Source organism: Aegilops tauschii, chromosome 5 (genome assembly GCF_002575655.3).
Source record: "Aegilops tauschii subsp. strangulata cultivar AL8/78 chromosome 5, Aet v6.0, whole genome shotgun sequence".
NCBI classification, from domain to species: domain Eukaryota; kingdom Viridiplantae; phylum Streptophyta; class Magnoliopsida; order Poales; family Poaceae; genus Aegilops; species Aegilops tauschii.
The window spans coordinates 275,997,812-276,141,990 of record NC_053039.3 but is presented as its reverse complement, the minus strand read 5'-3'; the positions used below and the strand labels follow the sequence as shown (position 1 = coordinate 276,141,990).

The 144,179-nt window shown below is 48.5% G+C and overlaps 1 protein-coding gene across 1 annotated transcript in view; it reads right to left on the bottom strand.

Annotated features, from left to right (window-relative positions):
* The window catches only part of LOC120964736 (uncharacterized), an 11,297-nt gene extending 10,714 nt beyond the window's left edge, over window positions 1-583 (bottom strand). The window contains exon 1 of the mRNA XM_073499020.1: window positions 305-583. Coding sequence (XP_073355121.1) covers window positions 305-583 — 279 coding nt within the window. The remainder of the gene's footprint in view (window positions 1-304) is intronic.
* Between the last annotated feature and the right edge of the window lie 143,596 nt (window positions 584-144,179).

Genomic DNA, 144,179 nt, shown 5'->3' with positions numbered 1-144,179 from the left:
GTAGTGGTACACGAAGGTAGTCGAACTTGACAGCGGTAGTGGTACACGTGAATCCCGAAACGGTCTTGGCGTCTTCGCGCGTAAGGGTACTTGGTGTTTCCGTAGATGGCGGTAGAGGTACTTGACGCGTTGTTGTGGTACTTGGCAAAATTCACAGAGAAGATGCTTGGCGGTCCGGGTACGGTCCTTGGCGATCTTGTCAATCTTGACGGTCCAAACAAAGCAACACAAGGGCCTCGGGTGACAGCGACGACGAACAAAACCCATGGAGAAGCAGGGGGTGCAGAGGCGTTTGAAAACGGACTTGGCGTTCCTGGAAGAAGATGGTGGCGGCTGGAACTTGCGGCTGGGTCGACGGAGCAAGCAGCAGCCACGGCGGCGCTGAGGATCTCGAGGCCGAGCCCAGGCCATGGCGCTTGGGGCTCCTGTGGTGGCAACGAAGACGGGAAGCAGCGCTCGTGGTCGCAGCGGCCTTGGCGCGACGGAGGTGGAGCACAGGAGGGGGCGGAGCAGAGCAGGCGCAAGGACTCGCCGGATCCAAGCAGAGCAGGCGGTGGAACAAGAGCTTCGGGCGGTGATCCATGGCGGTCTCCCGCCTCGTGGTCGCCGGCGGCGGCGCCGGTCCTCGAAGGACAAGGCGAGGAGAAGGAGCACGGGTAGGCGGCTCCATGGACTTGGCGAGGCGGCGGGAAACCGAGTCGATCCGGCCGGAGTTGAGGCAGAGGAGCAGCGGGGCGAAGGAGAGGCCGCTGGAGTTGGCCGCTCCGGTGGGGTCGGAGGTGGAGTGGCAGGAGGCGCGGCGGCGCTGAGGGAGGACGAGAGGGAGAGGGGAAATGGATCGGGAGAGAATGAGAGGAGGGATGGGCTCGGTCTCTGGCGTCTAGGGTTAGGCTTAGGTGGGCCGCGGAGGTGGGCCGGCTGCTGTTGGGAGGCCCAGCTGGGCCGGCTGGGGTCTCTCTCTTCTCTCTCTTATTTCTTTTAGCAGAAAAGAACTAGAGAGAAGAAAAAGAAAGATAGGGTTAGGGAAAGAATTTGGAAGATGTAAGAATATCCTCATGCTTCTGGGAACATGCAAGATTTAATAAAATAGGATTGGCAACTTTTAGAGACAGAAAATTTAAACAAGTTTGAATTTGATTCAAACTTGAGTAAATTCTTAGCCCAACCAAAACAACTTTAAAAGCGATGAAATTTGGTAAAGAGGTAGTTGGCATGGTTTAAGATTTACATAAAGTAAGTGAACATTTTACTGGGACAGAAAAAAATACCACTTGCAATAAATGGGTGAGAATTGAAAGGAAGACGCTTGTGATGGGGTGTTGCACTAGATGATGTTTTAGATGGAAAGGGCAAGATGAAACAGAAAAGAAGATGAGAAGAAGGAGTAGGATTACAAAGTGTCCAACATGTTGAACATTTAGGAAGGGCCTCGAAAAGAGGGAAAAGAATTGGCAAGGTTAGAGAGATCGACTCAAAGCAGAAAAGGCATAGGATTAATTCTGCACGTGTGTTAAGGTGAACTCCAAATAATCGAATATTTTTAAAATAGCTCCCTAATAATATTGGGAGGATATATGTTATAAAGAGAAATCACCATGTGCATTCCCTCAATTTAAATGGATCGAAGATCCATGCAATTTATTTAGTTGAGTTTTGATGCAAGGATTAATGACATGATGGCATGATGACATGATGCAATGCAAAAATAAAAGAGCAAGCACCAAAAGAAACACGCGGCGATCACGAAAATAAGGAAGTCTTCTGAAGCGTCGGTCTCGGGTCGTTACACCGGGCTGCTGGACAATGTGACTTAAGTCATCGGCGTCCGGTGGCCGGACATATGTCCCTTGGAATTTGTCGCGAAAGGCGTCTTCCAAATCTTCCCAGCTGCCAATAGAATTTTCCGGCAGACTGTTTAACCAGTACCGAGCTGGTCCTTTGAGTTTTAGTGGCAGGTATTTGATGGCATGAAGGTCATCTCCGCGGGCCATGTGTATATGGAGGAAGTCCTCGATCCATAATACGGGATCCGTTGTTCCGTCGTATGATTTGATATTCATCGGTTTGAACCCGTCTGGGAATTCATGCTCCATTACTTCGTCTGTGAAGCAAAGAGGGTGTGCGGTGCCTCTATGTTGGGCCACACTGCGACGTACCTCCGATGGAGTCCATTTGCGGTTTTCAGCCTGGGCGTGGCTAGGTTTGTCGCGTCCGAATAGCTAGCTGTCGTCGCATGTCGAGGCAAGTCCTCGCGATCCGTAGATCGATCTTGCATGTCCTGCTCTACTGTCCAAGTCCTGTCGAGGGTCATATGTACAACCCCGAGCTGTTTTATTCTTGCCTTTACGGCGAGGCGGGGCGATCTGGTGTTCGGCTTGAGTTGCCGCTTTATCCGGCCCAAGTTGTGATCGGCCTGCCGCATCGTGCGATGATAGTACGGGCTCCAGCGCCTCATCATCAAACTGAGGTAGCAATCTACGCTTCAGGTAGCTTTTGTCTGGGCCGCTAAGGTCGTATTCTTCGGCGGCCAGGACTTTGGTCCATCTATCATTGAGCAGATCTTGGTACGCTTGGAGCTGCAACTGCTTCCTTTTTAGGCTTCTTGCAGTGGCTATTAGTCGGCGTTTGAAGCGCTCCTGCTCGATAGGTTCTTCAGGCATAATGAACTCCTCGGTTCCAAGGCTCTCCTCTTCCTCGGAGAGCGGAAGATAGTTACTGTCCTCCGAGTCTTCGTGTATGGTCTGTTCATCCTGTTCGGGGGTTGCCCCGACAGGGTCTTCATTGTCTTCGGCATCGTCCGGAGTATTGTTTTCTCCAGTGCCCGTGTTGTTATCTTTTGTACGTCGTGACTTAGAGCGGCGCCACTGACGCCGGCGACTGGGCTTTGTCTCAGGAGGTTTGTCTTCAACTGGATCCTCTTTGTCGTCGTTATTAGTTTCTTTAGGCTTATCCACCATGTATACATCATAGGAAGAAGTGGCCGTCCGTCGCCCACTGAATGGCGGGTTTTGGCCCTGCTCCTCGTCGGCATCATCGTCCGTACTGACGATGTCTTCGGAGCCGTAATCAAGCATGTCGGTTAAGTCTTTGACAGTGGCTATGGAGTGGGTGGCGGGTGGGAAGCAAAATTCCCCATCATCAGCCCCTAGTTCGAGCCGTACATAGTTCGGCTGTGAGTCCCCCGCCAAGGACAAGTTCTTTAATGAGTTTAGCACATCGCCCAAGGGCGAGTGCTGGAAGATGTCTGCGGCGCTGAACTCAAAGATCGATAAGCCATCAAGTTCGGTATCCGCGGACTCACATGGTTCGAAACTTATACCTGGAGTTCCGGTGACGCGAGTATTGCGTGAGGTTAAGTCCATGTGCGGCTCCAACGCTGGAGAATCCGTGGCCTCCGGGGTGGGGTTGAACCTCCAATCCTTGGATGCCATAGTGTGCTCTGATTCTAGAGCCGGAGTGGTCACAGGACCTATCTCCTGGATGCGGTCTGACGACAGATTTACGTCATGTTCGTCAAGGTGACCAGGAGCAGTCGCCGCGGTCTCGAATCCGGTGAAGATCAAATCTCCGCGGATGTCCGCAACGTAGATCAAACTTCCAAATCTGACCTGATGCCAGGGGCGTAGCTATCGATCAGCTCCAGGTGGCCAAACGAGTTGGCCCGCAGCGTGAAGCCACCAAACACGAAGATCTGTCCGAGGAGGAAGGTTTCCCCTTTGACAGCATTTTTGTTGACGATTGAAGGGGCCATCAAACCTTTTGGGGACGGTGTCGGAGTAAATGGCCACGGGTAGCCTAACCGACTGCCCCTGGCTCTTCCAAAAAATTATCAGGCCTGTGGGCCTTCAAGCATTTCAAGCATTGGGTCGCCTTCCCCGGCCGGCTACTTCTGAAGCCGACTCTCAGAAGGCGACCCAGCCTCAGCAACCTCACCCCAAGATAACCACGGGATGGCCGACTCTAGGAACCCGGCCATAGAGGATGCCGACTCCCCAGAGCCGGCCATGAAGAACGCCAACTCCCCAGAATCGGCCACGAAGAGCGCCGACTCCAAGAAGCCGGCCAAGACCGCACCCACCAAAACTACATCCACATAACGGTGACAAGACGGGGTGTGGCCACAGTGCGGCCCACTACCCCCGAAGCCCGAGGCAGGCATGGCCACAGGACGCCGTACGGGACGGCCATCTCTCGTCCGGCTCGCCACTGTAGCCATGCTGGCCTCAACGTCACCCACGACAGACGCCAGTACGGCCCACGGGCGGCGGGCCCCTTTAGCCAGAGAGAGGCGCAAAGGCGGCCCGGCCTCCCCCAGTCGGCCAAGGGCGTAGCCGGCCCCCAGAAGCCGGCTACCCCCTTCCTCGAAGCATGTGCCACATTAAGGAGACAAGACGAGGTAAGGCTACAGTGAGAGCCCTCGAGGCGGCACACTATAGCCACGCTTACCTCGACAAAGCCCTGGTCATCAGGGATGAGGCTACAGTAAGCAGCCGCCGACAAGACCCCTAGGCGGTGGGGCCGGCCTGTCGACCAAGAGGCCGGCAGCCGGCGGGACCCACCAGTCGGCGGGCCCCAACAGCCGGCGGAGAAGCCGGCAAGCGCAGACACTGACGACTGGGACCAGCGCCCAGCCGGATTACAATTGTACCCCCGGGGGTAGGCCTATATATACCCCCGGGACACCCATGCAAAGGGTTGGCTTCTTATAGTTACACGCACACCATAGATAGAGGGAAGCAAGAGCTAGCCTTGTTCTTCTTCTCCCTTGAACCCAACAGCTCTAGGAGCATTTGTAGCTACTCTTTCTGATCTAGTGATCATGCGGAGACCCCGCAGAGCAGGACTAGGGGTGTTATCTCCACGGAGAGCCCCGAACCTGGGTAAGATTCGCCGGCGTGCATGTCTTCGCCTCGTCCCGTTTCCAGGCACCGGCGACATCTTACTGGCACCCACCATGATAAGCCACCCGTTGGCATATGTCGCACCTACCACCCGACAGACGGCATAGTGGAACTCTCAATGAAAGCAGCAATGTCGGTGTCAAAACCGGCCTATCTCGGGTAGGGTGTCCCGAACTGTGCGTCTAAGGTCGATGGTAACAGGAGACAGGGGACACGATGTTTACCCAGGTTCGGGCCGTCTCTATGGAGGTAATACCCTACTTCCTGCTTGATTGATCTTGATGAATATGAGTATTACAAGAGTTGATCTACCACGAGATCGTAATGGCTAAACCCTAGAAGTCTAGCCTGTATGACTATGGTAATGAGTATATCTTTTCCGGACTAAGTCCTCCGGTTTATATAGACACCGGGAGGATCTAGGGTTACACAAGGTCAGTTACAATGAAAGGAATCTACATATCCCATTTCTAAGCTTGCCTTCCATGCCAAGGAGAGTCCCATCCGGACACGGGTGCAGTCTTCGGTCCTCGTATCTTCACAGCCCATCAGTCCGGCCCATGGCTAACAGGCCGGACGCCCGAGGACCCCTTAGTCCAGGACTCCCTCAGTCTTCTGCCTTGTATCTTCACGGCCCATCAGTCCAGCCCATATCACATAGCCCGAACACCCGAGGACCCCCTAATCCAGGACTCCCTCAGTAGCCCCTGAACCAGTCTTTAATGAGGATATGTTCGGCATGCTAGTTATCTTCGGCATTGCAAGGCGGTTTCCTCCTCCCAAATACTTCAAAGTAATCTTCTGAACAAAAGGACTGTATCCGGCTCTGCATAATAGTGACAACCTTCAGCCACGAAGGGAAATACTTAATCAAAATAACGTTTTTCAACTGACAACTTTTCGGTGAAACGTCACGTCGGGCCCCTTTATTATTTCGAACCGTTTTTGCACCTCCCGCTTCGCGTTTCGAGGCACGGCCTCTATTAACATGTCCTGTCAAAATAGTGTTCGTGTCCGCTTATCGCGGGATCCTCATCAATACGGTTTTTGGTAATCCAATCGTGCCATGCTCACGACCCCTTGGGAACAGGTGTGTTTTAAGGCTTGAGGGGGGGCATTTGATATTCATTGCCCATATAAGTGGATAAAGATCCTTCTTTTCTCCCCATGCCTTCTTCCTTCTCCTACTTTCCCATCCTCAAGCTCCAGCGCCCAAGCTTCAATCTTTTCCACCGCCACTGACCTCTCCAGTCATGTCCGGATCTGGTTCGAAGGGCAAGTGGGAGGCCTCCTCCATCACGGAGAAGGATGTCAAGGAGCTCCGGGAGGCAGGATATCTGTCTGTGGACATCACACACAGGCTCCTTGCCAAGGAGCAAGTCATCCCCACCCCGGAGCCTGGCGAAAGGGTTGTGTTCATCCCTCAGTTCCTCCGCGGGCTAGGGTTTCCCCTCCACCCCTTTGTCTGCGACCTCATGTTCTACTATGGGCTAGATTTCCATGATCTAGCCCCAAACTCTTTCCTACACATCTCGGCGTTTATCGTCGTGTGTGAGGCACTACCCCGCATCCCCCCACACTTTGGGCTATGGCTAAAAGTCTTTAATGTGATGCCGAAGGTGGTCGACGAGCAGCATGCGGACTGCAGCGACGCCTTGGTGAGCAAGCTCCCCAACACCACTTGGCCTAAAGGGGCCTTTGTGGAGACCCTCAAGGTGTGGCAACAGGAGTGGTTCTACATCACCGAACCCCACGACGCCAAATGGGCGGCCACTCCTGAGTTCAGATCCGGACCCCCTATGCAGCTCGCGTCATGTACCAAGAAGGGTCTGGACTGGGGATCCACGGCGGAAGTGTTGATGCTACAAAAGCGCATCACAAACATGATAGGCAAGAACACCAGTCTCACTAACCTGATTCAGGTGATGCTCTTCCGCCGGATCCTTCCCTGCCAACTCCGGCCCTCCCACATGTGGGAGTTCAATACGGAAGATCCGCGGACCCTGAAGCACTTCTTCGGCACAACTGTAACACCCCGCATGTAACTTGCCATATTTGTAACTCCGACTCTTGCCATTTCCGGCTATGTGTTATGATATTCCCTCCGTTGTCGGGTTTTGTCTTTCGTGTGGTATTTTGTCATGTCATGCATTTTCATATCATGTCATTATGTGCATTGAATTCGCATATGTGTTCGTCTCATGCATCCGAGCATTTTCCCCGTTGTCCGTTTTCCAATCCGGCGCTCCTATCTCCTCCGGTGCACCCCTCTTGTTTTCTTTCGTGTGCGTGTGTCAAACTTTCTCGGAATTGACCGAGGCTTGTCAAGTGGCCTTAATATACCACCCGGAGACTACCGGTCAAGTTTCGTTCCATTCGGAGGTCGTTTGGTACTCCATCGGTTAACCGGGCATCCGCAAAGTCCATTTGAGTGTCCAGCAAAAACCCCCTCCAAAACCAGCCCAAATCCCACCAAACTCTCTTCCATGCTCTAGGTCGTTCGATCACGATCGTGTGGGCGAAAACCGCACCTCATTTGGAGTCTCCTAGCTCCCTCTACCTATAAAACTCCATCTCCCCCGAAAAACGGAATCGCAGACGAACCCTAGCTTCTCCACCGCGCGCCGCCGGACGAAATCGCCTGCCGACGGACACGTCCGACCGCCCCGCCGCCGCCACGTGGCACGCCTCCGGCCACTCACCGCGCCGGCCCGCCCGGCCCGCCGCGGGCCCGCCGGCCCGCACCGCCTCCCCGCGCGCGCGCCTCCTCGGCCGCCTCCTCGCCGCCGCCGGCCCGCCGCCGCCACGCCGCCGCGCGCCGGCGTTGCCTCGCCGCCACCCGCCGGGCTCCTCCGCCACCGCCGCCGCGCGCCCGCGCCTCGCCGGTGCCGCCCTCCTCCGCCACCGCCGCCGGTCCCCTCCTCCGGCCGCGTCCCGCCGGCGCCGGGCCCCGCCGTCCCCGCCTCGCCGCCGCATCCCTCGCCGGCGGCCCGGCCCGAGCTTCCCGAGGATCCCCGATCCAGATCCAACTCTCAGTACGCGCGTTGACTTCTCGCCCCCCCCCCCTAATTTTCTCTAAGTGTTGGATTTTTCTTCAGCAAGTGCTCCTGTTCGTATAGCTATAACTCCGTGCATGTAGCTCCGATTCGCGCGTGTAATATGTCAAATTGTTCGTTTCATGATGCTCTTCATTTTGTTCAATTGCACCATGTTCATTAGAGGTCATCTTGATGCTCAAATCTCTGTTGGAAGAGGGCTAGTTGCTGTTATTCTCTGGTTCTTAGCAGAACTTGGAGATTTGTCATTTTTGTATCATTTAATCTGTGCATCTTTTGAGCATGAGCTCTACATGTGTTTTGAAGTATGCCATGCCATCTTTCCAGTGGCATAGTCCATGTATTTTTGTGATCTCTGTGGTGACTAGCACAAGAATGCAAAGTAGGCCCCGTAATATTTCTGATTTCAGGGACTTGGTGATTTCTCTAAGTCTTTGTCTGCTGTAATTTTGTTAGTGATTTCTCTAAGTCTTTGTCTGCTGTAATTTTGTTGCGATGTAAACTTGATGTTACAGAGATATCCATGCATATTTTGGAATGTTCAGTAAGGATGTTTTTTAGCTATAGTTGTAATTGATCCACTCCTGCAATTTTTTGCAATTATAGAGTGCCATAGCATGACTTGATCTTGCTCTACTTTTGCTATAAAATATTTCTGGCAGATTCTTAACATGATATGCATTTTTGCCAAGCTTATTGTAGTTGATCCATACATGCTATGCATTTGTTCTTGCCATGGTTAGCTTCATAAACATGTCATCTTGCTGTAGGTGTGCTTGGTTTGTCATGCATTGCTTTGTAGTGAGTGCATCAAGCTCACAAAGAGGCCTACATATTAATATTTCTGCCATGCTCTGTTTTCTGCCAAGTCTGAAACCTGATAATGAAAGTTGCTATGTTTACATGCTTGCCATCATATTTTCTGGCCCTTTTTGGCTTATGGTCAGTAAGGGACTTTTGTCATGTGCATTCAGTAGATAACTGCCATGCCTTGGTTTGCTATGTTAAGTTCCTGTAGCATGTCGATTTCGTGCTCTGAACATAGCTACCTGATGCTGTTTACTGCCATGTCCAGTTTTTCACCGTCTGTGATCCTGTAATCTTTTGCACTTTTGCCATGCTTGTTTGATCTTGATATGTTGTGAACTAGCCGTAGCTCAGTGTTCATCTTTTGTCAAGCATCTCCTGTAGATTACTGCCATGTGCTTTGTTGCTATGTTGGGGTGCTGTAGCTTTGTTACTTGTTGCATTTTAAGTGCTATCTTGCTGTTTATCGCAGATTAGTGTCATTCTTGTTTTGCTTGCCATTTGCAAACCGTGCATCCGATTCCGGTGACCTTTATATCGATTTCGACCGAAATCATCTCATCTTTCCAGTGGAATGCTTGGTTTGCCAAGTTACTGCCATGTTCATCATTTCCCCTCCGGAGCACGCATACGTATCGCATATCATATCTTGCATATCATACATGTTTTGCATCATGTTGCTTGTGCATTTCTCGTTGTTGATTGTGGTTCCGTTTGCTTGTGTCTTGTCTTGGGTAGATCCGGGAAACGAGTTCGTGAACGAGGACCCTGTCGAGTACGCTTACGAGGATCAAGCTTTCGACAACTCTGAGAACCTTGCAGGCAAGATGACCACCCCTCGAAATCACTTCTATCTTTGCTATGCTAGTTGTTCGCTCTATTGCCATGCTCGCTACCTATCACTTGCTATATCATGTCTCCCATTTTAGCCATGTCAGCCCTAATCATCCTTTCCTAGCAAACCATTGTTTGGCTAAGTTATCGCTTTTGCTCAGCCCCTCTTATAGCGTTGCTAGTTGCAGGTGAAGTTGAAGTGGTTCCATGTAGGAACATGGATATGTTGGGATATCACTATATCTCTTATTTAATTAATGCATCTATATATTTGGTAAAGGGTGGAAGGCTCGGCCTTATGCCTGGTGTTTTGTTCCACTCTTGCCGCCCTAGTTACTGTTATACCGGGATTATGTTCCTTGAGTTTGCGTTCCTTACACGGCCGGGTGATTTATGGGACCCCCTTGACAGTTCGCCTTGAATAAAACTCCTCCAGCAAGGCCCAACTTTGGTTTTACCATTTGCCGCCTAAGCCTTTTCCCCCGGGTTTCGCGAGCCCAAGGGTCATCTTATTTTAACCCCCGGGCCAGTGTTCCTCTGAGTGCTGGTCCAAACTAGAGCACCGTGCGGGACCATCCCTTGGCAACTTGGGTTATGTTGGTACCTATACGCTTCGCTTATCCGGTGTGACCTGAGAACGAGATATGTGCAGCTCCTATCGCGATTTGTCGGCACATTCGGGCGGCTTTGCTGGTCTTGTTTTACCATTGTCGAGATGTTTTATAAACCGGGATTCCGAGACTGATCGGGTCTTTCCGGGAGAAGGTTTATCCTTCTTTGACCGTGAGAGCTTATGATGGGCTAAGTTGGTACACCCCTGCAGGGTATTATCTTTCGAAAGCCGTGCCCGCGGTTATGAGGCAGATGGGAATTTGTTAATGTCCGGTTGTAGATAACTTGTCACTTGACCCAATTAAAATACATCAACTGCGTGTGTAGCCGTGATGGTCTCTTCTCGGCGGAGTCCGGGAAGTGAACACGGTCTGAGTTATGCATGACGTAAATAGGTGTTCAGGACCTCTTCTTGGTCATTGCTAGATGACGTCCGTTCCGTTGCTTCTCTTCTCGCTCTCATTTGCGCAAGTTAGCCACCATATATGCTTTTGCCGTTGTAGCTCCACCTCATTACACCATCCTTTCCTATAAGCTTAAATAGTCTTGATCTCGCGGGTGTGAGATTGCTGAGTCCTCGTGACTCACAGATTCTCCCAAAACAGTTGCAGGTGCCGACGATGCCAGTGCAGATGATGGCATCGATCTCAAGTGGGAGTTCGACGAGGAACGTGGTCGTTACTATGTGTCTTCTCCTGATGATCAGTAGTGGAGCCGAGTTGGGACGATCGGGGATCTAGCATTTGGGGTTGTCTTATTTTCATCTGGATTTTGACCGTAGTCGGTCTATATGATTGTATTTTGGATGATGTATGATGATATTTATGTATTGTGTGAAGTGGCGATTGTAAGCCAACTCTTTATCCCATTCTTGTTGATTACATGGGATTGTGTGAAGATGACCCTTCTTGCGACAAAACCACTATGCGGTTATGCCTCTAAGTCGTGCCTCGACATGTGGGAGATATTGCCGCGTCGTGGGCATTACAAGTTGGTAATCAGAGCCATCCCCGACTTAGGAGCCCCCTGCTTGATCGAATCGCTGGCGTTGTTGAGTCTAGAACAAAAATGTTTTGAGTCTTAGGATTATATATATCGGAGAGTAGGATTATTTTTACTCCTCAGTCCCTTCGTCGCTCTGGTGAGGTCTCCTGACATAGAAGTTTTGACTATTCTCTCCTCAAATTTCACTAAAAAAAAATTTAGGATCACGCGGGTATCTTGGAATCGTTCTGATGGTTTTGTGACGAGAACATTGTTCTTGGTGCCTCCTGACATTTAGGGGTTGTGGCAGTGTCCCGGGGAGTTGAGCTCCGAGGTGTTGTCGTCACAATTTTATCGTTGCAGTTCTGGTATACCTGAGTTTCGCCGACATCGAAATCTCTTTTATGCAGTTGTTGGTGAGATCACCTCGACGCCACCCAGTACTGGGACGGGAGTTCGGGAGTATTGCCATAACTTGTATAACGGATGTTTTTCGAAGGTTGAGGTAAACGATTTCCGAAGGTTTCTTGGTTATGTGTTGACGGATGGATACAGCTGGATCTAGGGATTGCTAGTTTGGGTGATATATATTTTGTGTCCCCTGTATCCCCTACACCAGATTGCATAACCAGAAAGTTTCAGGAGTTTATAAGTGGGAATTCAAGTAGCCTTAGGATATCTTTCCGACAGACGCATGATAAGAGATTGGGGTTCGACGTCTAGTGGTCCGCCTGTATACGGTTGATTTTACAGTGGTCTCGTTGTGTCTTAAAGAGTCCATGGCTTTGCCGACTCGGGGACGCTTCGTATGTCATGTGCACAGCCTTGTACATGATGGTGCTGTACGATTGAGCCCGTGTGGGCCCCACCACGAAAACTTCGGACGAAATATCTATCATATGTTTGTTCCGGCTTATTCTGCAACCCAATACTTTGTTTTTTTATATTGTGGTTTTCGAGTTGCTTCGAATTCATATGTTCATTCCATATCTTTTCAAGTGGCTTCTCAACTTATGGAAGTGTGATGTTTTACTACGGAATTCATTCGTTCATCTTCGTTCGAATGTTTATTGTGAAGACTATATGTTGCAATTTCTGTCCGTTGATTCTACTTATCTATTTGTCTAACAAGATGCTAACGGATGTCACCCTCTTCAGGATGGCTCCGCCAACGCGTCAGAATCCGGATCGCAATGAAGGGAGTCAAGCGAACCCTCCGCCACCACCTCCACCTCCGGAGGCATGGCAAGCAATCATGGCAGCCACCAACGCCAATGCTCAGATGATTCTTCAACTCTTGCAAGAACGTACTCAAGGGCAAGGCAATCAAGGCAATCAAGGTCAAGGCAACAATCAGTTTCAATTTGCCACTCTCAACCAGTTTCTCGCAAATCAGCCCAAGTCTTTCAGCTACTGTGCAGAGGCCACGGATGCCGATGATTGGCTCGTGGACATCAACAAGCATTTTGAATGTAGCAATGTCAGGCCTGAGGACTATGTCAAGTTCGCTTCTTTCCAGCTCAAGGACCAAGCTGCTGATTGGTTTCAGCAATACAAAGATTCCAGAGGAGGTCGTGTGATCACTTGGACTGACTTCTGTCGGGACTTCAAAGCGCACCACATTCCACAAAGTGTTGTTGAGAGCAAGCGTGAGGAGTTCCGCAATCTCAAGCAAGGCAACATGTCTGTGTATCAATACAACATTCAGTTTCAGAAACTTGCTCGCTTCGCTAAACAAGACGTTCCTGATGAAAAGAGCATGATCTATCACTTCAGAGGTGGCCTTAAAGAGGATCTGCAGTTAGCTCTCGTTCTTGTCGAGCCTACTCAGTTTGATCAATTCTACAATATGGCACTGAAGCAAGAGGCTGCTCAGCTCAAGTGTGAGGCTTCTAAGAAGAGAGTCAGGGACGCAGTTCAGTCTTCTTCTTCCTCACTTGTGACAGCTAAGCAACAGAAGTTCTGGTTGCCTTCTCCTCCTCCGTTTCGCCAGCCTTATCAGCAGAAGAACAAAGGTGGCCATGGTTCTTCCAACTCTTCCAACTCTGGCTATCAGAACAAGTCTCAGAATGAAGTTCCTAAGTCCAATGCTCCTTATCACCGTCCACTCTCAGAGGTGACTTGCAACAAATGTCAGCAGAAAGGTCACTATGCTAACAAGTGCTTCAACCAGAGGCGTCTTCCTCCTCCTCCTGTCAGATCTTCCAGCAATGCAGTGGTCAAGCATAATCCAAAGTCTGCAAAGGTGAACATGATGAATGCAGCTCAAGCAGAGGAATCTACTGATGTGATAATGGGTAATCTTCCTGTTAATGATATTCCTGCAAAAGTTCTTTTTGATACTGGTGCATCGCTTTGTTTCATGTCAAGACCGTTTTTTGCCAAGCATGAGTTTTCCTGGTCTTATCTGGATAAACCATTGGGTGTTATTTCTCCGGGGAAGTCAATGAGAGCCAACTCGATGGTTCCGAATGTTTCCATCAAGATAGGCGACTATAAATTCCAGTCTTCTCCAATTGTTCTTGGTGACTCGGATATTGATCTTATTCTCGGGATGGACTGGCTTTCTAAGCACAAGGCTCAACTTGATTGTGCTGCCAGGGAAATTCAATTGACACACTCGTCTGAGGATGTGATTATCTATGCCGCTTGTGATGAAACCATTCGGTTCCTCTCTCTCAATGAGAAGGGCGAATTGAATGCCATCTCTCAAATTCCAGTCGTTTGCGAGTATCAAGATGTCTTTCCAGAAGAGCTTCCGGGTATGCCTCCTCATCGGCCAGTTGAGTTCGTTATTGAACTGGAGCCAGGCACTGAACCCGTTTGCAAGCGTCCATACAAGCTTGGGCCCAACGAGCTGAAGGAATTGAAGAAGCAGCTCGATGAACAAGAACGTCTGGGTTTGATCAGACCGAGTTCTTCTCCATGGGGTTGTGGTGTTCTTTTTGTCAAGAAGAAGGATGGCACGGACCGACTTTGTGTCGACTACCGTCCATTGAACAGGAAGACAATCAAGAACAAGTACCCACTTCCCAACATCAATGAGCTATTTGAGCAACTCAAGGGCGCTAAAGTATTCTCGAAGCTTGACCTTCGTATGGGTTATCATCAGATTCGCATTCGTGAAGAAGATATTCCCAAGACAGCATTCAGAACAAGCTTTGGTTCTTATGGATATACTGTCGTGTCTTTCGGCCTTATCAATGCTCCTCCGGTGTTCTCTCGGATGATGAATTTCATCTTCAACCCCTATACCAATGAATTCGTTCTGGTGTATCTCGATGATATCTTGGTCTTCTCCAAGAATAAGCAGGTTCATGCCAAACATTTGCGATTGGTGCTCGACAAGCTCAGAGAGTATCAATTCTATGCGAAGTTCTCCAAATGTGAGTTTTGGCTCAATGAAGTTCTTTTCCTTGGTCACATCATCTCTGCCAAGGGCATCGCTGTTAACCCCGAGAAGGTGTCCGCAGTTGTGGATTGGGAACCTCCTCAAAATGTCAAGCAGCTTCGAAGTTTTCTTGGTCTTGCAAGCTATTGCAGAAGATTCGTTGAGAATTTCTCCAAGATTGCAAAACCTCTTTCCAACCTCCTACAGAAGCATGTGAAGTATGTCTGGTCTCCTGAGTGTGACGTTGCTTTCAACACTCTCAAAGAGAAACTAGTCACAGCTCCTGTCTTGACTCCTCCTGATGAATCCAAGCCGTATGAAGTTTTCTGTGATGCTTCTCTCCAAGGTCTCGGTGTTGTGTTAATGCAAGAGAAGAAAGTTGTGGCCTATACCTCTCGGCAGTTGAAGCCCAACGAGAAGAACTACCCCACTCACGATCTTGAGTTGGCGGCAGTTGTCCATGCGTTGATTACGTGGAGACATCTCTTGTTGGGAAGACAAGTGGACATTTTCACTGATCACAAGAGTCTCAAGTATATCTTCACTCAGCCCAACCTCAACCTCAGGCAGACTCGATGGGTCGAAATGATTTAATAGTACAATCTGAGTATTGAATATACTCCAGGCAAAGCAAATGTCATTGCAGATGCTTTAAGCAGGAAGGCTTATTGCAACAGCTTAATTCTGAAGCCTTTCCAACCGGATCTTTGTGAAGCTTTCCGCAAGCTGAATCTCCAAGTTGTTCCTCAAGGCGTTCTTGCCAACCTCATAGTATCTCCTACTTTGGAAGATCAAATTCGTGAGGCACAACTCCTTGATGCCATGGTGAAGAAGGTGAAACGTGGTATCGACAAGGGTCTTTCCAAATACAAGTGCTATCGCATTGATGACAGAGACACTTTATTATTCGAGGACCGGATTGTGGTTCCTAAAGGTGATCTAAGGAAAGTCATAATGAACGAGGCGCACAATTCTCTCCTTTCCATTCATCCTGGAAGTACGAAGATGTATCATGACCTCAAGCAGTCGTATTGGTGGACTCGAATGAAGCGAGAAATTGCTCAATTCGTGAATGAATGTGATGTCTACCAAAGAGTGAAAGCAGAACACCAACGACCAGCTGGTCTCCTCCAACCTCTTGGTATCCCAGAATGGAAGTTTGATCATATCGAAATGGACTTCGTGACTGGTTTTCCCAAGTCCAAGCGCGGAAATGATGCTATCTTCGTTGTCATTGACAAGCTTTCTAAAGTGGCTCATTTCCTTCCTATCAAAGAATCCATCACAGCAGCTCAGCTGGCAGAGCTTTACACCTCCAGAATTGTCTCCTTACACGGCATTCCACAATTGATTTCTTCTGATCGTGGAAGCATCTTCACCTCTATGTTCTGGGACTCCTTCCAGAAGGCCATGTGCACAAACATTCGCTTCAGCACAGCTTTCCATCCTCAAACTAGTGGCCAAGTCGAGCGAGTCAATCAAATTCTTGAAGATATGCTCAGGGCTTGTGTCATTTCTTTTGGCATGAAATGGGAAGATTGTCTTCCTTATGCTGAATTCTCCTACAACAACAGCTTCCAAGCAAGTTCGGGCAAGGCCCCATTCGAGATTCTCTATGGCAGATAGTGCCGTACTCCTCTCAATTGGTCAGAGACTAGTGAACGCCAACTTCTTGGCAATGACTTAATCACTGAAGCTGAAGAAATGTGTAAAGTCATCCGTGATAATCTCAAAGCCGCGCAATCGCGTCAGAAGAGTTACTATGATAGTAAGCATCGTGATTTGGCTTTCGAGATCGGAGACCATGTCTACCTCCGCGTCTCTCCAATGAAAGGCACTCGTCGCTTCGGTATCAAAGGGAAGCTTGCCCCTAGATACGTGGGTCCTTTCAAGATCATTGGTAAAAGAGGCGACCTCGCCTATCAACTTGAGCTTCCTTCCAACTTCACGAATGTGCACGATGTGTTCCACGTGTCACAGCTCCGCAAGTGCTTCAAGACGCCTGAGCGCACTATCAACTTCGAAGAGATTTACCTCCAAGAAGATTTGTCTTATCATGAGCACCCCGTTGCTATTCTTGAAGAAACTGAGCGCAAGACTCGCAACAAGTCTATCAAATTCCTGAAAGTGAAGTGGTTGCACCATTCCGACCGGGAAGCCACCTGGGAACGCGAGGACCATCTCCGTTCCGAATATCCGGAGTTCTTTCAGTCCTAGATCTCGGGACGAGAGCCTCTCGTAGTGGTGGAGTGTTGTAACACCCCGCATGTAACTTGCCATATTTGTAACTCCGACTCTTGCCATTTCCGGCTATGTGTTATGATATTCCCTCCATTGTCGGGTTTTGTCTTCCGTGTGGTATTTTGTCATTTCATGCATTTTCATATCATGTCATCATGTGCATTGCATTCGCATACGTGTTCGTCTCATGCATCCGAGCATTTTCCCCGTTGTCCGTTTTCCAATCCGGCGCTCCTATCTCCTCCGGTGCACCCCTCTTGTTTTCTTTCGTGTGCGTGTGTCAAACTTTCTCGGAATGGACCGAGGCTTGTCAAGTGGCCTTAATATACCACCCGGAGACTACCGGTCAAGTTTCGTTCCATTCGGAGGTCGTTTGGTACTCCATCGGTTAACCGCGCATCCGCAAAGTCCATTTGGGTGTCCAGCAAAAAACCCCTCCAAAACCTGCCCAAAGCCCACCAAACTCTCTTCCATGCTCTAGGTCGTTCGATCACGATCGTGTGGGCGAAAACCGCACCTCATTTGGAGTCTCCTAGCTCCCTCTACCTATAAAACTCCGTCTCCCCCGAAAAACGGAATCGCAGACGAACCCTAGCTTCTCCACCGCGCGCCGCCGGACGAAATCGCCTGCCGACGGACACGTCCGACCGCCCCGCCGCCGCCACGTGGCACGCCTCCGGCCACTCACCGCGCCGGCCCGCCCGGCCCGCACCGCATCCCCGCGCACGCGCCTCCTCGGCCGCCTCCTCGCCGGCGCCGGCCCGCCGCCGCCACGCCGCCGCGCGCCGGCGTTGCCTCGCCGCCACCCGCCGGGCTCCTCCGCCACCGCCGCCGCGCGCCCGCGCCTCGCCGGTGCCGCCCTCCTCCGCCACCGCCGCCGGTCCCCTCCTCCGGCCGCGTCTCGCCGGCGCCGGGCCCCGCCGTCCCCGCCTCGCCGCCGCGTCCCTCGCCGGCGGCCCGGCCCGAGCTTCCCGAGGATCCCCGATCCAGATCCAACTCTCAGTACGCGCGTTGACTTCTCGCCCCCCCCCTAATTTTCTCTAAGTGTTGGATTTTTCTTCAGCAAGTGCTCCTGTTCGTATAGCTATAACTCCGTGCATGTAGCTCCGATTCGCGCGTGTAATATGTCAAATTGTTCGCTTCATGATGCTCTTCATTTTGTTAAATTGCACCATGTTCATTAGAGGTCATCTTGATGCTCAAATCTCTGTTGGAAGAGGGCTAGTTGCTGTTATTTTCTGGTTCTTAGCAGAACTTGGAGATTTGTCATTTTTGTATCATTTAATCTGTGCATCTTTTGAGCATGAGCTCTACATGTGTTTTGAAGTATGACATGCCATCTTTCCAGTGGAATATTCCATGTATTTTTGTGATCTCTGTTGTGACTAGCACAAGCATGCAAAGTAGGCCCCGTAATATTTCTGATTTCAGGGACTTGGTGATTTCTCAAAGTCTTTGTCTGCTGTAATTTTGTTGCCATGTAAACTTGATGTTACATAGAGATCCATGCATATTTTGGAATGTTCAGTAAGGATGTTTTGTAGCTATAGTTGTAATTGATCCACTCCTGCAATTTATTGCAATTATAGAGTGCCATAGCATGACTTGATCTAGCTCTACGTTTGCTATAAAATATTTCTGGCAGATTCTTAACATGATATGCATTTTTGCCAAGCTTATTGTAGTTGATCCATACATGCTATGCATTTGTTATTGCCATGGTTGGCTTCATAAACATGTCATCTTGCTGTAGGTGTGCTTAGTTTGTCATGCATTGCTCTGTAGTGAGTGCATCAAGCTCACAAAGAGGCCTACATATTAATATTTCTGCCATGCTCTGTTTACATGCTTGCCATCATATTTTCTGGCCCTTTTTGGCTTATGGTCAGTAAGGGACTTTTGTCATGTGCATTTAGTAGATCACTGCCATGCCTTGTTTTGCTATGTTAAGTTCCTGTAGCATGTTGATTTCGTGCTCTGAACATAGCTACCTGATGCTGTTTACTGCCATGTCCAGTTTTTCACCAAGTCTGTGATCCTGTAATCTTTTGCACTTTTGCCATGCTTGTTTGAGCTTGATATGTTGTGAACTAGCCGTAGCTCAGTGTTCATCTTTTGTCAAGCATCTCCTGTAGATTACTGCCATGTGCTTTGTTGCTATGTTGGGGTGCTGTAGCTTTGTTACTTGTTGCATTTTAAGTGCTATCTTACTGTTTATCGCAGATTAGTGTCATTCTTGTTTTGCTTGCCATTTGCAAACCGTGCATCCGATTCCGGTGATCTTTATATCGATTTCGACCGAAATCATCTCATCTTTCCAGTGGCATGCTTGGTTTGCCAAGTTACTTCCATGTTCATCATTTCCCCTCCGGAGCACGCATACGCATCGCATATCATATCTTGCATATCATACATGTTTTGCATCATGTTGCTTGTGCATTTCTCGTTGTTGATTGTGGTTTCGTTTGCTTGTGTCTTGTCTTGGGTAGAGCCGGGAGACGAGTTCGTGAACGAGGAACCTGTCGAGTACGCTTACGAGGATCAAGCTTTCGACAACTCTAAGAACCTTGCAGGCAAGATGACCACCCCTCGAAATCACTTATATCTTTGCTATGCTAGTTGTTCGCTCTATTGCCATGCTCGCTACCTATCACTTGCTATATCATGTCTCCCATTTTAGCCATGTCAGCCCTAACCATCCTTTCCTAGCAAACCATTGTTTGGCTAAGTTACCGCTTTTGCTCAGCCCCTCTTATAGCGTTGCTAGTTGCAGGTGAAGTTGAAGTGGTTCCATGTCGGAACATGGATATGTTGGGATATCACTATATCTCTTATTTAATTAATGCATCTATATATTTGGTAAAGGGTGGAAGGCTCGGCCTTATGCCTGGTGTTTTGTTCCACTCTTGCCACCCTAGTTACTGTTATACCGGGATTATGTTCCTTGAGTTTGCGTTCCTTACACGGTCGGGTGATTTATGGGACCCCCTTGACAGTTCGCCTTGAATAAAACTCCTCCAGCAAGGCCCCACTTTGGTTTTACCATTTGCCGCCTAAGCCTTATCCCCCGGGTTTTCGCGAGCCCGAGGGTCATCTTATTTTAACCCCCGGGCCAGTGTTCCTCTGAGTGCTGGTCCAAACTAGAGCACCGTGCGGGACCGTCCCTTGGCAACTCGGGTTATGTTGGTACCTGTACGCTTCGCTTATCCGGTGTGCCCTGAGAACGAGATATGTGCAGCTCCTATCGGGATTTGTCGGCACACTCGGGCGGCTTTGCTGGTCTTGTTTTACCATTGTCGAGATGTTTTGTAAACCGGGATTCCGAGACTGAACGGGTCTTTCCGGGAGAAGGTTTATCCTTCGTTGACCGTGAGAGCTTATGATGGGCTAAGTTGGGACACCCCTGCAGGGTATTATCTTTCGAAAGCCGTGCCCGCGGTTATGAGGCAGATGGGAATTTGTTAATGTCCGGTTGTAGATAACTTGTCACTTGACCCAATTAAAATACATCAACTGCGTGTGTAGCCGTGATGGTCTCTTCTCGGCGGAGTCCGGGAAGTGAACACGGTCTGAGTTATGCATGACGTAAATAGGTGTTCAGGACCTCTTCTTGGTCATTGCTAGATGACGTCCGTTCCGTTGCTTCTCTTCTCGCTCTCATTTGCGCAAGTTAGCCACCATATATGCTTTTGCCGCTGCAGCTCCACCTCATTACACCATCCTTTCCTATAAGCTTAAATAGTCTTGATCTCGCGGGTGTGAGATTGCTGAGTCCTCGTGACTCACAGATTCTCCCAAAACAGTTGCAGGTGCCGACGATGCTAGTGCAGATGATGGCGTCGATCTCAAGTGGGAGTTCGACGAGGAACGTGCCCGTTACTATGTGTCTTTTCCTGATGATCAGTAGTGGAGCTCAGTTGGGACGATCGGGGATCTAGCATTTGGGGTTGTCTTATTTTTATCTGGATTTTGACCGTAGTCGATCTATATGATTGTATTTTGGATGACGTATGATGATATTTATGTATTGTGTGAAGTGGCGATTGTAAGCCAACTCTTTATCCTATTCTTGTTCATTACATGGGATTGTGTGAAGATGACCCTTCTTGCGACAAAACCACTATGCGGTTATGCCTCTAAGTCGTGCCTCGACACGTGGGAGATATAACCGCATCGTGGGCGTTACAACAACGCTCTTCAAGGCCCAGTAATCGTGGTCGAAGAAGACCGAAGACATCAGCCTCAACGGTGAGAATCCGGCCACACCTGTAAGTGTGTTATTCCCGAACATACATTCGGTCCATAAATTACTAGGCATAATGAGTTTTCCGTCCCTTGTACAGGGCTGGATAGCGAAAGCAGAGCGGATCAAGTGTCTGGCATCGCTGCCTGAAGATCCGGCCACACCCCAGCTGATGAAGATGCTGGTCCCGGTGCCCTATCAGGCGCCGGAGAAGAAGGCCAAGAAGAAGAGCAAGGAGGCCAAGGGCGGCCTCCGCCGTAAGGGTATTTCAGACGCAGTGTCCGGAGAGACCGAAATCCCCTCCTCCCACGACGGAGATGAAGACGAAGAGGAGGAGGAGGAGGAGGAAACTGACTCCCCTCTCAAGGGGAGGAAGAAGAAGAGAGCAGCCTCCACAAACCCGGAGGAGGGGGCGTCCAAGAGGGGGAAGGTGACCCTCTCGGATGGTTCGGATTCAGACGCCGAACCCATCCCCAAGAGGCTTCCCAGGGCGAAGCCTCTGGACGAATCGTAAGTACCAAAGGATTCATTACAAGTATTCGGTCCTCTATGTTTTTAATATAACATATCGTGTGTATTTCAACCCTGCTCGCGACCACCCCAACCCATCGCTATCTGAGGGGAGTTCTCTGGCACCAGCGATGGGGGAGAGCAAGACGCCTCCGCAAGCCTCTCCGCCAACCATCATGGATGACACCGAGGTGTTGTCCCGAAGGGCCTCTCCAGGCCGCGGAGGTGTGAATAAGGCTGCCGAGATGGCGCCCGAGGGTGGTGCCTCGGCTGCCGAAAACATGGGGGGTGCAACCCCCATGGCAACCGACGGCGGGGGCCCTGACCAATCCGGCCCCCAGCCGAACATTATTCCGGAGACCCATATGGCTCCGGAATCAAGCGAGCAGCCCCCTTTGAAGGAGGGGGGAGCGTCGGCTCCAACGGCGACCTCCACTAATCCTGAGGCGCTGAATGCTCTGGTGGAAGCACTACTACAGCATGCTGCCGTCGTGGAGGAGCACCGCACCCTAATGGGTGTTGTGGTTGAGAAGGTTCAGTCTGCCAAGAGTGGGCTGAATGAAGCCTTCACCAGCCTGCTAACAGGCTTCGAGGTATGCGATGTAATATTCTTAGACGATTTTCATATAAAGGAAATATACCTGTATATAGATAGTAGCCCTTGAGACTCTGTTTGGTTTTGAAAAAGGCCAAACATAGGATAACGTAGGATTCGGAAGAGGTGACGTACTTTTCTATTGGATAATAGGCTTCCCTGTTGGCGGCAACCGCCCAGGCCGCTGAAGTTTCTGAACTCAATCGGAAGCTGAAGCTGGCTGATGATGAGATCGGCCGCATTAACAAGCGGTTCGATGAGGCGCAAGGTATGTGTGTACTTTTAAAAAAGTTTTATCATATATCTGAGGTGATATGCAAACTCAGAGTGTGACTTATGTACCGATGTGTTTATGAATGCAGGTAGCGCGGCCGAGGTCGAGACCCTCAAGAGTTCCCTTGCGCAGGCCACGGAGGAGGCAAGGGCAAATAAAGCAGCCGCTGATAAAGCAGCTGCGGAACTAAACACCGAACAGGTCGCCCGCCGCCAACACAAGGAGAGGGTGGCCGAGGTGGAGCGAGAGCTGAAGGACACCATCAGCAACTGCGAGACTTTGGAGGAGAAGAGTACGGCACAAGCGGCCGATCTCGCCAAAGCCCTCCAAGAGGCCAAAGAGGCCCGGACCGAGTCCCGGAGTGCTCGGGAGGAGATGCGGCAGGCCGAACAGATAGCGGCTGGTAAGCCCTTTCTCTTGCATAGTATATTTGGGTGTCAGAGATATGCCTTGCTTAGTCGACTGTGGAGTTCTCCAGATGCCTTTGTGGATCTTTCGAGGAGTGCCGCCGACGCTGCGCAGTTCTTCCAAGCCCAGGAGGAGAGCTCAATAGAGAAGCTCTTCTGGTCACAGTTCCTGGCACCAGAACACCCGGTGTTGTTGAACAACCAGATGAAGCAACTGGCGGAGTTGCATAGGATGCCCGGCTTGGCCATGAAGGACATCATAGCCCGGCTTTGGCAAGTCGAACCCATTCCGAGCAGCTACTTCGGCTTGGTGAGGTGACTCGTCGATGCGCTGCCCCAAGTTGAAGTTGTGAAGCGCTCGGCGTGCATAGAGGGTGTGTGGATGGCCTTTGCTCGTGTCAAGATGCACTGGGCGAAGATTAAGGCTACCGTCGTGGCAACCGAAGGCCTGCCCGAAGGCAAGGACCACCGCAAGCCAGAGTGGTATTTTGACGATGTCCTGGTGGGTGCCCGAATAGTAGAGGGCCAATGCTCAGAGGATATCATGTTTGAGTAAATGTATGATGGTTATCCAGACTTTGTTCTATGAACCAAGGCTTGTAATATATTTATGCCTTTATCTGAAATTATATTCCTCATGTGCAGCCATTTTAACTCTGAAAGTTTGCCACTCGTCAGCTTCAGCCCCCACGTAGATGCTACGGGGGTGTTTGGGATAGCGCGCGATCATAGTTGACCCAACGTCTTGGTCCATAAAGGAGGTGTCTGCGCAGCGAACCAGGAAATCAGATTATGCGGCTTTATTACTTTCTCTTAGCCATAGAAGTTTGACGGTGGGGCTAAGTACTAGCCCTTGGTGCGTATGCGGCCATCCGAACTAGGATGCCTTAGGCACATGACTGGGAGAAGGCCAGTCCTTCGTATAATACGGAGTAAATCACAAAAGATTTGTAGCAAGTCGCCGAATCGCCGACCAGCTCTCGCCATGTCATGACAGTCAGTTTTCGGCTTTCTCTACTGAGGTGTTTGACTGGACGAACCAGAAACACAATCGCAGTAGTTCTCCCTTTACTACCTTAGCCGAACGAGCGGAACGTAAGGTGGTAATCACAGGAGCCGGGCAACCCAACTATTGACCAAAGACATGATTCAGAGCTGATGCATATAATGCAATATTCGGGACGCCGAAGTATACTCTAGAAGTGTTCAGACTTTTGAAAATATACGTGGCCAAATAGATCCCCCGGCATTTAATCCGTACCAAAGTATATATGGCAATCTGAAGCAAAGAGGAAATACAGATTATGAAATAAACCAACACCGAACAGGGGTTGGCTGGAAAAAAAAGAGTTTCCATTATAATCTGTTTGATACGTCAAAACGTGTTATTATAGATAATGTCATAAACATCAAGGCTATTTTACATGCCGAGAATTTGTAAACAAGGGGAAGCTGTATACAGGGCCTAAAAAGAAAATGTAGTCTTGAAGATCCCATTAACACCCTGCCACACGTCTGCGCTGCTTTCGCCTTGGTGCAAGATCCTTGGAGAGGAGAAATCGATGATCGTTTATGTAAAAGGGGCATGCGAAAGAGCCCTTGTACGGCCGTAAGGTGATTAGGTTTTAACGAACATGTAATGAGGGGGAAAAGGAAGGAAAAAAGGGTTGAGGTCCAAATAGGGTCGAGCAGCACTATAGACCTTGTCCACAGTGTGCCTCCATCGTTGCCCAAGGTATTTTAAGTGTGTAGTTATGCACATGCGATACATATGCCGCGGTTAGATGGGGCGATCGACGGAGGCGGAACTGCTAGTCCAGCTCTGGATCCACCGAACTGTCGTTCTGCAGAGTAGGTCGGACTCGTTTAACAGTGTACTGGGGCTTGACGACCGATGAAGTGTTCGGCTTGATGAGGCTGCTCTGTAGCTCGGCTGCAAGGGTCACGGTATGCTCCTCAGTATGGATGGAGCGCTCCATGTTTCCATTGACTGTGATAATGCCACGCGGTCCGGAATGCATTGAAGCGGGCGAAGGCAGTGCATCCGAGCAGTGCGTGATAACAACTGCGAAAGGGGACAATTTCGAAGATCAAGTCTTTTCTTTGGAAGTTATCTGGTGAACCGAAGACTACTTCCAATGTTGATGAACCCGTGCAGTGGGCCTCCACGCCGGGTATCACCCCCTTAAAGGTGGTGTTACTAGGCTTGATTCTTGACGGGTCAATACCCATTTTACGAATAGTGTCTTGATAGATCAGGTTAAGACTGTTGCCGCCGTCCATAAGGACTCGGGTGAGATGGTATCCACCAATGATTGGATCGAGGACCAGGGCTGCCGAACCTCCATGGCGGATACTGGTCGGGTGATCCCTGCGACCGAAAGTGATCGGACAAGCCGACCATGGGTTAAATTTTGGGGCGACAGGCTCTACGGCGTAGACGTCCCTTAGTGCGCACTTGCGCTCCCTCTTGGGGATATGCGTGACATATATCATATTCACTATTTTCACCTCAGGGGGAAATTTCTTCTGTCCCCCTGTGTTCGGTGGGCGAGGCTCATCATCGTCCTCGCTTGGAGGCCCTTTTCCCTTATGTTTGGTAATTGACTTACCGGCCTGTTTAAAGACCCAACAGTTTCTGTTGGAATGATTTGCAGGCTTGTTTGGGGTGCCATGAATCTGGAAAGGTCGGTCGAGTATTTTTTCCAAATTGGATGGACCGTCCCTATTTCCTTTGAGTGATTTCTTCCGCTGACCGGGTTTAGAGCCACTGAATCCTGCGTTGACTGCCATATCCTCCGTTTCTTCATTGTTGTTCCGACGCTTATGTTTGTTACATCGTGTCCTTCCGTTGCCATCCTTGGCTTCGGAGGTGCCAGGGTCACTGGTGCTGTTGCTTCTACGAGCTAACCAGCTATCTTCTCCCGCGTAGACTTCGGCTTTTCTTGACCGAGGTGTCGGGCGAGCCGTTCGTCGCGGACGCTATGTTTAAAGGCCGCTATGGCTTCGGCGTCCGGACAGTCAACGATTTGGTTCTTTTTAATTAAGAACCGAGTCCAGTGTTTGCGGGCCAACTCTCCAGGATGCTGGACTATGTGACTAAGGTCATCGGTGTCCGGTAGCCGGACATAAGTACCTTGGAAGTTGTCTCAAAAGGCATCCTCCAAATCTTCCCAGCTACCAATAGAGTTCTCTGGGAGGTTGTTTAACCAGTGTCATGCTGGTCCTTTTAGCTTTAGGGGAAGGTATTTGATGGCGTGTAGATCATCACCGCGAGCCATGTGAATGTGGATAAGAAAGTCTTCAATCCATATGAAAGTGCGTTATATCGACTAGAGGGGGGTGAATAGGCGATTTTTATGAATTCTTCACTGAGGAATTTGCGGGTGAGGAAATTCCTTAGCGAAGAACTACTTGCAGCGCAATAAGTACTCAAGAGTAAGCATAGCAGAACATAGGCATGGTCATCATGATGAAATGAAGACAAACACATAGTACAGAAAGCGTAAACAAAGGATAGCACAGGATGAAGACAAACAGACTGAAGAAATTGAGAAAGTCTTCTGTCGAAGTCTTCAAACACAGATATGACAAGCACACAACATAGTAATGAGGAAATGAAAGAGTTGAGGAAATAGAACCAGTAAGCTTGGTGAAGACAATGATTTGGTAGACCAGTACCAACTGCTGTCTCAGTTGTACATCTGGTTGGAGCGGCTAGGTATTTAAACCTGAGGACACACAGTCCCGGACCCACAGTCCTCACCGTATTCTCCTTGAACTAAGGTCACACAGACCTCGTGCAATCACTTGTGGTAAGTCTTCAGGTGACTTCCGAACCTTCACAAACTCGGTCACTCGGCGATCCACAATTCCTGTTGGATGCTCTAGACCATGACGCCTAACCGTCTGGAAGAAGCACAGACTTCAAAGGTAACAAGCGTCAGATCCACGCAGGATCAATCTCTTCAGTGATGCTCAATCACTTTGGGTTTGTAGGTGTTTGGGTTTGGGTTTTCCTCACTCGATGATTATTGCTCAAAGTCCTCGGAGGATGGGATGCTCTCAAATGACAAGTGTCAGTTTCTCTCAGAGTAGCCAACCAGCTAGTGGTTGTGGGGGCGGATATTTATAGCCTAGGGAGCAGCCCGGCATGATAAGACATAAATGCCCTTCAATGATATGACCGTTAGGTGGGTAGATATTTTGGGATAGCTGGCGCATAGCACAGCAACGGTCGGAAATTTGAGTATCAAATTCCTCAGGGCTATCATGTTCCTCACTGTGTAGGCAATCCGCACTGGCGAATTCCTAACTCCTCAGTCAGAACAAATTCCTCAAAGACCAGAAGAACTTCATCTCTGTCACTGCAGAATATGACTGAACTGTATGAGATTTCCAATGGCTTCACTTGAAGGGATTGGTAGGTGTAGGATTTTGAGTTGAGCATCACATGGAAATTTTTCCTTAGTATTTCCTCGACCCCCTTTAACAGTACGGTGTTTCCTATGACTCAAGAAAGAGAAAATGAAACTACGAAAACAAAAGTCTTCACGCTTCATGTTCCTCAAATGAATACCAAGTCTTCAAGGTCACACCAATTTCTTCATTTTCAAAGTCTTCAGAAATCCAAAGTCTTCAGTCGAAGAACTTCATTTTTAGGGGTCGACTTTCTCTGTAAATATCAAACTCCTCATAGACTTATAGACCTGTGTACACTCATAAACACATTAGTCCCTTAACCTATAAGTCTTCAATACACCAAAATCACTAAGGGGCACTAGATGCACTTACACCATACTGCGGGATCCGTCGTCCCATTGTATGCTTCGATGTTTATGGGTTTAAACCCTTCTGGAAACTGGTGCTGCATTACCTCATCGGTGAAGCGCAAGGGGTGTGCGGCGCCTCTGTAGCGGGCAACGTCAGGACGGAGTTCGGATGACATCTGTGTTCAGTTTTCAGCCCGAGTTTGGTTGTGCTTATCGCGCCAAGCCTTATGGCCATCGTCTCTTGTTGGAGCGCGTGCCCTTGATCTGTAGATTGATCTAGTCTGACCGGCTCTATTGTCCAGGTCTTGACGGAGGTCATAGGTGTAGCCCGGAGCCGCTACCTCTTTCCCTCGACGACGAGGTGGCGTGGGCAGGTGTTCGGCATAAGCAGCCGCTTTATCCCGTCCACATGGTGGTTGGTCCGGTTCCCAGCGTGATTATATCTTGATGGTATTGGCTCAAGGGCCTCGTCGTCAAATTGTGGTAGTAGCCATTGTTTTGGATAACTCTTTGTTGGGCGCTCGAGGCCATATTCTTCGGCAGCCAGGACCTTGGTCCATTTGTTGTTGAGCGTATCCTATTCGGCTTGAAGCTGTTACTGTTTCTTTTTTCATGCTCCTCGCAGTGGCAATTAGCTATCGCTTGAAGCGCTCTTGTTCGAGGGGTTCCTCTGGCACGATGAAATCTTCATTTCCGAGGCTAACATCCTCCTCGGAGACCGATAGATAGTTACTATCCTCCGAATCCTCGTTCCCGACAGGTTCGTCAGGGTTGATTTGTCCCTCCTCCCATTCATCTTGCTCGGATGCAGGCTCGACGAGGTCTTCGGGGTCTTCGGCGTCGTCCGGAGTGTTGTTATCTCCGGTGCCGGTATTGCTTTCTTTTTCGTGACGCGATTTTGAGCGACGCCGCTGATGTCGGTGTTTTGATGGTGCCTCGACAGGCTTGTCCTCGATCGGGTTTTTAGCACTGTTGCCATCCTTCTTTTCAAGGGTATACACCATGTATACGTCGTAAGTGGAGGTGGCCGTCTAGCACCCTATAAATGGCAGGTTTTGGCCTGGTTTGTCTCCGGCATCGTCGTCCATATCGTCGATGTCTTCAGAGGCGTAATCTAGCATGTCGGTTAAGTCCTCGACAGTGGCTATTAAGTGGGTGGTGGGTGGGCCGCAAAATTCCCCGCTCTTAGCCCCTATTCCGGGTTGGGCGTAATTCGGAGGTGATACCTCCGTAATGGTGAGAGATCGTATTAAGTCCAGGGTCTCGTTTAGGAGTGAAGGTTGGACGGGGAACCGAGGACCTGCGGAGCTAGGCATGGTGAATGCCACCTGGCCGTGCTCAATGGACGCAGACCTCGAGGGATCGGAGTTAGCATCCAAAGGTGAGTTCGGCTCCTTGATGATACGAAGAGTCCTGCTTGATTCCAGGCGTGCCGATATAATAGTTGCCTCTAGATCTCCGGCAGGGAGCTCCATAGTAGGAGAGAGTCCGATGGGTTTCAAACTCCCATCTTCGGATGAGGTGGTCTGTGATACGTCTCCAACGTATCTATAATTTTTTATTGTTCCATGCTATTATATTATCTGTTTTGGATGTTTAATGGGCTTTATTATACACTTTTATATTATTTTTGGGACTAACCTACTAACGCAAGGCCCAGTGCAAATTGCTGTTTTTTGCCTATTTCAGTGTTTCGCAGAAAAGGAATAGCAAACGGAGTCCAAACGGAATGAAACCTTCGGGAGAGTTATTTTCGGAACGAACATGATCCACGGGACTTGGAGTGGATGTAAAGAAATCAACGAGGAGGCCACGAGGCAGGGAGGCGCGCCTGCCCCCCTGGGCGCGCCCCCCACCCTCGTGGGCCCCTCGCAGCTCCGCCGACCTACTTCTTCCTCCTATATATACCCTTATACCCCGAAACCAACCAGGAGCACCACGAAACCCTATTCCACTGCCGCAACGTTCTGTACCCGTGAGATCCCATCTTGGGGCCTTTTCCGGTGCTCCGCCGGAGGGGGAATCGATCACAGAGGGCTTCTACATCAACACCATAGCGTCTCTGATGATGTGTGAGTAGTTTACCATGGACCTTCGGGTCCATAGTTATTAGCTAGATGGCTTCTTCTCTCTCTTTGGATCTCAATACAAAGTTCTCCTCGATCTTCTTGGAGATCTATTCGATGTAACTCTTTTTGCGGTGTGTTTGTCGAGATCCGATGAATTGTGGGTTTATGATCAAGATTATCTATGAACAATATTTGAATCTTCTCTGAATTCTTTTATGTATGATTGATTATCTTTGCAAGTCTCTTCGAATTATCAGTTTGGTTTGGCCTACTATATTGATCTTTCTTGCAATGGGAGAAGTGCTTAGCTTTGGGTTCAATCTTGTGTTGCTCGATCCCAGTGACAGAAGGGGAAACGACACATATTGTATTGTTTCCATCGAGGATAACAAGATGGGGTTTATATCATATTGCTTGAGTTTATCCTTCTACATCATGTCATCTTGCCTAATGCGTTACTCTGTTCTTATGAACTTAATACTCTAGATGCATGCTGGATAGCGGTCGATGTGTGGAGTAATAGTAGTAGATGCGGGCAGGAGTCGGTCTACTTGTCGCGGACGTGATGCCTATATACATGATCATGCCTAGATATTCTCATAATTATGCACTTTTCTATCAATTGCTCGACAGTAATTTGTTCACCCACCGTAATACTTATGCTATCTTGAGAGAAGCCACTAGTGAAACCTATGGCCCCCGGGTCTATTTTCCATCATATTAGTCTCTCGTCAACTAGCTATTTCCGTCGCCGTTTATTTTGCAATCTTTACTTTTAATCTTTATCATAAAAATACCAAAAATATTATCTTATCATCTCTATCAGATCTCACTTTTGCAAGTGGCCGTGAAGGGATTGACAACCCCTTTATCGCGTTGGTTGCAAGGTTCTTATTTGTTTGTGTAGGTACGAGGGACTTGCGTGTGGCCTCCTACTGGATTGATACCTTGGTTCTCAACAACTAAGGGAAATACTTACGCTACTTTGTTGCATCACCCTTTCCTCTTCAAGGGAAAACCAACGCATGCTCAAGAGGTAGCAAGAAGGATTTCTGGCGCCGTTGCCGGGGAGGCTAACGCCAAGTCAAGACATACCAAGTACCCACCACAACTCTTATCCCTCGCATTACAATATTTGCCATTTGCCTCTCGTTTTCCTCTCCCCCACTTCACCTTTGCCGTTTTATTCGCCCTCCTTCCGTTCGATCTTGTGTTACCATGTGCCTTCTTTTTGCTTGCATCTTATCTTGCTAAAAGTTTATGGACCCTCATCCCCTTGCTAATCTTTTTAAGAGATCCAATTATGACGAACCAATTTCTAGTGATTTGAGTTCACTAGATTATCTTTATGAGGTTTTGCTTGAAATTCGTGAATCTAAAAATTGTGATGAAGAGATTCACGATAGCTCCTAGAATAAAAAGCATGATTGCAATGATTTTACTATAAATTCTCTTGATGTCAATTGTGCTAATAATATGCAAAACCCTAATCGTGGGGATGCTAGTTTTTCTATGTCTACTACTTGTTGCAATGATCATGATTGGGGTGATTCTTCTTATGATCTTGAAAATTTATTTAAGCCCCATGATGAATATGAGATTGATAATAGTGTTTGCAATAATATTGAAAGTGGTTTTGGAAGAGTGTCAACTTTAGATCCCACATATTTGGAGGATTTTCAATCTTATGAAAAAACTGATAAAAGTGGGATTGAAGAGGTCAAAACTTTACATAGCAATGAACCCACTATTTTGGATTTCAAGGAATTTAATTATGATAATTGTTCTTTAATAGATTGTATTTCCTTGTTGCAATCTGTGCTAAATTCTCCGCAGGCTTATAGTCAAAATAAGGCTTTTACTAAACATATCGTTGATGCTTTAATGCAATCCTATGAAGAAAAGCTTGAATTGGAAGCTTCTATCCCTAGAAAACTTTACGATTAGTGGGAACCTACTATTAAAATTAAAATTAAAGATCATGAATGCTATGCTTTGTGTGATTTGGGTGCTAGTGTTTCCATGATTCCAAAAACTTTGTGTGATATGTTAGGTTTTCGTGAATTTGATGATTGTTCTTTAAACTTGCACCTTGCGGATTCCACCATTAAGAAACCTATGGGAAGAATTAATGATGTTCTTATTGTTGCAAATAGGTACTGTGTGCCCGTAGATTTCATTGTTCTTGATATAGATTGCAATCCTTCATGTCCTATTATTCTTGCTAGACCTTTCCTTAGAACGATTGGTGCAATTATTGATATGAAAGAAGGAAATATTAGATTCCAATTTCCGTTAAGGAAAGGCATGGAACACTTTCCTAGAAAGAAAATAAAATTACCTTATTAATCAAAAAATTGCAGTGGGGTTTTGCCCTACTGTGTACAGTCAAAAAAATCTATTATGAGAGCCACTTATGGATTGCATGCCAAAGATGGCAATACCTAGATCTATCCTTGCCTTTATGCCTAGCTAGGGGCGTTAAACGATAGCGCTTGTTGGGAGGCAACCCAGTTTTATTTTTGTTTCTTGCCTTTTGGTTATGTTTAGTAATAAATATTTCATCTAGCCTCTGTTTATATGTGCTTTCATTTAGTGTTTGTGCCAAGTAGAACCTTTGGGAAGACTTGGGTGAAGTGTTTTTGATCTTGCTGTAAAAAACAGAAACTTTAGCGCTCACGAGATTAGCTACAAATTTATACTGGGGAGTGCTATTTAGTTGATTCTTTTTTCAGATGATTAATATATAAATTCCTCACGTCAAGAAATTTATTTTAGAATTTTTGGAGTTCCAGAAGTATGCGTTTGATACAGATTACTACAGACTGTTCTGTTTTTGACAGATTCTGTTTTTCGTGTGTTGTTTGCTTATTTTGATGAATCTATGGCTAGTATCGGAGGTTATGAACCATAGAGAGGTTGGAATACAGTAGGTTTAACACCAATATAAATAAATAATGAGTTCATTACAGTACCTTTAAGTGGTGTTTTGTTTTCTTTCGCTAACGGAGCTCATGAGATTTTCTGTTAAGTTTTCAAGTTTTGGGTAAAGATTTGATGGATTATGGAACAAGGAGTGGAAAGAGCCTAATCTTGGGGATGCCCAAGGCACCCCAAGGTAAAATCTAAGGACAACCAAAAAGCCTAAGCCTGGGGATGCCCCGGAAGGCATCCCCTCTTTTGTCTTCGTCCATCGGTAACTTTACTTGGAGCTATATTTTTATTCACCACATGATATGTGTTTTTCTTGGAGCGTCTTGTATGATTTGAGTCTTTGCTTTTTAGTTAACCACAATCATCCTTGTTGTACACACCTTTTGGGAGAGACACACATTAATCGGAGTTTATTAGAATACTCTATGTGCTTCACTTATATCTTCTGAGCTAAACAAGTTTGCTCTAGCGCTTCAGTTATATCTTTTAGAGCATGGTGGTGGTTTTATTTTATAGAAATTATTGATCTCTCATGCTTCACTTATATTATTTTGAGAGTCTTTTAGAACAGCATGGTAGTTTTCTTTGGCTATAAATTTAGTCCTAATACGATAGGCATCCAAGATGGATATAGTAAAAACTTTCATATAAGTGCATTGAATACTAAGAGAAGTTTGATACTTGATGATTGTTTTGAGATATGAAGATGGTGATATTAGATTAATGCTAGTTGAGTAGTTGTGAATTTGAGAAATAATTGTTCTAAAGTTTGTGATTCCCGTAGCATGCACGTATGGTTAACCGTTATGTGACGAAGTTGGAGCATGATTTATTTATTGATTGTCTTCCTTATGAGTGGCGGTCGGGGACGAGCGATGGTATTTTCCTACCAATCTATCCCCCTAGGAGCATGCGTGTAGTACTTCGTTTCGATAACTAATAGATTTTTGCAATAAGTATGTGAATTCTTTATGACTAATGTTGAGTCCATGGATTATACGCACTCTCACCCTTACACCATTGCTAGCCTCTCTAATACCGCGCACCTTTCGCCGGTATCATACACCCACCATATACCTTCCTCAAAACAGCCACCATACCTACCTATTATGGCATTTCCATAGCCATTCCAAGATATATTGCCATCCAACTTACCACCGTTCCATTTATTATGACACACTTCATCATTGTCATATTGCTTTGTATGATCATATAGTTGACATCGTATTTGTGGCAAAGCCACCTTTATAATTCTTTCATACATGTCACTCTTGATTCATTGCATATCCTCGTACACCGCCGGAGGCATTCACATAGAGTCATATTTTGTTCTAAGTATTGAGTTGTAATCTTTGAGTTGTAAGTAAATAAAAGTGTGATGATCATCATTATTAGATCATTGTCCCAAGTGAGGAAAGGATGATGGAGACTATGATTCCCCCACAAGTCGGGATGAGACTCCAAACGAAAATTGAAAAAAAAAAAGAAAAGAGGCCAAAAAGAAAGAAAAAAGAGAAAAATGTCCAAATAAAAAAATGAGAGAAAAAGAGAGAAGGGACAATGTTACTATCCTTTTACCACACTTGTGCTTCAAAGTAGCACCATGATCTTCATGATAGAGAGTCTCCTATGTTGTCACTTTCATATACTAGTGGGAATTTTACATTATAGAACTTGGCTTGTATATTCCAATGATGGGCTTCCTCAAAATGCCCTAGGTCTTCGTGAGCAAGCGAGTTGGATGCACACCCACTTAGTTTCTTTTGTTGAGCTTTCATACACTTATAGCTCTAGTGCATCTGTTGCATGGAAATCCCTACTCACTCACATTGATATCTATTGATGGGCATCTCCATAGCCCATTGATATGCCTAGTTGATGTGAGTCTATCTTCTCCTTTTTTGTCTTCTCCACAACCACCATTCTATATCACATATAGTGCTATATCCATGGCTCACGCTCATATATTGCGTGAAGATTGAAAAAGTTTGAGAACATCAAAAGTATGAAACAATTTCTTGGCTTGTCATCGGGGTTGTGCATGATTAAATACTTTGTGTGATGAAGATAGAGCATAGCCAGACTATATGATTTTGTAGGGATAACTTTCTTTGGCCATGTTATTTTGAGAAGACATGATTGCTTTGTTAGTATGCTTGAAGTATTATTATTTTTATGTCAATATTAAACTTTTGTCCTGAATCTTTCGGATCTGAACATTCATGCTACAATAAATAAAATTACATTGAGAAATATGCTAGGTAGCATTCCACATCAAAAATTCTGTTTTTATCATTTACCTACTCGAGGACGAGCAGGAATTAAGCTTGGGGATGCTTGATACGTCTCCAACGTATCTATAATTTTTTATTGTTCCATGCTATTATATTATCTGTTTTGGATGTTTAATGGGCTTTATTATACACTTTTATATTATTTTTGGGACTAACCTACTAACCCAAGTGAAAGAACATGCGGTGCCCCCATGTTTGGTTTTGGTAATTGATGACAATCTCTATGGACTAATGGTTGCCTTGAGTTATATTTGAAGGATTTGTCCATAGGCATTTCTTGAAGTCCATGTGTTGGTTTCAAGGAGTTTATGTGGTGACCAAGGTGTTATTAAGGAATTATCCAAAGATTGGTCATGTGAGAGTAGAACTTATTGCAAGCATGTCTTGAAGAAGAAGATTGTGTGATCATTCATGTTTACCTTCAAGACATCATCCAAATGAAGAGAGTTGGAAAGAGTCAAGGTTGATCAAGACTAAATCAAGAGTGAATCAAGTTGATCAACACACAAAGCGCACAAGATGTATCGAGAGGGATCAAGCGATCCCATGGTGTGGTAAGCATTGTCAATTACACTTTGTGTACTAACCCATGATCTTCGTGAGAGTTCTTTGTGGGGTTAGGTTGCGGTGTGCAAGTTCAAGTAAAGCATCATGAAGAGATCAAATGCTTGAAGCTTGCCGTCCATTGTGGCGACAATGGACTTGTGAAGATGTTGCGGTGTGCAAGTTCAAGTGAAGCATCATGATGAGATCAAATGCTTGAAGCTTGCCGTCCATTGTGGTGACAATGGACTGGTGAAGATGTGCGGAAGAGTGGCTCACCCATAGTGGAGTATGGGGGAGCAATCAACTAGACTTCATCGAGCCAACACAACCAAGAAAGGTGGTCCATCTTGAGGGAGTCAAGATCGTCATCATCTAGCTCAAGTGGACCATGTGCAAGGCAAAGGTTTGCTCTTGATAGGTTTTCTATTTTACCGGACTCATGATGGTAGTTGGGAGACCGGGTTATAGGATCGATTGCCGTACTATCAAGGGGGGCTCTCGATGAGTAGCTTGATCGTATCGTTCATAGAGAGCTCAAACCATTGCATCCTTGCATCATCTTTGTTGGTTCTTGTTTGGTTCTTCTCTTTGTGAGTTTTGGAGCTTATGGTCATCTTGATGACAAGCTCGAGTTCATCGAAAACGGAGTTCACTCGCATCTTCTATGATGTTTTCGATGTTGGAGGTTATGCCGATTCTTCTCGGTTGGAGGTTTCACTCCTCTATTTTTTGGCATACCTCCCCTGCCTCTTCTCGGTCGTTGTTTTGATGCTACTCGTCTTTCTCAATCCAACAAGCTTGAGTTTGCTCAATTCGGAGCTCATATGCAGAAGTTATGGCAGTTTTGGTTTCCTAGCGGTAGTACCGCGGCCAGAGCGGCAGTACCGCTTATCACCCCAAGCGGTAGTACTGCTGTCCAAAGCGGTAGTACCGCCTATGGCCATAAGCGGTAGTACGGCTACGGTTCCGCGCTGGTACCGCCTCGATTTTGGGTCTTGCATTTTTCGTGTCGAGTTTTGCAGTAGTTGCACGACAGTAAATCACGGCAGTTCCACCTATAAGCGGTAGTACCGCCCTGATGGGCGGTAGTACCGCCTATAAGCGGTAGTACCGCTCCGGTCGGGCGGTAGTACCGCTACTGTTTTTTTGGTCCCGTGTTCTGCTCCTCCAGCGGTAGTACCGCTGGGGTGCGCGGTAGTACCGCTTATAAGCGGTACTACCGCCCCAAGGTTCATGTTTGGTTGCTCCTTTGCCCTGCTTCTTCCGCCAGAGCGGTAGTACCGCTCGTGTGCGGGCTGAGCACATAACAGTTGGATTTTTCCCCTTCTATAAAAGGGGGTCTTCTTCCCCATTGAACCTTATCTCTTGAGCTCGTGTTCTTCCCCCATTGTTGACCTTCTTCGAGCTTGCTAACTCTCAATCCCTCCATGGATTCTTGCTAGTTTTTGAGGGAAAAGAGAGAGGAGATCTAGATCCACATTTCCACCAATCACTTTCTCCTCTTTGTGAGGGGAACCCCTTGGATCTAGATCTTGGAGTTCTTGGTGTTCTCCTTCTTGTTCTTCCTCTCATTTTCCTCCCTAGCATTAGTTGCTTCGGTGGGATTTGAGAGAGAAGGACTTGGGCACTCCGTGTGCCCTTGCCATTGCATTTGGTGCATCGGTTTGAGTTCTCCACGGTGATACGTGGAAGTTACAAGTTGAGAAGCTTATTACTCTTGGGTGCTTGGTGCCCTTGAGCTTGTTCCTCTTGGGTGCTTGGGCGCCCTAGACGGTTGGTGGTGTTCGGAGCTCAATCATTGTGGTGTAAAGCTCCGGGCAAGCGTCGGGGTCTCCAATTAGGTTGTGGAGATCGCCCCGAGCAATTTGACGGGTACCGGTGACCGCCCCCAAGGGTTGCCAAAGTGTACGGGTTCGGTGACTGCCCCCAAGGGTTGCCATTTGTACGGGTTCGGTGACCGCCCTCAAGGGTCCCTTAGTGGAATCACGGCATCTTGCATTGTGCGAGGGCGTGAGGAGATTACGGTGGCCCTAGTGGCTTCTTGGGGAGCATTGTGCCTCCACACCGCTCCAAACGGAGATTAGCATCCGCAAGGGTGTGAACTTCGGGATACATCGTCGTCTCCGCGTGTCTCGGTTATCTCTTACCCGAACCCTGTACTTATGCACTTTACTTTGTGATAGCCATATTGTTTCTTGTCATATATCTTGCTATCACTTAGTTGTTTATCTTGCTTAGCATAAGTCGTTGGTGCACATAGGTGAGCCTAGTTGTTGTAGGTTTTGTGCTTGTCAAATTAACCGCTAGGTTTATTCCGCATTTGTTCAAGCCTAAACTGTAATTATTTTAAAACGCCTATTCACCCCCCCCCCTCTAGGCGACATCCACGATCTTTCACCAAGGCCCAGTGCAAATTGTTGTTTTTTTGCATATTTCAGTGTTTCGCAGAAAAGGAATATCAAACGGAGTCCAAACGGAATGAAACCTTCGGGGGAGTTATTTTTGGAACAAACATGATCCAGAGGACTTGGAGTGGACGTCAAGAAATCAACAAGGAGGCCACGAGGCAGGGAGGCGCGCCTGCCCCCCTGGGCGCGCCCCCCACCCTCGTGGGCCCCTCGCAGCTCCACTGACCTACTTCTTCCTCCTATATATACCCATATACCCCGAAACCAACCAGGAGCACCACGAAACCCTATTTCCACCGCCGCAACCTTCTGTACCCATGAGATCCCATCTTGGGGCCTTTTCCGGCACTCCGCCGGAGGGGGAATCGATCACGGAGGGCTTCTACATCAACACCATAGCCTCTCCGATGATGTGTGAGTAGTTTACCACGAACCTTCGGGTCCATAGTTATTAGTTAGATGGCTTCTTCTCTCTCTTTGGATCTCAATACAAAGTTCTTGTCGGCGTTCTGGGAATGGGGGTCCCCAGACTTGCCTGCCTGCGGCCCACGGCGTGGTTGAGCTAGCAGGCCCGTACGGCCCATCTTCATCGACAAGGCATCCAAGACCCTCGCGAGGGGCCAAGCCTCACGAGGCGGATGACGCAAGACCTCCTCAGGAGCGGCCTCGCCAGGCATGCTCATGAGGGGCGGAGAGATCAAGGCAAGGCAAACCTCGCGAGGTCCTCTTGACGTGAGCCATGACGATCGAGACCAGGCGGGCGCCAGCGCGCGCAGCGTCCTTGTTTCCTCTTTGGTGCCAAGGGGGCAAGCGCAGGCGCGGAGTACCGAGGCATCAAGCAAAGGTTTCCATATCGGAGCAACGAGACCAAGACCGGCAGGACGGCAAGACGGGGGTCACCATGGAGCCCAAGATGGCGTCACCACCAGAGCCTTTCGCAGGCGAAGACTGCTTTTGTCAGGATAAGCTGTACTAGCTGTCCCCTTTCAAATTGGCCGTTGTTGGCTCCCTTCCCGCTCAATATTTGGGAAGAGGACCAGGGCCTATAAAAGCAGGACTAGCCACCACAGTAGAGGGAAGAGAGGAGTCAAGAACTCATTTAGAGGCATCTCACCCACACAAGTTCGTCAAGCACAAGAACACCTCAACCTCAGGAGGCTATTCTTCCCCTTGTACTGTTCATCGTCAGCCCAAGAGGAAATCCACGACGGTGGCCCGAACCAGTATAAATCTTGTGTCTTTGTCTTGTAAGTTCGTCGAGTTCGTCCACGAGATCTTAGAGAGCTAGGGCGTGGATCGGTAGGGAGGAGATCTTCGCGCGCACCCCAGTGTTTGAACCTTGAAGGTTTGCTGGAACCCGTGATCCGACATTTGGCGCGCCAGGTAGGGATGCGCTGAAGCTTCCTTCCGTCGCTCCGCGCCCCGTTGCTCTATCGTCTCCATGGCGGACGCTCGCCGCGCTCGTGCTGAGCGCCGGGCTGCCCTCGCCGCCCGCGTCGCTCAGACGGCTCCCGTCGGCGGGCCACCTCGTCGTTCCCCATTGCCTGCCGCCAATGCCGCCATCGGCTCGGCGGGGAATGAGCAGCAAGCATCCTCGCTGCACCCCTCGGTGCGGCGGGACGGCCGCACCGCCACTCCATCGCTGACCCCGGCCGGTTCTTCTTCCCATGCACATCGCCCTCCCATGGACGCACGGGCCGCGCTCCTCATGGCGCACGAGCTCCTGCGCTACCGACCGGTCGATGACCTCTACAAGGACTGGCTCGACTGCATCGCCGAGCTTGTTCGCGCCGCAGGGGGCTCCCCTGCGCCGTCCCTCTCTCCGCCTCGCCCTCCGCCAGCTACGGGCGACGTAGCTCACGGAGCACCTCCACCACCTCTGCCCGAAGACAGCGCCCTGGCGCCCAGGCGCGCGGCTCCACGACACGACCCGCCGCGTCCCGCGCCCGCGCGTGAAGAAAGAAGCTGTCAAGAAGTCCCTCAACCGCAAGAAAACGCTCCGCCGCTCCTTGCACCACCGCGCCAGGACCGGCTGCTGCGGCAAGACCGCGCGCCACCTGTAGCGGCAGGGTGCAAAACCCATCAAGACCAAGCTCCACCCCAAGGCAGGCCCCGGTGACCACAGCGGCTGCCGCGCTTTCACCCCCGAGCTGCGTAGCGTCGCCTGGTCGGGCAAGTTCAAGCCGGATCTGCCTCCTCGCTATGATAGCACCCCCGACCCCGCGGAGTTCTTGCAGCTCTACGAGCTGAGCATCGAAGCGGCCAACGGCGACGAGAAAGTCATGGCGAACTGGTTTCCCATGGCGCTCAAGGATGGCGCCCGCTCCTGGCTCCTGAACCTGCCATCGGGTGTTACACCCACGATGCAGCTATATCTCCCACGTGTCGAGGCACGACTTAGAGGCATAACCGCATAGTGGTTTTGTCGCAAGAAGGGTCATCTTCACACAATCCCATGTAATGAACAAGAATGGGATAAAGAGTTGGCTTACAATCGCCACTTCACACAATACATAAATATCATTCATACATCATCCAAAAATACAATCATATAGACCGACTACGGTCAAAATCCAGATGAAAATAAGACAACCCCAAATGCTAGATCCCCGATCGTCCCAACTGGGCTCCACTACTGATCATCAGGAAAAGACACATAGTAACGACCACGTTCCTCGTCGAACTCCCACTTGAGATCGACGCCATTGTCTGCACTGGCATCGTCGGCACCTGCAACTGTTTTGGAAGTATCTGTGAGTCACGGGGACTCAGCAATCTCACACCCGCGAGATCAAGACTATTTAAGCTTGTAGGACAAGGAGGAGTAGTGAGGTGGAGCTGCGGCGGCAACAGCATATATGGTGGCTAACTTGCGCATATGAGAGCGAGAAGAGAAGCAACGGAACGGACGTCATCTAGCAATGACCAAGAAGTGATCCTGAACACCTACTTACGTCATACATAACACAGACCGTGTTCACTTCCCGGACTCCGCCGAGAAGAGACCATCACGGTTACACACGCACTTGGTGTATTTTAATTGGGTCAGGTGACAAGTTATCTACAACCGGACATTAAAAAATTCCCATCTGCCTCATAACCGCGGGCACGGCTTTCGAAAGATAATACCCTGCAGGGGTGTCCCAACTTAGCCCATCATAAGCTCTCACGGTCAACGAAGGATAAACCTTCTCCCGGAAAGACCCGATCAGTCTCGGAATCCCGGTTTACAAGACATCTCGACAATGGTAAAACAAGACTAGCAAAGCCGCCCGAATGTGCCGACAAATCCCAATAGGAGCTGCACATATCTCGTTCTCAGGGCACACCGGATTGTCCAAGCTTCCGATAGGCCAGTCCAGAGTTGCCCCTGGTGGCCACCGGCGACTGACAGTTTGGACCAATACTCAGAGGAGCACTGGCCCGGGGGTTTAAAATAAAGATGACCCTCGGGCTCTAGAAAACCCGGGGGAAAAAGGTATAGGTCGCAAATGGTAAAACCAAGGTTGGGCCTTGCTGGAGGAGTTTTATTCAAGGCAAACTGTCAAGGGGGTCCCATAAATCACCCGACCGCGTAAGGAACGCAAACTCAAGGAACATAATCCCGGTATAACAGTAACTAGGGCGGCAAGAGTGGAACAAAACACCAGGCATAAGGCCGAGCCTTCCGCCCTTTACCAAAATATATAGATGCCTTAATTAAATAAGAGATTTTGTGATATCCCAACATATCCATGTTCCGACATGGAACAAACTTCAACTTCACCTGCAACTAGCAACGCTATAAGAGGGGCTGAGCAAAAGCGGTAACATAGCCAAACAATGGTTTGCTAGGAGAGGATGGTTAGAGGCTGACATGGCTAAAAATAGGAGACATGATATAGCAAGTGATAGGTAGCGAGCATGGCAATAGAGCGAACAACTAGCATAGCAAAGATAGAAGTGATTTCGAGGGGTGGTCATCTTGCCTGCAAGATTCTCAGAGTTGTCGAAAGCTTGATCCTCATAAGCGTACTCGACAGGTTCCTCGTTCACGAACTCGTCTCCCGGCTCTACCCAAGACAAGAGCACAAACAAACGGAACCACAATCAACAACGAGAAATGTGCAAGCAACATGATGCAAAACATGTATGATATGCAAGATATGATATGAGATGCATATGCGTGCTCCGGAAGGAAAAAGATGAACATGGCAGTAACTTGGCAAACCAAGCATGCCACTGGAAAGATGAGATGATTTTGGTCGAAATCGATATAAAGATCACCGGAATCGGATGCACGGTTTGCAAATGGCAAGCAAAACAAGAATGACACTAATCTGCGATAAACAGCAAGATAGCACTTAAACTGCAATAAGTAACAATGCTACAACACCCCAACATAGCAACAAAGCACATGTCAGTAATCTACAGGAGATGCTTGACAAAAGATGAACACTGAGCTATGGCTAGTTCACAACATATCAAGCTCAAACAAGCATGGCAAAAGTGAAAAAAATTACAGGTTCACAGACTTGGTGAAAAACTGGACATGGCAGAAATCATCATCAGGTAGCAATGTTGAGACCACGGAATCAACATGCTACAGGAACTTAACATAGCAAAACAAGGCATGGCAGTGTTCTACTAAATGCACATGACAAAAGTCCCTTACTTACCATAAGCCAAAAAGGACCAGAATATATGATGGCAAGCATGTAAACGTAGCAAGTTTTGTTATCAGGTTTCAGACTTAGCAGAAAACAGAGCATGGCAGAAATATTAATATGTAGGCCTCTTTGTGAGCTTGATGCACTCACTACAGAGCAATGCATGACAAACTAAGCATACCTATAGCAAGACGGCATGTTTATGAAGCTATCCATGGCAAGAACAATTGCATAGCATGTATGGGTCAACTACAATAAGCTTGGCAAAAATGCATATCATGTTAAGAATCTGCCAGAAATATTTTATAGCAAACGTAGAGCAAGATTGAGTCATGCTATGTTACTCTAAAATTGCAAAAAATTGCAGGAATGGATCAATTACAACTATAGCTACTAAACGTACTTACTGAATATCTCCAAAATATGCATGGATCTCTCTGTAGCATCAAGTTTACATGGCAAGAAAATTACAGCAGACAAAGACTTGGAGAAATCTCTAAGTCCCTGAAATCAGAAATATTACGGGGCCTACTTTGCATGCTTGTGCTAGTCACCACAGAGATCACAAAAATACATGGACTACACCACTGGAAAGATGGCATGGCATAGTTCAAAACACATGTAGAGCTCATGCTCAAAAGATGCACAGAATAAATGATACAAAAATGACAAATCTCCAAGTTCTGTTAAGAACCAGAGAATAACAGCAACTAGCCCTCTTCCAAAGAAGATTTGGGCATCAATATGACCTCTAATGAACATTGTGCAATTGAACAAAATGAAGAGCATCACGAGACGAACAATTTGACATATTACACGCGCGAATCGGAGCTACATGCAAGAAGTTACGGCATCGGGAACAAGTGCATATACTGATAAGATTCCAGGACTTCAAGAAACAAGGGGGGGACGAAGTCAACGCGTACTGTAGCTCGGGCGATCGGATCTGGGGGAGGTCGAGGGAGCTCGAGCTCGGCTCGGCCGATGGTGGCGAGGCAGGGGCCGGCGGGGGCCCGGCCGGAGGAGGGCGCCGGCGGCGGAGGAGGGGCGCCGGAGGTGGGGGTCGCCGGCGGAGGCGCGGCGGCGGGGGCCGGCCGGCGGCGGGCGGCGCGGGGCCGGTGGCGGCGGCGGGCGAGCCGTGGGAGGCGACGGACGGTGGCGGCGGGGCAGGCGCGGGCCGCGGGGGCCGGCGATGGGCCTGCGGGCCGGCGGCGGCGGGAGGACCCGGCGGCGATGTGGCGCGCCGCGATTCGTCGGTTGCGGCGGCGGACGTGTCCGGCGGCGCGGAGGGAAAAATTTAGGGTTTCGACTGCGGTTTCGTTTTTCGGGATGCCCACATATAAATAGGCAGAGGGAGCTAGGAGACTCCAAATGAGGTGCGGTTTTCGCCCACACGATCGTGATCGAACGACCTAGAGCATGGAAGAGAGTTTGCTGGGTTTTTGGCTGGTTTTAGAGGGGGGTTTTGCAGGATACTCAAATGGACTTTGCGGATGCCCGGTTAACCATTGGAGTACCAAACGACCTCCGAATGGAACGAAACTTGACCGGTAGTCTCCGGGTGGTATATTAAGGCCACTTGACAAGCCTCGGTCCATTCCGAGAAAGTTTGACACACGCACACGAAAGAAAACAAGAGGGGTGCACCGGAGGAGATAGGAGTGCCGGATTGGAAAACGGACAACGGGGAAAATGCTCGGATGCATGAGACGAACACGTATGCGAATGCAATGCACATCATGACATGATATGAAAATGCATGACATGACAAAATACAAAACGAAAAACAAAACCCGACAACGGAGGGAAAATCATAACACATTGCCGGAAATGGCAAGAGTCGGAGTTACAAATATGGCAAGTTACATGCGGGGTGTTACACCGGGCTCGATCTCCTCCTGGGACGAGATGTGCCACCGCTTCGTCGCCAACTTCCAGGGCACTCGCGACCGCCCGCCGGCTACGGGTGACCTGCACCACGTCAGGAAGCAACCGGGAGAGACCCTCTAGAAGTACATCCAGCGCTTCAACAACGTCCGCCTCAAGATCCCCAAGGTAACGGACGAGGCCATCATCTCTGCATTCTCTGATGGCGTCCGCGACGTCAAGATGAAGGAAGAGCTCGCTATCCACGAGGAGCTGTGCACGTCCCTGGAGTTGTTAAACCTGGCGACCAAGTGCGCAAGAGCTGAGGAGGGGCGCCTCTCCCTCCTCGAGCTCCCAGCCGCAGACCCGGAGGAGAAGAAAGTCAAGGCTAAGGACGTGAAGCGCAAGGGAGCAACCGTGCTCGCAGCGGAACCAGACACCAAGCATGGCAGAGACCAACCAGAGTCATCCAAGAGCAGCCGTCCATTCTGCGCCTTGCACAACCTGAATACCCACAACACAAGCGACTGGCAAGAGCTCAGAGCCATTCGCGAAGGCCGCTTCGGTCGACGCTCCAAGCGCGGCGACCGGGGCTGCGGCCGAGGAGGAGGACGTGGTGGCGGACGCTGGGATGACCGTGGCCCGTGCCAGGAAGTGGCGCGACCGGCCTCGTGAGGGCCACTGGCAGGATCAGCCTCGCGAGGCCGCCTGGAGGGATCAGCCTCGTGAGGATCGTCCTCAAGGCAACACCGGACTCCCTCCGCTGCCGCCACCGCCAAGAAGGAATGACGAACACTATGAAGACGAGGGGGCTGGGGGCTTCCAGGAACCGCCTGCTATCGCCTGCATCTTGGGCGGAGCCCAGGCCCCAGCCTCGCAGCGTATCTTCAAGCAGTTTGCTCATGAAGTAAATGCAGTCCTCCCCAAGCTCGAAGCCACACGTCCGCTCAGATGGTCCCAGTGCCCCATCACGTTCAACTCGGCAGATCAGCTCAAGTGCGCAGCTACCGCTGGCGCCCTCCCGATGCTTTGCTCCCCGGTCATCAGCAACGTGCAAGTTACCAAGACCCTCATCGACGGCGGCGCAGGGCTCAACGTCCTGTCCGTCGACACATTCGAGAATCTCCAAGTGCCATATGACCAGCTTCAGCCTACCAAGCCTTTCTCAGGAGTGACCGATGGTTCTACCACACCGATAGGGCAGGTCCGCCTCCCTGTCACCTTCGGGGAACGCAAGAACTACCGCACCGAGCTCATCGACTTTGACGTCACACACACCCGTCTGCCTTACAATGCCATCCTCGGGTATCCAGCCCTGGCCAAGTTCTTGGCGGTGACCCATCATGGCTATAATGTCCTCAAGATGCCGGGAAGAGGCTGGATCATCACGGTCCCATGTGAAGAAAGAGATGCGGTGTGCTCCCTCGAGCGTGCCTTCCAAGCTACAGCAATCGATGACCCCGACAGCAAGGGCGAGGGCCCTCCTAAGGTCATCCCCAAGAAGAAGAAGAAGCAGCGCCATGCAGGACCTCAGGAGGGTGGCGTCGCAGCCAGAGCCTCGTCAGGATCAGCGCCCGCTCCAGGGGCGCCTCCCTCCATCGCATAGGAAGGCGCGCACAGCGCCCTTCTCGAGCAGGGCTCGGGGGCTTTCTTCTGGAAGGCCTCAGACCTTGCCCACATCACGAGGGAGGCGCTTGGGCACCACTTGGAGGCATGCTTCACGGCACGTTTCCCTCAGGAGGGCACAAGGCAAGGATCGCCCACCGTTCAGGAGTTCATCACCAAGACCACCCAGGAATTGCAAGATGCAAGGGCCATGCGCGGCGACCGCCGCTCACGAGGCGCAGCTTCCCATCTAGGCGAGGATGCCAGACTGCACGTCTGCATCGACGTTCCAGGGCTCAACAGGGCCGCTTCTCAGGAGCTTTTCTGGCCTTCATGCGTGGGACGCTGCGAGGGCCCACCGCACAGCTACATTCGCATGCCCTTCGGCCTACCGAGCGTGTCGTCCGCCTACCAGCGCAACTTGCGGCGCATCCTAGCGGCTCAGGAGGCCAGGCACCACGCCGTCCTGACAGAGATGGGGACGGTCCTCAAGGAACCACCTGAGCCCCCAGAGCCTCCTGAGGCTCAGGGCCCTGGTGGCTCGTGAGGAGCAACCCCTTCACTGCGCACCTTCAGCTGTCCCAACTCTCCTTCGTCAACAGAACCAGGTGACATTTTCCAAGTTCATTTAGCTCGGAGCGCCCCTCGGGCTGCATCATTCCCAGGCCGCGTGGGTCCATCCCTGTGGCATGTATCCCTTTTTATGTTATTAGCTTACCGTGTTGGGAGCGCCCCTCGGGCTGCATCATCCCCAAGCCGCTCGGGCTTGACCCAGTGGAATGTATCTCCCATGCATTTACTTAAGCCTGCTGCTTTCATGTTTAACCTACCTATGATTACTACTTGCTCGATCACCACCCATCATGGGGACCGCGCACCGGCCGTCTTTCTTCAGGACCCTTCGCGTGAGTAAGTTGAGCACGGCGTCTGTGCTCGGGCCCGTCCCTGCAGCGTCGATAAATTCAACGGCTGAGCTCTGTCTGGCAGGCCGGCCCCGTTTACGTCACCTCCTGGGGCCGTTGGTGCTTGGCTTTCTCACGCGATAACCTCAGGAGATTCGTTCGGCGCAGGTTGTCTGACCACCTCGCAGGACCAGCATAGCGAACAAGAACCAAGACCAGGCGCACCCCGCCTTGAGGTAGGGCCTCATGAGTCCTGTGCTGGCTCACGAGTGCCCAGATACACCTCATCTAGCCCTGCCGTGCAAGCCACGTGTCAAGGCGGGGCTGTACATGCCCCGGGGGCTCTCTTGTAACGCCCACGATGCGGCTATATCTCCCATGTGTCGAGGCACGACTTAGAGGCATAACCGCATAGTGGTTTTGTCGCAAGAAGGGTCATCTTCACACAATCCCATGTAATGAACAAGACTGTGGCGGGGCAGACGCGTGCGGGGGCGCGGCGACGGGCCGGGAGGGCCGCGAGCTGGCCCCGGCGGGCCGGCGCGGTACGGGCGGCGGCAGGCCACGTGGCACAGCGGGATTCACTGCGGCCGGCGGCGCGGTTCCGTCCGGCGCGGGCGGACACGTCCGGCACGCGGAGGGACGAAGGCTAGGGTTTCGACTGCATTCGTTTATCGGGAGGGTCACATATTTATAGGTAGAGGGAGCTAGGAGAGTCCAAATAAGGTGCGGTTTTCGCCCACACGATCATGATCGAACGACCTACAGCATGGAAGAGAGTTTGGTGGGTTTTGGGCTGGTTTTGAGGGGGGGTTTTGCTGCACACTCAAATGGCCTTTGCGGATGCCCGGTTAACCGTTGGAGTACCAAACGACCTCCAAATGGAACGAAACTTGATCGGTGGTCTCCGGGTGGTATACCAAGGCCACTTGACAAGCCTCGGTCCATTCCGAGAAAGTTTGACACCGGCTCATGAAAGAAAACAAGAGGGGTGCGCCGGAGGAGATAGGAGCGCCGGATTGCAAAACGGACAACGGGGAAAATGTTCTGATGCATGAGACGAACACGTATGCAAATGCAATGCACATGATGACATGATATGCAATGCATGACATGAACAAAATGCAAAAACGAAAAACAAAACCTGTTGAGGATATAAACCTTAGAGTCACGCGCCAGGAGGGGCTGGGTTACTCATAATGGTCATCGCCAGAAGCCCGCCACCAAGCTTGAAGACGGTGGGCCAAAGATGGGCTGAGGACCCGGATGTGGCTTAAGGCCCGTAGTTACAATCATCATTATGGTAGAACTTGTAGTGTAAGGCAAGAATAGTTGAGAGTCCGAGCCGGACACTCTTATGAGCCGGCCGGGACTCTGAGAGCTGCCGGGCGTCAGCCTCCCTATATAAAGGGACGACCCGGCAGCGGTTTAGGGGCAAGAAATATCTCGTCGAGAGCCAGGCATAGCAATTAAGCTCCCTGGTCATCGAAACCCTAATCAATACCACCTCAACTGGACGTAGGCTTTTACCTTCACCGTAAGGGGCCGAACCAGTATAAACCCTCGTGTTCCTTGTCCCGTTTAACCCCTTCAAGCTTCCTAGCGGCGATGGCTCCACGACTAAGTCCTAGCTTGAGGACATCTGCCGTGACAGTTCCACGACAGTTGGCGCCCACCGTGGGGCCAGCGCACGGTGGATTTGAGTTCTTGAAGGGCAGCTTCGAAGGGCTCAAGGGATACGCTGTGGGCCGGATGACCAAGAGTCATCGCGGCAAGCTCTACATCGACGATGCAAGCTGGGGCCCCAACGCCGGCTCAATTGAGTATGGATACTGGGTCCCCTTCGGCGGAATTCATGTTTTCATTGGCAAGATTGGTGAGCCGGGCCCTGAGCCGGATCTCTGCGCCGATCTCATTGAGATGGCTCAGCGCGCACGACCCGCCCGGGCCCTGCCTGCCTTGAAGCATGCTTTTGTGGGATGTGTCCATGGAGGGCTCTCTGGTGGATCTGGATCTGGTGATGAGACAGCCGCCGGCTCTGATGGCAAATCATCCACAGATGAGTCGAACTCATTGTATCAGCTTCAAGATGGCAGGCTAATGGGTTGTTCCGATGGTGACAGTATTCCGGACCCGTTTGAGCCGCCGAGCCGGGTTGGAATCTTCATGGCCGGTGCGCAGCCTGTTCAGAACCCTGCTGCTGGGGCGGGAAACCCGGTGCCCTCGCCGGCTCAGGTGCTGATGGATCTCACGGACAAGATGATGGTCCTGTTGACCGCCGCGGTTGACCCGGCGGATCAAGCTCAGCATGACGCGGAGGTGGCACAGCTAAAGTTAGATCTCGTGAAAGCCAAAGAGGATCTGGCAGCGGAAGGGATCAGGATGGCTGCGGAGAGGGCGGCTCTCGACGCCCAAACTCAGTTGATTCAGGCGTAGTCCTTCCGGCTCACGATGGATCAGAACGCGTCCAATGAGGTCATGAGAAGGAGGCATCAAAAAGCCCAATCTCGACTCCCTCCGGTTTACGATCCTCGAAACCTCTTCAACACGCCAGGTGCAGGGTCTAGTAACCCGCGAGGGATCATAGTGCCCAGGTCTGGGACCCCTGTTCAGCCACAAGTGATGGGGCCTCCCCGGGTGAACCCTGCCCCGCCTCAGTATGTGCCAATACCACCGGGTCATTATGCTAACCCGCTGGAGAACATGGTTGCCGCAGCAGCACGACTGGCGGCCCTCCCAATTGACGGCGGCTCTCCGACGGCTATTGAAACCCGCCGGGTCAGGGAACTCCTTCAGACAGCACTGGCGCAGCAAGAGGCGTACTCTTACAGCCGGGACAGGATCCACTCGACCCCTCGTCCAGGCCGGAGCCCGAGTTATAGCAGACACATGGTCTCAGCGACCGGCTCAAGTAATGTCCGACGCCATGACCCGCCCCCTGGCCATGGCCTGGCTCATAACGGAGCCTTTCATGCAGCAGACCAAGACAGAGCGCGGCAAGAGGCGGAGCAGGTGCCTCAGTTGACGGCTTACCAGACTCCCCCGGCTTATCCGACGACTTCCGTCGACGTGGGTATCCCTACCAGGACTGGAGGTGTCCCTTGCTTAGTGCCAGCTCTCCGCAATGAGCGTCTACCCAAGGACTTCAAAGGCCCTAGGAAGGTGCCTAATTACACGGCTGACTTACAAACCGCAGCCTGGATCGAGAGTTACGAGATGGCCATGGAACTGCTGGAAGTCAGTGAAGCAGCAATGGCCAAGTACTTCACCATGATGTTAGATGGGACTGCCCGCACTTGGTTGAAAGGGCTACCACCGAATTCCATCAGGTCTTGGGCTGAGCTGAAAGCCCGGTTCATCCAAAATTTCAAGGATACCTGTAGGCAGTCTATGTCAATTGTGGATTTGACTAACTGTAAGCAGCAGGAGGGTGAGTCTACGACACATTGGGTTCGCCGGGTTAAGGAGATAATACATTCATCTGATAAGATGGATCCGGCTCTGCAGTCTTAATGTTGGAACAGAATTGTCGTTTCGTGCCCCTGAAGATGAAACTCGGGCGGCTTAAGCACGACTGCAATGATATGGGTACACTGATGGCGGCTCTCGTCAAGTACGCCGATTCTGATAGTACTAAGGACCCCGCTTCAGATGATGAAAGGACAGGGAAGGGAAGGAAGAACGGCAATGGCAAGGGTCCTCAGCATAACCCGGGGAACCAAGGAGGTGGCAAGCGCAAGGCCGACGGCAGCCTAGAGTTCGTAGCCAACGCCAGCTCACAGGGTACTAACCAGCGACGCAAGGGGAGGCCCCCTCCCCGAGCCGGCGGGTCAGGCCCGACGCTGGAGCAACTGTTGAATGAGCCTTGTCCAAGGCATGGCTCTAGAGAGAAGCCAGCTACTCATCTATGGAAGGATTGTGCAATCATGAAGGCCTTTAAGAATTCCAACGCCTTTAAAGGCAACAATGGCCCGGGCGGTGGCTCAGGCGCCGGCGGTTTTCATGGCCCGGGCGGCGGCTCAAATTCTAATCCTCAGAACGGTCAAGGGGGCTTTAATCAGCAGTCTGGCCAGGGTCATCAACAGCAGCAGGGGGGTTATCAGACCAATCCAAAGCAGCTTAGCGGTGGACAGTATCATGTGTTTACCACCAGTCTGTGTAAGCGAGATCAGAAGCTTCATAAGAGGGCTGTGAATGCTGTTGAGCCGGCGGTTCCACGATATTTACGGTGGTCTGAGCAGCCTATAGTATGGAGTAGGGAGGATCACCCTCCCCGGGTGGATAATCCGGGTCACTTGGCCTTGGTGGTGGCTCCTCAGGTGGGAGGATATAAGTTCGCTAAGGTGCTCATGGATGGAGGCAGCAGCATCAACATCCTCTATTATGAGACTTTCCGTCGTATGGGATTGATTGACAAGAACCTCAGCCAGTCAAACACTATTTTCCATGGTGTGGTACCTGGTAAGTCGGCTTATCCAGTCGGTAAGATCGAGTTGGAAGTGGCCTTTGGAGACGAGCACAACTACAGGGTGGAAAAATTGACCTTTGAGGTGGTCAAGATAAGAAGCCCGTATCATGCCATATTTGGGCGGCCGGCTTACGCCAAGTTCATGGCACGGCCATGTTACGTGTATCTGCAGCTCAAGATGCCGGGTCTCAATGGGACCATTACGGTTCATGGCAGTCGGAAGGTGGCCTTAGAATGTGAGGAAGGCGATGCAGCTAATGCAGAATCTGTTTGTGCAACAGAGGAGTTCAAATTCTACAAGGACAATGTTGACCCAACAGATATGACCTCTCTGAAAAAGCTGACTACAGAGCATGAGCCGGCAATGAAATTTAAGTCGGCTGATGAGACTAAACTTGTTGATTTCGTTCCAGGTGATTCATCTTAGCAGTTTAGCATCAGTGCCAATCTGGATCCAAAATAGGAAAGCGTGCTCATCGAGTTCATCCGTGAGAATAGGGACATTTTTGCATGGAAACCTTCTGACATGCCAGGTGTACCTAGAGAACTCGCTGAGCACCCTCTCAATGTTGATCCAAAGTTTAAGCCGGTCAGGCAATTCCTTCGGCGGTTTAATGAAGAAAGGCGGAAAGCTATTGGTGAAGAGGTGGCCCGGCTCTTGGCGGCCGGGTTTATTGTTGAAGTTTTTCACCCAGAGTGGTTAGCTAACCCGGTGCTCGTACTCAAGAAGAACGGCACTTGGCGGATGTGTGTGGACTACACGGACTTAAACAAGCCGTGTCCGGCTGATCCTTTTGCCCTTCCCCGTATCGATCAAATCATTGATGCTACGGCGGGCTATGAGCGCTTAAGTTTCTTGGATGCTTATTCTGGATATCATCAGATTAAAATGGCAGTTAAGGACCAGGAGAAGACGGCGTTCATCACTCCCTTTGGAGCCTTCTGCTATGTGTCTATGCCCTTTGGACTCAAGAGTGCACAGGCGACCTATCAGCGTTGCGTGCAGAACTGTCTTCATAACCAGATTGGGCGCAATGTTCATGCTTATGTGGATGATATTGTGGTTAAATCCAGGAAGGAGGAAACCCTGATAGATGATCTGAGGGAAACCTTTGATAATCTCCGGGTCTACAAGATGATGCTTAACCCGGCCAAGTGTGTTTTTGGTGTTCCTGCAGGCAAGCTCTTAGGTTTCTTGGTTTCTAACAGAGGCATTGAAGCTAACCCGGAGAAGATCAAGGCCATCACCTCCCTGGCTAAGCCGGCGTGTATAAACGACGTCCAGCGCCTGGCGGGTCGTATTGCTGCTTTAAGCCGTTTTATAAGCCGTTTGGGGGAGAAGGCTATGCCATTATATCAGCTGATGAAGAAAACTGATGACTTTGTCTGGAATGATGCAGCTAATACTGCTTTTGAGGATTTGAAGAGACAGCTGGCCGAGCCCCCAGTCCTTGCTGCTCCGGTTGACAAGGAGCCTTTATTGCTGTATGTGGCTGCTAACACACGAGCCGTCAGTGTGGCCGTGGTGGTGGAGCGCAAGGAAGAGGGTAAGGAGCATCCGGTTCAGCGGCCGGTTTATTATGTCAGCGAAGTACTCATTGAGTCCAAGCAGCGGTATCCGCATTGGCAGAAGCTTGTTTATGGTGTGTTCATGGCAAGCCGGAAGCTTAAGCATTATTTCCAGGGTCACCCCATCACGGTGGTCAGTTCTTCCCCCCTTGGAGATATCATTCAAAACAGAGAGGCCACAGGGAGAGTGGCTAAGTGGGCTATAGAGCTCGAACCTCATGGTCTGAAATACGTGCCACGCACTGCTATTAAATCTCAGGCCCTGGTGGATTTCATCAATGATTGGACAGAGCTACAAGTGCCCGAACAAAAGCCGGATAACACATATTGGACTATTCACTTCGATGGGTCCAGGCAATTGGAGGGCTCGGGGGCTGGAGTCGTATTGGCTTCCCCTAAAGGTGACAAGTTTCATTATGTGCTACAATTGATGTTTCCTTACACCAACAATGCAACTGAGTACGAGGCCTTGCTCCACGGTCTTCGGATGGCTAAGGAGATGAGCTTGAGCCGGGTAAGGTGCTTCGGCGACTCAGACTTGGTGGCTCAACAAGTATCAGGAAAGTGGGACTCCAAGGACCCTCTCATGGCGGCTTATCGCCGCGAAGTTGATGCCATTGCTGGGCACTTTCAGGGTTACCAAGTAGATCACATCGATCGCAGGAAGAACGAGGCGGCTGATGCTTTAAGCCGGCTGGGCTCTCAGCGAAAACCGGTGCCGCCTAATACTTTCCTGGACGTCTTGTATAACCCTTCTGTTAAGTTGCCTACAGAGGAAGACTTGGCTGTCCCTGACACGGAGGCATGACTGGTGGCGGCTCTCCACATCATACCGGACTGGACAGTGCCCTATTTGGCTTACATGGCCCGGGGAGATTTGCCTGAGGATGAAACTTTGGCCAGACAAATAACCCGGCGGTCTAAGTCAATGGTTGTCATCAATGGTGAGTTGCATCGCCGCAGTGTTACGGGAGCGTTCCAGCGTTGTGTCTCCCCTGAGGAAGGCCAAGAGATCTTGCGCGAGATTCATGAAGGGGATTGTGGCCATCACGCCGGCTCAAAGTCTCTTGTGGCCAAGGCTTTTCGTCATGGTTTTTATTGGCTGACGGCTCATGCTGATGCGGAGGACTTGGTCAGTAAATGTGATGGTTGCCAAAGGTTCTCGCGACGGGCTCATGTGCCGGCTCAGGAGCTGAGGATGACCCCAATTACTTGGCCCTTTGCGGTCTGCGGGCTTGATATGGTTGGGCCTTTTAAAAGGTCCACGGATAAGAAGACCCACCTCTTGGTGGCAGTTGACAAATTTACCAAGTGGGTTGAAGCGGAACCAGTTAGCAAGTGTGATGCAGCCACAGCGGTTCAATTTATGAAAAAGGTGATTTTTCGCTTTGGCTTTCCGCACAGCATTATAACTGACAATGGTACCAATCTATCCAAAGGCGCCATGGAAGAGTTTTGTCAACGAGAGCATATCCGACTTGATGTTTCATCAGTGGCTCATCCTCAATCCAATGGTCAAGCTGAGAGGGCTAATCAGGAGATTCTGAAGGGCATCAAGCCCCGGCTTTTGGTCCCTTTGCAATGGACGCCGGGTTGTTGGGTGGAGGATTTTCCCTCCGTGTTATGGAGCATCAACACTACTCCTAACAGGTCTACAGGTTTCACGCCTTTCTTCATGGTTCATGGGGCAGAAGCAGTCCTCCCCAGTGACATCCGTCATGACTCGCCTCGAGTGGCGGCTTATGTTGAGGCGGATAATGAACAGGCGCGCCAAGACGCTCTTGACTTGTTGGACGAACAGCGTGATGTGGCAGCAGCTCGCTCAGCGATTTACCAACAAGACCTGCGCCGTTATCATAGTCGCCGGGTTAAATCCCGGGTCTTCCAGGAAGGCGATCTGGTGCTCCGGCTCATCCAAGATCAAACAGATGCGCACAAGTTATCCCCGTCTTGGGAAGGGTCCTTTGTGGTCAGCAAGAATTTGCACAACGGGTCATATTACCTCATTGACATTCGGGAGCACAAAGATTCATGTAAGTCGGAGGAAGAGACTCGTCGGCCGTGGAACGTAGCCCAGCTTCGGCCTTATTACACTTGAGCCACCGGCTCTCATAATGTACATATTTCTCTAAGCCATGTATATATTATGATAAGCAATAAAGCAGGACCTCTGTCCTTTTTTCTCCTCCAAAGATAAGTGTGTTGCTTTCATTACAAGATCATGTGATAACTTGAAGGAGGATCCGGCTTTTGATCGTATTCGAATCTAGCCATACACAATATAGTCACTTGGGGGCTTCCTGTTCAAACATAGGTCGTATTCGAACCAAAGAGAACATAGCTGTCGATACCCATTTGATTGGCAAAGTGCCGAGCTCATTGGGGAGTTTTCTTTGATCATATTTGAATCATAGTTTAACCCCTTTGGGAACCGACGTGGATCGTATTCGAATCAGCGTCGTTAAACAATTCTTAAAGTCATTTGGGGGCTTCCTGTTCAAACATGGGTCATATTCGAACCAAAGAGAACATAGCTGTCGGTACCCTCTTGATTGGGATCGCCACACCCACTGGGGGCTATATGATTGCATTCGAATCCTAGCATAACCCCTTTGGGACGGGTCTCTGGTCGTATTCGAACCGGAAGCCCCTAAGTTTTTCTGATTTATAGCGAGTTCTTCTGATTATTTCAAGTATGCACGGCGGGTCTCACTTTGCCGGCTTAACTTTGATTTACAGTGCTAGTCGAACACAATCGGCGTTATTAAGACTGGTAAACCGGAATTGAGGTACCAACCTTATTGCCCGGGTTATCTAAGCCGGAAGTGTGCTTGCAGGCTGGTAAGTGTGTTGTTACGGTTATATCAAGGACATAATTGAGGACCAGTCTTTTGTGATTCATATTCCGGGTTATATGCATAAGACTGTGATTCTCCGTGCGGTAAGCTGCCTAGAGACTTGTGATTTTTCTTTCTATGCAGGATAGTTAAAGACAATTATTTAAGCTCAAGGAAACATGAATGATCAACTATGACTCGGAGAAATATAAAGTGACAACTTCAATGGAATTCAGCATTCAACGCATGCACGATGGCACGGCAAAGTTAAAGTGTTGATCCTATTCTATTACAAGACTCATCGAGTCCAAAAGGGTGAAGCATTGTTTAAATAAGCCGCCTGCAGAGTTACGATGCTTGCTGGGTCGAAGTTTCCGGCTCATCCCTCTCCACACCTCCGGCTGTTCCCAAGACCTGGAAAGTTGATGACTTCCAGTCAATGCCGCTCAGCGCTTCAAATTGAGCTTCCTCGTCAATTAACCCAGCCGGGTCAATTTCCGGGGAAAAAGTGTGCTTACGAGTCGGCGGGACTAAGCTGATGGCTTCATAACGTGGGGTGGGGATCCTCTAATTCTCTGCATCGTAACCCGGCTGATACTTGGTCAGATCCGTGTCGTTTCCTATCAGAGTGGCCACCGGGCGTATGATCTTCACGCAGGCTGCAAAGTCCCTTTGGTCGAAGGAGGTGCCGTCTTCCTTCAAGCTGGGGTAGCCAAGGGCAATGTCCGCCGGGTCTAGTTCTGGAAGGAACGCCTTGGCCCGGCTCAGAGCAGCTATGGCGCCGGCTCTTGCGGAGGCCCGTCGCAGCTCTTGGACACGTTGAGGAAGAACGGCAAGCCGGCAAAGAACTTCCGCCAGGTGAGTCGGCACCTCATTGGATAGGGCCACCACGGCCAAGGCACGCTGTGACCCGGTGTAGAGTTGCTCCACCAGGGTGTACACGGCTTTCAGCTTGGTCACCACACTTTGGTTGAGGTTGGCACTTCTGGGACCTGTTTAACAGAGTAAGATAAGCCGCTGGCAATGGTGGGTTATGAGATATAAAAATTATAAACTGGACGAGAGCCGGTGGCATGACTTACCGAAGATCGCGGCAACCATCTAGGACACGTGGCGCTTTAAGCCGGAGAGCTCGATGTTTTTCTCTGTCTGAGCCTTCTCCGCCTGTTCGGCCCGGCTCACTAGAGTAGCCTTCTCTTCGGCCCAAGCTTTCCGTTCAGCTTCAAAGTCCTTTTTCAGCTTCTCTTGCGCAGCAATACTGGACACAAATTTGGCGTTGGCCTTCCGGGTCTCAGTTTCTTGCGTCTTCAGGCGGGTCTTTAAATCGGAGATGTCAGCCTCAAACTTCTTGCACGCAGCCTGCATAATTTCCGGGTTATAGCATGAACAGTTACTATGCAAATTTAAAGTCCCAAGCATTTTCCAAGCAAAGACACTTGGCACTTGGGGGCTAATGCATATCGAACGTTCCTATCTACAAATTACCGGTTCATGGAAGTAAGCCGGAACTTAAGTCTACAACATATTCAATCATAAGTCGTCGACTTGGGGGCTAGTATGGTAAAGATAACTATGCAGTAAGCAAGAAGAGTGGTACCTCAGACTTCTGCTGAATCTGATTCACCATGTCGATCTCTAAGTCCTGGCTCTTGTGCACCTGACTGACATAGCCGGAGACGATCTCTCCGATGTTCAGATTGGTGTAGTCGGTGAGGTCCAGATTAGCCCGGCGGCGCCCTAGCAATTCCTCCTTGGCGGAGCACTTGGCCAGCGCAGTAGGTCTCCCTGGCTCAACAAACTCCGTCCGGGTGATTACCACGTCCGGGTCATTGACCGGGTGAGCCAAGCTGGAGGTCTCTGGGTTAGCAGAAGTTTCTTGAGGTTCTTGAGCTGAAGGGGCAGAGGCAACTGGCGGTTCTTGAGCTGCAACCTCCGGTTCAGGCAAGTCCGGCTCTTTGACCGGCTTGTTCTTCTTCGCCCGCTTGCTGAGCTTTGCCTGGGCACTGAAAGGACAAAAAGGTTAGTACAAAAGTATGAGTAGAGATAAGCACAACAAGAGATGATTATCATTACCCGGGTACGGTCTTGAAGGCCGGCAGGTTTGATTGCATCGAGTCACCAGAGGAGGGTGAGGTTTCCTGATAGTTTGAATCGGAGGAATTGAGCGGTTGACGTATAACACCCGCCAAAGGATGAAAAGGGTACAAGTGGGAGATAACCTCGGTCCGGCGTTTCCTCGACGCGTCAGGTAAACCGGAGGAGAGGTCCGTGTCCTTGTTGGTCCGGGTGTGCCGCCGGCTCTCATGAGTCTGTCGCTTCAAAAGAAATTGAGGATCTTGATAAGCTAAAGGATGTGAAAATCTTACTTTCCGGGTTACCCTTCGGACTTTCAGCCTTGGCAAGGGCTCCGAGTCGGAGGAAAGTGACATTACCTCTTCAACCACCGGGTTACTTGCTCCGGTGTCATATTGTTGATGAACAGTATTGATAAGGTGGACAGAAATAAATAACAAATACAACAAGAGCTTACAGATTCAGGGGTTACCTCTGACTCGGAGCTGTCGCTTAGTTGCAGCAGCTCTGAAGCAGTAGGCCTATTTCCCTTCTTGCGGGGAGCGGCTCTCTTGGCGGCTTTCTTCGCCTTCCTGGCCTTCTTGGCCGCCTCATGGTCGTATTTGACCTTCCAGAATTTGTCATCAGCCTGAAACATATAATGACGATGTCTTAAAGGTTCAGATGAAAGCTATATACCGAAGAAAATAAGATGTTCAGATCAGCGGCTTACCGCTGGGGCCGGGTTGGTCTTGTAGAAGGGGCTTAAGCCGGTCCTCCCGCAGTCTGCCAGGCTCTCGTTCAAGAGAGCCTTGGTCATGTCCTCAGCAACGTCTTCAGGAAGATCGTTGCGGCTGTGTCTCAGGGGGTCATCCTTTCGGCCCGTGTACTCACACATTATGCCGGGGCGGCGGCTCAATGGGATCACCCGCCAGGAGATCCAGACTCGGACCAGGTCAATTCCATTGAGACCATTGCCCAGGAGAGCCTTGATCTTGTTAATGGTGGGGAGCAGAGGTTGGCGCTCCGCTTGAGTTAGCTTGTCTGACAAAGGGTGTGTTGGTTCCAGACGCGAGGGGCGAAAGCCGGGCAGCGGGCTCTCGTCAGCCGGCGACGTGTCTTGGCAGTAGAACCACGTCTGGTTCCAGTCCTTTGGGTGGCTTGGCGGCTCGGCGTAAGGGAAGAGGCAGTCTCTCCGTCGCTGAATGGAGATTCCGCCGAGTTCCAAACTTGGCCCGTTGGCGCACTCGTTCTGGCGGTTCAGGTAGAAGAGCTCTCTGAAGAGCAGCAGGCTGGGCTCTTCTCCAAGGTAGACTTCGCAGAACACTTGGAAGTTGCATATATTGGACACAGAATTGGGTCCTATGTCTTGTGGCCGCAGATCAAAGAAGTTCAGCACATCTCTAAAAAACTTTGAGCTGGGCGGTGCGAAGCCCCGGCTCATGTGATCCGCAAAAATCACCACCTCCCCGTCCTTTGGTTGTGGTCTCTCCTCTGACGGGTCAGGGGCACGGTAGGACATGACGTCCTTCTTAGGCAGGTAACCCGACTTTACAAAATCCGCTAAGGTCTCGTCGGTGACATTGGACCTCATCCAATTGCAAGTGATGGATGCTTTAGGAGCTTTGGGAGGCATGGTGAAAGTCGGAAGCCTATGATAAAAGGAAACATGCCCGGTTTAATTATAAGCCGGAGGAAATTTACAGTTCAATGTTAAAGTGGCGGCTTATGGAGGGGACTAATGACATATATCTAGGTGCATCGGGTTATCTAAGCCGCCCGAGGTATTGAGAGCAATTCAATTATCTATAGCCTTGCTGCAAATGAGCCGAAATTTTTTTACAGTACGTGGCTTCTTTAAGCCGGAAACGTAAACCGCCATGACTCGACAGGTGTAGTTTTTTACTAAGTGTGGTGAAAACAGGTTTCACACATCGCAGTAAATAATTTGGATCAAAACGGTCGGTTGAAAAGGAAAATTCCTAGACCTAAAAATAGACGCAGAAGAAGTCTGCGGGTTCGAACGGAGCATCTATGCAGTAAAAAGGGGATCTACTTGCATTAGGAATGGAAGTGAAACAGCTACCGCAGTGGTTCTATACAAGTCTAAGATCAAAAGGGGTGGTAAAAATCAAATCTACCGAGGGCCTGCGAAGAACGGTGAAGAACACGGGAAGAACAAGAAGAAACCGTACTGCAGATCTGTTCTACGGGGCAGCAAGGACTTACAGGTGCTGGTGAGTCGCGGAGGTCGCTGCCGTTCTCTGGACACAACAGGCTGATGCAGCGGCCGGAGTCGGTGAGGACGAGAAGACCCGCGGCGGCGACGGCAACAGAGCTCGAGTGGAAGAGCAGTGGTGCGAGGAGGAAGACGGGTGGCTGAAGGCTCATCGGGCCGGACTATTTATAAGGCCAGACTCATAAGTGGGCGCGAGAAACGAGGAGACCACGGCGTGGTTATCTCCCTATAAAACGCCTCGATTTTCGGGATGGCAGTAAAGATAAGATCCGTTGCGGATATGGTGGAGTAAAAAATGGATTTAATGGAAGATGACGTCACGGCGGATTACCCGGAATCTAGAGGATGACGTCACGTCGGGTTATGGCCTTCACACAATTGTAAGCCGGAGATTTTCTGTCGAAAGAATTGAAGATTGACATGAGCCGGCCCAAATAAATCTGGGGCCTAATGTTGAGGATATAAACCTTAGAGTCACCCGCCAGGAGGGGCCGGGTTACTCATAATGGTCATCGCCAGAAGCCCGGCGCCAAGCTTGAAGATGGTGGGCCAAAGATGGGCTTAGGACCCGGATGTGGCTTAAGGCCCGTAGTTACAATCATCATTATGGTAGAACTTGTAGTGTAAGGCAAGAATAGTTGAGAGTCCGAGCCGGACACTCTTATGAGCCGGCCGGGACTCTGAGAGCTGCTGGGCGTCAGCCTCCCTATATAAAGGGACGACCCGGCAGCGGTTTAGGGGCAAGAAAGATCTCGTCGAGAGCCAGGCATAGCAATTAAGCTCCCTGGTCATCGAAACCCTAATCAATACCACCTCAACTGGACGTAGGCTTTTACCTTCACCGTAAGGGGCCGAACTAGTATAAACCCTCGTGTTCCTTGTCCCGTTTAACCCCTTCAAGCTTCCTAGCGGCGATGGCTCCACGACTAAGTCATAGCTTGAGGACATCTGTCGTGACAGTTCCACGACAAAACCCGACCACGAAGGGAATATCATATCACATAGCCGAAAATGGCAAGAGTTGGAGTTACAAATATGGAAAGTTACATCCGGGGTGTTACAACACTCCACCACTACGAGAGGATCTCGTCCCGGGATCTAGGACTGAAAGAACTCCGGATATTCGGAACAGAGATGGTCCTCGCGTTCCCAGGTGGCTTCCCAGTCGGAATGGTGCGACCACTTCACTTTCAGGAATTTGATTGACTTGTTGCGAGTCTTGCTCTCAGTTTCTTCAAGAATAGCAACGGGGTGCTCATGATAAGACAGATCTTCCTAGAAGTCAATCTCTTCGAAGTTGATAGTGCGCTCAGGAGTCTTGAAGCACTTGCGGAGCTGTGACACGTGGAACACATCGTGCACATTCGCAAAGTTGGAAGGAAGCTCAAGTTGATAGGCGAGGTCGCCTCTTTTGCCAATGATCTTGAAAGGACCCACGTATCTAGGGGCAAGCTTCCCTTTGATACCGAAGCGACGAGTGCCTTTCATTGGAGAGACGCGGAGGTAGACATGGTCTCCGATCTCAAAAGCCAAATCACGGTGCTTACTATCATAGTAACTCTTCTGGCGCGATTGCGCAGCTTTGATATTATCACGGATGACTTTACACATTTCTTCAGCTTCAGTGATTAAGTCATTGCCAAGAAGTTGGCGTTCACCAGTCTCTGACCAATTAAGAGGAGTACGGCACTTTCTGCCATAGAGAATCTCGAATGGGGCCTTGCCCGAACTTGCTTGGAAGCTGTTGTTGTAGGAGAATTCGGCATATGGAAGACAATCTTCCCATTTCATGCCAAAGGAAATGACACAAGCCCTGAGCATATCTTCAAGAATTTGATTGACTCGCTCGACTTGGCCACTAGTTTGAGGATGGAAAGCTGTGCTGAAGCGAATATTTGTGCCCATGGCCTTCTGGAAGGAGTCCCAGAACTTAGAGGTGAAGATGCTTCCACGATCAGAAGAAATCAATTGTGGAATGCCGTGCAAGGAGACAATTCTGGAGGTGTAAAGCTCTGCCAACTGAGCTGTTGTGATGGATTCTTTGATTGGAAGGAAATGAGCCACTTTAGAAAGCTTGTCTATGACAACGAAGATAGCATCATTTCCACGCTTGGACTTTGGAAATCCAGTCATGAAGTCCATTTCGATATGATCAAACTTCCATTCTGGTATAGCAAGAGGTTGGAGGAGACCAGTTGGTCGTTGGTGTTCTGCTTTCACTCTTCGACAGACATCACATTCATTCACGAATTGTGCAATTTCTCGCTTCATTCGAGTCCACCAATACGACTGCTTGAGGTCTTGGTACATCTTCGTACTTCCAGGATGAATGGAAAGAAGAGAATTGTGCACCTCGTTCATTATGACTTTCCTTAGATCACCTTTAGGAACCACAATCCGGTCCTCGAAGAATAAAGTGTCTCTGTCATCAATGCGATAGCACTTGTATTTGGAAAGACCCTTGTCGATACCACGTTTCACCTTCTTCACCATGGTATCCAGGAGTTGTGCCTCACGAATTTGATCTTCCAAAGTAGGAGAGACTATGAGGTTGGCAAGAAAGCCTTGAGGAACAACTTGGAGATTCAGCTTGCGGAAAGCTTCACAAAGGTCCGGTTGGAAAGGCTTGAGAATTAGGCTGTTGCAATAAGCCTTCCTGCTCAAAGCATCTGCAATGACATTGGCCTTGCCCGGAGTATATTCAATACTCGGATTGTACTCTTGAATCATTTCGACCCATCGAGTCTGCCTGAGGTTGAGATTGGGCTGAGTGAAGATGTACTTGAGACTCTTGTGATCGGTGAAAATGTCCACTTGTCTTCCCAACAAGAGATGTCTCCATGTTATCAATGCATGGACAACTGCCGCCAACTCAAGATCGTGAGTGGGGTAGTTCTTCTCGTTGGGCTTCAACTGACGAGAGGTATAGGCCACAACTTTCTTCTCTTGCATTAACACAGCACCGAGACCTTGGAGAGAAGCATCACAGAACACTTCAAATGGCTTGGATTCATCAGGAGGAGTTAAGACAGGAGCTGTCACGAGTTTCTCTTTGAGAGTGTTGAAAGCAACGTCACACTCAGGAGACCAGACATACTTCACATGCTTCTGGAGGAGGTTGGAAAGAGGCTTTGCAATCTTAGAGAAATTCTCAACGAATCTTCGGCAATAGCTTGCAAGACCAAGAAAACTACGGAGCTGCTTGACATTCTGAGGAGGTTCCCAATTAACAATTGCGGACACCTTCTCGGGGTTAACAGCGATGCCCTTGGCAGAGATGATGTGACCAAGGAAAAGAACTTCATCAAGCCAAAACTCACATTTTGAGAACTTCGCATAGAATTGATACTCTCTAAGCTTGTCGAGCACCAATCGCAAATGTTTGGCATGATCCTTCTTATTCTTGGAGAAGACCAATATATCATCGAGATACACCAGGACGAATTCATTGGTATAGGGGTTGAAGATGAAATTCATCATCCGAGAGAAAACTGGAGGAGCATTGACAAGGCCGAAAGACACGACAGTATATTCATAAGAACCAAAACTTGTTCTGAATGCTGTCTTGGGAATATCTTCTTCACGAATGCGAATCTGATGATAACCCATACGAAGGTCAAGCTTGGAGAATACTTTAGCACCTTTGAGTTGCTCGAATAGCTCATTGATGTTGGGAAGTGGATACTTGTTCTTGATTGTTTTCTTGTTCAATGGACGGTAGTCGACACAAAGTCGGTCCGTGCCATCCTTCTTCTTGACAAAAAGAACACCACAACCCCATGGAGATGAACTCGGTCTGATCAAACCCAGACGCTCTTGTTCATCGAGTTGTTTCTTCAATTCCTTCAGCTCGTTGGGTCCAAGCTTGTATGGACGCTTGCAAACGGGTTCAGTGCCAGGCTCTAGTTCGATAACGAACTCAACTGGCCGATGAGGAGGCATACCCGGAAGCTCTTCTGGAAAGATATCTTGATACTCACAAACGACTGGAATCTGAGAGATGGCATTCAATTCGCCCTTCTTATTGAGAGAAAATAACCGAATGGTTTCATCACAAGCGGCATAAATGATAACATCCTCAGAAGAGTGTGTCAATAGAATTTCCCTGGCAGCACAATCAAGTTGAGCTTTGTGCTTAGAAAGCCAGTCCATCCCGAGAATTAAATCAATATCCGAGTCACCAAGAACCATTGGAGAAGACGGAAATTTATAATTGCCCATCTTGATAGAAACATCGGGAGCCATCATTTTGGTATTCATGAATAATCCCGGAGAGGAAACCGCTATCGGCTTAGGCAGATCAACAGTATGCAAATTGTTCATGGATGCAAAAGGTCTTGATATGAAAGAAATAGATGCACCAGTATCAAACAAGACTTTTGCAGGAATATCATTAACAGGAAGATTACCCATTATCACATCAGTAGATTCCTCCGCTTGAGCTGCATTCATCATGTTCACCTTTGGATTATGCTTGACCACTGCATTGCTGGAAGATCTGACAGGAGGAGGAGGAGGCACTTGTTAGCATAGTGACCTTTCTGCTGACACTTGTTGCAAGTCACCTCTGAGAGTGGATGGTGATAAGGAGCATTGGACTTTGGAGCTTGATTCTGAGACTTGTTCTGATAGCCAGAGTTGGGAGAGTTGGAAGAACCATGGCCACCTTTGTTCTTCTGCTGGTAAGGCTGACGAAACGGAGGAGGAGGAGGCAACCAGAACTTCTGTTGCTTAGCTGCCACAAGTGAGGAAGAAGAAGACTGAACTGCGTCCCTGACTCTTTTCTTAGAAGCCTCACACTTGAGCTGAGCAGCCTCTTGCTTTAGTGCCATGTTATAGAATTGATCAAACTGAGTAGGCTCAACCAGAACGAGAGCTAACTGCAGATCCTCTTTAAGGCCACCTCTGAAGTGATAGATCATGCTCTTTTCATCAGGAATGTCTTGTTTAGCGAAGCGAGCAAGTTTCTGAAACTGGATGTTGTATTGATACACAAACATGTTGCCTTGCTTGAGATTGCGGAACTCCTCACGCTTGCTCTCAACAACACTTTGTGGAATGTGGTGCGCTTTGAAATCCCGACAGAAGTTAGTCCAAGTGATCACACGACCTCCTCTGGAATCTTTGTATTGCTGAAACCAATCAGCAGCTTGGTCCTTGAGCTGAAAAGAAGTGAACTTGACATAGTCCTCAGGCCTGACATTGCTACATTCAAAATGCTTGTTGATGTCCACAAGCCAATCATCGGCATCCGTGGCCTCGGCACAGTAGCTGAAAGACTTGGGCTGATTTGCGAGAAACTGGTTGAGGGTAGCGAAGTGAGGCTGATTATTGCCTTGACCTTGATTGCCTTGCCCTTGGGTGCGTTCTTGCAAGAGTTGCAGAATCATCTAAGCATTGGCGTTGGTGGCTGCCATGATAGCTTGCGATGCCTCCGGAGGCGGAGGTGGTGGCAGAGGGTTCGCTTGACTCCCTTCATTGCGATCCGGATTCTGACGTGTTGGCGGAGCCATCCTGAAGAGGGTGACATCCGTTAGCATCTTGATAGACAAATAGATAAGTAGAATCAACGGATAGAAATTGCAACATATAGTCTTCACAATAAACATTTGAACGAAGATGAACGAATGAATTCCCTAGTAAATCATCACACTTCCATTAAGTTGAGAAGCCACTTGAAAAATATATGGAATCAACATTTGACTTCGAAACAACTCGAATACCACAATACAAAACAAAACAAAGTATTGGCTTGCAGAATAAGCCGGAACAAACATATGATAGAGATTTCGTCCGAAGTTTTCGTGGTGGGGCCCACACGGGCTCGATCGTACAGCACCATCATGTACAAGGCTGTGCACATGACATACGAAGCGTCCCCGAGTCGGCATAGCCAAGGACTCTTTAAGACACTATGAGACCACTGTAAAACAAACCGTGTACAGGCGGACCACTAGACGTCGAACCCCAATCTCATATCATGTGTCTGTCGGAAAGATGTCCTAAGGCTACTAGAATTCCCACTTATAAACTCCTGAAACTTTCTGGTTATGCAATCTGGTATTGGGGATACAGGGGACACAAAATATATCACCCAAACTAGCAATCCCTAGATCCAGCTGTATCCATCCGTCAACACATAACCAAGAAACCTTCGGAAATCGTTTACCTCAACCTTCGAAAAGCATCCGTTATACAAGTTATGGCAATACTCCCGAACTCCCGCCCCAGTACTGGGTGGCGTCGAGGTGATCTCACCAACAACTGCATAAAAGAGATTTCGATGTCGGCGAAACTCGGGTATTCCAGAACTGCAACGATAAAATTGTGACGACAACACCTCGGAGCTCAACTCCCCGGGACACTGCCACAACCCCTAAATGTCAGGAGGCACCAAGAACAGTGTTCTCATCACAAAACCATCGGAAGAATTCCAAGATACCCGCGTGATCCAAAAAAAAATTTAGTGAAATTTGAGGAGAGAATAGTCAACACTTCTACGTCTGGAGACCTCACTAGAGCGATGAAGGGACTGAGGAGTAAAAAGAATCCTACTCTCCGATATATATAATCCTAAGACTCAAAACATTTTTTCTCTAGACTCAACAACGCCAGCGATTCGATCAAGCAGGGGGCTCCTAAGTCGGGGATGGCTCTGATTACCAACTTGTAACGCCCACGATGCGGCTCTATCGCCCACGTGTCGAGGCACGACTTAGAGGCATAACCGCATAGTGGTTTTGTCGCAAGAAGGGTCATCTTCACACAATCCCATGTAATGAACAAGAATGGGATAAAGAGTTGTCTTACAATCGCCACTTCACACAATACATAAATATAATTCATACATCATCCAAAATACAAACATATAGACCGACTACGGTCAAGATCCAGATGAAAATAAGACAACCCCAAATGCTAGATCCCCGATCGTCCCAACTGGGCTCCACTACTGATCATCAGGAAAAGACACATAGTAACGACCACGTTCCTCGTCGAACTCCCACTTGAGATCGACCCCATCATCTGTACTGGCATCGTCGGCACCTGTAACTGTATTGGTAGAATCTGTGAGTCACGGGGACTCAGCAATCTCACACCCGCGAGATCAAGACTATTTAAGCTTATAGGAAAGGATGGTGTAATGAGGTGGAGCTGCAGCAGGCAATAAGCATATATGGTGGCTAACTTGCACAAATGAGAGCGAGAAGAGAAGCAACGGAACGGTCGTCATCTAGTAATGACCAAGAAGTGATCCTGAACTCCTACTTACGTCATTCATAACTCAAACCGTGTTCACTTCCCGGACTCCGCCGAGAAGAGACCATCACGGCTACACACACGGTTGATGTATTTTAATTGGGTCAAGTGACAAGTTCTCTACAACCGGACATTAACAAATTCCCATCTGCCTCATAACCGCGGGCACGGCTTTCGAAAGATAATACCCTGCAGGGGTGTCCCAACTTAGCCCATCATAAGCTCTCATGGTCAACGAAGGATAAACCTTCTCCCGGAAAGACCCGATCAGTCTCGGAATCCCGGTGTACAAGACATTTCGACAATGGTAAAACAAGACCAGCAAAGCCACCCGAATGTGCCGACAAATCCCGATAGGAGCTGCACATATCTCGTTCTCAGGGCACACCGGATGGGCAAGACGTCGGGTTGGCATAGACCCTGGTTGCCCAGGGGGCGCCGGACATCGCCCAGTTTGGGCCAGCACTCAAAGGAGCACTGGTCCGGGGGTTTAAAATAAAGATGACCGTCGGGCTCGCGAAAACCCGGGGGAAAAGGCTTAGGTGGCAAATGGTAAAACCAAGGTTGGGCCTTGCTGGAGGAGTTTTATTCAAGGCGAACTATCAAGGGGGTCCCATAAATCACCCGACCGCGTAAGGAACGCAAACTCAAGGAACATAATACCGGTATGACAGAAACTAGGGCGGCAAGAGTGGAACAAAACACCAGGCATAAGGCCGAGCCTTCCACCCTTTACCAAATATATATAGATGCATTTAATTAAATAAGAGATATTATGATATCCCAACATATCCATGTTCCAACATGGAACAAACTTCAACTTCACCTGCAACTAGCAACCGTATAAGAGGGGCTGAGCAAAAGCGGTAACATAGCCAAACAACGGTTTGCTAGGAAAGGATGGTTAGGGGCTGACATGGCAATATGGGAGACATGATATAGCGAGTGATAGTAACGCGACATGGCAATAGAGCGAACAACTAGCAAAGCAAAGATAGAAGTGATTTCGAGGGGTGGTCATCTTGCCTGCAAGGTTCTCAGAGTTGTCGAAAGCTTGATCCTCGTAAGCGTACTCAACAGGTTCCTCGTTCACGAACTCGTCTCCCGGCTCTACCCAAGACAAGAACACAAGCAACGGAACCACAATCAATCACGAGAAATGCACAAGCAACATGATGCAAAACATGTATGATATGCAAGATATGATATGCGATGCATATGCATGCTCCGGAGGGAAAATGATGAACAAGGCAGTAACTTGACAAACCAAGCATGCCACTGGAAAGATGAGATGATTTCGGTCGAAATCGATATAAAGATCACCGGAAACGGATGTACGGTTTGCAAATGGCAAGCAAAACAAGAATGACACGAATCTGTGATTTACAGCATGATAGCACTTAGAATGCAACAAGTAACAATGCTACAGCACTCCAACATAGCAAAAAAGCATGTGGAAGTAATCTACAGGAGACGCTTGACAAAAGATGAACACTGAGCTACAGCTAGTTCACAACATAACAAGCTCAAACAAGCATGGCAAAAGTGCAAAAGATAACAGGTTCACAGACTTGGTGAAATTACTGGACATGGCAGCAAACAGCATGAGGTAGCAATGTTCAGAGCACGAAATCAACATGCTACAGGAACTTAACATGGCAAAAGAAGGCATGAACGTACTCTACTAAATGCATATGACAAAAGTCCCTTACTGACCATAAGCCAAAAAGGACCAGAAGATATGATGGAAAGCAGGTAAACATAGCATGTTTCGTTATCAGGTTTCAAACTTAGCAGAAAACAGAGCATGGCAGAAACAATAATATGAAGGCATCATGGTGAGCTTGATGCACTCACCACAAAGCAATGCATGACAAAACAAGCATACCTACAGCAAGATGGCATGTTTATGAAGATATCAATGGCAAGAGCAAATACATAGCATGCATGGATCAACTACAATAAGCTTGGCAAAAATGGATATCATGTTAAGAATCTGCCAGAAATATTTTATAGCAAACGTAGAGCACTATTGAGTCATGCTATGGCACTCCATAATTGCAAACAAGGGCAGGAATGGATCAAATACAACAATATCTACAAAACATCCTTACTGAACATCTCCAAAATATTCATGGATCTCTCTGTAGCATCAAGTTTACATGGCAACAAAATAACAGCAGACAAGGACTTAGAGAAATCACTCTCTGAAATCAGAAACATTACGGAGCCTAGTTTGTATGCTTGTGCTAGTCACCACAGAGATCACAAAAATACATGGCATACACCACTGGAAAGATGGCATGGCATACAACAAAACACATGTAGAGCTCATGCCCATAAGATGCACAGATTAAATGATACAAAAATGACAAATCTCCAAGTTCTGTTAAGAACCAGCAGATAACAGCAACTAGCCCTCTTGCAACAGAGATTTGGGCATCAAGATGACCTCTAATGAACATGGTGCAATTGAACAAAATGAAGAGCATCATGAGTTGAACAATTTTACATATTACACGCACGAAACGGAACTATATGCAGAGAGTTATTCCCTGATGAACATGGGCACATGCTGTAACATATTGAACACATAGAGAAAAAATGGGGTCTCGGGAAAGTCAACGCCGGAGCTACCTCGATGCAGATCTGGCCGGGCTCCTCAACGGCGGCGGCGCTGGAGCTCGGGGAAGAGGCGCCCGGCGACGGGAGGAGGAGAAGACGCCAGAGGGGAGGACGCCGGGCGCGCGGGCGGCGTCCGCGGCGGCGAGTGCGGCGGCGCCGGCGAGGTGCGGTGGCGGCTCGAGGCGTTGGCGGTGGCGCGACGGCCGGCGGCGAGCAGGGCGGCGGGGAAGGCGAGGCGGCGCGGACGTGGAGGCGATGCGGCGCGGCGGCGGGGCAGACGCGTGCGATGGCGCGGCGACGGGCCGGGAGGGCCGCGGGCGGGCCCCGGCGGGCCGGCGCGGTACGGGCGGTGGCGGGCCACGTGGCGCAGCGGGATTCGCTGCGGCCGGCGGCACGGTTCCGTCCGGCGCGCGGAGGGACGAAGGCTAGGGTTTCGACTGCATTCGTTTATCGGGAGGGTCACATATTTATAGGTAGAGGGAGCTAGGAGAGTCCAAATGAGGTGCGGTTTTCGCCCACACGATCGTGATCGAACGACCTACAGCATGGAAGAGAGTTTGGTGGGTTTTGGGCTGGTTTCGAGGGGGGGTTTTGCTGCACACTCAAATGGCCTTTGTGGATGCCCGGTTAACCGTTGGAGTACCAAACGACCTCCAAATGGAACGAAACTTGACCGGTGGTCTCCGGGTGGTATACCAAGGCCACTTGACAAGCCTCGGTCCATTCCGAGAATGTTTGACACCCGCTCACGAAAGAAAACAAGAGGGGTGCGCCGGAGGAGATAGGAGCGCCGGATTGCAAAACGGACAACGGGGAAAATGTTCGGATGCATGAGACGAACACGTATGCAAATGCAATGCACATAATGACATGATATGCAATGCATGACATGAACAAAATGCAAAAACGAAAAACAAAACCCGACCACGAAGGGAATATCATATCACATAGCCGAAAATGGCAAGAGTTGGAGTTACAAATATGGAAAGTTACATCCGGGGTGTTACATCTCTGCAGAGGGAGCCCCCCTCCCACGCACAAGTGGAAGCACCATGCTCCGCGCTGGCCTTCGACACTGCTGAGGAGCGGCTATGCCCGTGCACAAGCGAAAGCACTATGCTCCGCGCTGGTTGTAAACAACTGAGGGCGGCTTCACGGTCGTACCAACCTCAGGGAGTCCCAGAGCTCAGCGTTCGGCCTCACCGCAACGCCTCCCTCGGGAGAGCCGCGCGAGGGGGCTGGGCACGGGGGCTGCGCTCGGGTCACGCCCAAGCGTACACCACCCAACCAGGTCTCCCAGGCCTGGGGGCTGCCCTCGGGTCACGCCCAAGCGCACGCCACCAACCAGGTCTCCCGGACCTGGTCGTCGCATGCCCCTCCTGAGCCGAGCCTCGGCGAGGGCAAAGGTATAGAGATTGTTTGCATGTCAAGGGGGACTCCTGAGCATCGCGACTCAGGAGCCTAACTGGTCACGTAGCCCCTCACTCCTTGGTCCGTCCTGGTCTCCGCTCGGCCCAACGGCGGTTGAGGTATGGGAGGGGCCGGGCTCTGCCGACGTAGAACATTAACCTATCCTCGCGTACTCTCCCTATACGCTGTTTGCGCGTCAAGGGGGACTCCTGAGCATCGTGGCTCAGGAGCCTAACTGGTCACATAGCCCCTCACTCCTTGGTCCGTCCTGGTCACCGGTCGGCCCAACGGTGGTTGAGGTATGCGCGGGGCCGGGCTCTGCCGACGCATAACACAAAGCAAATAGGAAGAAAATCGCAAAATCCCGAAGCAAATATTACAAGACATATTGTCCTCACGATATCAAATGGAAGTTTTAACGCCTCCACGAGGCCTGATGCGTATTGCAGGAATGAAACAGGAAAGCAGCCGCAGGTCACCCCTGGACACTGCCATCGCCTGCAGAAGGTGCTCCTCCCTTGGTAGTGTCGACTTCACCTGCACCGCCAGCTGCAGGATCGGTGGCATCGCCGGTCGAGGGCGCGAGGACGAAGCCGCGGAACTTCTTCAGCAGGGCCTCCACCTGACCTTTCACGGCTGCGGCGGTGGCCGCACAATGTTCATCAGCTACAGGCTCCAGCAGCTCGTCGAGACGAGCATTTGGGTCGCGAAGGGACTTGTCAAGTCGGGCAGTTGCCGAGGCAGCGTGGGGAAGCGGAGACGCCCACGTCCAATCAACCGCCACGCGTCAACCGAGGCCGCGGGCTTTTGGGGCCCGCGGCGCTACGCGCTTGACCTTTGGCTTCGCCTCGAAGCCAAGCCCGAGCGCGCCTTGGGCCCCGGGGCTACTGTCGGCGTTCTGGGAATGGGGGTCCCCAGACTTGCCTGCCTGCGGCCCACGGCGTGGCTGAGCTAGCAGGCCCGTACGGCCCATCTTCATCGACAAGGCATCCAAGACCCTCGCGAGGGGCCAAGCCTCGTGAGGCGGACGACGAAAGACCTCCTCAGGAGCGGCCTCGCCAGGCAGGCTCATGAGGGGCGGAGAGATCATTGCAAGGCAAACCTCGCGAGGTCCTCGTGACGTGAGCCATGCCGATCGAGACCAGGTGGGCGCCGCGCGGGCGCCAGCGCGTGCAGCGTCCTTGTTTCCTCTTTGGTGCCAAGGGAGCAAGCGCAGGCACGGAGTACCGAGGCATCAAGCAAAGGTTTCCATATCGGAGCAACGAGACCAAGACCAGCAGGACGGCAAGACGGAGGTCACCATGGAGCCCAAGACGGCGTCACCACCAGAGCCTTTCGCAGGCGAAGACTGCTTTTGTCAGGATAAGCTGTACTAGTTGTCCTCTTTCAAATTAGCTGTTGTTGGCTCCCTTCCCGCTCAATATTTGGGAAGAGGACCAGGGCCTATATAAGCAGGACTAGCCACCACAGTAGAGGGAAGAGAGGAGTCAAGAACTCATTCAGAGGCATCTCACCCACACAAGTTCGTCAAGCACAAGAACACCTCAACCTCTGGAGGTTGTTCTTCCCCTTGTACTGTTCATCATCAGCCCAAGAGGCAATCCACCACCACCACACTAGAGTAGGGTATTACACCACAACGGTGGCCCGAACCAGTATAAATCTTGTGTCTTTGTCTTGTTAGTTCGTCGAGTTCGTCCGCGAGATCTTAGAGAGCTAGGGCATGGATCGGTAGGGAGGAGATCTTCGCGCTCACCCCAGTGTTCAAACCTCGAGGGTTTTGCCGGAACCCGTGATCCGACAGTTCTCCTCGATCTTCTTGGAGATCTATTCGATTTAACTCTTTTTGCGGTGTGTTTGTCGAGATTCGATGAATTGTGGGTTTATGATCAAGATTATCTATGAACAATATTTGAATCTTCTCTAAATTCTTTTATGTATGATAGGTTATCTTTGCAAGACTCTTCGAATTATCAGTTTGGTTTGGCCTACTAGATTGATCTTTCTTGCAATGGGAGAAGTGCCTAGCTTTGGGTTCAATCTTGCGTTTCTCGATCCCAGTGACAGAAGGGGAAACGACACGTATTGTATTGTTGCCATCGAGGATAACAAGATGGGGTTTATATCATATTGCTTGAGTTTATCCTTCTACATCATGTCATCTTGCCTAATGTGTTACTCTTTTCTTATGAACTTAATACTCTAGATGCATGCTGGATAGCGGTCGATGTGTGGAATAATAGTAGTAGATGCAGGCGGGAGTCGGTCTACTTGTCGCGGACGTGATGCCTATATACATCATCATGCCTAGATATTCTCATAATTATGCACTTTTCTATCAATTGCTCGACAGTAATTTGTTCACCCACTGTAATACTTATGCTATCTTGAGAGAAGCCACTAGTGAAACCTATGGCCCCCGGGTCTATTTTCCATCATATTAATCTCTCGTCAACTACCTATTTCCGTCGCCGTTTATTTTGCAATCTTTACTTTTAATCTTTATCATAAAAATACCAAAAATATTATCTTATCATCTCTATCAGATCTCACTTTTGCAAGTGGCCTTGAAGGGATTGACAACCCCTTTATCGCGTTGGTTGCAAGGTTCTTATTTGTTTGTGTAGGTACGAGGGACTTGCGTGTGGCCTCCTACTGGATTGATACCTTGGTTCTCAATAGCTGAGGGAAATACTTATGCTAGTTTGCTCCATCACCCTTTCCTCTTCAAGGGAAAACCAACGCATGCTCAAGAGGTAGCAGTCTGCTCTGTATCTAAGGCCAGGGCAGGGATGATTGTTGAATCTTGAACGGGGCCAGATGGTGGATACGACAGGTTTCCTTCTTATGGATGAGGAGCGGTCAAGGTTGAGAACCCTTCATAGATCAAGTTTCCTCGGATATCCACGACGTAATTCAGATTTCCAAACCTGATCTGATGACCAGGGGTGTAGCTATCGATCTGTTCAAGGTGGCCAATTGAATTGGCACGCAGAGCAAAGCCGCCAAACACAAAAAGTTGACCAGGGAGAAAAGTTTCCCCGGAAACAGCATCGTTGTTGATGATCAAACGAGCCATCTTCTGCCAGCGACATAGTGGAACTCTCAATGAAAGCACCAATGTCGGTGTCAAAACCGGCCGATCTCGGGTAGGCGGTCCCGAACTGTGCATCTGAGATCGAAGGTAATAGGAGACAAAGGGAACACGATGTTTACCCAGGTTCGGGCCCTCTTGATGGAGGTAAAACCCTACTTCCTTCTTGATTACCTTTGATGAGTATAAGGGTTACAAGAGTAGATCTACCTCGAGATCGTAATGGCTAAACCCTAGCTGTCTAGCCTATATGAATTCTGATGGTCTCTACGGACTAAACCCTCCGGTTTATATACACATCGGAGGGGCCTAGGGTTGTACAGAGTCGGTTTGCAGAGGAAGGAAATCACATATCTGGACTCCAACCTTGCCATCCACGTATAAGAGAGTCCTACACGGACACGGGAGAAGGTCTTCTGCCTTGTATCTTCACGGCCCATCGGTCCGGCCCATATCACACAGCCCGGACACCCGAGGACCCCCTAATCCAAGACTCCCTCACCCGCCGGGAGTGAGTAATTCCTTCGTAGGCTCGCTCGTCAGTGAGGAGTTGGATGAGATTCATCTTGTAATCGAGTTAGTTTTGTTAGGGCTTGATCCCTAGTATCCACTATGTTTTGAGATTGATGTTTTTATGACTTTTCCATGCTTAATGCTTGTCACTAGGGCCCGAGTGCCATGATTTCAGATTTGAATCGTCTATGTTTTCATCATTATACCTATGTTCTAGATCCGATCTTTCAAGTCACATTCACCTATTACGCGTTATGATCCGTAAACCCCAGTGTGACAGTTGTTGGGATACTTTCCGGTGATAAACGTAGTTTGAGGAGTTCATGTATTCACTATGTGTTAATGCTTTGTTTCGTTTCTCTAATTAAAAGGAGGCCTTAATATCCCTTAGTTTCCTTATGGACCATGCTGCCACTAGGAGGGTAGGACAAAAGATGTCATACAAGTTCTTTTCCATAAGCACGTATGACTATTACAGAATACATGCCTACATTATATTTATGAACTGGAGCTAGTTTTGTATTGCCCTAGGTTATGACTGTTATATGTCTTGGGGAACGCAGTATTTCAAAAAAATTACCTACGATCACGCAAGATCTATCTAGGTGATGCGTAGCAACGAGATGGGAGAGTGTGTCTACGTACACTCGTAGACCGAAAGCGGAAGCGTTTAGTAACGCGGTTGATGTAGTCGAACGTCTTCACGATCCAACCAATCCAAGTACCGAACATACCGCACCTCCGTGTTCAGCACATGTTTAGCATGATGACATCCCTCGAGCTCTTGATCCAGTTGAGGACGAGGGAGAGTTCCGTCAGCACGATGGCGTGGTGACGGTGATGATGATGTTACCGGCGCAGGGCTTCGCCTAAGCACTACGATGATATGAGCGAGGTGTGTAACTGTGGAGGGGGCACCGCACACGGCTAAGACCAATCTTGGAGTGCCCCCTGCCCACGTATATAAAGGAGGGAGGGAGAGAGGCTGGCCCTCCTAGGGGCGTGCCAAGTGTAGGGAGTCCTACTAGGACTCCCAAGTCCTAGTAGGATTCCCTTTCCTTTATGGAGTAGGAAAGAAGGAAAGGAGGGAGAGGGAGAAGGAAAGGGGGGGCCGCGCCCCCACCCCTTGTCCAATTCGGTTTGGGCAGGGGGGAGATGTGCGCCACCTCGTGGCCCTTCTTCCCTCTCTGCACTAAAGCCCAATAAGGCCCATTAACTTCCCCCCACGAATTCACGTAACTCTCCGGTACTACGAAAAATACCCGAATCACTCGGAACCATTCCGATATCTAAATATAGCCTTCCAATATATCGATCTTTACCTCTCGACCATTTTGAGACTCCTCGTCATGTCCTTGATCTCATCCGGGACTCCGAACAAAATTCGGTCATCAAATCACATAACTCATAATACAAATCGTCATCGAACGTTAAGTGTGCGGACCCTACGGGTTCGAGAACTATGCAGACATGACCGAGACACATCTCCGGTCAATAACTAATAGCGGAATCTGGATGCTCATATTGGCTCCTACATATTCTACGAAGATCTTTATCGGTCAAACCGCATAACAACATACGTCATTCCCTTTGTCATTGGTATGACTTGCCCGAGATTCGATCGTCGGTATCTTCATACCTAGTTCAATGTTGTTACCAGCAAGTCTCTTTCCTCATTCCGTAATACATCATCCCGTAACTAACTCATTAGTCACATTGCTTGCAAGGCTTATAGTGATGTGCATTACCGAGATAGCCCAGAGATACCTCTCCGATACTCGAAGTAACAAATCCTAATATTGATCTATGCCAACCCAACAAACACCTTCGGAGACACCTGTAGAGCATCTTTATAATCACCCAGTTATGTTGTGACGTTTGATAGCTGATACGTCTCCAATGTATCTATAATTTTTGATTGTTCCATGCTATTATATTACCCGTTTTGGATGTTTATGGGCTTTATTATACACTTTTATATTATTTTTGGGACTAACCTATTAACCGGAGGCCCAGCCCAAATTGTTGTTTTCTTGCCTACTTCAGTGTTTCGAAGAAAAGGAATATCAAACGGAGCCAAACGGAATGAAACCTTCGGGAGCGTGATTTTTGGAACGAACGTGATCCAGGAGACTTGGAGTTGAAGTCAAGGAAGCTTCGAGGTGGCCACGAGGCAGGGAGGCGCGCCTGCCCCTGGGCACGCCCCCACCCTCATGGGCCCCTCGTGGCTCCCCTGACCGACTTCTTTCGCCTATATATATATCCATATATCCTAAAACCATCGAAGAACAGAATAGATCAGGAGTTCCGCCACCGCAAGCCTCTGTAGCCACCAAAAACCAATCGGGACCCTGTTCCGGCACCCTGCCGGAGGGGGATCCCTCACCGGTGGCCATCTTCATCGTCCCGGCGCTCTCCATGATGAGGAGGGAGTAGTTCACCCTCGGGGCTAAGGGTATGTACCAGTAGCTATGTGTTTGATCTCTCTCTCTCGTGTTCTTGAGATGGTACGATCTTGATGTATCGCGAGCTTTGCTATTATAGTTGGATCTTATGATGTTTCTCCCCCTCTACTCTCTTGTAATGGACTGAGTTTTCCCTTTGAAGTTATCTTATCGGATTGAGTCTTTAAGGATTTGAGAACACTTGATGTATGTCTTGCATGTGCTTATCTGTGGTGACAATGGGATATTCACGTGATCCACTTGATGTATGTTTTGGTGATCAACTTGCGGGTTCCGATTGTGAACTTATGCATAGGGGTTGGCACACGCTTTCGTCTTGACTCTCCGGTAGAAAGTTTGGGGCACTCTTTGAAGTACTTTGTGTTGGTTGAATAGATGAATCTGAGATTGTGTGATGCATATCGTATAATCATACCCACGGATACTTGAGGTGACATTGGAGTATCTAGGTGACATTAGGGTTTTGGTTGATTTGTGTCTTAAGGTGTTATTCTAGTACGAACTCTATGATAGATCGAATGGAAAGAATAGCTTCGTGTTATTTTTACTACGGACTCTTGAATAGATCGATCAAAAAGGATAACTTTGAGGTGGTTTCGCACCCTACAATAAATCTCTTCGTTTGTTCTCCGCTATTAGTGACTTTGGAGTGACTCTTTGTTGCATGTTGAGGGATAGTTATATGATCCAATTATGTTATTATTGTTGAGAGAACTTGCACTAGTGAAAGTATGAACCCTAGGCCTTGTTTCAACGCATTGCAATATCGTTTGTGCTGATGTTTATCATTAGTTACCTTGCTGTTTTTATAATTTCAGATTACAAAAACCTTTATCTACCATCCATACTGCACTTGTATCACCATCTCTTTGCCGAACTAGTGCACCTATACAATTTACCATTGTATTGGGTGTGTTGGGGACACAAGAGACTCTTTGTTATTTGGTTGCAGGGTTGCTTGAGAGAGACCATCTTCATCCTATGCCTCCGACGGATTGATAAACCTTATGTCATCCACTTGAGGGAAATTTGCTACTGTCCTACAAACCTCTGCACTTGGAGGCCCAACAACGTCTACAAGAAGAAGGTTGTGCAGTAGACATCAAGCTCTTTTCTGGCGCTGTTGCCGGGGAGGTGAGTGCTTGAAGGTATATCTTTAGATCTTGCAATCGAATCTTTTAATTTCTTGTTTTATCACTAGTTTAGTCTATAAAAGAAAATTACAAAAAAAATGGAATTGAGTTTGCCTCATATGCTTCATCTTTTTAATATCTTTCGTGAGAATGATGGAAAGGAAAATTGTGCTCAAGTGCTAGAAGAAGAAGTCTATAAAATGTTTGGCACTAAATCTTTGAATGATGAGCATGATTGCAGTGTTGTTAGTATGAACTCCTTGAATATCCATAGTACTAATGATGATTGCACTAGTCATGATGAGAATATATCTTATAAGCATGTCAACTTTTGTGGAGTGCATAGAGTTTGCAAGTACATACCAAATAGGGAAAATAGATTTTGCAAGAGGCATAAGTATTTATAAACTAAATGGTTGCAATAAAGGCTAAATGTTAGTGCTGAAAATTTAAAATATCTTCACTGTACTTGTGAACTTTGCAATGAACATGGTCATTTAAATATCAAATGCAAATTGTTTCATGATCGAATCGTGTCCAAAAATTGTGATGACTTGATTTCCCTTGCACATCATAATGAACTTAGTTTGCTTTTGGGTTATGAAGAAATGAAACGTCAAACTAAGCATATTCCAGAATATAACCTTGAGAAATTCCTCGATATTGATCTATAAGAAATGTATATGTATTGTGCGGTGAATTGCATTGAAAATCCTTATATTGCCAATTACATAAAGAAAAGAAAACAAATAGAAGATGAAGAGAATACTAACGAAAGGGAAGAGACTTCCCAATATTCTCCTATTTATTTCTTATGATGAATCAGGTAACGAGGAGGAGCCTTCTATTCAACCAATCTCATTAATAAGGAGCTCCAAAAATAGGATTGAACCCACACATGATGTGAAGAAGAAAAATAAAAGATGGAGGAGCAAGGGTAGAAAGGTATCTCTCCCAAATGATGTTGCTTCTATACTCATTGTGATGATGATAATTGCTATACTATTGGTGCTATCCATACTATTAATGATGAGAGTGATTATTCTTATGATATGAAAAGGCCCAAGCTTAGGGATGCTATGTTTGATGAGAATGGCATATTTGAGAATATATTTGCTGCAATTAATGTTTGTCCCAAGCTTGGGGATGCTACGTTTAATGGAGATGATATTTTTTAGTCCCCCAAGTTTTGATGAGCAAATTTATTATGATGATAGCATACCTCCTATTTATGATGATTATTGTGATGACACTTATGCTATAAAGAGTAGTGATGATTATATTTATAAAACTTGTCATGACTATGATTACCCCTTTTCTGAACATTACTCTTTCAATGTGGAAACAATTTATAGTATTCGAGTCTCTTATGATACTCCCACTATTCCGAATGAGAAGAATTTTGCTTATGTGGAGAGTAATAAAATTTCTATGCTTGTAGATCATGAAAAGAATGCTTTAGGTGCTGGTTATATTGTTGAATTCATTCATGATGCTACTGAAAATTATTATGAGTGAGGAATATATGCTTGTAGGAATTGCAAGAATACCAAGTTTCCTCTCTATGTGCTTAAAGTTTCGAAGTTATGCTTGTTTTGCCTTCCTATGCTAGTTGATTATTGTTCCCATAAGTTGTTTGCTCAAAAAATCCCTATGCATAGGAAGTGGGTTAGACTTAAATGTGCTAGTCATATTCTTCATGATGCTCTCTTTATGTTTCAATTCCTATCTTTTATGTGAGCATCATTGAAATCATCATGCCTAGCTAGGGGCGTTAAACGATAGCGCTTGTTGGGAGGCAAACCAATTTTATTTTAGTTTCTTGCTTTTTGGTTCTGTTTAGGAATAAATAATCTATCTAGCCTCTGGTTAGATGTGGTTTTATGTTTTAATTAGTGTTTGTGCCAAGTTAAACCTATAGGATCTTCTTGGATGATAGTTATTTGATCTTGCTGAAAATTCCAGAAACTTTCTGTTCACGAAAACAATTGTTAAAAATCACCAGAACATGATAAAATACTGATTTCAATTGAAGCAGATCAATAATCAAATTATCTAGGTCTTCCTATTTTGGTAGAATTTTTGGAGTTCCATAAGTATACGTTTGATACAGATTACTACAGACTGTTCTGTTTTTTGACAGATTCTGTTTCTATGTGTTGTTTGCTTATTTTGATGAATCTATGAGTAGTATCAGAGGGTATGAACCATAGATAAGTTGGAATACAGTAGATATTACACCAATATGAATTTATAATGAGTTCACAACAGTACCTAAGTGGTGATTTATTTTCTTATACTAACGGAGCTTACGAGTTTTCTGTTGAGTTTTGTGTTGTGAAGTTTTCAAGTTTTGGGTAAAGATTCGATGGACTATGGAATAAGGAGTGGCAAGAGCCTAAGCTTGGGGATGCCCTGGATGGCATCCCCTCTTTCGTCTTCATTCATCGGTAACTTTACTTGGAGCTATATTTTTATTCACCACATGATATGTGTTTTGCTTGGAGCGTTATTTTATTTTCTTTTGTCTTGCTTTCTGTTTGAATAAAATACCAAGATCTGAAATTCTTAAATGTTAGAGAGTCTTCGCATAGTTACATAATTATTTAACTACTCATTGATCTTCACTTGTATCTTTTGGAGTAGTTTGTCATTTGCTCTAGTGCTTCACTTATATCCTTTTAGAGCACGGCGGTGGTTTTATTTTGAAGAAATAGATGAACTCTCATGCTTCACTTATATTATTTTGAGAGTCTTTAGAACAGCATGGTAATTGCTTTGGTTATGAATTTAGTCCTAATATGATGGACATCCAAGAGGGATATAATAAAAACTTTTATATAAAGTGCATTGAATACTATGAGAAGTTTGATTCCTTATGATTGTTTTGAGATATGAAGATGGTGATATTAGAGTCATGCTAGTTGAGAAGTTGTGAATTTGAGAAATAATTGTGTTGAAGTTTGTGATTCCCGTAGAATGCACGTATGGTGAACCGTTATGTGATGAAGTCGGAGCATGATTCATTTATTGATTGTCTTCCTTATGAGTGGCGGTCGGGGATGAGCGATGGTCTTTTCCTACCAATCTATCCCCCTAGGAGCATGCGCGTAGTACTTCGTGTTGATAACTAATAGATTTTTGCAATAAGTATGTGAGTTCTTTATGACTGATGTTGAGTCCATGGATTATACGCACTCTCACCCTTCCACCATTGCTAGCCTCTCTTATACCGCGCACCTTCCGCCGGTATCATACACCCACCATATACCTTCCTCAAAACAGCCACCATACCTACCTATTATGGCATTTCCATAGCCATTCTGAGATATATTGCCATGCAACTTAGCACCGTTTCGTTTATTATGACACGCTCCATCATTGTCATATTGCTTTGCATGATCATGTAGTTGACATCGTATTTGTGGCAAAGCCACCATTCATAATTCTTTCATACATGTCACTCTTGATTCATTGCACATCCTGGTACACCACCGGAGGCATTCACATAGAGTCATATTTTGTTCTAAGTATCGAGTTGTAATTTTTGAGTTGTAAGTAAATAAAAGTGTGATGATCATCATTATTAGAGCATTGTCCCAGTGAGGAAAGGATGATGGAGACTATGATTCCCCCACAAGTCGGGATGAGACTCCGGACAAGAAAAAATAAATAAAAGAGGCCAAAGAAGCCCAACTAAAAAAATAAAAAAGGTGGCCATAAAAAAAAGAAGGAAAAAAAAACAAAAAAATTAGAGAAAAAGAGAGAAGGGGCAATGCTAGTATCCTTTTACCACACTTGTGCTTCAAAGTAGCACCATGATCTTCATGATAGAGAGTCTCCTATGTAGTCACTTTCATATACTAGTGGGAATTTTACATTATAGAACTTGGATTGTATATTCCAATGATGGGCTTCCTCAAAATGCCCTAGGTCTTCATGAGCAAGCGAGTTGGATGCACACCCACTTAGTTTCTTTTTGAGCTTTCATACACTTATAGATCTAGTGCATCCATTGCATGGCAATCCCTACTCACTCACATTGATATCTATTGATGGGCATCTCCATAGCCCGTTGATACGCCTAGTTGATGTGAGACTATCTTCTCCTTTTGTCTTCTCCACAACCACCATTCTATTCCACCTATAGTGCTATGTCCATGGCTCACGCTCATGTATTGCGTGAAGATTGAAAAAGTTTGAGAACATCAAAAGTATGAAACAATTGCTTGGCTTGTCATCGGGGTTGTGCATGATTTAAATATTTTGTGTGATGAAGATAGAGCATAGCCAGAATACATGATTTTGTAGGGATAGCTTGCTTTGGCCATGTTATTTTGAGAAGACATGATTGCTTTGTTAGTATGCTTGAAGTATTATTGTTTTCATGTCAATATTAAACTTTTGTCTTGAATCTTATGGATCGGAATATTCATGCCACAATAAAGAAAATTACATTGAGAATTATGCTAGGTAGCATTCCACATCAAAAATTCTGTTTTTATCATTTACCTACTCGAGGACGAGCAGGAATTAAGCTTGGGGATGCTGATACGTCACCAACGTATCTATAATTTTTTATTGTTCCATGCTATTATATTACCCGTTTTGGATGTTTATGGGCTTTATTATACACTTTTATATTATTTTTGGGACTAACCTATTAACCGGAGGCCCAGCCCAAATTGTTGTTTTCTTGCCTATTTCAGTGTTTCGAAGAAAAGGAATATCAAACGGTTTCCAAACAGAATGAAACCTTCGGGAGCGTGATTTTTGGAACGAACGTGATCCAGGAGACTTGGAGTTGAAGTCAAGGAAGCTTCGAGGTGGCCACGAGGCAGGGAGGGGCGCCTGCCCCCCAGGGCGCGCCCCCCACTCTCGTGGGCCCCTCGTGGCTCCCCTGACCGACTTCTTTCGCCTATATATATCCATATATCCTAAAACCATCGAAGAACAGAATAGATCGGGAGTTCCGCCGCCGCAAGCCTTTGTAGCCACCAAAAACAAATCGGGACCTGTTCTGGCACCCTGCCAGAGGGGGGATCCCTCACCGGTGGCCATATTCATCATCCCGGTGCTCTCCATGATGAGGAGGGAGTTGTTCACCCTCGGGACTGAGGGTATGTACCAGTAGCTATGTGTTTGATCTCTCTCTCTCTCGTGTTCTCGAGATAGTACGATCTTGATGTATCACGAGCTTTGCTATTATAGTTGGATCTTATGATGTTTCTCCCCCTCTACTCTCTTGTAATTGATTGAGTTTTCCCTTTGAAGTTATCTTATCGGATTGAGTCTTTAAGGAGTTGAGAACACTTGATGTATGTCTTGCATGTGCTTATCTGTGGTGACAATGGGATATTCACGTGATCCACTTGATGTATGTTTTGGTGATCAACTTGCGGGTTCCGATTATGAACTTATGCATAGGGGTTGGCACACGCTTTCGTCTTGACTCTCCGGTAGAAAGTTTGGGGCACTCTTTGAAGTACTTCGTGTTGGTTGAATAGATGAATCTGAGATTGTGTGATGCATATCGTATAATCATACCCACGGATACTTGAGGTGACATTAGGGTTTTGGTTGATTTGTGTCTTAAGGTTTTATTCTAGTACGAACTCTATGATAGATCGAACGGAAAGAATAGCTTCGTGTTATTTTACTACGGACTCTTGAATAGATCGATCAGAAAGGATAACTTTGAGGTGGTTTCGTACCCTACAATAAATCTCTTTGTTTGTTCTCCGCTATTAGTGACTTTGGAGTGACTCTTTGTTGCATGTTGAGGGATAGTTGTATGATCCAATTATGTTATTATTGTTGAGAGAACTTGCACTAGTGAAAGTATGAACCCTAGGCCTTGTTTCAACGCATTGCAATATCGTTTGTGCTCACTTTTATCATTAGTTACCTTGCTGTTTTTATAATTTCTGATTACAAAAACCTTTGTCTACCATCCATACTGCACTTGTATCACCATCTCTTCGCCGAACTAGTGCACCTATACAATTTACCATTGTATTGGGTGTGTTGGGGACACAAGAGACTCTTTGTTATTTGGTTGCAGGGTTGCTTGAGAGAGACCATCTTCATCCTACGCCTCCGACGGATTGATAAACCTTAGGTCATCCACTTGAGGGAAATTTGCTACTGTCCTACAAACCTCTGCACTTGGAGGCCCAACAACGTCTACAAGAAGAAGGTTGTGTAGTAGACATCAATAGCACACAAGGTGTTCCTCCGGTATTCGGGAGTTGCATAATCTCATAGTCAGAGGAACATGTATAAGTCATGAAGAAAGCAATAGCAATAAAACTTAACGATCATTATGCTAAGCTAACGTATGGGTGTTGTCCATCACATCATTCTCTAATGATGTGATCCCGTTCATCAAATGAAAACACATGTCTATGGTCAGGAAACTTAACCATCTTTGATTAACGAGCTAGTCAAGTAGAGGCATACTAGGGACATTATGTTTTGTCTATGTATCCACACATGTATCAAGTTTCCGGTTAATACAATTCTAGCATGAATAATAAACATTTATCATGATATAAGGAAATATAAATAACAAATTTATTATTGCCTCTAGGGCATATTTCCTTCAGTCTCCCACTTGCACTAGAGTCAATAATCTAGTTCACATGGTCATGTGATTTAACACCAATAGTTCACATCTTTATGTGATTAGTTCACATCGCCATGTGACTAACACCCAAAGGGTTTACTAGAGTCAATAATCTAGTTCACATCATCATGTGATTTAACTCCCAAAGAGTTATCATGTTTTGCTTGTGAGAGAAGTTTAGTCAACGAGTCTGTCACATTGAGAGCCGTATGTATTTTGCAAATTTTCTATGTCTACAATGCTCTGCACAGAGCTACTCTAGCTAATCGCTCCCACTTTCAATATGTATCCACATTGAGACTTGAGTCATCCGGATTAGTGTCAAAGCTTGCATCGACGTAACCCTTTACGATGAACTTTTTGTCACCTCCATAACCGAGAAACATGTCCTTATTCCACTAAGGATAATTTTGATCGTTGTCCAGTTATCCACTCCTAGATCACTATTGTACCCTCTTGTCAAACTCATGGTGAGGTACACAATAGGTCTGGTACACAGCATATCATACTTTATAGAACCTATGACTGAGGCATAGTGAGGGAGTCCTGGATTAGGGGGTCCTCGGACAGCCAGACTATATACTTTGGCCGGACTGTTGGACTATGAAGATACAAGATTGAAGACTTCGTCCCGTGTCCGAGTGGGACTCTCCTTTGCGTGGAAGGCAAGCTTGGCAATTCGGATATGTAGATCTCCTCCCTTGTAACCGACTCTGTGTAACCCTAGCCCCCTCCGGTGTCTATATAAACCAGAGGGTTTAGTCCGTAGGACAACAACAATCATAACCATAGGCTAGCTTGTAGGGTTTAGCCTCTACGATCTCGTGGTAGATCAACTCTTGTAATACTCATATCATCAAGATCAATCAAGTAGGAAGTAGGGTATTACCTCCATCGAGAGGGCCCGAACCTGGGTAAACATTGTGTCCCACGCACAGTCCGGGACCCCCTACCCGAGATCCGCCGGTTTCGACACCGACATTGGTGCTTTCATTGAGAGTTCCACTGTGCCGTCACGGTAAGGCTTAATGGCTCCTCTTGTTGTCAAGGACAACATTACCTCCGGGTGAGCCCTGGCTGTAGGCCAAACTCTCTGACTAGGCGGCTTCGTCATGACCGCCCGTTCGGCCGACGCGCCGACGATGACTTCTCGGGTCATCAAAAACAGCCTCCACGTCGGCTCGGGATTCACCGAGCAGATGGATCCGGTGGAACTTTCTTCCTTCAACGAGCTCTTGGATCGCATCGCCGCCCTAGGAGTCGCTACGGACTATGATCGGATCGGGCTTAAACACGACCGAAGGGAGATTAACTCTCCGCCGGTCACCCATCAGATAGTGGTGGTGGAGGAGCAATGCAGCGATTCTTCCTCTATTTTGAGGACAAACTATGTCCGGATTCCCGAGCTCTCCGAGTCGGATACCCGTCTACGGGAGGACATGGCCCAAGCTTTGAACCTAGAATCGGACAGCGGGCCAGAAAAATTGGGCAGCATCCCGGAGCCCGAACTGTCAAGCTCAGAAACTCCTCTGCCCCTGGGTCTCAGACCGGGTCAGGGTTTGGACCTAAATCTACCCACCCACCCAGACATAAGTGATCTATCCCACATTAGACAAGAGCCCCAAGAGACAGTACATCACTATTGGGCCAGATTCCTCCTTGTAATGAGCAAGGTTAAGGACTGTCGCGAGGAAGATGCAATTTCATTCTTTTGCAAAAAATGCACGGACAAGGGAATCCTCAACGCCATAAGTCGCCATGACATAGCACACTTCGTTGACTTGGCGGCCATAGTACAGAAGTACTGCGCGATGGAAAGCGCCTGGAAAACCCAAACAAAATTCTGGGAACCTCTGGCTCTCACTAAACCCCCCGTCCGAGCTAAAAGGGTGTACTCTCGTAAGTCACCCGATCCAATTTCGAAGAAACCAAAGCCACTACTGGGCGTGGAACCATATTGGAGGGATGGCTCAATGGGCCATGCAAAATTCATAGTACACCGGACACCATGCCAACACACAGCCTTAGAGCATGTTGGATACTCCGGCAGGTGGCCAAGAGCGGCGAGGATCTCCTCATCAACAATACCACAGAGCACCATCCCACGGAAAATAACAATACAGTATTGACAGTCTTCGAGACTTTCGCCTCAAATAATAGGTGCAAGCGAGCACTTCACAGCCTCGCTGAAGTCTGCCACGTTGCAGCAATAAATCCATGGAACGATACGGCCATAACCTTCAATGCCAGTGACGAACCTCAATTCCGAACAGGCCGAGCACCAGCCGCTCTGGTCCTTAGTCCAATTGTGGACGGTTTCCGGCTTACTAAAGTGCTCATGGACGGTGGCAGCGGATTAAACCTCATCTACGAGGAGACTCTTAACAAAATGGAAATAGACAAGAGCCGCATTGAGCAAAGCAGCACGACCTTCAGAGGAATCATCCCTAGTCGGGAGGCACGATGTGCGGGAAAAATCACACTAGATGTGGTATTCGGCACGCCGAAGAATTATAGGTCCGAAGCACTCCGCGCCGAAAATAAAACCGCCGCACTGGCCCTCGAGGCGTTATCCGAAGCCCTCGCCGCCGAAGAACTAACCGCGCTGCGCTCCGTAGTGGATAGGGACGACATGATACTCGACAAAAGACCCAAGTCCACCTCTTTTAAACCAGCGGATGAAATAGTCAAATTCCAGGTCCAGCCAACGGACCCTACAAAAACAGCATCCATCGGGGCACAGCTGAACCTCACAACAGACGCCGCACTACGAGATTTCTTGCGCGAGAATTGGGACATCTTCGCCTGGCATCCTTCAGACATGCCAGGAATCCCACGCAGGCTGGCCGAGCATAGCCTAAACATTCTAAAGGGATACAAGCCGGTCAAGCAGACTCTTTGACGTTTCTCAGAGCCTAAGCGACAAGCCATGGGAGAGGAGCTAGCCAAGTTACTCGAGGCTGGATTCATTAGAGAAATAAAACATCCGAACTGGCTAGCAAACCTGGTAATGGTACCAAAGAAGGACAAATCCTGGTGCCTATGTGTCGATTTCAAGGACCTTAACAAGGCTTGCCCCAAGGATCCCTTTCCTCTCCCCCACATCGATCAAATTATCGATGCTACCGCAGGACACAACTCATTGTGTTTCCTCGACGCATACTCCGGATACCATCAAATCAAGATGGCGGAGTCCGGTCAAGCCGCAACGGCATTCATCACTCCATACGGCCCCTTCTGTTTTAACACCATGCCTTTCGGGCTCAAAAACGCCGGTGCAACCTATCAACGCATGATTCAGACATGCCTGGAAACACAAATCGGCAAAACAGTAGAGGCATACGTAGACGATGTGGTCATCAAAACCAGACACGTCGAATCTTTAATAGACGACATGAGGCTTACTTTCGACAATCTCCGAACATATGACATCAAGCTCAACCCGGAAAAATGCGTTTTCGGTGTGCCCGCCGGAAAGCTCTTGGGCTTCATCGTTTCCAATATAGGAATTGAAGCAAATCCGGCTAAAATCCGAGCTCTGTCATAGTTGGCTATCCCAACAGACCTTAAGCAAATCCAGAAATTAACTGGATGCATGGCTGCATTAAGCCGCTTTATTTCCCGATTGGGAGAAAAGGCACTACCTCTTTATCGCCTTCTTTGACGTACCGAACACTTCGAGTGGACGGATGCAGCCACGGCCGGATTGGAAGATATAAAAGCCATCTTGGCCAACAACCCAATCTTGGCCGCACTAAATATCGGCGAACCAATGTTGTTATATATAGCGGCAACTCACCAGGTTGTAAGCGCAGTGCTCGTCGTCGAATGAGAGACGGACGGACATAAGTTCCCGCTTCAAAAGCCGGTGTACTACGTATCCACTGTCCTCACCCCATGCAAATCACGGTACCCACACTATCAAAAGATAGCATACGCGGTCTTCATGGCATCCCGGAAACTACGACACTACTTTCAAGAGTGTTCAATCACGGTGGCCTCCGAAGTACCACTCAACGACATAATAAATAACCGCGATGCCACGGGCCGGATCGGTAAATGGGCTATCGAGCTCCTCCCGTTCGACATAACATACAAACCACGGCGAGCCATTAAGTCGCAAGTACTGGCCGATTTCATCACCGAATGGACAGAAGCCGAACTCCCTAAAGAGTAGGGCGCGTACTCCAATTGGATCATGCACTTCGACGACTCTAAGATGCTGGCTCGTCTGGGGGCAGGCGTCGTCCTGACATCCCCCACCGGAGATACAGTTCAATACGTACTCCAAATATTATACACAGACTCCAACAATGGAGTGGAATATGAGGCCATGTTGCATGGTCTCCGGATGGCAGTCTCTATGGGCATTCAATGCCTAGAGGTGCGTGGGGATTCGAACCTCGCAATATCTCAAATAAATGGAGACTTCGACGCCAAGGACGCAAAAATGGCGGCTTACCAGTACCCACCGCTCACCAAACAATCCCCATTACTTGGCCCTTTGCGGTCTGGGGGCTTGATATGGTCGGACCCCTTAAAGGAGGAAGCCATAAGAAAAAGTACCTATTGGTCATGGTGGATAAATTCACCAAATGGATAGAAGCCAAACCAGTTAAAACGGCCGAGTCCGGACCAGTGATAGACTTCATATCCGGGGTTGTACACCGTTACGGTGTCCCCCACAGCATCGTCACTGATAACGGCTCGAACTTTACAGCCGACGAGGTAAAAACTTGGTGCGACAACATGGGCATTAAGCTCGATTATGCCTCCGTCTATCACCCCCAAACAAACGGTCAAGTCGAGCGAGCAAATGGTCTTATTATGAGCGGCATTAAACCTAGATTAGTGTGATCCTTGAAGGAATCAGATACGCACTAGGTTGAGGAGCTCGACTCCGTACTATGGGGGCTGCGGACCACGCCGAATCGCACTACCGGATACACACCGTTTTTTATGGTGTACGGTGATGAGGACATGTACCTAGGGTAGGGTCGCAGGCCTGACCTAAATACCCTCCCCAAGGACATCACTCTAAAGCCAGAAGCATTCGAGGGGTACCATCACCCACTCGACCAGAAACATTTCCACTCGGAAGAATCAAGATCACTCGACCGTAACAAGAAACACTCGACGGACAGAAGACCTAAAGTCACTCTACACAGCAACGGTCGAGCATTAACTCCTAGACTTAATAGCCATTTATAACACTTTATTATGGACGTTACCAGTAACGCCCTCCTCTTGATGTACCTTAAATCATTTGTAACATGGGCTGGCCGGGGTCCTGGCGCACTCTATATAAGCCACCCCCCTCCACATGCACAAGGGTTCGCACCCCCTGTAACACACACGCATATAATCCAGTCGATCGCCTCCGGGCTCCGAGACGTAGGGTTGTTACTTCCTCCGAGAAGGGCCTGAACTCGTAAAACTCGTGCGTACAGCTTCTCCATAGCTAGGATCTGGCCTCTACATACCTACCCCCATTCTACTGTCAGACTTAGAACCACGACAGTTGGCGCCCACCGTGGGATCGGTGTCTTAGCAACTTGTTGGAGAAGTTGCAATTTTTCCGATCCCCATCAGCATGGTTTCAGGCGAAGGATTGGCCGAGGGCCGCGAGATCCATCTCGGTGCGCTCGTGTTCGTCGCCGATGACTCCGCTTGGCTCCAAGAAGCTCCAATCGACGTCGAGGCTCTCCCCGTCCGCGGGGCAACGCACTTTCGCGCGTGCGTCCGCGGTGTCCTCCTGCGGCAGCCATCGACCCAGTATCGGTCGGCTCCGGTGGCGTCTTCACTCCCTGCTGCCCGCCGGCACAAGCGTTCCGGTCAGTCGAGGCTCCAGTGGTGGGTGAGGCACGCGGTGGCTCGCCAGTCGGCCACCCCCCAAGTCGCGGCAATCGAGCCCGACAAAACTCTCTACAGCCTGTTCGACTGGCTCCGTTAAGACCGCATCCGAGTGCGACAGCAGTGACCCCGCGGCAGAAGTCCTGATGGTCAACGGACCGCGCAGTCCTCCTGGCTTCCCCCGCGACGACGGTGGTGATGGCGGAGGCGATCCGTCGCGTGTCCACGAGGAGTACCGCCCCGAGCCCCTCTCTGCGCAGCAGAGGGAAGAGCTTCGCCGCCGTAACATGGATGCACTTCACACTCCTATCGTTGGAGAAACCCCTGAGGCCCGGGCCTTGGAGGAGGTGCGCCTGGCCAACTTGGCTGAGTGCACTCGACTAGAGAATCTCCAGCACGCACTCGACGAGCGTGCTCGGCAGCGAGTTCCTGAATCCAGTCGATGACAACTTTTTCCGCCGCCAACCCAGGTATATCGAACTCCGATCCAGAATCTCACAGCTGCTGCCCGAATAGCAGAGTCGATTCAACCTTCCCAGTCGGAGGCTGGTAGGGGTTTGATGTAGATCCGGGCTTTGCTCCGGGCGGCGGGGGAGCAGAACACAGCAGTGTCACAGTCTCAGAATAGGATTCATAGTAGATCTATAATGGCAGACACAGTTCAGTCGGCTCACAGCCCAAGATCACCTCCAAGGCGTGAAGGACGTGGAGATCGACAGGATCAGTACAGAAACCATGAGCAGTATGATCGTCGTCGAGTACCCACTCCTCCCCCAAGGAGTGGGTCATACGCGCCTCGGCAACACGATGACAGGCACCCTCACAGTGGTGGGCGAAGGATTCCAGTCCAGCCCCGGGAGCTGGGCTTTGACGCGAGATCCATTCTCGTTCAAGGTCTGGTTGACACGAACAGAGCACACAGAGATGGTCACGATAGAGATTACCCGACCGGCAGCAGGGTGCATGTTTCAGGTCCCGAGTGTTTCAGCAGAGCCATCAGAGCAGCAGTGATTCCTCCCAACTTCAGGTTGGCGACTGGAGTCAGCAAGTTCACTGGTGAGTCCAAGCCTGACACTTGTCTTGAGGACTACCGAGTGGCTGTGCAGATTGGTGGTGGCAATGATGAAGTGGCCATGAAGCACCTTCCTCTGATGTTAGAGGGCTCGGCCAGAGCGTGGTTGTATCAGTTAGCACCTGGCAGTATTTATAGCTGGGAAGAGCTTGCCCGAGTGTTTGTCAGAACATTTGAAGGTACATGCAAATGGCCAGTAGGGCTAACAGAGCTACAGTCTTGTGTGCAGAAGTCGAATGAAACTTTGAGAGATTATATCCAGAGATGGATCACGTTGCACCACACGGTGGAGAATGTGTCTGATCACCAAGCAGTTTGTGCCTTCAAGGAAGGCGTCAACTATCGAGAATTGAATCTGAAGTTCGGTCGGACCGGAGATATGTCTCTGAGTTGAATGATGGAAATTGCCACCAAGTATGCTAATGGTGAAGAGGAGGATCGGCTCCGGAGTGGCAAGCACAAAACAGTCGCCCACGAAACCGGGGGAGGGAACTCCAGTCCGAAGCAGAAGCGCAAAGCCGAGCCAGCTGCTCCCGGAGAAGCCTTAGCAGTGACTCAAGGAAAGTTCAAGGGGAAGCCCAAAGGGCCATGGAACCCCAAGAAAGTAAAAGATCAAGATGGAAATGATGTGTTGGATTTACCATGCCACATTCACACCAAAAAAGATGAGGAGGGTAATCTCATTTACCCAAAACATACCACTCGACAATGTCGGCTCCTAATCCAGCAATTCCGAGAGAAACAGCCCAAAGAGAAGGAGAAAGAATCAGAAAAAGTTGAGGATAAGGAAGAGGACGATGATGGTTACCCCCACGTCAATTCAACTCTGATGATTTTTGCTGATGTTGAGAGCAAAAGTCGACTGAAATTCATCAACACAGAAGTGAACATGGTCGCTCCGGCGACGTCCAGTTATTTGAAGTGGTCTCAGACTGCCATTACATTCGACCAGTCTGATCACCCAACACACATAGCCACCCCTGGGAGGCAAGCGTTGGTGGTCGACCCAGTCGTCAAAGGCACTCGGTTGACTAAGGTTCTGATGGATGGTGGCAGTGGCCTTAATATACTGTATGCGGAGACCTTGAAAGGAATGGGCCTTCCGATGTCCAGACTCAGTGAAAGCAATATGAGTTTCCATGGAGTTATTCCTGGCAAGAAGGCTGAGTCACTCGGCCAGATCGCCCTTGATGTGGTTTTCGGTGATTCCAAGAATTACCGCAAAGAAAAGTTGACGTTTGAAGTTGTGAATTTCCAGAGTGCTTATCATGCTATTCTGGGCAGGCCGGCTTATGCACGTTTCATGGCTCGACCATGTTACGTTTACCTCAAATTGAAGATGCCTGGTCCTAAAGGAGTGATCACTATCACTGGCAATCGGAAGAAGGCAGAAGAGTGCTTCCAAAAGGGCTCAAAGATCGCCGATGCGCAAATGGCAGTAGTGGAATTGCAGGAGTATCAAAAAAATGTAGATCTGAGTGATTTGTTGCGAGCTAAGAAGCCTGCCACGGATTCAGCATTTCAGTCGTCTGGTGAAACGAAGCCGATTCATATTCCCCGACCGATCCCAATGCTGCTCCGACTCACATTTCGACAACACTCGACTCCAAATAGGAAGAAGCGCTCATCTAGTTCCTCTGTGAGAACTGGGACATCTTTGCATGGAAACCTTCTGACATGCCGGGTGTTCCCAGGGGGCTGGCTGAGCACCATTTGTGAGTCGACCCAAAAGTGAACCCAGTCAAAGAACATCTTCGACGGTCCGCCGTACAGAAGAGAAAAGCAATCGGTGAAGAAGTGGCTCGGCTCCTAGCAGCTGAGTTTATCCGAGAGATTTACCACTCTGAGTGGCTAGCCAATGTTGTCATGGTCGCCAAGAAGGACGACTCACTTCGCATGTGCATTGACTTCAAGCATAGCAATCGGGCCTGCCCGAAAGATCACTTTCCTCTCCCCCGCATCGATCAAATAGTCGACTCGACTGCAGGGTGTGAGCGCTTGTCCTTTTTGGACGCTTATTCCGGGTATCATCAGATCCGACTATATGGACCCGATGAGATAAAAACAGCTTTCATCACTCCATTTGGGTGCTTCTGTTATGTCACCATGCCATTCGGCCTGAAGAATGCTGGAGCCACATTCATGAGGATGATTCAGAAGTGTTTACTCACTCAAATCAATCGGAATGTGGAAGCATACATGGATGACATTGTGGTCAAGTCACGTAAAGGTTCCCACCTGTTGGCTAACCTTGCTGAAACTTTTGCCAACCTCAGAAGGTATGATGTCAAGCTTAATCCATCAAAGTGCACATTCGGAGTTCCGGGCGGAAAATTACTCGGCTTCCTCGTTTCCGAACGGGGGATCGACGCTAACCCAGAGAAAGTTGGTGCCATTCTCCGAATGAAACGCCTTGTGCATGTGCACGATGTCCAGAAGCTTACAGGTTGTTTGGCCACCTTAAGTCGATTCATTTCTCGCCTCGGTGAAAAGGCATTGCCTCTTTACTGACTGATGAAGAAGTCTGATAAGTTCGAGTGGACTCCTGAAGCTGATGCAGCATTTGCAGAGCTCAAAGCCCTGCTTTCCACCCAGCCGGTGCTTGCTGCCCCAATCAGCAAAGAGCCTTTACTGCTTTACATTGCAGCCACTGGATAAGTCGTCAGTACAGTACTTACGGTCGAGCGGGAAGAAGAAGGAAAAGCCTATAAAGTTCAGCGCCCAGTATATTATGTTTCTGAAGTTTTGACTCCATCAAAGCAAAGATATCCACATTATCAGAAGCTTGTTTATGGGATTTATATGACCACGAAGAAGGTTGCACATTATTTCTCTGACCACTCCATTACAGTCGTCAGCGATGCTCCATTATCAGAGATTCTGAACAATAGAGATGCAACTGGTCGAGTGGCAAAGTGGGCGATTGAACTTCTTCCCTTGGATATTAAGTTTGAGGCAAAGAAAGCTATCAAGTCCCAAGCAATAGCAGATTTCCTCGCCGAGTGGATCGAACAGCAACTGCCGACTCAAGTCCAATCGGAGCACTGGACCATGTTCTTTGATGGTTCCAAGATGCTGAATGGTTCCGGTGCTGGGGTGGTACTGGTATCCACCCGAGGAGACAAGCTCAAATATGTTCTCCAGATTCACTTTGATTCCTCCAATAACGAAGCGGAATATGAAGCACTCTTATATGGGTTACGTATGGCCATCTCACTCAGCGTCCGTCGCCTCATGCTCTACGGCGACTCAGATTTGGTAGTCAATCAAGTGATGAAGGAGTGGGACGTCAGAAGCCCAGCTATGACTGGTTACTGCAATGCGGTGAGGAAGTTGGAAAAGAAGTTTGAGGGGTTAGAGCTCCATCATATACCCCGACTGAAAAATCAAGCAGCCGATGATTTGGCAAAGATAGGTTCCAAGAGGGAAGCCATTCCCAGCAACGTGTTTTTGGAACACATTCATACACCTTCAGTTCAAGAACATCCTTTCACTGAAGAGCCCCCACAGCCTAGGAGTGCCACAGATCCAACTGAAGTCGAAGTCCTAGCCGTGGTCGACCTGATCATGGAGGTTTTGGTCATCACTCCCGACTGGACAGTGCCATACATTGCGTATATCCTTAGGAAGGAACTCCCAGAGGATGAAGAAGAGGCTCGACAGATCGTCCGTCGATCCAAAGCCTTTACTGTGATAAAAGGACAACTGTTCAGCGTAACTGGAGTCAGCCAGAAATGCATAACACCAGAAGAAGGTCGAGTGATCCTCAACGACATCCACTCGGGGACCTGTGGTCACCATGCGTCCTCTCGGACCATTGTGGCCAAAGCATACCGAGCTGGATTTTATTGGCCGCGAGCAAATGAAATGGCGAAAGATATAGTCGACAAATGTGAAGGCTGCCAGTTTTACTCCAATATGTCCCACAAGCCCGCGTCAGCCCTGAAGACTATTCCACTCGTCTGGCCCTTTGCTGTTTGGGGATTGGATATGGTTGGACCCCTGAGGACTGGTAGAAGCGGCTTCACTCATGTGCTTGTAGCAGTCAGCAAGTTTACCAAATGGATTGAAGCCAAGCCTATCAAGAATCTTCAAGCCAGTACTGCCATCAGCTTCATCAGAGAATTGACATTCAGATATGAAGTTCTGCACATCATCATCACTGACAACGGGTCGAACTTCGATTCTGATGAGTTCAGAGCCTTATGTGCCTCCCAAGGCACACGAGTCGACTATGCTTCAGTCGCCCACCCCCAGTCGAATGGACAAGCAGAAAGAGCAAATGGCTTGATTCTCAAAGGACTGAAACCCCGACTGATGCGTGATCTCAAGCACGCAGCAGGCGCCTGGGTCGATGAACTTCCATCAGTTCTTTGGGGATTGAGGACAACTCCCAATCGGTCAACTGACCGAACTCCATTCTTCTTGGTTTATGGAGTTGAAGCTGTTCTACCGAGTGACTTGCTTCACAATGCACCCCGAGTCGAGCTCTTCTCTGAAGACGAGGCAGAACAGGCCCGGCAGGACGCAGTCGATCTCCTAGAGGAGGAAAGAGAGATGGCCTTAATACGGTCGACCATTTATCAGCAAGACTTGCGTCGATTCCACGCCATAAACGTGAGGGGCCGAGCCTTTCAAGAGGGAGACTTGGTTCTTTGAGTGGATCAGCAGAAACCACCCAAGCTCGCCCCTGCTTGGGAAGGTCCCTTCATTGTCACCAGAGTTCTCCACAATGGAGCATACCATCTTTACAATGTCGACCATCAGAAAGATGAACCACGGGCTTGGAACGCGGAGCTGCTCCGCCCCTTTTATACTTAAGTACTCATTCGGATGAGATGTAATAAGAAATACCTTTGTAGTTTGTTTATCAAAGACAAGAGCTTTACAGTCTTCCTAAATGGTTGTTGTTGCTTTTGTTTGCGTCTGAAATCCCCCAGTGGGTAACTTTGCCGCGTATCCGTTTCGCCTAAAGTTTGAAAATCCTACCGAGTGGTGAGCAAGCCTCTCACTCGGGGGCTTAGCCGCGAATCCGTTTCGCCTAAGTTTGAAAAATCCTACTGAGTGGTGAGCAACCCTCCCACTCGGGGGCATAGCTGCAGTCCAGTACTCGCCTAAGTTTGTAAAATCCTACCGAGTGGTGAGCAACCCTCCCACTCGGGGGCTTAGCTGCAGTCCAGTACTCGCCTAAGTTTGTAAAATTCTACCGAGTGGTGAGTAAGCCTCTCACTCGGGGGCTTAGCTGCAGCCCAGTACTCGCCTAAGTTTGTAAAATCCTACCGAGTGGTGAGCAACCCTCCCACTCGGGGGCTTAGCTGCAGTCCAGTACTCGCCTAAGTTTGTAAAATCCTACCGAGTGGTGAGCAAGCCTCTCACTCGGGGGCTTAGCTGCAGTCCAGTACTCGCCTAAGTTTGTAAAATCCTACCGAGTGGTGAGCAACCCTCCCACTCGGGGGCTTAGCTGCAGTCCAGTACTCGCCTAAGTTTGTAAAATCCTACCGAGTGGTGAGCAAGCCTCTCACTCGGGGGCTTAGCCGTGAATCTGTTTCGCCTAAGTTTGAAAAATCCTACCGAGTGATGAGCAAGCCTCTCATTCGAGGGTTTAGCTGCAGTCCATTACTCGCCTAAGTTTGTAAAATCCTACCGAGTGATGAGCAAGCCTCTCACTCGAGGGCTTAGCTGCAGTCCAGTACTCGTCTAAGTTTGTAAAATCCTACCGAGTGATGAGCAAGCCTCTCACTCGAGGGCTTAGCTGCAGTCCAGTACTCGCCTAAGTTTGTAAAATCCTATCGAGTGATGAGCAAGCCTCTCACTCGGGGGCTTAGCTGCAGTCTAGTACTCGCGTAAGTTTGTAAAATCCTACCGAGTGGTGAGCAACCCTCCCACTCGGGGGCTTAGCTGCAGTCCAGTCCTCGCCTAAGTTTGAAAAATCCTACCGAGTGGTGAGCAACCCTCCCACTCGGGGGCTTAGCTACAGTCCAGTGCTCGCCTAAGTTTGAAAAATCCTACCGAGTGGTGAGCAACCCTCCCACTCGGGGGCTTAGCTGCAGTCCAGTACTCGCCTAAGTTTGAAAAATCCTACCGAGTGGTGAGCAACCCTCCCACTCGGGGGCTTAGCTGCAGTCTAGTACTCGCCTAAGTTCGAAGTCCATCCCCATTCGCAAGGACGACGAGGTGCAGGTCGACTGCAACCTTCTCCTTCAGAGCTGCGCCACAAGTACAACATGCACTCCATCCCTATCCGCAAGGACGACGACATGCAGGTCGACTGCAACCTTCTCCTTCAGAGCTGCGCCACAAGTACAATGTGCGCTCCACCCTTATCCGCAAGGACGACGAGGTGCGGGTCGACTAGAGCATCAACCTCAGAGCTGCATCTTAAGCACAAAGATTATTCCGTGTGAAGAACAAATTCCACTCGAAGACAAATACAGGCATATTCAGAGATAAATCAAGTTCAGATAAATCCTAAAGTTCAAGACCATGGATCAAAGTACTCGGGCATTCAGCCCAAAGGAGTTTAATGGTTACAAAATCACTCGGCATTCCGAGGCAAATTTAAGGCAGAGCATAAAAGTTTGTTCACTCCGCAGGAGGAGGGCTGGGAGGCTCGACGAATTCGTCCAGGTCGATCCCGTCAGCAATCCGAGTGGCGGCAGCAATGAAAGTCTCCATGAAGGACTGGAAGTTGTGCCTCTTGGTGTTAGCAACTTTAATCGCCGCCAGCTTCTCTTCCCGAGCTTCTCGACAGTGGACGCGAACCAGAGATAAAGCCACATCAGCGCCGCACTGGGCAGAAGACTTCTTCCATTCTTGAATTCGACTGGGAGCTTCATTGAGCCAAGCCATCATAGACTCAAGGTCATTCTGAAGTGTTGCCATGGGCCAGAGAGCTGTGTCAATCCGCGACACCGTGACTTTCAGTCGGGCGAGATAATCGAGAACACCAGTGATGCAGGATTCCAGTCGGAGCACGTTCATGGCAGCTTCATCCTTCACTGGAGAGTTGATGGGGTCCAAGCTTGGTTCAATTCGCCCGGTCTCTTCCTCGAAGTCCCGGCAAAACTCTGCATACACAATTCAAGGGTAAGCCAATGATCATATGTCGAGTCGACAAGAACAAACCAGTCGGACCAAAGGAAACACCTTCAAGCATGACGAACCACTTCTTAGCAAGGCTTCCCAGATAATTCTCCGGATCGTTCCTCCTGCGGGCAATACCATCCATCTTCTTGTTCAGATTTTCCTTGTCCTTCTTCAGGCGAGTCGCTTCCTTATTGGCTTGGTCAAGGGCAGTTTTCAGCCTGGAGTTTTCTTCCTCCAATTTGCCGACTAAAGCCAACTTCTGTTCAGCGAGCGCAGTTTTCTCATCAGCTTTTTTCTGCGCGGCCGCCAGACCTTGATCCTTTTTCGCCAGAGCTTGGTTCAGTTTCTCTGAAAGAAATAATGTTGGATTCAGAAAGAGCAGAATGAAATCCGGTTCAGGGAAAACTCAGTCGACAGGTCTTCCTTACCAGTGGCATCATCCTTGGCTTTCGGCAGTTCTGTCTTGGCCAGCTCCAGATCGAGGTTGAGCTGAATCTGCTGCTTCTCCAGGTTAGCAAAACAAGCTCCAAGATCACAAGATTTCTGCAACCAAAGAACAGGTCAGTCGACTGGTGAAAAGATTGGTTATTTCGGAGAGGTAAAAGGATAAAGCCAACAAATTCTAAGACTACTGCCGAATCAAACATCCAACAGTAGTCTCGGGGACTACACCCAGTGGGTGCACTTAGCGTGCCCCCACTGGTTCAGTTTACACTCGACAAGGCCTGTCCAGCACGAGTGCAAAAAAACCATTGATTCAAAGTTCCACTCGACATGGCCCGACCAGACTGAGTGAAGAAATTCAAATTCTGATGCTCAAACCATAGCCGACTACCCGCAGTCAATTATGGTCTCGGGGACTACACCCAGTGGGTGCACTCAGCATGCCCCCACTGGTTCAAAGTTCCACTCGACATGGCCCGACCAGACCGAGTGAAGAAATTCAAATTCTGATGCTCAGACCATAGTCGACTGCCCGCAGTCAATTATGGTCTCGGGGACTACACCCAGTGGGTGCACTCAGCGTGCCCCACTGGTCAAAAGATTCAATCGGCAACAACATTATCAGCTCAAAGTGCGAATCCGTTCAGTGACAAATCAAAACACCCAGTGGGTGTACAGATACAAGGCGCAGACAGATGCAAAAATTCTTGGAAAGAAAGTTTTCAGGTACCATATCCTAACAGAACAAGCCAGAAGAGTCAGTCGACGATCTACTAACCTGGACGTTGCTTTGGAGAGCGGAGCTGGCATCATAAGCAGCTTGGCTGGCTTCCCGCACCATCTTCATCTTCTCCATCATAATGCCCGCCTGGCGTATAGCCTCTTTTGCAGCACCCACTTGGTCCTCTGGGACGTGATGTGTAGCAAAAAGTGAAGGTGGATCGGCGGGAGTCTGTGCAGCTAACGAGGAAGGCCGAGCACTCGACAGCAGTATGGCGAAGGAGACGGAAGTCCGATTGGCATCGCCGGCGTCCTGAATTACCGGTTCCGCCACCGGTGTCGATTGAAGCGTCTTGCCAGCGGACGTTTTCCTGTTTCTTCTCCCCAAGGGCCTCTATTGCTCGTCCTCGTCGTCATCGGGGAGGTCAATGACGTTGAGGGCTGTAAAAAGACCAGTCGCCAAAGTTTCATCACCCGATTGGATATATCGCAGTTCAATCGACAAATGGAAGACAAAATCGCGAGGATTGTACCCGGATTGGAGGTCACCGCATCTTCCATTTCCTCATCCTCGTTCTTATAAGCAGAGGTCCCAGAGGTAGCGGCACTGCTAGTTTCAAGATTCATTCAGTCAAACCAAGGGAAAAATAAACAGCACAAAACGTCGAGTAAAAGCGAAAGAAGAACACTCACGCAGAAGCAACAGGAACGTCAATTTTGATTCTTGGCAGCGCCTTCCAAATCTTCTGCACTACAACCTTGGACTGCTTTGGAGCTTTTTCAGTTGGTGCCGGAGAGGACGTTCGAGGACGCTTTGACGACTGCCCGGTCTGAATGGTCGCCTTGTCACGGGCGCTCGCCGGGTCATGAGTAAGTTTGGATCGCCTTTCCCTGCGGGGAGAAGAGTCGGCCTTTTCTTCGTCACTCGGGTCATCGCTCTCCTCGTCCCCCTCTCCGTCGGAGTGCCACTCGCCGCTTTCACCTCCACTTGCCTCCCCCTCCGGGTCCTGCTCCTGCTCTCCGTTGGGCATCGAATACATTTCAGTAAAGGCCTAGAAGAAAACAAGCAAGACAAAGTCAGTCGGTGAAGCATAAACAGTTGCATGTTAAATCAAGATGACACTCGGTAATTCAGAATCGGACCTTGTCTGGGTCGTAGGATTGGTCAAGTGGAGGGATTCTCCTGGCTCCTCTGGGGTTATCCTTGTTGCCAGTGATACTCTTCAACCACTTCTCCACCGTATCCTCGTCGACTTCTTCTGGGTGCACCCAAGTGGAATCTTCAATGCCCAAATACATCCACATCGGATGGTCGCGGGCTTGAAGTGGTTGAATGCGTCGTCTAAGGAAGACTTCCAGCAGATCCATTCCAGTTACACCCTCACAGATGAGATAGAACACTCGCTCAACCAGCACTTTCACCTCCGCTTTCTCCCCTGGAGTCACTTTCAAGGCGGAGGGCTTCTCTACGCGAGCCATAGAAAAAGGAGGAAGTCCAGTAGACTGACCTGGAGTCGGCTGGTCTTTGCAGTAAAACCAGGTCGACTGCCATCCTCGTACTGACTCAGGAAGAGTTATGGCTGGGAAAGAGCTCTTACCCCTCATCTGAATCCCAAGACCCCCACACATCTGGATCACCTGAGTCCTCTCGTCACTCGGGTTAGCCTTTTTGACCGACTGGGAGCGACACGTGAAAATGTGCTTGAAGAGACCCCAGTGTGGTTGACAACCCAAGAAGTTTTCGCATAGAGACACGAAAGCAGCAAGATATATGATGGTGTTGGGGGAAAAGTAATGAAGTTGTGCTCCAAAGAAATTCAAGAAAGCCCGGAAAAAGGATGCGGAGGCAGAGAAAATCCACGGTCGATGTGAGTGGCAAGGAGGACGCACTCACCCTCCCGCGGTCGAGGTTCGGTCTCATCCTCCGGGAGCCGCGCCGATCCGTGAGGAATCAGCCCCTCCTCCGCCAGATCGTCGAGGTCATCCTGACTGATCGTCGACCGGACCCAGTCGCCCTGGATCCAGCCACGCGGCAAACCGGACCGAGACGAGGATCCGCCCTGGCTGGACTTTTTCCCCTTCGCCTTCGCCGTCGCCTTCTTCGCGAGCTCCAGAGCCACCGTCTTTTCTTTCCCCATCGCCGTGAACGGAGCTCGAGCGGAGCGGCGGCGCTGGAGGAGGAGCAGGCGCAATGGGGAAAACTGAGAAGAGAGAAGAAGAATGAGGACGCACTGTTCAAAAACCCCGGTCCGGCGCCTTATATGGGGTTGCTTCCGAGTGACTGACCTGTAGGCCCGGGCAATCTTATCAAATCCCGCAACAGTCGCGCACGTGATACGTGGCAAAAAAGGCGGCACGAGAATCAAGGTGGCCTTGCCTTATCCAGCCCGATTACTGCGGCCTCCTCCGCCCCGCGCGCTTCCCGAAATTCGAATCCCGCGAGATCCGCGGGCAACAAAGCAACTTGTCAGACGGAAGATCCCCACCACATTAGCACTCGGACCTCTTCCAGCAAAAGTTCACTCGACAAAACCAGGAATGGATCAAGGCGACTGAAAAAGAAGTTGGTGTCACCACCTCGGTTCGTTGATCCAAAACAAGACACACCCGAAGCGCGAAAAATGAGTCGGAAGTCAACTCCTTCTCCACTCAAACCCTGATCCATTCGAGGGCTAATGATGAGGACATGTACCTAGGGTAGGGTCGCAGGCCTGACCTAAATACCCTCCCCAAGGACATCACTCTAAAGCCAGAAGCATTCGAGGGGTACCATCACCCACTCGACCAGAAACATTTCCACTCGGAAGAATCAAGACCACTCGACCGTAACAAGAAACACTCGACGGACAGAAGATCTAAAGTCACTCTACACAGCAACGGTCGAGCATTAACTCCTAGACTTAATAGCCATTTATAACACTTTATTACGGACGTTACCAGTAACGCCCCCCTCTTGATGTATCTTAAATCCCTTGTGACGTGGGCTGGCCGGGGTCCTGGCGCACTCTATATAAGCCACCCCCCTCCACATGCACAAGGGTTCGCACCCCCTGTAACACACACGCATATAATCCAGTCGACCGCCTCTGGGCTCCGAGATGTAGGGTTGTTACTTCCTCCGAGAAGGGCCTGAACTCGTAAAACTCGTGCGTACAGCTTCTCCATAGCTAGGATCTTGCCTCTACATACCTACCCCCCATTCTACTGTCAGACTTAGAACCACGACATACGGCGCAGAGGCGGTACTGCCATGCGACATCATTCATGACTCACCTTGAGTGCGCATGTATGAAGAGAAAGAAGCCGAGCTTGATCGGCAGGACAGTTTGGACGCCCTGGAGGAGGAGCGTGACGTGGCAAAAGCCCGCTTCGCATTCTATCAGCAACATGCTCGACGGTATCAAAGCAGAGAAGTACGGGCCAAAACGTATAACATTGGCGAACTCGTTCTACGCCTACCAGAGAAGAAAAAGGACAAGCTCAAGCCCAAATGGGAAGGTCCCTTCGTTATTGACAAAGTTCTAACCGGTGGAGCGTACCGTCTGCGGGATGCATCGGACAATCGACTCGAGCCAAACCAATGGAACGCGGCCAGACTCCGAAGGTTCTACGCCTAGTGTCGGACTCTGTGTTCGTCTCCTTACCTCCGTCCCCTTTATATATATCCGCTATCTGTCTTTCTTTCTTTCTTCCCTTTTTCTTCACGGCCTTAAAAGGTTAACATGTGTCTTGACTACACAATCTTGACGCGCCAGGCGTGCTCATTATACCTGGGGGCTTCTTATACAGAAGAATAATATAATGATGTTCCGGGCTCTATGCCCCCTGCACATGTGTTACTTTTCCACATGTACCTTTTCTTTGCCATTATATGCATCGATATGACTTAAGTTTTGGCCAGGCTGGGTTGCCTGGCTCTTGTGTTTATGCCCTATGTTCCCGTTATTTCTGCTAGGGCATAAGGGAAGCACCTCTGCGATTGTTACTGTCGGGTCAGCCGGATGTGTACCTCAGACTGGGTGAAGCCGAAAGCTAGCGTTCTTAAGGGAATATTCGGTCGGTGAACAAAAGATGACTTTTACTTATTACAATACATCCCCCCAGATGTTTATATCCTGCGTCTCTTTTCGCAGTTCGGACATGCACATTAATGCATGCGTACCTAGGGAAATGAACCCTTAACGGAACTATTCTCCCTAGAAGATGTTTCTTACTATCCATGTAATATAACATAGCTAGTTGGGTGCTTGTCTGTTCAAGCACTTATGACCCCTACGCCTGGTTTCCACGCGTACCCCAGTTTTTACATAACTGAGCGGGTATTCGGATACACTCCGGACTATCAAATCCGGAGGTTGAAGCGAAAAGGTCCGCCATGACAAATGATTTACAATCCGGCTAGGGACAATATATGTCACTTAAAGTACACAGTCACTTAGACTGACTAAATTCTTCTTCTATACCATCCAACAGGTTGTCTAGCCTACAATCCTATTGGGAATACTTTGCGGCTAATTTTACCTGGTCATACACCAAACTGACGGGGATTTCATTCCCATCAGACCCCACAGGTCCAACCTCGGCCATGTGATTCGGGTCAGCCTTGGTATATCGCGTCTTCACCATGGCCCAGGCTTCCCTTGCACCTTATCGGCAGGCCGATATCTTCCATAATCGGAAGTGCCGCCGCGCTCCCTTGAGCATCTCTACGAGCTCCCCCATGCCTCCTGGCAGGGAGGCGGATGGCCACAAGGCCTGGGTAATGCCCTGGATCACCTACCGAACTCGTTCATGCAGTTGTGAGAGCTCTTGCAGAGATCGCCCGCAGATCCGGGCATCTCCTCTTCAGGACGACCCGTCAGCATACCTACAGATATAACTCTGTTAGCCGATTTCTTCGCCGAACTCTATAAAAGTTCGTTCAAGCACTTACTAAAGATGCCGCGTTGAAGCCTCTTATTCTCCTTTACGGAGTCAGCAAGCTGGGCCCGAACATCTTTCGGTTCAACGCCCAGCCGGGTATTGGCATCTTGGAGATCGTTTTTCTCCCGCCTAACCCGCGTAAGCATGCGCTCACCAGCCTCTAGCTGTTGTTGAGCATGTTGCTCATCCCCTCGCACGATCTTCGGATTCGCTCCGGGATTATCTGTAGAATCTTGTTAGATTTGCATGCATACCGAATACTAACTGGTACCTGTCATTTCATTCTTTTCGATCAAGACAAGTATTACCAGATGGGGCCTTCTTGGACTCCTCCATTCCGGCAACTGCGGCCCGTAGCTGGGCTTTGCATTCCTCCAGCTCTTGAGACAACTGGGTATTCTTCTCCATAAGAACCTACGCATATAGTGATCCTTTAATCAGTTGTGCCAACTGTTTCAAGTCTCAGTGGCTACTGGTATACATAATTATTAGATTTTCTTACCCGTATATCCTTTACATACTGGTCCGTCGCTTTGGCCAGGCCATTTTGAGCAGCTCAGATGTACGCGTCCCCTGAGTTGAAGGCATCGAACGCCTCTTCAGAGAAACCAGGGTCGCGGAGTACGGCCCGGCGACGCCTGTGATTCATGGCACTCTCCACTTCAGAATTCATAGCGGACAACCTATATGCATCCTCTGTAGGAGGAACATCCGGTGTTGTCCCCACGTTAGCGTCTGCCTCTAAGTCCAGCTCTGGAGCCCGGCTGGTGGAGGCGTGGCCGGCAGGCTCTCCGGATACGGTCCGGCGAGCGTTTTTCCTACCAAGAACCATGGACGTTATTATATTTTAAAGACGACAACCACGGAGCAGGGTTCTTTTTCATACCTCTGCGATGGCGTCTCAGTCCTGACCGCCCTCCTTTTAAGCCTACCCGGCTTCGGTGCCCTTTGTTGGTGAGTCACCGCGGGTTCGGCATGGCGTCCCGAGGGCCTTCCCTGTAAGATACCGTATGTGTGCGGTGGGTGAAGTGCAAAAAAGGGATCCTTCTCACAAGTTGGGACTCCGGTTTTACTTACATGCGATGCAGGGAGCAGTCCAGGATAATCGGCTTTGATGGCCACCAAGGCACCGTCACAGCTTAACTGATAGAACGTCATGTCGATAAGCTCCACAAATATGTCCGGATCTTCTTCGAGTCCGGGGTCGAGGGCCCGGTCAGGGTCCTCTGGCTATGGAGACGGGCTGTGGACCTCCCTCATAGCTTTTCACAGTTCCTGCTATGAAATAGCAAGGTAAATATTTATGACGAAGAATGCGGGAAGGTCGGGAGTAAAAAGTAGCAGCTCACCCAGTTTGGGGGGTTGTACATGGAGAATCCATCCCGTGGCTTAATGCAGATGAACTCCTCTTCCTCTCCTTTATATAAATCGGACAGTATTTTCGCTAGAGCAGCGGCGGAGTCCGGACCTTTACGGCCACAGCGAGTGGCATCATCTTCTCCATTGAAGTGCCACATGGGTTGTCCCCGATATTGAAGTGGATGCACCCCCCGCATTATACATATTGACATAACCTCGATTATTGTCAGTCCTGATTCGGCCAGCGTTTTTATCCGGCCCATCAGGTAAAGGACTTCTCTATTATCTTCCTCCTGGGGGCTCCGAGGGCGCCAGCTGCGGCGTTTCTTCAAGGGGGCGTTATTAAACTCAGGAAGGCCCATCCGAATAGGGTCCTAAAGGGGGACGTCCTCCATATAAAACCACTCTGAAGGCCAGTCTTCGGATTTCTTCTTTGGAGTACCGGACAGGTATCCGGTCCCGGCGATGTGCCATATTTCGGCTCCGCCCACTTGATATATTGACCCCTCCTGTGTACGGGGTACGAGGCAGAATAGCCTCTTCCATAGCTCGAAATGAGCTTCGCAGCCCAGAAACAGTTCGCAAAAGGCGACATAGCCAGCGATGTGTAATATGGAGGCGGGAGTAAAGTTATGCAGCTAGAGGCCGTAGAACTCCAGGAGCCCGCGGAGGAACGGATGGATTGCAGATCCGAGTCCCCTTAATAAGTAAGGGACAAGGCATACCCGCTCCCCCATGGATGGGTTGGGAAAGCCCTCCGCTTGCTCCCCGCCATTGTAAGTGGCTAGTCCGGCTCGGACGGGGACCATATACGCAGGAGGGAGAAAGCCCTGGGTCTGTAATTCTACTAATTGGTTGTGGGGGACGGAACACTTCTCCCAGTTGCCTGGCTTAGTGCTACGGGAGCGAGAGGAGGAGCTGAGATGGCCGGCCATGATGGGATGAACTTTTCCGTGCGCGCTCCGATGGATGCTCGCTGTGGGAGGATGGTGTGATCTGGATCTGAGGATCCCCGACTCTTTAAATAGACGATTTACTCACATGGTCAGGGTGGCAAATGTAAAAATGTCCCGACTTCTCGCATTCGCTCGACACGTGGAAGATAGCCATTATTAGGCGCAGAAGCCGAGGAGTGCAACATCCGTGGGAAGCCGGACACTACTTGACAGGTACTCAAGATTTGGAGAAGAACCCGCCTTGCAATGCCGAAGACAATCTGCACGTCGGACTCATCGTCATTGAAGCCTGGTTCGGGGGCTACTGAGGGAGTCCTGGATTAGGGGGTCCTCGGACAGCCGGACTATATACTTTGGCTGGACTGTTGGACTATGAAGTACAAGATTGAAGACATTGTCCCATGTCCGGGTGGGACTCTCCTTTGCGTGGAAGGCAAGCATGGCAATTCGGATATGTAGATCTCCTCCCTTGTAACCAACTCTGCGTAACCCTAGCCCCCTCCGGTGTCTATATAAACCGGAGGGTTTAGTCCGTAGGACAACAACAATCATAACCATAGGCTATCTTCTAGGGTTTAGCCTCTACGATCTCGTGGTAGATCAACTCTTGTATTACTCATATCATCAAGATCAATCAAGCAGGAAGTAGGGTATTACCTCCATAGAGAGGGCCCGAACCTGGGTAAACATTGTGTCCCCCGCCTACTATTACCATTAGCCTTAGACGCACAGTCCGGGACCCCCTACCTGAGATCCGCCGGTTTCGACACCGACACATAGGGAATAACTTTTCATTCTCTTTCTATTTTCTGTCGTGGTCAGGTTTTGAGTCTTTACTCAACTTCGCACCTTACAACTCAGGCAAGAACTCCTTTGACTGATGCATTTTGAACTCCTTCAAAATCTTATCAAGGTATGTACTCATTGAAAGTCTTATCAAGTGTCTTGATCTATGTTTATAGATCTTGATGCCCAATATGTAAGTAGCTTCACTGAGGTCTTTCATTGAAAATTTCTTATTCAAGTATCCTTTTATGCTATCCAAAAATTCTATATTATTTCCAATCAACAATATGTCATCCACATATAATATCTGAAATACTATAGAGCTCCCACTCACTTTCTTGTAAATACAGGATTCTCCAAAAGTTTGTATAAAACCATATGCTTTGATCACACTATCAAAGCGTACATTCCAACTCCGAGATGCTTGCACCAGTCCATAAATGGATCACTGGAGCTTACACACTTTGTTAGCACTTTTCGGCTTGACAAAACCTTCTGGTTGCATCATATACAACTCTTCTTTAAGAAATCCATTAAGGAATGCAGTTTTGACATCCATTTGCCAAATTTCATAAAATGCGGCAATTCCTAACATGACTCAGACATACTTTAAGCATAGATATGAGTGAGAAACTCTTATCGTAGTCAACACTTTGAACTTGTCGAAAACCTTTTGTGACAATTCAAGCTTTGTAGATACTAACACTACTATCAGCGTCTGTCTTCCTCTTGAAGATCCATTTATTCTCAATGGCTCGCCGATCATTGGGCAAGTCAATCAAAGTCCATACTTTGTTCTCCTACATGGATCCCATCTCAGATTTCATGACCTCAAGCCATTTTCCGGAATCTAGGCTCATCATCTCTTCCTCATAGTTCATAGGTTCATCATGGTCTAGTAACATGACTTCCAGAATAGGATTACCGCACCACTCTGGTGCGGACCGTACTCTGGTTGACCTATGAGGTTCGGTAGTAACTTGATCTGAAGTTTATGATCGTCATCATTAGCTTCCTCACTGCTTGGTGTAGGAATCACTAGAACTGATTTATGTGATGAACTACTTTCCGATTCAGGAGAAGGTACAATTACCTCATCAAGTTCTATTTTCCTCCCACTGACTTCTTTTGAGAGAAACTCCTTCTCTAGAAAGGATCCATTCTTAGCAACGAATATCTTGCCTTCGGATCTGTGATAGAAGGTGTACCCAACAGTCTCTTTTGGGTATCCTATGAAGACACATTTCTCCGATTTGGGTTCGAGCTTATCAGGTTGAAGCTTTTTCACATAAGCATCGCAGCCCCAAACTTTAAGAAACGACAGCTTAGGTTTCTTGCTAAACCACAGTTCATATGGCGTCGTCTCAACGGATTTAGATGGTGCCCTATTTAACGTGAATGCAGTTGTCTCTAATGCATAACCCCAAAACGATAGTGGTAAATCGGTAAGAGACATCATAGATCGCACCATATCAAATAAAGTACGGTTACGACGTTCGGACACACCATTACGCTGTGGTGTTCCAAGTGGCATGAGTTGTGAAACTATTTCACATTGTTTTATATGAAGGACAAACTCATAACTCAAATATTCGCCTCCGTGATCAGATCGTAGAAACTTTATTTTCTTGTTACGATGATTCTCTACTTCACTCCAAAATTCTTTGAACCTTTTCAAATGTTTTAGACTTGTGTTTCATTAAGTAGATATACCCATATCTGCTCAAATCATGTGTGAAGGTTTAGAAAATAACGATACCCACCGCGAGCCTCAACACCCATCGGACTGCATCCATCGGTATGTATATTTCCAATAAGTTAGTGGCTCGCTCCATTGTTCCGGAGAACTGAGTCTTAGTCATCTTGCCAATGAGGCATGGTTCGCAAGCATCAAATGATTCATAATCAAGTGATTCCGTAAGTCCATCTGCATGGAGTTTCTTCATGCGCTTTACACCATTATGACCTAAACGGCAGTGCCACAAGTATGTTGCACTATCATTATCAACTTTGCATCTTTTGGCATCAATATTATGAATATGTGTATCACTACGATCGAGATTCAATAAACCATTTATATTAAGTGTATGACCATATAAGGTTTTATTCATGTAAACAGAACAACAATTATTCTTTGACTTAAATGAATAACCGTATTGCAATAAACATGATACAATCATATTCATGCTCAACGCAAACACCAAATAACATTTATTTTAGGTTCAACACTAATCCCGAAGGTAAAAGGAGTGTGTGATGGTGATCTTATAAACCTTGGAATTATTTCCAATACACATCATCACCTCGTCCTTAACTAGTCTCTGTTTATCTTGCAACTCCTGTTTTCGAGTTACTACTCTTAGCAACTGAACCAGTATCAAATACCGAGGGGTTCCTATAAACACTAGTAAAGTACACATCAATAACATGTATATCAAATATACCGTTGTTCACTTTTGCCATCCTCTTTATCCACCAAGTATCTAGGGTAGTTCCACTTCCAGTGACCATTTCCTTTGCAGTTGAAGCACTCAGTTCCAGGCTTGGGTCTAGCTTTGGGATTCTTCACGGGAGCAGCAACTTGCTTGCTATTCTTCTTGAAGTTCCCTTTCTTTCCCTTGCCCCTTTTCTTGAAACTAGTGGTCTTGTTAACCATCAACACTTGATGCTATTTCTTGATTTCTACCTTTGCTGATTTCTGCATCGTGAAGAGCTTGGGAATCATTTTCATCATATCCCTTGCATATTATAGTTCATCGCGAAGTTCTAGTAACTTGGTGATAGTGAATAGAGAACTCTGTCAATCACTATCTTATCTAGAAGATTAACTCCCACTTGATTCAAGCGATTGTAGTACCCAGACAATCTGAGCACATGCTCACTAGCTGAGCTATTCTCCTCCATGTAGGCAAAGTACTTGTCAGAGGTCTCATACCTCTAGAAATGGGCATGAGTCTGATATACCAATTTCAACTCTTGGAACATCTCATATGCTCCGTGGCTTTCAAAACATTTTTGAAGTCCCGTGTCTAAGCCGTAAAGCATGGTGCACTAAACTATCAAGTAGTCATCATATCGAGCTTTGTCAAACATTCATAATGTCTGCATCTGCTCCTGCAATAGGTCTGTCACCTAGCGGTGCATCAAGGACATAATGCTTCTGTGCAGCAATGAGGATAGTCCTCAGATCACGGACCAAATCCGCATCATTATTACTATCATCTTTCAACTTATTTTTCTCCAGGAACATATCAAAAAATAAACGGGGAGCTACATCGCAAGCTATTGATCTACAACATAGACATGCAAATACTATCAGGACTAAGTTCATGATAAATTAAAGTTCAATTGATCATATTACTAAAGAACTCCCACTTAGATAGACATACGTCTAGTCATCTAAATGATCACGTGGTCCATATCAACTAAACCATGTCCGATCATCACGTGAGATGGAGTAGTTTTCAATGGTGAACATCACTATGTTGATCATATCTACTATATGATTCACGCTCGACCTTTCAATCCCAGTGTTCCGAGGCCATATCTGCATATGCTAGGCTCGTCAAGTTTAACCCGAGTATTCTGCACGTGCAAAACTGGCTTGCACCCGTTGTATGTGAACGTAGAGCTTATCACACCCGATCATCACGTGGTGTCTCGGCACGACGAACTATAGCAATCGTGCATACTCAGGGAGAACACTTATACCTTGAAATTTAGTGAGGGGTCATATTATAATGCTATCGCCGTACTAAGCAAAATAAGATGCATAAAGGATAAACATCACATGCAATCAAAATATATGACATGATATGGCCATCATCATCTTGTTCCTTTGATCTCCATCTCCAAAGCACCGTCATGATCTCCATCGTCATTGGCTTGACACCTTGATCTCAATCGTAGCATCGTTGTCGTCTCGCCAACGATTGCTTCTACGACTATCGCTACCGCTTAGTGATAAAATAAAGCAATTACATGGCGATTGCATTTAATACAATAAAGCGACAACCATAAGGCTCCTGCCAGTTGCCGATAACTTTTACAAAACATGATCATCCCATACAACAATTTATATCTCATCACGTCTTGACCATATCACATCACAACATGCCCTGCAAAAACAAGTTAGACGGCCTCTACTTTGTTGTTGCAAGTTTTACGTGGCTGCTACGGGCTTCTAGCAAGAACCGTTCTTACCTACGCATCAAAACCATAACGATTTTTCATCAAGTGTGTTGTTTTAACCTTCAACAAGGACCGGACATAGTCAAACTCGATTCAACTAAAGTTGGAGAAACAGACACCCACTAGCCACCTTTGTGCGAAGCACATCGGTAGAACCAGTCTCATGAACGCGGTCATGTAATGTCGATCCGGGCCGCTTCATCCAACAATACCACCGAATCAAAGTAAGATGTTGCTGGTAAGCAGTGTGACTATTATCGCCCACAAATCATTGTGTTCTACTCGTGCATATAACATCTACGCATAGACCTGGCTCGGATGCCACTGTTGGGGAACGCAGTATTTCAAAAAAATTACCTACGATCATGCAAGATCTATCTAGAAGATGCATAGCAACGAGACCGGAGAGTGTGTCCATGTACCCTCGTAGACCGAAAGCGGAAGCGTTTAGTAATGTGGTTGATGTAGTCGAACGTCTTCACAATCCAACCGATCCAAGTACCGAATGTACGGCACCTCCGTGTTTAGCACACGTTCAGCACGATGACGTCCCTCGAGCTCTTGATCTAGTTGAGGACGAGGGAGAGTTCTGTCAGCACGATGGCGTGGCGACGGTGATGACGATGTCACCGGCGTAGGGCTTCGCCTAAGCACTACGATGATATGACCGAGGTGTGTAACTGTGGAGGGGGGCACCGCACATGGCTAAGACAATTCTTGGAGTGCCTTTCGGGTGCTCCCTGCCCATGTATATAAAGGAGGGAGGGAGAGAGGCCAGCCCTCCTAGGGGCGCGCCAAATGTAGGGAGTCCTACTAGGACTCCTAAGTCCTAGTAGGATTCCCTTTCCTTTTTGGAGTAGGAAAGAAGGAAAGGAGGGAGAGGGAGAAGGAAAGGGGGGGCCACGCCCCCACACCTTGTCCAATTCGGTTTGGGCAGGGGGAGGCGTGCGCCACCTCGTGGCCCTTCTTCCCTCTCTCCACTAAAGCCCAATAAGGCCCATTAACTTCCCCAGGCGAATCCCCGTAACTCTCCGGTACTCCAAAACATACCCGAATCACTCGGAACCATTCTGATGTTCGAAATATGGCCTTCCAATATATCGATCTTTACCTCTCGACCATTTCGAGACTCCTCGTCATGTCCGTGATCTCATCCGGGACTCCGAACGAACTTCGGTCATCAAATCACATAACTCATAATACAAGTCATCATCGAGCGTTAAGCGTGCGGACCCTACGGGTTCGAGAACTATGCATACATGACCGAGGCACAACTCCGATCAATAACCAATAGCCGAACCTGGATGCTCATATTGGCTCCTACATATTCTACGAAGATCTTTATTGGTCAAACCGCATAACAACATACGTCATTCCCTTTGTTATCGGTATGTTACTTGCCCGAGATTCGATCGTCGGTATCTTCATACGTAGTACAATCTCGTTACCGGCAAGTCTCTTTACTCGTTCCGTAATACATCATTCCGTAACTAACTCATTAGTCACATTGCTTGCAAGGCTTATAGTGATGTGCATTACCAAGAGGGCCCAGAGATACCTCTGCGATACTCTGAGTGACAAATCATAATCTTGATCTATGCCAACCCAACAAACACCTTCAGAGTACCCTGTAGAGCATCTTTATAATCACCCAGTTATGTTGTGTTGTTTGATAGCACACAAGGTGTCATGGTTTTGTCACGGCAGATGTCCTAGTGGAAGGACTTAGTCGTGGAGCCATTGCGACAGGTTAGCTTAAAGGGGTTAAAGCGGACAAAGGACGTAGAGAGTTTATACTGGTTCGGCCCCTTGTGGTGAAGGTAAAGGCAAAATCCAGTTGTTGTGGAATTGCTAGGGTTTCGATGACCAGGGAGCGAATCCGCTATGCCTGGCTCTCGAGTTGTTGTTTGTTGTCCCTAAACCGCCGCCGGGTCGTCCCCTTATATACATGGGTTGACGCCCGTCGGTTTACAGAATCCCGAGGCCGGCTCACAAACGAGCTGTCACAGCCCCAGATCAGCCCTTGCTTGATTTTTCTTGCATCCATGCATCATGTTTAAATTCAAATGAAATTTGAATTGAGAAATTTTCAAAGCCTCAGAAACCTTTTAAAAATGATCAACATTAACATCTTCTCCAAGAAGCCCAAGAAAATGTTCCTGTTAAACCTTTTAAAAGAGCCGTCTGGATCACTCTGACCGCCCCGCCATTCTCCCCCTCGCCTCCCTCTCGCCCTCTCCACCATGGCCGAGACAGCCGCGAGCTCGCTGTCGCCGTAGCCATGGCCACAGGCCCTCCCTCGCCTCGCCGACATGTCCATGGCCTCCGCCTCGACGCCCTCATCCTCCCCGTCGACCCACTCGACGCCAGACGCCTCAAAACGCCGTCCCCGACCTCTTCTTCATCGTCGGCCGCCGCGGATCCCCATCGTCGACTCGTCGCCGTCCGGCCTTCCCCGAGCTCCAAGAGGCCACCGCTGCAACCGCCGTGAGCCCCTCACCCCAACCCCTCTCTCCCCGCCGTCGATTTCTTCCTCTAGCCCCACTAACCACCGCGGCCGAAGCTCGCCGCCGACGTGGCTAGAGCCACAGTGGCTCGAAGCCAAGCTCACCGCTGTGCTCAACGCAGCACCAGGAGCCCGTAGAGACCACCAGCTCCTCCTCCCGTGCACCATAGCGCCGAACCCAGCCCCGTCTGAACTCCAGCCGCCGCCACGAGCTCGACTCCGGCGAGCTCGCTCCACCCCAGCTCCTCCCGTTGCCCTACCAGATGCGCGCGAGCCTCAGCTACGCGTAGGACCAAACCGCGGCCGATTTGGTCAACCGTGGGCAAATCCCGAGCCCCTCCGTCGTCTCGGGCTTCACCGGCGACGAGCCCTGGACCAAGTCCGGCGGGTTTGACCCCGCTGACCAGGGGGTTTGACCTCCCCTGTGTCACTGACGCGTGGGCCACCCCCCTGACGCTTTTAGTTAGTATTAGTTTAACACTAATTAATTTAGGTTAGTTAGTTAGTCACTGACGTGTGGACCCCACACATCAAGTTTGACCTAGACGACCCGTTGACCTGCTGACGTCACACCGACGCAATATTTGATTTTTGGATTTAAAATAATTCAGAAATTCCAGAAATAGTATAAACTTCTAAAATTCATATAAATTCAACCGTAACTCAGAATGAAATAATTTATATATGAAAAATGATCAGAAAAATCCAATCTATCCATCTGTACTAGTTTCATGCATGTTAGAGCAACCTAACCTTGCTGTTTAGGTGAAACAAGTTAATGCACCTTTATGACTTCATAACATGGGTATGCATTTGAATCTTTGGTTCAAAATTGCTCAAACCCATCTAGTTCTAGTTGCATTAGCCCAACACACTCATTTTGCTATGTCATGATCATGCATCATATTGTGCATTTCATTGATTGTGTTTCCTTCTCTGTTGCCGGTAATTGTCCCCTCTCGATAGCCGTGATTCCGACGATGAGTTTGATGACACCGATGAAGAACTATAATATCTTCAAAAGTGCCAGGCAAGCATAACCCCCTTGTTCATTCCGATACAATCCCACTCTCTCGCTCCTGCTCTCTTTTACTGCATTAGGACAACAACGATTCAACTATTACATGCTGCGGTAGCTGAACCCCTTATCCTCTGCATGACCTGTCATTGCCATAGTAAATAGATGAAACCCACAAGCATGAGTAGGAGTTGTTTGAGCCCTGATGTGCCTACTCATTCATGCTTGTTTGTCATGCCTGCTATTGCTTAGAGTTGTGTCAGGTCTGATTCATCGGGGATGAATTGGAGTTGTGTGAACATGTCCTACTCTCTGTGAGCTAAGTGTGTGAACACGATTTGGTAAAGGTAGCGGTGAGAGGCCATGTAGGAGTACATGGTGGGTTGTCTCATTGAAGCCGTCCTCAGGAACTGAGTTCTATGTTTGCGATCCATGATACAGTTACTACCACGCATTGGGCCCGAAACCAATGGCCCTCTTGGCTTCTTAATCACCCTTGTCCTCTGTCCAGGAGTTGCAAGTAGTTTCTAGTGTTTGTAGTATGCTGGAGGCCGTGGGCAGCGCTGACCCGAGGGGTGGGCTGTGATGTGGTAGGCACGTGGCCGGGCATGCCGGGCGCCCGTTTGGTGTCTCGGAACCCTGTACACATCGTTCGGGGCCGTATGTGGAAACCTCGGCCGGACTCCCTGCGGATGGAACCTGAATAGGCGATAAACCTGGACTAGAGACTTGAGTGTTTAGGTAGGCTGTGGCCGACACCCTCGCTGGGCTTCCGCTTGAAGGTTGCCGAGTACATGTCGTGTAAACAGCGGTAAGTGGTGAGAGCGTGTGTGTCGAAGTACACCCCTGCAGGGTTAATATGATCTATTCGAATAGCCGTGTCCGCGGTAAAGGACTTCTGGGTTGCGTATAACAGTTCATAGACAAGTGAAAGTGGATACTCTAAAATGCGCAAGATAAGCGTGAGTGCTATGGATGGCGTTCTCGTAGGGAGACGGGAGCGGATCCATAGTGGAGTATTGATATGGTGAATATGTGGACTCGTGTGCGCCACCTCAAAAGAGTTACTTGCAGTCGTAGTTAGGATAGCCACCGAGTCAAAGCTGGCTTGCTGCAGTTAGACTCCACCACCCCCCTTGTTGATACCGATGCATATGTAGATAGTTCTGATGTAAGTCTTGCTGGGTACATTTGTACTCACGTTTGCTTAATTTATGTTTTTGCAGAGAGACTTCAGTCTCGCTAGTAGTTCCGCGTGGACTTCGACGTTTAGCTTGTTACCTCAGCTACGATCTTGTGCCCTCGGCAGGATCTAGTAGATAGTCAGGCTTCTCAGCCTTTTTCATTTATAGTTGTCTGTACTCAGACATGTTAAGCTTCCGCATGTGTTTGACTTGTATGCTCTGAATGCTGGGTCGAGAGACCCATGTTTGTAATATCTGGCTCTTTGGAGCCTAATGAATAAGTACTTGAGTCATAGAGTTATGTTGTGATGCCATGTTGTATTTACACATATCGAGCATATTGCATGTATGATTGAAATGCTTGGTATGTGTGGGATCCGACAACCTAGTTGTTTATCCTTGGTAGCCTCTCTTATGGGGAAATGTAGTCTTGTGCTTCCATGAGCCATAGTAGTCCGCTACAGGCCGGTTCACCGGAGTCCTGCTAGCCCAGCACTACTGCTCCGGACACCTGACTGGCCGGCATGTGATTCACTTCGTTCCTGTGTCTGTCCCTTCGGGGAAATGTCACGCGGTGACATCCGGAGTCCTGCCTAGCCTGCTACAGCCCGGGTTCCCGGAGTCCTGTTAGCCCAGTGCTACAGCCCGGATTCACACGCTGCTGACCGACACGTTCGATGTTGATTCATGTATGCCTGTCCCCATACGTTAGTGCCGCTTTGGGTTCACGACTAGCCATGTCGGCCCGGGTTCTCTGTCATATGGATGCTAGCGACACTATCATATACGTGAGCCAATAGGCGCAAACGGTCCCGGGCCATGGTAAGGCGACACCCGTGGGAATACCGTGCGTGAGGCCGCAAAGTGATATGAGGTGTTACAGGCTAGATCGGTGTGACTTAGAATCGGGGTCCTGGCAGCTTTGGTATCAGAGCCTGACTGCCTGTAGGTTTACGAAGCCAAACTAGTCGAAGTTGAGTCTAGAAATGCTTTAGTTATATAAGGGAATTGATTGTGGAAGGGAACGTAAGGCAATTTTACTCCTTTACCTTATGCCCTTCTGATCTGAGTCAACCTCTTCTTTTCTATGGGGGTTAAGAACTAGGCTTCTCATCTTTCTATCAGGATCACGTGTTACTACTCTGTAGACTTATAGGATTGACCAATTTAAGCTTCATTTCAGTTCCTACTACTTCCGTGTATCCATAGCTGGCCTCAAATTCTTGATATTGTGATGATCGAGTGGTTACGCCACCATTTTGCAGGATGTCTCAAGTATTTTTGAGCATTTACAGTCGTTATGCTATCCGAGTCATCCCAGGTTTCTAAACTATCTGATGCATTTGCAAAATCATCTCCCTCTGGTTTCAATGTTCCTTTAGGCTAGGTTAATCACACTAATTGCTGAGTTGAGGTACTCTATTGCCTCGACATATATGTTGGAGTTATTATTATGACCCTAGGTGTCTTAGGGGATCATCTAGTAACCTAGCCATGTTGTGTGTCCCAGTGTGATGATTCTGGCCATCATTCTTGAAAGCATCCCGTGATGCCATTCAGTTAGTAGGCATTCTATTTCTGGGTTCTTGAACCCAAGATTCACTCTACTTAATTCGTGTAGCTAGTGTTTGCTCGTTCCTTTAGGATATTAGTAACCTTTGTGATAGTCTTCGAGGTCCGTGGTATATCGTTCTTCCAAATACCATGAACCATTCTTGGCAGGAGTTCTTTTGAACCAAAAGATCACAACCAGGGCGCCCTTGAGGAGTACTCCATTCATATTGTGACTCTGCCAGTCCTACCTTTCTGCATGGGTTATCTAGAAGAAACTCGTTGAACTTGGTTCGACATACTAATCTATGCATTCACAACTCAGAAAGCTATATGTTCCTTTGAGTTGTCCCTCTTCAGTCATATTCCGACCTTCGTCTATCAATTGATAGTCAGGACTAGTTGTGCATTCGTGTTATCAATGCCTATTATTCTTGTGGTCCGTCAAGCCATTCTATTCCGGAATGACTAGGAGAAACAAACTCCAGTACCTTATCCATTTCTTGGATTGGTCAAAGTAGTTGTATCTCGCGGATCAAAATGTCAATCCAGCTTTTGATTCTGTTCTACCCCGAAGTATTACCCCCTTTATGTCGAGAATATCGTAGGAATTGCACCACCTTTTGTGAATTCTTGACGCAGTGATACTCCTCGCCATCATCATTCATTTCTCGGTCCCGTCTTATGTAACCGGAACACCAACAAGTGAATCGTGATGCGTGAAATCAATACTCCTAGCAACTCTGTTGCTTGGTAGTTAAAGGACAATAATTTCATCCTTAGCGTGTTGGTTACTGAATCACATCCTAAGGTTGATCGTGCTACACAGTCCTTATTCCCGGTGTACTTTTCGATCAATGAGTTAGGATAGTGTCAGTCCTTGCTTATTCGGTCATATCGTCTTGCTCTGAAAGGCGAGATTGTTCTCGAGCCTAGTAACATATCGGTGGTTCGTGATTTCTTGAATATCTTCTCGGAAGTATCACCAGGTTGCTCCCAGACCGTTATGTTGAGCTCGTGATCAAGTTGGTTTCCTATAAACCACCCCTTCTCCAAAAATCCGTGTTGGATACCCCTGAGCTAGTTGGTCAAGCTAAACAACAACTTGGAGAGTTGGAAGATAAAAGCTTGCCAGCTTAGTTCATTTCAAGGGATATATTTGCGTGTGTTGAAGATAGATGATATCTTCATCGATTGGTCCCTGTGATCAGTTGTTGGACCTATTGTCGTATCAAGACTTTGATTTGAGTATGGGCTATCATCAAATCAAATCAGAACCAACGATGTTCATAATGTTGTCTTACTCGTGGTTGATCCCTCGAGCATACACCATTATATCTTTTGGGTCTAACCAATGCTATCACTTGTTCACATAATTATGGAATTCCATCTCCATGGAAACCTGGATGAATTGTTGTTGAGCCCATCAGCAACACTGCTACCTTCTCCATGACTCGTGTTGAACATCCAGCTAGTATTGGAAACTTTATAAGCATTATCTTCGTGTTCCGTTCATGAAGCATATGTTGGATGAAAGAAGTGACTTACTCTAATTCATGTGCATTAGATGCAAGTTGCCGCCGTGAATTCGAGAAAGTTTGTTTTGCTTCCTCTGGAATCATCCCAAGTCAGTCATGCATATGTGCAAAGTATACCGTGGTTTGGAGACTTGCAACCTTCATTCTATATGTATCCCTATCACACCAAGCCACTAACTGACTTGTTCAAGGAGAAGGAGTTCCTTCATAAGAGCTAATCCGGACTTATGAAAGAACTTCGATATCCTCGTTGATGGTTTCCAACCAGAACTCGGTAGTGTTTCATTGTAAGACTACCATGTGGGCATGCTTGTCTGGGACAACGTGTTCACATGTTTGTAGCAGAACCAGCTCATGTTTTGGAGCTTACTACCGTAGTTCATTCCTCGAGAATCTCGCAACGCCATCTCATCGAATTGTGTTGCAAACTTTCATTTTTCCTTCTAGACTTGATGAGTCTGGATATCCTGACACCAACCAGATCTGAATCTCGGGCAGATATGATGGTTGGAACATTTTCCAAGAATTATAATATTGGTCTCTCGATAACCGGTAAAGTGGATGTCGTGGCCAACACACCCAGCCGGAAGACCTATTATGGTAGTATCTTGATTGAGTAAGTTGGCCCCCCCCCCATAAGGATTTCTTAGGATTTATTCCACTAGTTATTCCTTATGGATTCCTGCGCTCCCGAAGTCCGACCTACTACTTGATGTTCAAGATACCAAACCACATCTAATGGGTTATGCTAGAACATCAAGGAGAACATTAGAAGCGGAGTGCTAAATGTCTCTCGGTCGATCATCCAGATTTTGCTCCCTTGGCTTCGCTAAGGTGAAATCTGAGAAAGTGTTTTCCTCCTTTGCACCTGCATCCTCGATCACCGTTCATCATGGTAGTATGATGTGTTGCCAGGATCCTCGGCACGGATGTTGGTAAAACCTTGATGAATATGGAAATGCTCAAGTTTTGGAGAGCATACTCAGACACTAGGTTATATCCCCGGTATCAACGGGAATGTGCCTTCCGTTTGCCGAGTTGGTCCATAACCATAGTTTCCTTTCCGATCTGAGTATGCCATTTCTCTGAACTCCTTCAAATGATCGCTTGTGATTTTCCTTGGGCCGGTTTAGAGAGTTTCAATGATCTTTGTATCAAAAGTAATTCTTTTTGCCGCTTAAGGGAATAACTCTACGAGTCACCTTCCCCAAGGTGCCCCGTTATGGAATCATGGCAATTTTTCCTTGCTACTTTGAAACCCTCGTCAAATTGTTTCTTCCGTCCCTCCTGGTGCATGTTTTGCCTCTCAGCTCGAGAGATGTTTCAATGCCTCCCTCCATGAGTTGATCCTGAGTTGTTCGATATTCGAGAGATCGATCCTTCTAGAGTTTTCCCTTTCCTCTTGTTGTCTTGTCGGTTGGAGCTCTCAGAGCAAGACATCGAGACAAAGATGGTGATTGAATCAACGTTCTTATGAAGTGCAACTTGGATCGTGAAGATCATGTTAGCTTGTACCCCCTCTGTCTTCTTACCTCACGTCTTGAATCTCGGGACGAGATTCTTGTTTAGTGGGGGTGAGCTGTCACAGCCCCAGATCAGCCCTTGCTTGATTTTTCTTGCATCCATGCATCATGTTTAAATTCAAATGAAATTTGAATTGAGGAATTTTCAAAGCCTCAGAAACCTTTTAAAAATGATCAACATTAACATCTTCTCAAAGAAGCCCAAGAAAATGTTCCTGTTAAACCTTGAAAAATATTGGCAAGAATTAAATTCAAACCAATATTTTTGGAGGGTTTAACATATTTATTTTGGGCCTTTGAATTAATCCAATAAATATTTGAATTGGATCTATATTTGTTATATAATAAATATATGTTCAATAATTCTGGAAATTGTTGTGTAGCTTTGGATAAGTCCATTTAGTTCACACAATTATTTTCATGAATTTTGAAAATGGTTTGGTCTTTGAACTAAATCAAAACATAATAGCAAAAATAGAAAAACAGAAACAGAAATAAAAGAGAGAGAGAGAGAGAGAGAGAGAAAACTCACCTGGCGCTTACCTGGCCTGGCCCAGCACGGCCCAAACCAGCTGGCCGACGCCAGTCGTCGTCTCCACCGCGCCAGAAGGACGCCGAGCGCGTGCTCGCCGTGCGCACACACGCGCCCGTGCCACCTCCTGCCTGCTAGCTTGCGTGGCGCCGCGGACAGACCCGCCAGAGCCATCTGGATCGCTCTGACCACCCCGCCATTCTCCCCCTCGCCTCCCTCTCGCCCTCTCCACCATGGCCGAGACAGCCGCAAGCTCGCTGTCGCCGTAGCCATGGCCACCGGCACTCCCTCGCCTCGCCGACGTGTCCATGGCCTCCGCCTCGACGCCCTCATCCTCCCCGTCGACCCACTCGACGCCAGACGCCTCAAAATGCCGTCCCCGACCTCTTCTTCATCATCGGCCGCCGCGGATCCCCATCGTCGACTCGTCGCCGTCCAGCCTTCCCCGAGCTCGAAGAGGCCACCGCTGCAACCGCCGTGAGCCCCTCACCCAAACCCCTCTCTCCCCGCCGTCGATTTCTTCCTCTAGCCCCACTAACCACCGCGGCCGAAGCTCGCCGCCGCCGTGCCTCGTCGCCGACGTGGCTAGAGCCACAGTGGCTCGAAGCCAAGCTCACCGCTGTGCTCAACGCAGCACCAGGAGCCCGTAGAGACCACCAGCTCCTCCTCCCGTGCACCGTAGCGCCGAACCCAGCCCCGTCCAAACTCCAGCCACCGCCACGAGCTCGCTCCACCCCAGCTCCTCCCGCTTGCCCTACCAGATGCGCGCGAGCCTCAGCTACGCGTAGGACCAAACCGCGGCCGATTTGGTCGACCGTGGGCAAATCCCGAGCCCCTCCGCCGTCTCGGGCTTCACCGGCGACGAGCTGTGGACCAAGTCCGGCGGGTTTGACCCGCTGACCAGGGGGTTTGACCTCCCCTGTGTTATTGACGCGTGGGCCACCCCCCCTGACGCTTTTAGTTAGTATTAGTTTAACACTAATTATTTTAGGTTAGTTAGTTAGTCACTGACGTGTGGACCCCACACGTCAAGTTTGACCTGGACGACCCGTTGACCTGCTGACGTCACACCGACGCAATGCTGACGCGATATTTGATTTCTGGATTTAAAATAATTCAGAAATTCCAGAAATAGTATAAACTTCTAAAATTCATATAAATTCAACCGTAACTCATAATGAAATAATTTATATATGAAAAATGATCAAAAAAATCCAATCTATCCATCTGTACTGGTTTCATGCATGTTAGAGCAACCTAACCTTGCTGTTTAGGTGAAACAAGTTAGTGCACCTTTCTGACTTCATAACATGGGTATGCATTTGAATCTTTGGTTCAAAATGGCTCAAACCCATCTGGTTCTAGTTGCATTAGCCCAACACACTCATTTTGCTATGTCATGATCATGCATCATATTGTGCATTGCATTGATTGTGTTTCCTTCTCTGTTGCCGGTAATTGTCCCCTCTCGATAGCCGTGATTCGGACGATGAGTTTAATGACACCGATGAAGAACTATAATATCTTCAGAAGTGCCAGGCAAGCATAACCCCCTTGTTCATTCCGATACAATCCCACTCTCTCGCTCCTGCTCTCTTTTACTGCATTAGGACAACAACGATTCAACTATTACATGTTGCGGTAGCTGAACCCCTTATCCTCTGCATGACCTGTCATTGCCACAGTAAATAGATGAAACCCACTAGCATGAGTAGGAGTTGTTTGAGCCCTGATGTGCCTACTCATTCATGCTTGTTTGTCATGCCTGCTATTGCTTAGAGTTGTGTCAGGTCTGATTCATCGGGGATGAATTGGAGTTGTGTGAACATGTCCTACTCTGTGTGAGCTAAGTGTGTGAACACGATTTGGTAAAGGTAGCAGTGAGAGGCCATGTAGGAGTACATGGTGGGTTGTCTCATTGAAGCCGTCCTCAGGAACTGAGTTTTGTGTTTGTGATCCATGATACAGTTACTACCACGCATTGGGCCCGAAACCAATGGACCCTCTCGGCTTCTTAATCACCCTTGTCCTCTGTCCAGGAGTTGCAAGTAGTTTCTGGTGTTTGTAGTATGCTGGAGGCCATGGGCAGCGCTGACCCGAGGGGTGGGCTGTGATGCGGTAGGCACGTGGCCGGGCATGCCGGGCGCCCGTTTGGTGTCTCGGAACCCTGTACACATTGTTCGGGGCCGTATGTGGAAACCTCGGCCAGACTCCCTGCGGATGGAACCTGAATAGGCGATAAACCTGGACTAGAGACTTGAGTGTTTAGGTAGGCTGTGGCCGACACCCTCGCTGGGCTTCCGCTTGAAGGTTGCCGAGTACATGTCGTGTAAACGGCGGTAAGTGGTGAGAGCGTGTGTGTCGAAGTACACCCCTGTAGGGTTAATATGATCTATTCGAATAGCCGTGTCCGCGGTAAAGGACTTCTGGGTTGCGTATAACAGTTCATAGACAAGTGAAAGTGGATACTCTAAAATGCGCAAGATAAGCGTGAGTGCTATGGATGGCGTTCTCGTAGGGAGACGGGAGCGGATCCATAGTGGAGTATTGATATGGTGAATATGTGGACTCGTGTGCGCCACCTCAAAAGAGTTACTTGCAGTCGTAGTTAGGATAGCCACCGAGTCAAAGCTGGCTTGCTGCAGTTAAACTCCACCACCCCCCTTGTTGATACCGATGCATATGTAGATAGTTCTGATGTAAGTCTTGCTGGGTACATTTGTACTCACGTTTGCTTAATTTATGTTTTTGCAGAGAGACTTCAGTCTCGCTAGTAGTTCCGCATGGACTTCGACGTTTAGCTTGTTACCTCAGCTACGATCTTGTGCCCTCGGCAGGATCTAGTAGATAGTCAGGCTTCTCAGCCTTTTTCATTTATAGTTGTCTGTACTCAGACATGTTAAGCTTCCGCATGTGTTTGACTTGTATGCTCTGAATGCTGGGTCGAGAGACCCATGTTTGTAATATCTGGCTCTTCGGAGCCTAATGAATAAGAACTTGAGTCGTAGAGTTATGTTGTGATGCCATGTTGTATTTACACATATCGAGCATATTGCATGTATGATTGAAATGCTTGGTATGTGTGGGATCCGACAACCTAGTTGTTTATCCTTGGTAGCCTCTCTTATGGGGAAATGTAGTCTTGTGCTTCCATGAGCCATAGTAGTCCGCTACAGGCCGGTTCACCGGAGTCCTGCTAGCCCAGCACTATTGCTCCGGACACCTGACTGGCCGGCATGTGATTCACTTCGTTCCTGTGTCTGTCCCTTCGGGGAAATGTCACGCGGTGACATCCGGAGTCCTTCCTAGCCTGCTACAGCCCGGGTTCCCGGAGTCCTGTTAGCCCAGTGCTACAGCACGGATTCACACGCTGCTGACCGACACGTTCGATGTTGATTCATGTATGCATGTCCCCATACGTTAGTGCCGCTTTGTGTTCACGACTAGCCATGTCGGCCCGGGTTCTCTGTCATATGGATGCTAGTGACACTATCATATACGTGAGCCAAAAGGCGCAAACGGTCCCGGGCCATGGTAAGGCGACACCCGTGGGAATACCGTGCGTGAGGCCGCAAAGTGATATGAGGTGTTACAGGCTAGATCGGTGTGACTTGACTCGGGGTCCTGACACGTGTCCGGCCCGGTCTCTACTCTTCCTATCTTATAACACAAGTTTACATATTAATGCCGGTTTATGTCTACAGGCCTTAACCGGCCTTTGGGCCCTGGGCCTTCGTAAAGCACCACAATCCTTCTCTTCATGGGCTCCAAATATAATAACTCATTATGGGAATAACCCGGCCTCTCCTGGCCGGTTTATGCCTAGTTGTAATATCCCCAACATTAGGCCCCAGACTGATTTGAACTGGTTCATGTCAATCTTCAACACTTGAGAAAAATTCCTCCTTTAGCACCTTCGCGTAAATCTTCTAAACTGCCATGACGTCATCTTCCAGGATCATGATAAACCGCCATGACGTCACTTGTTATTAAAGATTGCACATATCTCACCTTCATTAATGAGCCTCCGGTAATCGAGGCGACAACTCTGTCACATATCCAACCTTTGGGCTCCTCGATTCTCGCGCTTGTCACTTATCCTTTCGCCTTTATAAATAAGGCCGGGGGGTGCTTTTCATTTTCCCCCCTTGCCACTTCGTCTTTCTTCTTCCTTGCACCGACCTGACCGTCACACACAGCCGCCGTCGTCAAGCTCTGCCCTCGACTTCAACTCCAGCCGCTGCATCAACCTGATCGTACCAGAGAAACACGGCGCTCCTCCGCTGTTCCATCAGCATTTGTAAGTTTCTCCTTTCCTTGCTCTAGATCCACCATTAGGGTTTCGGTGTTCATCGGAGTTCATTGAAGCTCCGGCGTTGTTCTTCCCTATTCTTCTTAGTAGCATAAATGGCTAGTTTGGATCTGATATTTCTTGTGCGGCTGTAGCCATAGTCCCCTTTTTCCTCATTATAGCATCCCCTTCATATAGAAAAAACTCATCTGAATCTGATGAACTGTTGAAGCACCTGTATTTTAGGTCTGAATATATTATGGTTTTCTGACACGCCGCAGATCTGAATTTATCATACCAGTCTGTGAAACCTGTTTTTTTCCTTACTTAGCTATTTTAGATCTGTACCTTTCATACCAATATAGGCGGTTTAGCTTTTTAGAAAATGATAACCCAGTAGGTACCATTAGTCCCCTCTTAAACTGCCAATGCATTTATCTTTGTAACTCCTCCAATATCAGACTCCGGTTTAACAATGTGTATATGCCTCTATTTCTGCTTCTTCTCTTGCGTCGCTTTATATTTGTCCATCATAAATCTTAAACCGGCATTGATTTTTTTCCAGCTTTTCATTGAAATGGCCAAACAATTTTATGCTTGTAACTGGGTCCCTTCCCGGGTTACGGAAGCGCAACTAGAGGGATGTGTTGCAACTGGCGCTTTAGCGAAGAAAGAAGTTATACAGTGGAGGGTCTCCGATCCAGAAAATCCTCCTGAGCCCAAGGATGGAGAAGTAGTCGTGTTTGTTGATCACCTGAACCGAGGGTTTAGCCCTCCTGGATCAAAATTCTTCCGAGATGTACTTGCTAGCTTCCAACTCCATCCTCAGGACATTGGTCCAAACTCTGTGTCCAATGTTTGCCATTTCCAAGTATTTTGCGAGGCTTATCTTCAAGAGGAGCCCACAGTTGAACTGTTGAGGGATTTCTTCTATTTAAGCCGTCGTACAGAGTTTACAGACGGACCCAACACTGAACTTGGTGGCATGGCTATTCAAAAGAGGAAAGATGTCAGCTTCGCTCACGCCAAGCTTCATAGCCACCCCAAGGACTGGAATCAGACTTGGTTTTATTGCAAAGATACATCTCCAACTGATGAAAATCCTCTACCGGGTTACCGCCCTCACCGTCTTAGTAACAAACATCCCTTTCCTCAGAGATTAACTGCAAAGGAAAGGTCCAACTACGCTCCACAACTGTCAAAGCTCAGAGCCTTTATGGCGAACGGGTTAACAGGTGTTGATTTTGCTCGCTATTGGATAACCTGGAGCATTTTGCCCTTAAGCCGGCGCCCCGGCTTAATGTGTGAGTACACAGGGAATTTGAAAGATCCTCGGCGACATATTGATATTCAGCTCACAGAAGCTGAAGTTACTGAATCTGTCAAGAAAATACTGAATGAACCGGAAGCTGTCTGTAGCCAAACCGGATTAAGTCCCTTCTGCGTTTCCAATAAACCACCAACTGTAAGAATCACATAAATTTTTGTTTTAGCTTGCTCTTTTTAAATATTGCCTCAAAATTTTGTCCATCTTTGACAGGGCGATGATCCGTTCAGGAAGAAAAAACCACAGGATAAACCGGCAAAAACTCCTCGCCCGAAGACCAAGGTTACCAAAAAACCTGCCAAGAAGAGGATCACTGAGTCTTCTGAACCAAATGCTGATGCTGACCTGGCTAATCTGGATTCAGAGGTAGAACTTGACTCTCTTGGTTCTTTTTTCATACACCTCATTGACAATGACTATTATCAGGACGACGCTGAAGGCAGCTAAGCTGATGATGTAGAGGTAATTACTCTTTCCTCCGGTTCAGATCCTCTGCCAACACAGAAAATCCGTCGAGCAAACCGGAAAGTAAAATTTTCTCACCCCCTTTCTCACTTCGACCCAAACTTTCTTTTGAAGATGCAGCAACACGAAGCTCGCCGCACAACCCGGCACAGCGGCCAGGTAGTTACCTCCGCCGGTTTACCGAACACTCCAATCCGGAAACGCCAATCAGAGGTCTCTTATATTCCTGATACTTCTTGCCCCGAGGCGGGTTGTTTCCGACAGCCTCTTAATCCTTCTGATTCAAATTATCAGGGCACACCTCACTCATCCTCTGGTGAGTCAACGGCCACACAACTTCCACCCCTTAAGACAGCTCCTGGGTGAGTTATGTTTTGATTTTATCCTTACTATATTATATATGTCTGATTTATTGATCTTTATGTTTGTTTGCAGCGCCAAGCCTAGACCCAGTAAGAAGGCCCGGTTAAATAAACCGGCGGACGATAATGTAGTTATTGAACCGGAACAAACTCCAGACCCAGAAGGAACAAATGCTGATGCCATGCTTGATGATCCGCCACCACAAGATCATGACTTCTTTGCTGAACAAGTAGAAGTTGACACAATTCGCCATGCTGATGAACCGACAAGCCCGATCCGAACTGATGATAAACCGTCCAGCCCAGCTAAGGCTGCTGATAAATCGTCAACTCCGTCAAAGGCTGCTGATGACAAGGAGGATGACATTATGATTACTGGCTTCGGCCACACTGCCCCTTGCAATCTTGTTGCCTTGTCAAAGCATAATGCCAAGGACGAGCTTTCTGCTATGGGCAAAGGCAAGTGGAATGCCGATTTATCAAGCTATGCTCATCTCAACGCCCAAGATATTCATTCTAGCTTCTTGAACCGTCTATACACAAGCCGCGACTATGAAGCCGGCCTAGTAAATCTGATGAAGGAGCGATATGAGGTAACTACATAACTGTTTCTCTCTTATATCCAATTTCAAATATCAACTCCAGTAGCCCCCAAGGGCCGGTTTATGATGTCAATCTAAACCGGGACTTTGTAATATCTCAACTTTGCATGCTTAGCCTCCAAGGGCCGGGTTATCTTTTTAAGATGAACCGGTACTTTAGATTTGTAATATTGTAACTTTCGCCGGTATAGTCCCCGAGGACCGGTTTAACTTAGGAAGATGAACCGGGATTTTAGAAAAAATACCCATCATGTTACTTTGAGCAATCATACATTAGCCCCCAAGTGCCCAGAATAATACTTGTATTGTGCTTGGGACTTGTAGAAATTTCTGATAACGAGCAAATAGGCATTAGCCCCCAAGTATCAAGTGTATAACTTGTTATGTGCTTGGTACTTCAAATATGTGCCATCAACTCATAATATGCCTTTCTCTTATAGGCTGAACTGAGCAAAAAGGAAGCCCAAACCGCTGATCTTCAAGAGAACATTAAGTCCCAGCAAGCAGAAACCTCCAAAGCCAAGGATGAACTGACCAATGCCTTTGCCGCCATGGAAAAGCTGAAGGAGGGTTTCAACAAGGAACGGGCGGATTGGGACATAGAAAATTCCGCATTGCAAAAAAGAGCCGAGGACGCAGAAGCAGCTCTTAAACCGGTGGTAGACGAGCTGACTGGCGTGAAGCGGCAAATACATGCCATGACTGCTGCTGTGTTTGGTAAATATCCTTGCTTTAAATTTTTCAACATATCATCCCATACAGTGTCGGTTTACTGATGTTCACAATGATGCAGGAACTCGCATTAGTCATCCGGGCTCTGACATACAGAAGAAGTTGAAGGCTGCCTATACCCTTATAGAGCAGTTATATACCGGCGCGCAACGGGTCATATGCACTGCTTCTCATAACAAGCCGCCCCCAACCTTGAACAAAGAAACTTTAGAAAGGTTGTCAATGCTGCCTGCCCGGGTTGAAGAATTGAAAAGATCGGCTGCAAGGGCAGGTGCTCTGACTGCACTAACCCGGGCTAAAGGATGGGTGCCTGATCTTGATCCGGTAGATGTGGGTAAGGGCTTTCCGAGCTTAAGGGAGGATGGATCAGAGTTTGACAATGATGCTCTCCGAGTCATAACCAGGGAGATGCATCCACTGGCCTGCCAATTGGCTGAAGAAGCTGACCTTTCATACTATCAGGCGAGTTATGACGTCAACAACAAACGGGTTGCTGCACCAACTCCTGAAGCTCAAAATCTCATCCCGCCAATCCGTAAGCACACTTATGCCCCTGACATTGAACCGTCCACCCTTATAAGCAACGAAGTTGTATTCCAAGCCCTAACTGGGATCGATTGGGCAACCATTGATTTCTAGCCACTGGGTAGAGATCAGGAGGATGAACCGGCGCAAGGTGATCCGCAGCCGTCAAGTCAGCCTGGTGACGAGTCATGATTCGGAGGCCGATTTAGCCTTCTGCATACCGCAACACTTGCCGAAAAACAATTATCCTTTTGGGCATGAAAGCGCCTTGTAATAGGCTAGTTCAAACACTTGGTCTGCTATGCCATCGCGCATATTTATTTTGCTTGACATCGTTAATTCGCCATGCTTAAGATATATGATGTTCATAATCCGTAGCTGCTCCTGCATACAAGAAGTTGAAAGTGTCCTGGCGGTTTACCGTCGGACGGGTCATGATGCCCCAAATACCTAGCCAGGGTTTATAACCAAGGCTATAAAAAGATAATCAATATGAAAATAAATGATACCTGTGACATTGAATCACATTGTTGGTTGAGCAACTTTTGTAGTAAGGGCGATAACCCTAATCATGAGTACTGATAACTCCTTCCATATTGTGCCGGTTTATGATAAAACTGTACCAGGTTGTGATAAACACCGGATTATCCATATATAACACTGGCGACTTATAGTTGAAACCAGACCGGGTTAATAAGCGTCGGATTATAACTGATCATGTACTGACAACTTGTAGTTGAAAACCAAACCGGGTCAACAAACACCGGTTTATCGGAAAATATTATAAATCTCATCCAAGGAAAAAGAACTTGGCAAATAAAAGCATAAAAGGAACATGCGAGGCTTTTCACGGGCTGCCAAGCCCCAAATCGAGGCTTTTCATGGGCTGCCAGGCCACTAAGTTAAACCATTTTACAAAGCCTTTTAAGATGGACCTCAATCTTTAACCAATCATCGTTTTAACTTTGACAAGTTCAGGGTCTATGAGATTGACTTGTCAAAAGTTCGGCGGGTCATACCAGGTTTACCTGGACGGAGTGGCTTACTTAAAAAGGCAGGATAACCCGGGGTTTTAGGTGAATACACCTGGATTCCAAGCCGTGGCCTGATAGCCTATTACAAGTGTAGATTCTTTGTTCATTGCAGAGCAAAGAATCCCCAAGTAATATTTTGAGCTGTGCTTAGTGGGTGCCTATGTTTGAGTTGTGCTTTTGCAACACTCTCTTTGCCCCCTAAGTAATTTTCTTTTGGCCTTGAGCCGATCAAGAGGTGTAGCTATGGTTTGAATACGACCAAGCCCCCAAGTGATTTTCCTTGTGGCCTTGCGCCGATCAAGAGGCGTAGCTATGGTTCGAATACGACCAAGCCCCCAAGTGATTTTTATATATGGCTTTATAAGCTGAATCAAGGGGTAAACCGAACGCCGCTTTATAAACAGAAGCCCCCATGTAACCACACATGATGTAAGAAAAACAACAGATACCCCGCTTTAGCTGAGGCTCCAGTTTATTATATTGATCATAATATATACATTGTCATAACTATGTACATAAGCAGAGCATGTGGCTCAAGTATAGTAAGGCCGAAGATGAGCGATATTCCACGGCCGGTGGGTCTCCTCCTCTGATTTACGTGAGTCTTTATGCTCTCGGACATCTATAAGGTAGTATGACCCGTTATGCAGATTCTTGCTGACCACAAAGGGCCCTTCCCAAGTGTCATGACCGGTTTTCCAATAAAACATTTATTGAGAAACCGATCCCTTTTACGGACCAGTAGAGAAGAATCCTTCCCACTGGTAGAAAATTTCTTGATTTCAGAAATATCCAGGAGTACTAAATATAATACAAGGTTGAGCGGAGACTGCTCAACAATTTATTACAAGCTTGCCGATATTAAACATAAAGGCGGATATGACACAAAGGGGTATGGTGGCATACTACTGACTCGTAATAAAAGTGGTGGTGGATATGTCACAGTGAAGTGGGTGACATGACTCCTGAATCTAACAGCTCATCGAGCGTCGGAGTGAGGCTCGAGGACTCTTATTGTGGGTGGCGGAAGCGTATATAATACAAGTGACCAATATCCAGGATCGCACGGGACTGACTGGGACTCCTCTAGGCGTCGGACTCACTATCAAACTCTTCATCCATGAGATCGCCTTCGTCAACATCTGGCCAAATCAACAAGCCAGGTGAGTACTATGAAAGTACTCGCAAGACAGTTTGGACATAAGATATAACAAATGTAAACATGATGCATATGAACTGATTAATAATGCGCACTCAGGTAATAAAATAGCTATGCATGGGAAATAAAAAGGAAGTCGGGCGGTAGTCCTCCCGAAATCCCAATGTAATACTGAAGGCCAATCGAGTGTCTGAATGACCCCTCGAAAGGATACAAATGAATTAACAATGCCGCAGTCGGGCGTCAAGGCGACACCACATAAAGGGCTTATAATGGAATATAAACGACAGTGCGTGCCACAGTCGGACGTCTGGGCGACATCACGTAAAGGGCTTATATCAAAAGTAAATATCAAGAGTGCCACAGTCGGACGTCTGAGCGACATCACATAAAGGGCTTATATCAAAAGTAAATGACAAGAGTGCCACAGTCGGACGTCTGAGCGACATCACATAAAGGGCTTATATCGAAAGTAAATAACAAGAATGCCACAGTCGGACGTCTGAGCGACATCACATAAAGGGCTTAATTCACATAACTTGATATTCCAGTAACTCATGAATTTGAATCACCTCAAGGATATACTCAGGTACGAAATAATAAACCGGTTAGTCCATCCACAGGAATAGCATTCAACAGAGTTTACCACTCAAGCTTGTTTACCGGGGATTTCCACGGAGACTGACATAGGGACTGACATGGATATGGATACGCTGGCCACGGTCTTTGACCATGGACACAATGACTCGGAAGGATTTGACTCTGCAGAGTTTGTACTCTTAACCACAGCCAACGGATTTCAGTAGTCACAAGGGACTAGTTCCGTTTACGGTATTTTAGAAGAAACACATCTAACCAGTACACGCCCATTCCACATTCCGATGCCAGGAATCACCCCAAGCAACGTTCAAGAAAAACTTTGAGACGGGGAGGCTACAACCTCGCGTAGCATGGGATCAAATTTATACCGCGCGCTCTAAGGGGTGCCCCCCTCTCGGTCCCAACCGGAAACACCCATGCCCCCTGACTGGATGACTGGCTTTAATCCAGGGCCATGGAACCCTCATCCCGGCCCCTCTATTTGGTGTGTACAAGGAAAGAGGTTAGCAACTTACTAAACCGTATTCTTTGCAGAAAACATGTGGCAGTACGAAAGGGGACGAACGGTAACGTGGCTCGGTCCACGTTAACGTCGGAGTTTAACGGTTGACATAAGACTGGCATGCTACAACAATACCATCTTACTACCTCTCATGTCACCACATGATCAGGTCATCTCTCATCAATAGATCACAATAAACTTCGAAGCACACGATTAGTTGCCTTGCTTGCAACGGAACACTTACCGATGCCCATATTGCATGCACAAACTAATCAAGCAAACATGCAAAACACCCATCATATCAAAGGTTCAAACATGCTTGCCTGGTTCGGAGAAGTCGGAGTCTAGCTCGGCGAAGTTCGCGGCTCCGTCACCTCCTCCGGAACCTACGGTATAACGAGACCGTATACTAACGTGAAAACCGTTGCGTGTATAAAAATTGTTCCAAAAAATTTCCAAATAAATACTATAAAAAACTAGACAAAAATATAAGACTGAAAGAAAAAGAATCAATCAAAAAGCATCTTTTATTAAAAAGATATAAGGGTTTTAGTCCAAGGACTAATCTGTGATGAAACAGAAAAGATCCAGGGGCTTGTTTGAGAAAACAGAAAACGGTTCGGTAGGAAATACGTCAGCCCAGAGAGAAAACACATTTTGCCCGAAGGCGCTTTCAGGAAACGGTTCGAAGGAGAAAGAAGAGAGGCTGACGGGGGGGTCCCACCCGTCAGGTTCAAAATCCAACCGAGCTCGCCGGCGCCCGAAGGCTGCGGTGGTCGCCGGCGTTGAACCACGGCGAGGCAGAGTGATCGGAGGGTACCTACGGTTTCAGGGTGCCCTTCCGCGTCGGTGGGTGGTGGACTTGTCCGTCGGCGAGCACCACGTCGACGGCGACCCTATCTCCGGCGGACGGTGGTTTGGGCGATGGTGGAATACTCCGGTGGGTGCTGCAAACTCCAAATTGATGCGCGGGTTAGAGAGGTGGATGCACTAGGAGACTACTGGCATGAGCTGTGAGGTAGGGGTGCACGCACGGGAGTGAATCGTGCTGGATCCCGAAGCGGGTCGAGGCGGCCGGAGTTGGGGAAGAAGACTCCCTCGGGGGCTGCCCAGTGGCTTGGCGTGGTACTAGTGGTGCGTAGAGATGGCGCGGGTTCGAGTTCGAGCTCGGGGCCTCCTTTTATAGGCGATCCGAGGGGGTGGCCGTGAACAGGATAACGCCGGCGAGAAATTACGGTGAGGCAGAGGTCGGGCAGGGGGTTTAGGTGGCTAGGCATCATCGTGGTGGATCACTGGCACCGTTTCTCTGCTCAAACCTCGGTCGGGCTTGCGTAATACGCTGGCCCTCGACGGACGGCCGTACGGGCACGACGACGGCAGGGAGCGCGCTCCGCGCCTTCGAGTTCACGAAGACGGACCTGCAGCGTGCACAGGTGAGTGGACAGCCACGCGGTGGCCTCTGGTGGCTTGGGCGGCGCTGGACGGCGCCGTCCCACGCTGCGCCTCTCTGGCAGCCGCAATGGGCGCTGCTACTGCCACTCACGGGGAGGTGAACCTCTGCCAGCTCGTCGCCGACGCTCGCAAGTGTCCAGGCGATCGTGCGGCGCAGGGATAAGAAGGAAGGAACAGGGAGCAAGGCGCCACCGCGGCTACTGGCGAGATCGAGGTAGGCTTCTGAAGAAAACGACATCGGCCACTGAAACTGTATCTCTGAACTTTCTGAACTTCGACAGTAACAGTGCCCTTCAGGTGTTCGACGAAATGATTTGGCATGAGGAAAAAAAATTCTGGAGTTGGGACTTGGTGAGGTGACCTCTCGATGCATCCAGAGGCTGCCTGAATTTTCTCAGATTTTTAGGAGGAAACAAATGAATTTCATCAAATTTGGCAAATATGGCCCAAACTTGCAGCAAGCACAATTTGAAATATTTTAACTGGAGACCAGTGGATCTTCATGGATCTTGGTTGAGGGTTCTAAGGACTAGCCAGGGAAATTTGTTTGGAGGCAAAACTCAAAGGAGAAATGGTAGTTCCTTTGTAAACCTCCAAGGATCAAAATAGAAGGCAGAAAAAGTTTTTGATAAGAAATAAATGGAAACAAAAACATGGGGGAGTTCAACTTGCTGGATTTGAAGTTTATCTTGACACAAATATGGGAGATGGCTTTTGGGAGGGGATTTCCACTTATGTCATGGCAAGAGGAGATTTTGAAAGGGGAAAGGATCACTCCATAAGCCATAGGGCCATTTTAAAAAGAAAAGATTTTCAAAAACTTTTCCAATGAAAAACATTGGTGTTGAGCCAACACAAGATGGAAAACCTCCAAAACCAAAGATCAAGTTTTGGATGGAACCAAATAAAATACTTGTTATAAAAGAAAATTTTGAGAAGGGGAGTCCTTTTGAAGGAAAATTTAAATAACCTCCCTCAAATCAAATAAAAGTTTGATAAAGTCAAAAAAAATTGGGTGTCACACCAAGGCAGGGATAACTTGTGCATATCAGTCTGATCCTGGATGAGTCGGAGCACCAGATCGCCTTCTTGAAAAGTTCTGGTTCTAACCCGGCGGCTATGATAACGACGCAGATCTTGCTAATAAATCGCCGAACGGGCTGCTGCAATGTCACGCTCATCATCTAACAGGTCAAGTGCTTCCTGTCGTGCCTTCTCATTATCAGCTTCGACATAAGCCCCACACGAGGCGAGTCATGACGGATGTCACTAGGGAGAACCGCCTCTGCTCTGTAAACCATGAAAAAAGGCATGTAACCCGTAGATCTGTTGGGTGTGGTATTGATGCTCCATAACACAGAAGGTAACTCCTCCACCCAACAACTCGGCGTCCGTTGCAAAGGAACCATGAGCCGGGGTTTTATGCCTCTCAAGATCTCTTGATTGGCTCTCTCTGCTTGACCATTAGATTGGGGGTGAGCCACTGATGATACGTCAAGCCGGATGTGCTCTCGTTGACAAAATTCTTTCATAGCACCCTTGGACAGATTAGTGCCATTATCAGTTATAATGCTGTGTGGAAAGCCAAACCAGAAAATCGCCTTCTTGATGAATTGAACCGTCGTAGCTGCGTCACACTTACTAAGTGGCTTTGCCTCCACCCACTTAGTGAACTTATCAACTGCCACCAGAAGGTGGGTCTTCTTATCCTTAGATCTCTTAAAGGGCCCAACCATATCCAGCCCCCAAGTCGCAAACGGCCAAGTGATTGGAATCATCCTCAATTCTTGAGCCGGTACATGAGCACGTCGTGAGAATTTTTGACAGCCATCACACCTTTTGACCAAGTCCTCAGCATCGACATGAGCCGTCAGCCAATAAAAACCGTGACGAAAAGCCTTGGCTACCAGAGACTTTCAACCGGCGTGGTGACCACAATCTCCTTCGTGGATCTCGCGCAAAATCTCACGGCCTTCTTCAGGAGACACGCAACGCTGAAACGCCCCTGTCACACTGCAATGATTATCTGCCTGGCCAAGGTTTCATCCTCCGGTAACTCGCCCCGGTTCATATACGCCAAATATGGGACCGTCCAATCTGGGATGACATGAAGAGCCGCCACCAACTGAGCCTCCGGATCAGGAACAGCCAAATCCTCCTCTGTTGGGAGCTTGACCGACGGATTATGTAGCACATCCAGAAACACGTTGGGTGGAACCGGTTTACGTTGGGAACCCAAATGACTTAAAGCGTCCGCCGCTTCGTTCTTTCGCCGGTCCACATGATCGACCTGATAACCTTTGAAGTGACCTGCAACAATGTCCACCTCTCGACGATATGCTGCCATGAGTGGGTCCCTGGAATCCCAAGTACCAGACACTTGTTGAGCCACCAGGTCCGAGTCACCGAAGCACTTAACTCGGCTTAAATTCATCTCCTTAGCCATCCGAAGACCATGGAGTAAAGCCTCATATTCATCTGCATTGTTAGTGCAAGGGAACATTAAACGGAGAACATAACAAAACTTATCACCTCGTGGGGAAGTTAATACGACTCCAGCCCCCGAACCCTCCAATTGCCTGGACCCATCAAAATGAATAGTCCAATAAGTATGATCCGGCTTCTCTTCTGGCGCCTGTAACTCTGTCCAGTCATTGATGAAGTCCACAAGTGCCTGAGATTTGATCGTCGTCCGGGGCATATATTTTAACCCGTGAGGCCCAAGCTCAATAGCCCACTTGGCAACCCGGCCAGTTGCTTCCCTGTTCTGGATTATATCCCCCAAAGGAGCAGAACTAACCACAGTGATAGGATGGCCCTGGAAATATTGCTTAAGCTTCCGGCTCACCATAAAAACTCCGTACACCAGCTTCTGCCAATGTGGGTACCTCTGCTTGGACTCAATAAGTACCTCACTGATATAATAAACCGGTCGTTGAACCGGATACTCCTTTCCGGCCTCCTTGCGTTCCACCACAATAGCCACGCTAACAGCCCGGGCATTAGCAGCCACATATAACAACAAGGGCTCTTTATCAACAGGAGCAGCAAGGACCGGCGGCTCGGCCAGCTGCCGCTTCAAGTCCTCAAATGCTTCATTGGCGACGTCACTCCTGATGAAGTCATCCGTCTTCTTCAGCATCTGATATAAAGGGATGGCCTTCTCCCCAAGGCGACTGATAAACCGGCTCAAGGCTGCAATCCGACCTGCCAAGCGTTGAACATCATTGATACACTTCGGTTTAGCCAAAGAAGTTATAGCCTTGAATTTCTCCGGGTTAGCTTCAATGCCCCTATTAGACACCAGAAAGCCCAAGAGTTTGCCTGCTGGTACACCAAAGACACACTTGGATGGATTAAGCATCATTTTATAAACCCGGAGGTTATCAAAGGTCTCCTTCAAGTCATCTATCAATTTCTCCTCCTTTCTGGATTTCACCACAATATCGTCCACATAAGCATGAACATTGCGGCCGATCCGACTATGAAGACAATTCTGCACACGGTGCTGATAAGTCGCCTGGGCACTCTTGAGCCCAAAAGGCATAGACACATAGCAGAAGGCTCCAAAGAGAGTTATAAAAGTTGTCTTCTCCTGGTCCTTAACTGCCATTTTAATCTGATGGTAACCAGAGTATGCACCTAGAAAGCTCAAACGCTCACAACCCGCTGTAGCATCAATGATCTGATCAATACGAGGGAGAGCAAAAGGATCTGCTGGACAAGCCTTTTTCAAATCTGTGTAATCCACACACATATGCCAAGTGCCGTTCTTCTTAAGTACCAGCACTGGATTAGCCAACCACTTAGGATGAAATACTTCGACGATAAACCCAGCCGCTAAGAGCCTGGCTACCTCCTCACCAATAGCCTTGCGCCTTTCTTCATTGAAGTGGCGGAGAAACTGCCTGACCGGTTTAAACTTGGGATCAACATCAAGAGTGTGCTCAGCGAGTTCCCTCGGTGTCGGGGATATACCCCGCGGCGTAACCCGGCACGAAGTATAACCCGGCCGGACTTGGCGATTCACTGGTAACCCGGCGCGCGGGACAGACGGATGAGGCCCAAGGCCCAGAAGGCCGGCTCATGTTATGGTGGGTCGGTTTACGATGAAAGGCATAAGGAGTTTTCCCTAAAGGGGGCAGACTAGGATTCCACTTGTAATAGACTAGTCCTAATCCTAATAGGACTCCACATGCAACCCGCCCCTTCAACTTATATAAGGAGGGGCAGGGCACCCCAAAGAGGGACAAGCAAGAAGAAACAATCTCTAGGGCTAGACACAAAGAGCCGGTTTACCGGCGACTCCCTCATGATGATAATGAGACCTAGCCACAAACAGCATGTAGGGTTGTTACCGGATGATGTTTCCCGGGGCCCGAAGCTGTCTAAATCCTTGTCTTGTGTTGCGTCTCTCGATTCCGCCCAACCCCTCTCAAGCTACCACATAGATGCGTTGGCCTCGCGACTAAGTCCTCACACTAGGACATCTGTCGTGACAATTCCAAGACAGTTGGCGCCCACCGTGGGGCCTGCGCACGGTGGTGTTGAGTTCTTGAAGGGATCTCTCTCAAGGATCAAGAAATTTGCAGTTTTTCAGATAAGAAAGACTCAACTTGGAAAGATCTGCATCAACTTTCATCAGTTCTGATTTTATGATCCGTGAGATTCAAGTGAAAGAACAGAAATTTGGATTGCCTCTATGTGCACTGTCACACGCGACCGGGCGATTCATCGTGGCCAGATCACTTTTGGCTGCACCGCCGCTAGAAGCCAACTGAAAAAGGAGTTCTGTCGGTATGTACAGAGTCGCCGAGACTGTCAACTTGACGTTTTTTTATCTAATTCGGCGAGTTGATGCCGCCGCGTACAGAGTCGCCATGACCGTCAAGTGGTCCAAAACCTTTTTTGCTGATTAAAGACACAATTTAAATTCCCGAAGGCATCAACTGGTACGGTTATTACTACTCCCCAGCGCAGAAACCAAAAGCGACAACGGCGGAGGCTATTCCATCACATCAAGCATCAAAACTCATGGTTTCAATACTGCTGTACCTTTGACTAGTACATCACCTGAAGCAAAATCGGTTCTTTCTTTTGTCAAACTCTGATTGCTACATGCATGCAAGGAATCTGCCAGGAAGTTAATTCAAGAAAGGAAAAGCTACTATATGGGTTTACACGTGATCAGAGGCAAGCTATCAGCGCGTAATCCTGCAGGCCTTGGTGGATGCGGATCCAGTAAAAGAACAGAACAACTGACATACGATCCAGAGGAACAAGTGGACGTGGACTCTTCCAAACCGACGACGACTCCGAAGTGGCAGCGGTCGCCGTCGCTACGGAACTGCTCGTGCTGCTCCGTTTTACCTTGGCCATCCTGCCGGCGTCCTCCAGGCCACTGCTCCGCCTTGCCGCCGCGCCGCTTCCGAGCCGCCCGGGCTTGCGGCCCCGAACTGTCTCACTCGCCTCAGCCAGGCCGCCTGACCCGCCTCCGTCGTCTGCGTCTGGAGCCGTCTCCGCTGTCGTCGAGATACCGCCCTCCGCGGCTGTAACCCCGCCTCACCGGCTGTCCGCCTCTGACGTACGGCCTTGCAGCCGCTGCTCACCTCCGCGGGTGCGGTCTCAAGACGCCGTCGCCGCATTGCCTTCTGCTGCCGGGTTGCTTCCAAGGCCGTCTGCGAGTCGCCGCCTGGTTTTGACCGTGGTCGAGCTACTGTCCCGCCTTGCCGTGCGTTGTTCCACCATTGCGGTCTACTTCTGCGTCGTTTCTGCCACCGACCTCGTCGACCCACTGGAGAGGCCTCGCTCCGCCCAGGATGAAGGCTATAGTGCATGCATCTGGTGGTGGTTATATGAGGTAAACACAAATTCCGGGGACTACAGGCCCACGGCGTGGACGTGTGACGTGTCCACTCCAAGCTCCAGCGGCACTGAGACACCAAATAAGTACTCCAGTGGGGTCAAAAGGAAAAAATACATACGTACCCACAGGAGCCTAGTAGCTCAAACTCTGCATGCAACACGGGGTTTGACTCGCCTAGGGAGGGTCGCCGTGTCACCTCGCTGGCCTCGCTATCAACATCCGAAAAATACCAGGTGCTATTTACCCTATTTATTTTTAAGCACATATTAATTCATCCGAGCAAAACTACTTTGCCTTGTTGTGTCTTATATGCAGGAGAATTATTCATTACAAAGTGGCATTATACCACGGAGATGAAGGCGTGCCAACATTATTCGGCACAGGTGGTCGTCCTTACTCAACGGACACCCGCACCGGCTTACAATGCGATGGCCGACTCTCCCGTCCGCGCCGCCTTGCAACACCATGGACGACTCGCTCATCTGCCCTCATGGCGGTTCATGCGTTCGCACCGGTTTACAACGCGGAGGACAACTTGCTCGTCTGCGCCGGCTTACCGCACTGCGGCTGACTCATCTATCTGTGCCGCCTTTGATGTTGCGGTCGTTTTACTGTCTGCCCTGCGGTCCGGCCTATTCAACGTGTCGGGTTGACTAACAGATACCGCTGAGGATCATAAGGTCCAAACACATCAGGTGATATATGTCCAGACTATTTTAAATAGCACGTATCAAATTTTTCTTTTTGAGAACAATTACTCTGGTTTATGATATTACCTATGCAGGACATTTGGTCACTGCAAGAGCGGTACCGATTCGCCCGCGTCCATACTGCCTCTAATGTTGCGGTTGTTTTTTCCGTCCGCCTCCGCGGTTTGGTGTATAACAACACAATGCGGCTAACTTGCCATTCGCACGGTTTACCGCGCCGCTTCACCATGGTGGTCAACTGATCATGAACTCCACGGCCGATAAATTCTGGCCTGACATATCAGGTGAAATCCATCCAATATATTTTTATATTACATATTAATTTCTTTAAAAAGGGCAATTACTTTGGCTTGCGATATTTTTTGATGCAAGACAGGTATTCACTGTAAGAGCGATGGTCATGCCATGGATATCATGAATCAGCATCTGACCCGCCATAATGATCAACGAATATATGTGCAAGTCGCCGCCTCTGCGACCCAGTTTATATTAACATGATGAGGCCGAACTGCCCGTCCGCGCGGTTTACCGCGCCTGCGCTCAACTCGCCCGTCTGCACCGGCTTACAATGCCGCGGCCGACTCATCTGTCCAAGCCGCCTCTGATGCTGCGGTCGTCTTTGTCGTTCGTCTCTCGCGGCCTGGTCTACATCAACATACCGGGCCGCACCTGTCTGCATGAGCTATTTATTGAATATGAGCAAGTCACAGCTTGGGTAGCCCGGTTTTCTTTCAAAATGGAGGCAAATTATCATATACTATCAACCGCCATCTGCACTGGGTGGCTCAATGGGCAGGCGCACAAGTCACCGCCACTATAGTTTGGTTAATTTCAAATCGCCAGTTGGAAGGAACCATTGGCCGAGTTGCTGACACGGCTCATACGGGATCATTTATAACCCGCCGCAGTCACCTCAACCTTCTGTGGATTCACATCGTGCTATCAACACCAATGATATACAATTTATGCCGGTTTATATCACGGTTAAATATGGAGAGTCTCAAGCCAACTCCTCGAGTCACCTTTGAGACTCGGGGGCTACGATGACATGACTCGGCAAATCTTGACAGTTTCAGCAAATTTAAGGACCCCAGGATGATGGAGGGAAAGATAACCCGGTCCCGGAGGCTACTATTATATTGATGAAAATTTAAAGGCCGTCAGAAAATTTCCGGCTTAGAAAGTATATGACAGTTACAAAATCCCGGCTCAATGAAGAAGTTCCGGGTCATCAGAAAGGATTCCGGTTTAAAATCCGGCTCAAGAGAAGTCAGTCTCACTGAAGCTCTCAATATCCGGTTTACAATCCGGTTCAAGGGAAATCTATTCTCCCACAAAGCTCTGAAACGCTCAAATCCGGTTTAAAAATGTCCGGTTCAAAAAGGAATTAACTTCTCACAAGATCGAGATGAAAGGCCGTCAGAAAATTTCCAGCTAAAAATGAAGATTCCGGTTTACAATCCGGTTCAAGGGAAAGATGTCTCCCACAAAGCTTTGAAGCTCTCAATATCCGGTTCAAAATCCCAGTTCAAGAAGAATTTATCTCTTGCAAAAAGTTAAAGGTTGCCGAAGAGGACCTGCTGCCATGATGCGCGGTTCAAACATGGATATCCTGCCTTATTGGCTTATCATATTATTGATCACGTGGGGGCTTCTGTTTATAAAGCGGCGTCCGGTTTACCCCTTGATTCAGCTTATAAAGCCTTATATAAAAATCACTTGGGGGCTTGGTTGCGCTTAAATCATAGCTACACCTCTTGATCGGCGCAATGCCACAATATCACTTGGGGCTTGGTCGTATTCGAACCATAGTCACACCTCTTGATCAGCTCAAAGCCAAACTACTCCGGGGCCAAAGAGAGTGTTGCAAAACAACAACTCAAACATAGGCACCCACTGAGCACGGCTCAAAATGTTACTTGGGGATTCTTTGTTGTCGCAATGAACAAAGAATCTACACTTGTAATAGGCTATCAAGCCACGGCTTGGAAGCCTGGTGTATACACCTAAAACTCTGGGTTAGCCTGCCTGTTTAAGTAAGTCACTCCGCCCAGGTAAACCTGGTATGACCCGTCGAACTTTGACAAGTTACTCTGATACGACCCTGAACTTGTCAA